Source organism: Microcaecilia unicolor, chromosome 8 (assembly GCF_901765095.1).
Source record: "Microcaecilia unicolor chromosome 8, aMicUni1.1, whole genome shotgun sequence".
NCBI classification, from domain to species: domain Eukaryota; kingdom Metazoa; phylum Chordata; class Amphibia; order Gymnophiona; family Siphonopidae; genus Microcaecilia; species Microcaecilia unicolor.
Genome location: NC_044038.1, coordinates 155,630,117 through 155,755,042, shown reverse-complemented (window position 1 = coordinate 155,755,042; position 124,926 = coordinate 155,630,117). Strand labels below are relative to the sequence as shown.

Here is a 124,926-nt window from a genome sequence, read left to right as displayed (position 1 = left end):
AGTCTGCCCCTCAAGTTGGCCAGAACTGCACCTCTTACACCCTTTAATGATTAAACACACTGGTATCAAAACTGGGACAGCCACATCTAGACAAATGAGTTTTTAAAAATTATGTCTGCGGCAGAGCCACTTTTATTGTTGATACATGATTTAACCAGCAAGTTGTCAATGTTGCTAATGGTAACTAATGTTTTTCTTGTTAATTTTAAATGTAAGATATATTCCCCTCCCCCACTGACCTGCACAACTCGCACACTCATAGTGTAGGCTATTAATATGTATTCTTGATCCTGAATTGTCTCTTCCATTTTTGAGACACAGACAATAGAAGTCTGCCTGATACTGACCTTACTTCCTGATTACTGGAGTTGCCATTAAAGCTTAGTCCAGCCCATCCAGATCTATTTTGCCATATTTGGGACCCTGCCTGCCACTGGCCTTACTTTCCAACTACTATGGTGCTATCTTTAGCATCACTCGGTTGTGTTGTGTTTTGATTCCATCCTCTTTCTTTATAGCAGGAGTTATCAACCTAGCTTCAGGACACCCACAATAAATATACATGAGACTTGTATGCACTGCCTCCATTCTAGGCAAATCTATCTCATAGATATTCCTTGCAGATATCCTGAAAACCAGACTGGTTGGTTGTGCCATGAGGACTAGGTTGAGAACCCCTCATTATATAGGGCTCTTCTGTGTTCATATGCAGAAATGAAAGTTATTCTGCTTTCTATGGTGGAACCTATGGTCTATTTCCTTGTCATCAGGAATATGAATTTTGATGAAGGCTTTTAACTCATAAATACAGAGGGGGGAGCAGACTCATAGGTAAGCTCTTCTGGAGGTGAAAAACAGGGGAGAAATAGAATGTATTTTAAATAACCAGACTGCTAGAATTTGTTTTCAAATGTTATAGTCTATTAGCCAAGAGTAGTGGAAAACTGGAACATAAGCTTTTCAATATAAACTTTATTTTCTGCCTGATGTATGACCCACATCTGATTCAGTAGTGGTCTGTTGGGATATTGTTGCTGGTAGGTGGAGCCTCTCAACACTGTGCCAGATTCCATAGCTGAAGTAAATCAGGAAACCTATGATTGGAACAGTAAGTGGTCATTCCCATCATATGCCATGATGTGGGAAGAGACATGAGAACAAGGCATGTACTCAATCTACAAAATCATTCTACTCAACCATAATCATCCAGATGATATAGCGGATCCAGGTTGCAGTGTTCAGTTGGGCCATTAAGTAGGTATTGATAGAATGCTTATAGTGGGCAAAATTGGTAAACAGGGAACTTGAAAGCATCTCTATATATAAAAGGCACCTCCAACATTCTAAATTTGTAGTTGCAAGATCGCATGAGTGTCTGCCCCGCCCCTGCGTCACAACGTGATGACATTGAGGGCGGAGCAATGACAACAAATCGGATTGTCATTGGGTAATCTCTGTTTCCACTTCCCAATGCAGCCGTCATTCCCATACACTCAAAACCAACCAAAATCGGCACTGGACCCCGTCCCCCCGCCCACATTCCCCCTCACCCACCCTCCCGCAGCCGCTCGCTCACCGTTCCACCGCCCTCCCTCTCCTCTCCAACTCCGGCCATGGTGCACGATGATTACTACACACGAGCCTGGAAGCCCATTGGTTAATCTCTGTTTCCACTCCCCAACACAGCCGTCATTCCCATACACTCAAAACCAAGCACACTGACATTTTTTTATCCTTCCCAGGAGACTCAGCAGCACAAGGAGTCACTTTCTGTGCAGCACAGAGAAACGAGGAACGTTTGGAAGGACAAAACTATTTGGATGCCCATGCTCCTGGTATGTGTGCAGCCACCCTAAGAAACGACCACCCACACAAAACTAACCACTGACTCAACATCTGCACCCCCTCGCCCCCCCCAACCCACCCAAAATCTAAACGCACACTTCCACACAACCAGAAAACCAGACAAATACAAATGGAGATAAAAACAGCAAGCAGACAGGTTCCCAAGTGCTTACAGGAGCTTCAAAAGACACACTCCCCCCAACCACAAGCAAACACAGCTATCCACAACACACATTTATTAACAACTTAACAGGCAGGTCCCCAAGTGCTTAAAGGAACTTCCTCCCCCTCCCCCACTCCCCCCCCCCCAAAAAAACACATCAAAACGCAGCCTTCCACAGAACAAGGAATGCTGACAAATACACATTAAGTTCAAATTTGCAAACACAGCTCACCAGAGCACAGGCATATTAACGACTTGGCAGGCAGGTTCCCAAATGCTTACAAGAGCTACACCCCCCCCCCCCCCATACACACACACACACAAAAAAAGGAAAAACCAACCTTCCACACAAGCAACACAAAAAAAAAGAAAAACACACACACACACACATTCACTCTCTCTCACACACAGTCAATCTCACACATACTCACCCAAACATACACACTCCAAGGAAAACCTTGCTAGCGCCCATTTCATTTGTGTCAGAAAAGGGCCTTTTTTACTAGGGGTAAAGGACAAAAGGTTTTTGTGTTTGGTTTCTTAATGCACACCATTTTAATTTATTTGAAACCTTCCCAACTGTACGTATGAATATCATGAAATCTAAATTAAATATCAGTAAAACAGCTTTAAAAATTATTCTACCTGGTACAAACAGCAATTTTAAACTCTGTATTTTCAGATCATCCTCCTATATAATAAAACACACCTCCAACATTCTGAAGCTGACTGCATGGTTGAGGCATTCCTGCTCTCTGTATCCATCTCCTGAATTGACATCACATACTTCCGGGTTCCTCACAAGCAGAAGTGACCAACCACACAAGGTTTCTCAGCTTCAGAATGTTGGAGGTGCATTCTATTAAATAGGATTGGTCTGTTCCTTGAAGCACAGCCAGAGCTCAGCGTCCTGCACAGTAACGCTCAGACACCAGAGAGAGAGAGGGGGGGAGCCTGACACCAGAGAGAGGGAGGGAGGGGGGCCTGACACCACAGAGGGGGGGAGGTATCTCTGTCACACACACATTCTCTCTCTCAGTCAATGTCTTTCTCTCTCTCACTCTCACACACTCTATGTCTCACACTGTATCACATTCACTCTCTATGCGTCACACAGTCACTCACACACTCTCTTGGTCTCATATACTCAGTCTCACAGAGAGTCTGTGTCTCACACACACACTCTCTCTCTCTCTCGCACACACTGTACCTGTGTGAAACACACACTCTCTCACACTGTGTCTCACATACACACTTGCACACACTCTCATTCTCACACACACACTCGCACCCAGACTCACACTCTCTCTCACACGCACACACATTCACTCTCTCTCTCTCTCACACAGTCACTCTCACGTACACTCTCTCAAACATACACACTCCAAGAAAAACCTTGCTAGCGCCCGTTTCATTTGTGTCAGAAACGGAATAGTTATTTAATAAATTCAAGATCATGAGAAGAAACTGAAGCTACCTCACACCTTGAAAAATGAACAGGTTTTGTTTCTATAGTTTCATTATCAATAATCCTCCTGAATTCTTGCCCCTGGTGTAAGGGGAAATGTCCTGTAGCTGTCCCAGACTATCCTAAAGATGACATGCAGTAGCTGAGCCTAGGAGCACTGGATTGCTAACAAGACCCTATTTTGCTATATAAGGTCTAGCTTGACATTTTAGGATAACGTTCATTAACATATTTCTAATTTTAGTTGAAGGGCTGAATTGATACAGTTAAAGGAAGTCACTTCATGAGTTTAATTTCCAATGTTAGCTGGACTGTGTATGTGCAAAGAAATATCAGAAACTTAGAGCATATAAAAAATGTAGAGGATAAGGAATTAGTTTTGCATATTGTTGATACATCATGCTAGAGGGGAAGCGACTTGATTTATTGCCTTTCTGTGGTTATTATAGACAGGTACTTATTTTGTACCTGAGGAAATGGAGGGTTAAATGACTTGTGCTGAATCACAAGGAGGTGATAGTGGAAATCAAATCCAGTTCCCCAGGAGCAAGGTCTGCTGCACTAACCACTAGGCTACTCCTCCACTCCAGACAACATGTGCTTTAGTTAGCATTTCTGGTTGTACTACAGGACAATATTCATTTGGTTTACCTAATTTACAATCACTATAGTTTATTTATAATGTATTATATGATGCCTTTCATGCATGGAGAACCAGAGTTGTCTTCAATACTACTTACGTATGACTAAACCATAATCATAATTTACGAATTAAAACATTCATCATAAATTAACAACAAGGAGTAACAAAGCAAAACAAGAATCAACTACTGTCATCCCATCACAGTCAGGTGGAAAGGGCAAGTTGAAGAAGTATGTCTTCCTGCCCTTTTTGCACTGCAATATATTATTCTCATTCTTTAGATAAAAAGGGAGCACCTTCTGTAGAGGAGCTTAGAAGAAAAAAGCTGACTCACTGCTTGTAGAGTCTAATGTTGCTTGAGACAGAGGTGGTAACATAAAACCATTTTTATCCCGAGATCACAAGGAACGGCTGGCAGCGTCGGAAGCCAGTGGTTGTGATAGTGCTAGTCCAGAATCTTGTGTGGTATAATGCCCAACTATACTGTTTTTTTCAGAACGCCAGTGAAACTTCCCTTGGGAAAGCCGGCGGGCGAAACGGGTCCCGTTGGGAGTATTGACACCGGGTGTTCAACAGCCTAGCAAGTTTTGAAAGCTAAGTGACTGTCATTATTTTTGAGTACACAAGTTGATGTATTTTCTGTTTGAACACTAATAAGCAGACATTTAAAAAACCCTAATATTTTTAAAAAATACACAAATGTAAGGGTTTGAAGGAGGTTTTGGCCAATGATGAGTATGAGCCTGGAAAGTCCTTTAAAGATACTGGCTGCAAAATGAATCCCAGCACTCAGGTGTTTTTTGAGGTCTTTCCTCCTCCCAGTGGTTTTTTCAAACATCACTCCATAACAGTAAGAATGGAGTTTCTACAGTTTATGTTTTGGATTTGAGAGTGTCAAAGGTTCTGTAGAAGAGTTCAGTACATATAGAAGTGATAATGCCCAATTTGCCAGTTTTGAACACATGGTATTTAAAGAACATGCAAAACAAGAGAACAAATCATGTATACTAAACGATATCAGTTCCTTTTCTAATAGATTTTTGGTAAGGTTCTGATTTCCTTAGTAAAAGGTTTCTCTAGGATTGACACAGTTATGAGAACACTAGTTTCTATCCCTAAAAATAAGATCCTTGATTTTAATGTTCTACACATTTATAGCTTACCATGAAGTATTCTTTGTGCTGATTCTGTGGCTGCTTCCAAATGATTAGTATGGCTACTTCGACACCCAGGAAACTTACAACCACCAAGATAATACACCAGACTCCAGTGGACAGTAAGCACTCTAGTCCCACTGTTGAGACCACACTAATAATACAGACTAGAATAACTGGAAATGACAAAGCAATAGCAGGGGGTCATCAGATCTGAACAGCTGAAGCCAGATTATACAAAATAGTAATCTGACATTTAGTAACACATTCCAAGAAAGCAACAAGGCAAACGGTTTGCAAGACCCAATATGGTAAATCGACAAAAAGTATTGAATATAAACTGCATCTTCTACGGGGTCTGCCCTTTTGGTTGAATAACACATTAAGCGAAAATAAATATGACACTTCCTTAATTTCTTTCCCAGATATAGCCTAATATTTGTAAGGGTGGTGCAGTGTTAAGTGTTGTGATATCACTCTTAGAATAATGTCTGTTTGAGCATAGGGTGGCCAGAAATGGGGCCTAGCACAGGACTCTGCTATGCAAACATGGTGCATTTTAGTGCTCAATGCTTAAACTGATCCCCACCCCCCCCCCCAACTCCAAGCAACCTTCATGAGCTGCTTCTATCATTTGCTACAACTACGCTGCCTTTCTCCTTCCATTGAGAAGGCAATCTTGTCACAGTACGGTAGTTCACACCATGATAACATCAAGACTGGATTACTGTAATGCTCTTTACAGTGGTCTTACTACAAAGGGTTTGCACCAGCTCCAGTTAAGTCAGAATGCTGCAGCAAGACTGATAGAAAGTTATAAGTGACAGGACCATATCACACAATTTCTGCAAAAACTTGGCTACCAGAACGATAAAGGGCTAAATTTAAAACTCCATGTCTGATTTTCAAGGCCCTTAAAGAAAATAGGTCACAGTACTTGAAGGACAGGATCTCCCTCTATAGATCTCCAAGGTCACTAATGTCCTTTCAAGGAGTATCCCTAATCACACCCTCTCCAAAGGATATTATACGATGTGACATCCACCAACGAGCCTTCTCTGGAATAGCCCCGCGCTCTGGAATGCACTCCCTAAATGGCTTTTCTCAACACTACTACTACTTATTTCTAAAGCGCTACTAGAGGTACGCAGCGCTGTACACTTGAACATGAATAGACAGTCCCTGCTCGACAGAGCTTACAATCTAATTAGGACAAACAAGAGATAAGGGAATAATAAAGTGAGGACTATCGCCACTTTAGGAAGCAGGGCAAAGTTTGTTTTTTCCCCCCAAGTCATTAAAGGAGGGAGCAACTAACTTGCTAGTCACACACACACACACACACACACACACACACACACACACACACACACACACAAGGACTAACACCGGTTGTACATACTGTAGCAGAAGGTGCTTATCCACTCCTACCCTAGCTGAGATCATATCCATGCACCCTTCTGACTTCACGTGCAACTTTCTTGAAATCAGTCCCTTTATGCTCTACTACTACTACTACAAATCATTTCTATAGCGCTACCAGTCTGACTTCTGTTACCCTATTTTATTTATCTATGTGTTCTACCAACCCTATGCTGTCTGTTAAGATGATCTATGGCATATGCCATATAATGTTATTTGAATATTTTTGCTGCTGTAATTGTCTGTTGCCTATTTTCAACTTATTCTTGCTGTACAAAGCCTTGGATGAATTGCTTCAGAAAAGTAGATCCTAATAAATAAAATGATGCCTATTACTATTCTGTCATACCTACCAATAAAAGTGACAGAATAAGTTACCAGGGCAGATGACTGTGTAGTTGGGATTACAGCAGGGTGAAAAAGTGAGAGCAAACAGAGATTTTGATCCACAGCTTTCTCATTTAAAGTCTCCTGTGAATCTTCCCCAGGCTGGTACCTATAGGTAGAGATGAAACAGAGTATGAGACATAGACTCAGCCGGTTATCTTTAAACCACCTAAAAATAAATTGGACATTTAAAGCCAGTCACTGGAGACGGTCCGACATTGAATAACCAGGTTCAGCGCTGACCATGGGAGTTAGCTGGTCTGAATATCGGCCCCTATTTTTAATTTTATTTTTATCTCAAGGTTTTTTGTTTTGTTTTCGATATGTTGATCAATACACACATGAATCCAGTTAGTTTACATCTTAGCATTGGGACACCCCCAGTGGAAGCAGAAGTGAGACACACATCAGAGCTGCTTATACACTACTGTCTTCTCAGTTAGACTTAGAGCTTTTTTCTGTATTTCAGTTTTAATGGATTTTTGGTTTGGGCTTTGCTATTTTTAAGCATGTATTGTACAATTAGTTCAGTTAAGCTCCTATTTACTAAGCCGCGCTGTAGGCGCACTAGTGTTTTTAGCACATACTAAAAATTAGCACACGCTAACGCTAGAGACACCTATATATTCCTATGGGTGTCTCTAGCATTAGCGTGCACTAAAAACGCTAGCATACCTTAGCAAAAAGGGTCCCTGGTTTCTTGGAAACATTTGTAGAACACCACATCAGTGCATTGATTTCTTCTGCTACCCTTGCCCAGTGCATCTACCCCGTAATAGTTAATTTCGGCTTTACCTGAGAAGGAGGATGCAGCAGGCCACCAGCGTGTATGCCATCAGTGTCCCGATAGACATCATGTCAACCAGGGCTTTTAAGTCAAAGAGAAAAGCCATCAGGGCTGCAAAAACAAACAAAATAACATGCATTACCTTCTTTCACTTTTATAAATTCTTTCTATTCTTGAGGGAACTACCACTTTGTGGGAACATGTTCTTAAAGAGAAAGAAGAGTAGCAACTTGGAGTTTCAGTGTTGTGTCTCCTAAAACAGGGGTAGTGGAGAACCACACTGGATCTACTCTTTCTTAAGCAAATAATGGAGTACCTAAGTCATGCATTTTACTATTTGTAATGTATTTAGCCATTATTTTTATTCTATTTTGAGTTCTTTTTTTGTATCTGTTTTACTCTGTAAACTGCTTTGACGTACACGCACTAAAAGTGGGCACCCGACATAAAAGCCCTGACAAAATAGCCCGACAAAACAGCCTTGTAACAAAATAGCCCTTGACAAATCAGCCCCAAACAAAATTGCCCCTCCCATAAAATAACCCTTGACAAAATGGCCCCCTAGAAAAAAATAACACATTACAAAAAAAAATGATAAACTACAAGTCAAATCTTCACTGATAAAGCCTCCTACCTACATTGGATTGTATAAAGCATATATAAATAAATAAAATTCTATAGCTACCAATTGGTATTCATGATCTGATCTGCTGTTTAAGGAAACTATTCTTCCATCAACATGCTAATTAAAAAAAACAACAACATTGTCATCATTTTCATAGTCTTACCAACCTTATTCTGTTTGGCAAGGTAAGATTATTAGGGAAAAAAATGCAGTGCCATATACTGGGCAGCCTGATCGGGTCCTTTTGTCAGGGGGCTAATTTGTCAAGGGCTATATTGTGGGCAGGTCATTTTGACAGGGGCTGTTATGTCAGGGACTATTATGTCAGGAGCTTTCTTGTCAGGGCTATTTTGTTGGGGGCCATTTTGTCACGGCTATTTTGACCGGGTACCCTAAAAGTGGCATATCAAACTCAAATAAACCATAATGCATGTAGCAACCTGCTTTGCTTGCACAGACCAATAGTAGCCTTTTATGTAGCCAAATATATGTAGGATACATAATGAGAAAATATGGAGTGGGGGAATGGATGGAAAGTCCAACACCAGTTGACGTAAAGCAGTCTTTTATTGTAGACTGCTAAATCACAAAAAGCTTGTATAAGCTTCACTCTACTTGACTCGACACGGTACCGTGTTTCGGCATTTACCGCCTGCATCAGGAGTCTATGGAGATATGTATATAATTACCACAGTACAAAAGTGCTTACCACTGGGGATGGAGAGTAGGCGTGTTCTGTGTTAATTGGTTAGTGCAGCTACATTGCCGTACGTTAACTGATTAATGTGGAGTTAGTGCATAAGCCTTTACCGCCCACAAAATTGGTGGTGATAGGGACTCACATGCTAATGGCCATGCATTAATGGGAAAATTAGCATGTGGCCATTAATACAGAAAATAGGATTTTCAACCATTTTACTGTTGTGGTAAAAATGGCCTCATCGCGTGGGAAAGACCAAGGCCACCAAGGGGGGGGGGCAGGGGGGGGGGCAAAATTCACCAGGTTTGGCCTCCAAGGGGGGCCTGGTGCCGGCAGGCTTCTTCTGGGTTTGTCTCTCTCCTGCTTCTGCATGCTGGCCGGGACCCAGATGATTGCATTAATGTGATAAGCCAGGTGACCCAGGATATCACTTTAATGCAATCATCGGGGTCCCAGCACACAGCAGCAGGAGCAGTCAGACATAGAAGGTAAGGAAGCGGGCAGCGCAAATGTGGGGAGTGTGGCATGAGTGTGGGAGGGTGGGAGTGTGGGGGGCAGCATCGCGGCGGCCCAGATGGGGGGGGGGGGCGGTTTTGGCCTGGGCCCAGCTGTGTCTCTCGGCAGCCCTGGGAAAGACCTGCATAAGGGCGCACAGAGGCTACCTTTACTGTAGTTTGGTAAAAGGGCTATTTATTGTTTTAGAAGATCCAATGTATTTGGCAGCCAAATTGTCAAAAATAAATAAATTGTCAAAAATATTATTAGTAACTATGGATTTTTTTATTTGATCATTTGCCTTTCCAGCTCAAGGTGAATTGCATATAGATACAGTATTTATTTGTAGATTCATGGAAAGAGACGGTTCTAAGTTTCTAAGATCTGGGTTTATTTCATTCAGAATTGTTTAGTACTACTTGTCAACAGTGTACAGTTGTAACCATCAAATCCTATTTCCTCCTGAGAATTATTTAAAGATGTAAATACTGAACAAAAATTTACATAGTTAGCTGTTACAGTTATGAAGGAAGGGCACTGTATTGCCAGCAGGAAGGCAGAATGATGTCAGACAGCTGCAAATCAAGTCTTAAAATGAGTAAACAGGAAACCCAACTCACTCCTAATCTGCCTAGATCAGATAGTGCTAGAATTTTGTAGTTCAAAGGAAACTGAACAGTAAAAGTTCTCTAATACTGTTCCACTAATACTGATACTAATACTGTTCCTCTAATACTGTCTCTTACACTAAGCAAGTGAACAACAACATCCAGTCAACAGAGATTAGAGAAGCAACCAAACATGGAAACATAATATTATTGGTGATTGGAGGAAAAGTCCATAGTCTGCAATTGAGGCAGACATGGGAAGCAAGTGCTTGCCCTGGGATTTGTAGCATGGAATGTTGCTACTCTTTGAGATTCTGCATGGAATCTTGTCACTCTTTAGGATTCCAGAATCTTGCTATTCTCTGGGGTTCTACATGGAATGTTGCTACGGTTTGGGTTTCTGCCAGGTACTTGTGACCTGGCTTGGCCACTGTTTGGAAAACAGGATACTGGGCTAGATGGACCATTGATCTGACCCAGTATGGCTACTCTTATGTTCTTATGTTCTAACCATTTACTAGGCAGTAAGAGCTCTCACGCTAACCCCACGCTAATCAGGCAGTGTGCGATGCTTTACCCACACTACCCAATTAGTGCAGCAGAGCACGCCTACTCTCCACCTCCATACACACCCCCATGGTAAAAAATATTTTTTAACACAGGATTGGCACACACCGATGTCAGAACTACTGTGGGATGCCTGAGCGTGTCCCCTGTTTTTAGCACGCGGTAATGTAATCACCCCTCTGTGTTCCGTTGGGAAGGTGCGTAAACCCAAACCCTGATGGTTGTAGTTGCGCCAGGTAAGGGTTTTGCACCACAGAACACAGGGAGTGATACAGGTTCACTAACCACGCTGTACGCTCTCAAAGAGTGCACAGGGAAAAGAAACTAAAATTGGATTCTTTTTGTGTTAAGGAGACACAAATGCAGTACAGTTGTTACCATAAAGTTAACATTTATTTTTTTTTTAACAGCAAATGGAAAACTTAATTAATATCTCTTTTAGCAGAAAATAATTCCTCGTTTGGTTTCTTCTATTACAGATGCAGCTCAGCTTAACTAAAACAACAGCTTAGATCAGATAAGTATTTCTCCCATAACCTTAAATGTCAAATGTATTCTTATCCAACTTCAAATGTATTCTTATCTAACTTTAAATTTTAAACATATGATCATAAGAGAATGATACTTTGTGTGCACTCGTTATATCTTGCAGGTATTCTGAACAGCGATCACCCCAGGTAAGTATTAGATTGAATGTTTGTGCAGGATATAGTCACCACACAGTAGCAGCCACCACCTCGTGCAGATTTTGCTCGGGTTCTGTCTTGCGTTGGGGCCCAAGATGTTTCCAGGAACTCCCTTGCGACCGTCGCCTCTGTACCTACACCTCACTCTTAAGCAAACCAAAAGGAAGGAAAACCCTAACTCCTTAACAATATTTCCCACCCCCCATACTAAATGACATTGATATATATATATAAACTGGGCAACTACTAACTAACAAAATAAAAATAACAATACCCTCGCTAATACCCCCTAGTCTTACTTATATAATCCCTACGCTAAAGAGCACTAACGTATATACACCACCTCACACCATTAACACCCCCCTATCTCCACCCATACAATATTTCACCCAAAAAACACAAAATGCTTTAAAATCACCACTCTCCAGCATCCAACCTCACTCAATGCCCTCCCTGTCACCAAACTCAACCATCAACCACTTCCAACCTTCCCAAAACCACTCCAAACTCACCACTTCAGCCACACCACCAAAAACACTTCCTCCCACCTCCTCAGTCACCAGCGCTCTGCCAACTGCCTCACTGACCGTTACCTGGGAAACGGACCCTTAGCTTGGGGTTCCGAACCCAGCCAGCCAATCCCTAGTCCTGCTCAACATTCCGAACCCTCCTGCTGACAAGCGGAATGTTGAGCAGCACTGCTCAATCTCCATTTTAATTAAAGATTTCCCATAGAAATCAATGGGGAAATCAATAATTAAAATAAAAACCCTCCAAATTTCCACCAAAATATCCCAAATTTCCCATGCCAATTAAACTGCCCATCCCCTATTAAACTGTGACTTTAAAATTTAAAAATCCCAACATTTAACCCCCGCCTCACAACAACCTTCTAAAAATCCCAGTAAAAATTTCCCCCCAAATTTAAAACCTATCTCAAAAATTCCAAAATCACCCCCCGGACACAGTACTTCAAATTTAGAAAATTAACTCTTTCCTAACTCCTTAAAACCAGACCCCCCCCCCTCTTAAAACCCCCTAAAAATATAAAAATTCAAGAATTAACAGACCACAAAAATCCCAAAAAAATCCCCTGACCCCAAATCCAAAACAGAATTTAAAATCATTAACCGTTTAATTTCTAAAAATCAAAAACCACATTAATACAATTTAAAAATTAACTAATTTAAATTTTGGGCCAAAAACCCCTTACCTGCTTTCCTGATTTTCCCCTCACGTGTGGGCTACCGCTGGTTCCGGTCCCCGACGTCCACAGCCAAAACCGGAAACAAAAACAAAAATCCTCCGAAGCCGGCCCAAAATGCACGTGCCCCCTCGCTCTGGAGACATCTCTCCCTCTCCAGCCATCTTCTTCGTCGGGCAGGCCTTCCCCCGCATCGCTGCCTTCTGCAGCACTCCTCTTCAGCCCCGAAAACGGGCCCGATGACCCTCCCAGACAACCACGCGTCCCGGGAGACAGAAAAACTTCTGCGCTGCCTCCTGCAGCGTCCACAGTCACCGCACCGGCCCCCAAAACCGCTGGCCTTCCAAAACTGCAGCGCTGACACCCGCAGCACCACCGACCCACCAGCACGACCCCCAAGGCCCCGGAACAGACCAGCAGCCCAGAACGAGCCCCAAAACCACGGCGAGCCCCTAACCCAACCAGGGGTGTGCTGGTAAATTTTTAACAACAGGCTCTTTCTCCGGACGTAGCCATCTCGGCAGTTGGAAAGGCCAGGAGTGGCCGGGGGGTGGGGGGAGCAACACTTGCCTCTCTCTCTTCCCTCCCTTCATGCGGGCACGCTAGGCATACCTTTGCTGGCAGCCAATAAATGGACTGCCACCACTCCCAACGTCTTGCTCTGAGCAGCATGCTGGAACTTCTCTCACATGCTCGAGAAGTCCCAGCCTGCTTCCCAGAGCTGGAAACAAGGAGCAGGGAGCAGCAGTAGTCTATTTACTTGGCTGGCAGGGCTCAGCATCCCCACCAGCAAAGTAAAAAATAATTCAGCAGGGGGCCCAAGCCCACATTTTGGGAGCCAGTTGTTAAAGTAGCCATGGAGGGCCCTACTTTAACAACCGGCTCCCAAAATTCTTAAAAACTTAACAACCGGCTCTTGCGAGTCTGTGAGAGCCTGCTCCAGCACACCACTGAACCCAACACACTGGACCCTGGAACGTGCCCAACCATCCCGGGTCTCTGGAAACAGCACCCCTGCCCCCTGCGCCTCAGGCCCCAACAGCAGGGCCTAGAAAACTCAGCGCTCCTCCTGCAGCTTATCTCTTCTCTGCCTCTCCTCCCCTGCCTTGCCAACTGACTCCTCGGTCCCAGGTAAGTATTTTTTTAATTTTTTTATTTATCCTCTACTTAACCCTATGTTACAGTAAGCACACATTAGTGCTTACTGCTGCTTTGTAAAAGGGCCCCAAAGAAAAGAAAACTTATGAACAAGACAGAAAGAAGAAAGAGCTAAATTCATGTTCTGAAGAGTATTGATTAGTACTGTTTCTTTAATCCCCCCATTTCATTAACACACCTGCAATAGCTGCGGATGCCAGGGTGGCAACTACAGGGCTCTGGCGGGTGCTAACTTTGGCCAGGGATTGGAAGAGTAGCCCATCTCTGGCCATAGCAAAGATGACCCGAGGCATGGGAAACATGCAGCCAAGCAAGCTGTGAAGGAACCAAGAGAGTTCTGAAGAAAGAGTCCAGGCCCAATGGAAGATTCACCACCATTACTGTGCACATGAGAAAACATTGGGAAGACTGGGAACTGGTGATCAAATAAGAATTTGCATTTGTAAAGGACTGTCTTTCGGTAGATACCTCTCTAATATAGACAATACTAGTAAAAAAGGCCCGTTTCTGACACAAATGAAATGGGCGCTAGCAAGGATTTCCTTGGAGTGTGTATGTTTGAGAGAGTGTGTGTGAGAGTGACTGTGTGAGAGAGAGAGAGAGTGAATGTGCGAGTGTGTGTGTGTGTGACAGAGAGAGAGTGAGACTGGTTGCGAGTGTGTCTGTGAGGGAGTGTGTGTGTGTGTGAGAATGAGAGTGTGTGCAACTGCGTATCTGAGACACAGTAAGTGTGAGAGACAGAAAGTGTGTTTCACACAGATACAGTGTGTGTGTGAGAGAGAGTGTGTGTGAGAGACAGAGTGTGAGAGAGTATGTGTGCGATACACAGACTGTCTGTGAGCAGCCACCCATGACCCTCCTCTCTCCCCTGCCCCCGTCCCCCTCCAGCCACCCATGTCCAGCGACCTCTTCTCCCCCTGCCCCCCTCCAGCCACCCATGTCCAGCAACTCTCCTCTCTCCCCTGCCCCCCGAGCCACCCATGTCCAGCGACCCTCTTCTCTGCCCTGCCCCCCTCCAGTGACCCTCCTCTCCCCCTGCCCCCCCTCTAGCCACCCAGGTTGTCCAGCGAATGCTTCGGGGCAGGCAGGAAAGATCCCCAGTCTTGCCTGACCACTACCGGTGCTGACCCTCCCCCGTTGCCGGATCGCTCTTCAAAATGGCCGCTGAGACTTCCAGCGGCGGCCTCGCAAGACTTCTGCTGAAGTCTCGGTGACCATTTTGAAGAGCGACCTCAGGGGGGTGGAGAGGGGAGCAGTGGTGACCTTGGGGGGGTGAAGGGGTGAGCAACAGCGGCAGTGACCTTGGGAGAGGGGCGTGGCGGCAAGGGCGGCAGGGGCGCGGCCTCGTGCTGCTTTCGTGCGGTTGGTCAGTGCTGCGTGTGACGTCAGCCTGGGCTTCGGAGCCTAGCAGACCAAGTCTGAAGAAAGCCATGGACACAGGCAGCCAGACGCATAGAACGTTGGAGGTGAGAATTATTATATAGGATAGCTTTAGTCTTTTGCATACAGTTTAAGATGCTCACTCTGGTCCATAAAACAATCTGTGTTGAAACTCCCTCTTATTTGGCATCCCCACTGGCTCCTTTCTCTTCTTTTTATTTTCTTTAATCCAATCTCGGATTCAGACTTGTGATTCCCCCCCCACCAAAAAAAATTCTGCTTACCTTTGTAGGGCTGCTGTGGTGGAATTTTTTTTAACAGGCGGTGCATTTCCCCCCATTCCCTCACCCCTCTCCCCCTTCTCCTCCTTCTCCCCCCTCCATTCATATCCAGAAATTTTCCTCTCACCCCTGTCCTCTCCATTCATATCCAGCAATTCTCCTCTCTCCCTTACCGTCCCCCTCATCTATGTCCAATGAATTCTCCTCTCTCCCCTGCTCTCCGCTCCCTCCATCCATACAAGTCTCATCTCTCCCCTGCCCTCTCTTCCATGTCCAGCAATTTCTCTTCTCTCCCCTCCCCTCCATGTCCAGCGATTTCTCCTCCCTCCCCTCCCCTCCATGTCCAGTAACCTGCCCCAAACACTACCTGCCCCTTTTCAGCCCCCCCTGTCCTCCGAGTTCCAGGCCCCCCTCCTCTCCTCTGAGTGCCAGTCCCAACCCCAGCCCGACCTCTTCTTCTCCCACAACGGTCCTCCGTCCTCACCTTCTTGCCACCTTGAATTTAAGTCATCTTACCTCAGGTCCCAGGCCGGCAGCAGTGAAAGGCGAGCAGGCTCGGCGCTTCAACCTTCCCTTCTCTTTGAGCTCTGGTCACACCCTCATTTCCTGTTTCCGCAAGGACTGTTGAGGGAGAAGAAGAGGTCAGGGCTGGCTGGGGTTGGAACTTGAACTTAAAATATTGGGGGTGCTCGAGCACCCACAGCACCCACGGAGTCGGCGCCTATGTGTCCAGTCACAACTTGAATGCTCATATTCTAGGTTTAGGGTGGTCCTTAACAGGGCCGCTGAGAGGTGGGGAGGGGGAAAGGGGGCAAGATTCCCAGGGCCCAGCCTCCAAGGGGGGCCCAGAGCTGGCAAGTCTTCCAGAGGCAGGCAGAAGGTTCTGCTCCCTCAGTCTGTCTCTCTCATGCTCCTGTATGTCGGGACCCGGATGATTGCGTTAATTTGATAACACAGGTCCTGGCACACAGGAGCAGGAAAGAAATAGACTTGAGATTAAGTATCATGGAATCTTGCTGACCTTTGAGACTCTGCCAGGCACTTGTGACCTGGATTGACCACTGTTGGAAACAGGACGCTAGATGGACATTAGGTCTGACCCAGTAGGGTAACTCTTACATTCGTAAATTGTTAATGCTATACTTTAACATTTTGAGTATTTTTGCATGACACCTATTTTCCCATAACTTTAGACCTCAGGAAAGAATGAAATAACCTGAGAAAGCTCCACACTAGCAACTGACAGGCAAATTCACTTACCTGGCTGTAAGAGCACAAAGTGATCCGACTGCCACCACATTGTCACGACTGTGAAGGAATGATCCGGAGTAGTGAGCCCTTGGGCGGCAGCAGCAGGTGAACCACCCAACAGGATGCGAAACTAAACACAGAGAGACTGGTACAAGATTCAGGACTCTCAAACAGGCTTGGTTGGACAGAATTCTGGAATGGACTTGGCTGGACCCGGATGCAGGAACGGACTTGACTTGGCTTGGCTGGAACCAGATGCTGGAACGGACTTGGCTTGGCTTGGCTGGAGCCGGATGCTGGAACAGACTTGGCTTGGCTCGGCTGGAAGCGGATGCAGGAACAGAATTGGCTTGGCTTAGCTGGAACCAGATACTGGAACGGACTTGGCTTGGCTGGAACCGGATGCTGGAATGGACTTGGCTTGGCTTGGCTGGAAGCGGATGCAGGAACGGACTTGGCTTGGCTTAGCTGGAACCAGATGCTGGAACGGACTTGGTTTGGCTGGAACAGGATTCAGGATACTGGAACAAGATTCAGGATACTGGAACAGGATTCAGGATACTGGAACAGGCTAGGCGGGAATGAAAGCTGAAAGCTAACAGGGCAGCCACAAGCAGGAGGGTAACTGAAACTAAAGCCAAACAGGGCAGACACAAGCAGGAAGGGAACTGAAGCTAAAGACAAACAAGGCAGACCCAAGCAGGATGGAAACTGAAACTGAAGACAAGACAAGAACTAGCAAGGCTGGAACTGCAACTAGCACTCACAGACGAAAACTCATCTGAAGACCTCTGTTGCAAAGGCAAGGCTGAAAGTTCCCAGGTGCTTAATAAAGGCAATTACAGATGAGGTCACAGGTGAAGCTTCGCAGGAGAAGCACCAGGGAAAGTCTGGAGTGCTGGAACATCAGGACTGGAATGAACTCTGGAACATGTCTGGGAAACAGGAAGAAGACAGTCTACAGCAGCCATAGGCCTGGTCACCCGGAGGCGAGGTGAGTGTAGGCATGGAATACAGTCACAATCGTGGCATACATATTTGACCACACTCGATCCCACATAATAGAAGGCCACGGGCCGAGGACTCATGGTATCTAGAAGGTGATAGGGCATCCTGAGAATCAGAGCAGCTGAAACCTCCAAAAATACCAGGAAGCAAACAGTAGGGGACATCAGAATTCCAAGCGAGATTGATTTCTGGGGGTCTTTTACTTCTTCTCCTGGGAAACAGACACATCAGTTTTTTTTTGGTATAAATCTGGGTTTTATGGTTTTCAAAACATGATTGATTAGTTACAAGAAAATCAGCTGTTGAGAACCAGTGAAAATCCCCCGGATTCTACACAGGTGACCCAAAGTTGGACGCAAAGCACAGAATTAAATCATTGGATGCTAACAACCAATTATTGGCATTAATTAGAGTTCATTGGCACTAATTTGGATTTATGTGTCCATCTGTCTACACGCTATTATATAATGCTACATGACCAGGGGTGGCCCAAGGTAAGATGCTGCCTGAGGCAGGGCTGAGATGTTGCCCCCCCCCCCCCCAGGCCATGGACTGGCATCTCCCCCTTTCCTTTCTCTACCCTGAATTTACTATTTCCCATTTTCCAAAAGGAGTTGGCAGCAGCAATTCCCATATGCTGCCCTGCTGCTGGCAACGGCCTCTTCTCTACTACGGCCCACCTCTGAGGAAACAGGAAATTACATCAGAGAGGCAGGCCACAGTAAAGAGAAGAGGCCAGTGCCGGTGGCAGGGCAGCATATGGGAATTGCTGCTGCCGCCTCCGCCTTTTGGAAAATGGGAAGAGAAGGTTAACTCAGGGAAAGGGTGGAGGAAGGAAGGGGGAGATGCCTCTCCAGGAAGAGTGCCACCTGAGGCCCCTGCCTCATGTGGCTTAAGGCTAGTGTCATCATTGTACGCGACCAAAGTGTCTCACACAGGAGCGTAGCTACGTGGGGCCATGGGGGCATGGGCCCCCATAGATTAGGCCCTGCCCCCCCCCCCCGCCAACCCCTTCAACCCCCCCATCCCACCGCCAACCCTCCCCTGCCATCAGGTACCTTTGCTGGTGGGGGTCCCCAACCCCCACCAGCCGAAGTCCTCTTCTCCGGCGCAGCCGCGTTGCTGATCTGCAAGGGCAGGCTTCTGTTTCTGTGAGTCTGACGTCCTGTACGTACGTACGTGCAGGACATCAGACTCACAGAAAACAGAAGCCTGCCCTTGCAGATCAGCAACATAGCCACGCTGGAGAAGAGGACTTCGGCTGGCGGGGGTTGGGGACCCCCGCCAGCAAAGGTACCCAGTGGCAGGGGAGGGTTGGTGGCGGCGGGAAGAGGGGGGTCAAAAGGGTTGGCGGCTGAGGGGGGGGGTCAAAGGTGGTGGTGGTGGCAGGGAGGTCAAAAAATGGCGGGGGGGGGGGAGGAATAAAATGTGCCCCCTCACCTCGGGCTCTGGACCCCCCTCCCGCCGAAGTCTGGCTACGCCCCTGCTCGCATGGAACCCAAAAGGGGCATGGATATGAGAAGGGCATGGGTGGGTTAGGGGTGCTCCAAATATTTAGGCACAGTGTTATAGAATACCAGGGTTGTGCACCCAACTTGTACACCAGGATTTACTCCAGGTTTTGGCAGGCAAGTCCTCATGCCAAAAGTTGGGTGCTGGAATCAACAATTAGCACTATTCTATAAAATGTGCTGAGCACAGAAAGGGGTTCTACTGAGTCTCAAACACGCATTTGAGACTCTGGACACAGGAGTAGAACCCCTGATGTAGCTCTGGCGAAATGGAGACTCCCTGTTGGGTTTTGTGGATTCAACTTGGTGAGCGATTGGAGCAGCGCAGCGCTGGATGGACTGGAGACATTGGATTGATCTTCAGATAAGTACTAGGGTCTGTGGCACCGAAGTTGTTTATCTGATGTATAGTGGCAATTTGGTGATGGGAATGAATATTGTATAAAATTACATCACTTTTTATTATCTGCATTCTGTGTTCTGCATATATGCGCAAGTTTGTCACTTGGACTTGTTGGTGAACACTCAAGCATAAGAAATTGTGGAGATTTTTTATGATGGTATACCGGGCCCACGCCTTATAGCTGGAAAAGTACTGGCTGGCTGGGTGGTATTACTGAGGCCTTTTTTCTCCACCATCTAGAGGCTGGGTGATGCCTGAAAGTCGCAGTCACACCGGGTGCATGTATAATTGTAGTACACTCGCTGCTTTTGAGCTGTAATTCTTGATTTTCGTTTACAATTTTGGATACTTTGGGGCACTTTCTATAATGACATGTGGGCACCCAGATTCCATTACAGAATATCAGCCTAATCGGATGCTTAACATTTTCATGCCCGCAGTTACACCAGCCATAGATCTGGTGTAACTGCGGATATAAGTTCTGCACATGTGAGAGCCCCCACCCATGTCCTGCCCTGCCCACATATATGATTCTTTGCATTTACTCACTATGGGGCCTTTTACGAAAGGGTTGCCGTGCGGCAAATCAGAAGTACCGCAGGCCTAACACAACCTCCAGCAGTAGTTCCGTCCCAGCGTGCGGCATTTCCAGTGCTAACAGAAATTCCAGGGGGTTACCCATCAGTAATCAGGCAGCACTGCGCATTGCCCGATTACCGTCGGGTTAGTGCGGGAGCCCTTACCACCACCTCAATGAGTGGCGGTAAGTGCTTCCCCCGAAATGGCCATGTGGTAAGTGCAAAGACTCTCCTTAAATGTTTTATTTACCCATAGTTGCAATGCAGTCAAAGCCAACAAAGGCATAGAAACACGTAGCACCTACTGCCAAGGTTCCACTAAATCCATACGGCATGAAACCTCCAACTCCAAAGTTATTTGTGATGTTATCAGCCAGAGACTGGTTATGCCTGGGGGAAAAAAATAAACATAAAATCTTTATGAGGCTATCATGCAAACAATTATACTCCTGGTGAGTTCATATAAGCAGCTAAATGTAATCCACATACAAAATCTCCAAAAAGAGGATTTACCATTGATTGGAATTTCATAACCACTGTTTTGGCCGCATGCAAGGTACAACAGTTAAACTTTGCAACATATCTTATTGTTGTTTTACTCAGTAGTAAAGCTCTTTATTATTATTATTATTTCAAATTAATTAAATGTACATTCAGTAACATTGGTCTGAGACACACCAAACTCAATAATTCTTTGAAGCAAAGCAGATAGAGGATTGGCTAAGAGATGGATAGGGGATTTCTTGGAAAGACCAGGGTGCTGTGGGCACAGTAAAGTAGGTTGAAAGAGGACATTAAAACAAAACCCAAGTAAAAGAAAACAATACAGTATTCAAATAAAACATCACTTGAAAATAGAAAAACAATAATTCAAATATAAGTGGGAAAAGCAGGTGGAGCATAGCTCATGGAATTCTTGACAATCGCACTAAACATGTATGCTGTTGAATGAATGAATGTTTGTGTTGTCTGCGGTTTGGTGGGCATGGGGTTGTGTGTTTATTTATGTCTGCTTATATGCATCTGTTGCTTGCAAGTTTGTGAATGTATGTAGGATAGATGCATGGGGTAGTTTTTGTGATTGAGGACAATTTGGGGCTGGTGGTGCAGTTGTGGGGAATAGTTTTTGAGATTGGGGCAGTTCTGAAAATGATGGAGCAGTTGTAGGGAATACATTTTGGGACTGGGGCAGATGTGGAGGGTAATTCTTTGGGCAGGGAAGTTTATAGGGTAGTTTCTAGGGTTGGGGCAGTTTGGGGATAATGGGGCAGTGACATCAGGGGTAGTTTTTTGGAGATAAATGCAACTGAACTATAGCTCTGTACATTCCTAATTGGTGCTTGATTTTGGAAGCTTCTCTGTTCATTCCCAATGTGAACCACCATTTTGCACAGGGCATCTAAGTCAGAAAAGAGTTGTCTAAGCTGCGATGTTCAAGATCTCCTGGATATTTCAAAATGCTGAATGTGAAACCTTTTGTAAAGTATGCAGGAGGACATACAGGAGTACATATATTTGCTGGCACAGAGAACAGGAGCAGCTTTGTTTTACAGAAAAAAGTGTGCATGAAAAAGCATCTTCACTCAGATGCTACATGTGTAAGCGGAGGTACTTACATGTGTAGGTTTCAACAAATACACCTACAAGTGTCAGAGTTTGTAAAACTACATGTTCAAGAGATGAGTTCCACATTTTAAATTTGGGGTTTTTTTAGGTGGTTTTAAGGCAAAAAGGATTACAGAATTATCCCCTCACTCACTCCTCAGAACCCCAGGTCCAAACCAGCGGTTAGCTCACAGCTATGCATAATTTGGAGCAGGTATATATGCTAATGGGGAAATTATTTTTGAAGTATATTACCCTTCTAAAAGAAGAGTTCATATATATTTTAAAAAGTCCACCCCATACCACTTTCAGAACTTGAAATTTGTGCCTGCTATGGAGAATCGCTACTTACACATGCATGCCCATCTCCACCTGTAAGCTAACTTTTTCACGCATGTAAATATAACTGACCCTTCAAAAATTACCTTAATGTTTTATTTTATGTACTTAATTATTTTGTTTGTATCACTAATACACTGCTTACTATAACAAATACTAATCCAAAGTGGTGTACAGCAAAAAAATTATTTTGTAACATGGTATAACTATTCTTTGTCTTCTATATATGTAAACCGCTTTGAATGTAGTTGTAAAAACCTCAGAAAGGCGGTGTATCAAGTCCCATTTCCCTTTCCCTTCTGTACCCTTATTTTTGGTTGTTTTTTATATAGATTGTTTATTCTTATTTTTATGATGGTTATAAGTGTTTACCTTTATGCATTTGTACATTGTTTTGGCTCACCCTGAGCTAACATAGGGTAGACAGAACAACAAATAAATAGACACTGTGGAAAAGGACATTTGCTAGGTCATTCCAGTGACATTATCTCTATTACCTGGTGCCAAGGGTAAATGTTCTCAGCAGATCTTCCTCACTCATTGTCCAGTGCAGGATATCCCCTTTGATGAATCCACTAACAATAATGAACCCCAACACTAATGTGTTAACAACTGTGAAAACCTTATTTATCATTGTAGATTCTTTCACCCCAAATGAAAGGAGCTCTACAGAGCCAAAAAAAAAAAAGAAAGAAACAATGCTGTTAGATGTTAATAATTGTATTATTACTTTCTAATATTAGAGGTAAAAGACTGTGATTCTCTGATATTACACTAATAGCTCTGGATGTCACAGCAATCACTTTGGGCCCTGTTTACTAAGCCGCACTGTAGGCATGCTAGCGTTTTTAGTGTGTGCACTAACGCTAGAAACACCCATATATTCCTTTGGGGGTTTCTAGCAATCGTGTGCTAAAAACGCTAGTGCACCTTAGTAAACAGGGCCCTTTGTTTTTCATGGGTGATGTCAACAATATTTGGGGGGTTACTGAATGATGGATCAGATAGACAATTGTAAAAAGAAATGTGTCTTAACACTAACAGCAGATTGTGAGTTCTGATGGAGGGAACGTCTCTGATATCATCAGCATAGGTGGTTAGTGACAGCTGTTTGAGGCTAAGGTGGAGTGGGGCTACAATGGGGTAGGATGGGATGGGGTGTGGTATGGCAAGTTAAAATCCTTAGGGTGTGGAACAACAGTTATGTCAGCATCTCCTCTCTCTCTCTTCCATCCAGCATCTCCCTTCTTTCTCCCCCTTCCATCCAGCATCTCCTTTCCCCCTTGCACCCAGCATCGTTCTCTTCCCCCTTCTGTCCAGCATCTTTCCCTTCCATCTAGTGTCTTCCCTCTCTCCCCTTCTGTTCATCATCTCCCTATCCACCCCCAGCATCTTCTTTCCTCCCCTCCCCCAGTGGCTTCCTGGCTGCTGGGACTTCCTATGACCTTCAGCAATGGCAATAATGTGAAAACGCACACCAGGCTATGTCCTCTATGTGCTCTGACTCTGCTGCCTCCAAAATTAGAAGTCAACGTCTTGGAGGGAGTGGTGGCATCAGCAGAGTTCACAATGGCTGTGGTCCCACAAGTGGTTTTCTTTTTTTTTTTTTTTTTGTCTTTTGTCCCTTCTGGTGTGAGAAGCAGCAGAGGAGATTGCAGCAGGATGGAGGTGGGGAAGGTGATGGTGGGGGATGAGGAAGCTTAGCATGTAGATCAATTGTACTGTACATGTGTTAATTCACAAGTTAATGCATATTAAATTACCTTTACTAATTTTTTTAAAATAAATGTATGCTAATGAATATGAACCTCTACAATACTGTACTTCTGGGAGTGAGGAGTAAGGAACGGATCTCCCTATTAGAATCTGCTGGGTTCAGAGACAGAATGCTGGGCTAGATGGATCCCTGGTCACACCAGCATGATGTTTCTTAAGTTCTTAGATGCTTATCATTTAGGGGTCCTTTTACCAAGCAGTGGGTAAAAAGCCCCCCCCCCCCCAAATATAAATGGCCATACGGTAAGATTACTCTTAATGCATGGCCACGTGGCAGGCAGCACTTATCTTCACCCATTTAAGTGGTAGTAGGGGCTCCCGCGGTAACCTGATTACTGCCAAGTTAGCGCTGTGGTAAAAATTCTAAAACTATTGTCTATCAACCTGGAAATGGTGCTCACTCAAGCCGGAACTACCGCTTGTGGCCACATTGGGACAGCGTTAGATCCAGGTTGCCATGCACCAACCCTTTCATAAAAGGGCCCCTTAGGGAGGTAGTTATCAACATGGGCTACTGTTAGGATGTGTTATTTTAGCACAGGTCCCATTATATGCAATGAGTTCTAGTTACTAATAACTGGGGTTAACAGTAAAATAACACATTTCAGTGGTAGCCCTTGTTGATAACTTCTCCTCTTATTCACTTAACATTTCATGCAGGATGGAGTCACTAAGATTCAACATCTAGTTTGGGGGTTTGTCCAAACTTCAATTTCCTGATAGAGAAGCAAGGTAAATATCAAAGAGAACAATGCTATCTACAGATAAAGAAAAGAGAGAAAATAAGATCCATATCCCTGGTACTGGTTTCCTGAATATTTTTCCATAAGTCCAGTAGCTTGTTACGTTAAATTATGGTTTCTGCATTTGAAGGCGAGAAGGCAAGAGAGGCTTCTGCTTGCCCTTAATTAATTTGTCCTATAAGAACTACAGATAAGTACACAGGGTTTTTTGGGGGGGGGTTTTTTGTTAATTTTGGGGATGTTTGTTTTATTGAATTTTGTTTCATCTCATTTACCTTTTGGAATGCTTACTCTTTCAAATACTGTGTGCTGAATGCCAATAGCACTTGTTAAAATGGGAAATCAAACCCAACAAGAATGAATTTTGTTTTAGTTTCATTTTTGAAACAAACAAGCCTGTTTTGTCCATTTCAAAATGAATGCACATTTCTAATAAGTACTGTTTGATCTGACTTTTGCTTTTCTTCGTTGCAGTACAGATGAAAATAAGGAATCCCTTACCTGCTAGAAGAATTATGAGGCAAACAGCAAAGAGGTCTGGATACTCTGCCAGTCCAGGCAAATCCATGGGCACAGAGGTGCTGAAAAAAATGTCCTATTTTTTTCTCAAGTAGCTCATCAAATGTAGCACTCCATGCTCGGGCAATGCTGGAGGTCCCTGCATAGATACATCCACTTTCATCAGTCACGGCTAGACAGGAAAACATTTAGATAGACATTGATGAATGTGATCATCACAAGGAGTCTGACAACCGGTGTATGTTGAACGGTATGATGTGTCATTTAGAGTGAGTGTGTTGGGTAATAATTGTGTTGCTTTCCATGAGGGCACTGGAAAGAAATTTGCTACTTACAGTGAGGATAAAATTCCAAGTATAAAACCTTTGAGGAATACATGTGTGCTATAGAAGTTTCTCAACTGTACTAAGTGCTTGGACAGCGGGGAAATCCATGGACAGCAATTCCATATAACCTTTGCTTACTGCTAGACATACGCAGCACTGTACACTAAACATGTAAGAGACAGTCCCTGCTCAACAGAGCTTACAATCTAATCAAGAAAGACAACAGGACAAATAAGGGATAAGGGAATTACTTAAGGTGGGAATGGTAAAACAGACATGGGTACTGAACAAGTGAATAGGAGTTAAAAGCAGCCTCAAAACAGTGGACTTAGTCTAAATTTGGAGGACCAGAGCTGTAGCTTGACACATTTATTTATTGCATTTGTATCCCACATTCCCCCACCTATTTGCAGGCTCAATGTGGCTTACATAGATTTGTAACATTGTCAATTCGGATAGTAAATCAGATTCGGTGAGTAATGTGTGGTGATTGGGAAGGGAAAAGAAGAAGAAGGAGGAGAGTGAATAGGGAAGTTAGAGAAGGTCAGTGTTCATAATTGAGTGGGTTGGTGAGGTGACTTAGTGAGGCTGTCGGTTCTCGTTGTAGGCCTTGTTGAAGAAGAATGTTTTCAGAGATTTCCGAAAGATGGTTGTTTCGTTGATTGCTTTCAAGTCTGTTGGTAATGCATTCCATAACTGCGTGCTCATGTAAGAGAAGGTAGAGGCATGCATCAGCTTGTATTTAAGTCCTTTGCAGCTGGGGTAGTTCAAGTTGCGAAATTTGCGGGATGATCTTGTGGCGTTTCTGGGAGGTAGGTCTACGAGGTTTAGCATGTAGATTGGTGCGTCTGCGTGGATGATTTTGTGTACGATCGTGCAGATTTATTTTTTACATTGACTCAGGAAGTCTATTCCAGGCATATGGTGCAGCATGATCAAAGGAACGGAGACTGGAGTTGGCAGTGGAGGAGAAGGGTACAGATAAGAGAGATTTACCCATTGAATGGAGTTCTTGGGAGGAGAGTAGGGAGAGATAAACGTGGAGGGGTACTGAGGAGCTGCAGAGTGAGTGCACTTGTAAGTCAATAAGAGGAGTTTGAACTGTATGAGAAAATGGATAGGGAGCCAATGATGTGACTTGAGGAGAGGACTAATATGAGCATAGCGACACTGGTGAAATATAAGTTGTGCAGCAGACTTTTGAACAGATTGAAGGGGTGAGAAATGGCTTAGTGGGAGGCCTGTGAGAATCTAGTTGCAGTAGTTAAGCGTGAGGTGATAAGAGTGTGGATAAGGTTTTTGGTAGTGTACTCAAAAAGGAAGGGACGAATGTGTCTTCTATCACAGGATATTTCTTTTCAGGTTGATCCTTCAAGGGTTACATACTAAGTAAGCCCAGGAAAATCTTTAGTGCTTTTATTTTCTTTTTCTACCCTTGTTTAAGTGAGCAGTTGATGTATATAATGCTCAGGGAAAAATCTTTGTATTTCTGGGTACCTGCCTTTGGATGTGGTCCTCTTACTAAAAGAAATCTTTAAACCAGACTTCTCAAGTCTGTCCTGGTGACCCCACAACTAGTCAGGTTTTTAGGATATCCATAATAAATATACATGTGAAAAATTTGCATATACCCAGCCTTTATCCTAAGCAAATTTATCTTGAGCATATTCATTGTAGATATCTTGAAAACTTTACTGGCCGTGGTATCCCTGGGACAGTGTGGGAAACCATACTTTAAGGGAAGGGGAAGGTGCTACACAAGCAGGAACAGCAGTGGAGTTGGCAAGGAAGCCCTACGCAAGCAAGGAGCAGCAGTGGAGTTGGCAAGGAAGCACTATGCAAGCAAGGAGCAGCAGTGGAGGTAGCAAGAAAGCCCTATGCAAGGAAGGAGCAGCAGTGGAGCAAGCAAGGAAGCCCTACGCAAGCAAGGAGCAGCAGTGGAGTTAGCAAGGAAGCCCTATGCAAGCAAGGAGCAGCAGTGGAGCAAGCAAGGAGCAGCAGTGGAGGCAATAAGGAAGCCCTACGCAAGCAAAGAACACTAGTGGAGCAAGCGTGGAAGCTCCACGCAAGCAAAGAGCAGCAGGCAACACTTTACCACTTGATTCTACCATTAGAATACTAGGGTAACTTTAGATTCACAATTGACATTTGAATCTCAAATGCGTTCAGTAATTCACAGTTGTTTCAGGACTTTACGCCATATTAGATCAATTAGTCAGTATATAGATGATACACTAACTAGTATATGCACTAATCTTGAGCAGATTAGATTATGGTAACTCTTTATTTAATCAGCTACCAAAATATGTTACTAACCATCTTCACAGAATTCAGAACATGGGATTATTACTCTTATCCACACCCTTGTCACTTCTCGCTTGGATTATTGCAATGTACTTCTCACTGGTCTTCCGCTCAGTCATCTCTCTCCTCTCCAGTCTGTCTAAAATTCTGCAGCACGGCTTATTTTCCGCCAAAATCATTATACCCACCAGTGGCGTAGCCAGACCTGACTTTTTGGGTGGGCCCAGAGCTAATTTGGGTGGGCACCCAGAAGCCCACCACCAGAGCCATCATTTTGGTTACAAGAGTAATCAAAATGCTCGCTGGTGGTGGGCTTCTGGGTGGAGGTGGGCTCTTCACTACCTAGGGCCAAAAAAAGGTATATTTTAATCATTAAATATACCTTTTTTGCCTTAGGCAGTGAAGTGCTTACCCCACCCAGAAGCCCACCACCACCAGCAAGTATTTTCAGACAAAAATGCATATCAATTAAAACATGACACGTTAAAAAATATTTTAAAATACATATGTATTTATTACCTGGCTCCCGTAGCTGTGTGGGGCAGCGGGGGAGTGCTGCTGCTGTGACTGTGCATAGATCCAGCCGGCAGGACAGGGCACAGGGTGGACTTGGAGCCGCGACTGCAACCGCGACCTTTCCCATGCGGCGCTGCGTGTGACGTGACGTGGTGCGGCGCCATCGTGCTGTGCGCAACTGCACACTGTGGGCCCCGGCCAGGCTGGGGGGGGGCAGAGACGGCAGTGTGGTGGCGTGCGTGGTGTCGGCTGCAACTCCTCAAGACTTTCGCGCGAGAGTACATGCGGCCCGGCGTCTGGCCAAGGAGGAGCTTCCAGTGAGTGCGACTGCTGAGAAAACCAGGTGGGAGGTGGCTGAGCAGGCCGACAGCAGATTGAGCAGAAACTAAGGCTGTGGCTGCTCAGCTGCTGTAAAACTGGGTGGGCCTGAGCCGAGATCAGGTGGGCCTGGGCCCACCCAGGCCCACCCGTAGCTACGCCCCTGATACCCACACTAGCCCACTCGTCAAGTCACTTCACTGGCTCCTTGTCCGCTTCCGTATACAATTCAAACTTCTCTTACTGACCTTTAAATGCATCCATTCTGCAGCCCTCCATTACTTTTCCACTCTCATCTCTCCCTACATTCCTCCTCGTGACCTCTGCTCACTGGACAAATCTCTCTTGTCGTCCCCCTTCTCCTCCACTGCTAACTCCAGGCTTCATTCCTTTTCCCTCGCGGCACCTTATGCCTGGAATAAACTTCCTGAGCCTATACGTCTAGCTCCATCTCTACCTGTTTTCAAATCTATGCTGAAAACCCACCTTTTCACTGCTGCTTTTGGCTCCTAGCCACTACTGATTTGCCTCCCCCCTTGTTCCCTCTCACCCAGTACTTCCCTCGCCCTTAATTGTCTTGTCTGTCTGTATTATTTTAGATTGTAAGCTCTATTGAGCAGGGACTGTCTCTCTATGTCAGGTGTTCAGCGCTGCGTGCATCTGGTAGCGCTATACAAATGCTAATAAGAATAATTACTGGGTCCAGGCAGTCTGATCAGGTTACACTGCTGCTTAAGGAAACACATTGGCTGCCTTGTTTATATCATAAGAAATATTAAATTTTGGTTTTAGCACATAAGGCATTGTGTCTAGGACAGCCTCAGTAACTAGTTAATTTGTTGATTTCTTACTGCCCAACAGAGTCATTAGGATCATAGAATCAGAATCGATTAGTGATCCCGCTACTGTCATAAGTGCAATTGAGGTCTACTCGAGAATCAGCATTTCTATCTTTCTCTTGCTCTGTGAAATTCGTTCCCCTAAAATCTGAGGTTAGAAGCCCAGTTGAGACATTTTAAGAAGGGCTTAAAAACTATTTCTTTACTCAAGCCTTTATAACCTCCTAACTTTCAGATTAACTAAGATTCGACTCTACTTTTTGTAGTTCAGGAATATTTGTCTCCTTGATTAAATTTGTGCATGTAAGGGGGGAAAGGGAATGGAACTTGATATACTGCCTGTGTTTTTTTGCAACTATATTCAAAGTGGTTTACATAGCATATTCAGGTACTTATTTGTACCTGGGGCAATGGAGGGTTAAGTGAATTGCCCAGAGTCACAAGGAGTTGCAGTGGGAATTGAATCCAATTCCCCAGAATCACAGTCCATGGCACTAACCATTAGGCCACTTCTCCACTAGCAACATTCCATGTAGAATCTCAAATAGGGAAAGGGAAATGGGACTTGATATACAGCCTTTCTATGGTTTTTGCAACTACATTCAAAGCAGTTTACATAGCATATACAGGTACTTATGTGTACCTGGGTAATGGATGGTTAAGTGATGAGTCTCAAGGAGCTGCAGTAGGAATTGACCCCAGTTCCCCAGAATCAAGGTCTGCTGCACTAACCACTAGGCTACTCCTCCACTAGCAACATTCCATGTAGAATCTCAAATAGGGAAAGGGAAATGGGACTTGATATACAGCCTTTCTGTGGTTTTTGCAACTACATTCAAATCAGTTTACAAACATATACAGGTACTTATTTCTACCTGGGGCAACGGAGGGTTAAGTGACTTGCCAGAGTCACAAGGGGCTGCAGTGGGAATTGAACCCAGTTCCCCAGGATCAAAGTCCACTGTAAGATAGAAAGTTAATGAGTACTTATGGTTTATTTATATTCCATTTTAAAGCCAAGGGAGATTACAAAATATAATGTACATAATCAAACAGACTCAATAACAAACATAAAACACAGTACAATATCATAAAACAAATACTCAGTGAAATCTAGAAACATTCAGTGCTGCTGGACCTTATTGTACCTTGACTCTCTCATCAGAAGTCCACAAGCAGATGAAACAAGTCCTCATACACCTTTCGGTGCCCGCGGGTCAGTAATGGTGACAGCAGTTGAAAATGACGTCCTCTTCTCTTTATCTCCTTCTGTTCCTCCCTTCCTCTCAACCTAAACTTCATTCTGTAACTCAGTTGCTCCTAGATCCCCTCCTGATCCATCCCTACTATACAGCAAAAGAGGTGCTTTTTCCCCAGCGCTTGCTAGATTTTAGATCTTTGTATTAACCAGAAGCTATTCAAACCTTCCTGTTTTTATTCTCAAATCTCATAATTTATTTATATTTATTTATTGCATTTGTATCCCACATTATCCCACTTCTTTGCAGGCTCAATGTGGCTTACAATACATCATGAATAGTGGTAATACATGAGGAATTATACATTTAGTAATAGCAGAAGTGTTTTGGTACATGATAGTGAAATGACATGGTAATATTATAACAAGCAAACATATTAAGAGATATATAGGAGAAATATAAGAATTAAGGAGAGTGTGCATTTAGTGATAATCCACTGTTACTTACTAGATCTTAGTGCAATGTAAAACTAAGTTAATTAAAGTCATAACACTCAATAGAGAAACATTTCCCCCCTAATATGGAATTTATCACTGTGAACATTTGGTTATGCTATGAGTTCAGTAGAATACAAAACATACAAACCAAAGCTAAACATTAATGTTATGCTTTTTATCTCCCCTTCTTTATGTTTCTACAGCCCTCTAAGTAGCAAAAAAGAAAAACCCCCAAAAGCCCATTTACAGAGCAATTCTAACCCACTATCTCATGTATCAAATTCTTTATCTGCTCACCATTCTCTATTTCTCTCCCCTCCCTATTGGCGACAGTATTTGCAAGGCCAAGTCACTGCCAACAAAAGTATCTCTTGCACAAGGAGCCCAGTAGGTTTACGCTGATTGCATATTCCAACAAAGTGATCTGAGCCTATATCTCTTTTCCATTAGCCCCTAGGGACCAGCTGTATACGCAAAGCTGTGAGGGTCCCAAAAAACAAGGCAAACGATCTGCAAAATCCAATATGGGAAAGAAAGCCAGCAGATCATAATAAATAAAATAAATAAAATAATTTTATTTATTATGATCTATGATAATTATTATATATTTGTTCATTGTAGCCCCTGACGCAGCCCTAGGTGGGCGAAACACGGCCTGTGTCGGGCGATTTGTTCATACACGGTATCTTCAATAAAATCTTTTTGTTGTGACATTGATCTGCTGGCTTTCTTTCCCATACGCAAAGCTGTGGGCAAGATCCATAACATGAAATTCAGATTCATTGGCAATTCTTGAAACATTAAAGAAGGCTACTTACGTCTTAATTCAGGAAAGCAGTATAAACATCAAGCTAATAGAGAGAAAATAAGGAGAGGGCCAGGCATTCCTCGGAAACTATACTTTCCCATCATATGAGCATTTTGCATGGGTTGTGGCCCATCCCATCACATTGCCGGTCCACCTGCTACTGCTTTCTGCTACCCAGCACCTTCAACTGAACAAGGAGAGAATCTATATGAAAATATTTTTCTCACAACTGTGTCCAATTTATGCACGTGGCAACCAGCATCAATAGAATCAGTAGGCACATTTTTGCAAGAGATTTAATTAACATTTGAAAAATGACCCAGTTAGAAGTCAGGGAACATTACTACTTTTCTGTTTTCCTCTCAGCCTCTTCTCATTGTCTCAGCCTATGCTTTCCTCAGAGCTTTCTTTGAGGCGGTACTTGGGGGTACTGAGTACCGGCACCTTTCCCGTTGTCTGCTAAAATTGACCCATGGACCCCAAATTTTAATGAAAGAGCACAGGCTCTACACACCAATTCAGTCTTGTCATAGATTCTGTGACTGGTTGCAGGGGGCTTGGCTATTGTGGGGTGAGTCCCTCAGTGATCACCCCACGCCTGAAGGATGGCCTAGCATTTGAGTACCGGCACCTTTTTCTGCTAGAAAAAATGCACTGCCTCTATCCCATTTCTTTTCTTCTGCTCTTTCTCTCTATGCTATATTTTACATAAGTACATAAGTAATACCATACTGAGAAAAGACCAAAGGTCCATTGAGCCCAGCATCCTGTCCCCGACAGCGGCCAATCCAGGTCAGGGGCACCTGGCAAGCTGCCCAAACGTACAAACATTTTATACATGTTATTCCCGAAATTGTGGATTTTTCCCAAGTCCATTTAGTAGCGGTCTATGGACTTGTCATTTAGGAAACCGTCCAACCCCTTTTTAAACTCTGCCAAGCTAACCGCCTTCACTGCGTTCTCCAGCAATGAATTCCAGAGTTTAATTACGCGTTGGGTGAAGAAATATTTTCTCCTATTTTTAAAAAATTTACTGCACTGTAGTTTCAATGCATGCCCCCTAGTCCTAGTATTTTTGGAAAGTGTGAACAGACGCTTCATATCCACCTGTTCCACTCCACTCTTTATTTTATATACCTCTATCATGTCTCCCCTCAGCCATCTCTTCTCCAAGCTGAAAAGCCCTAGCCTCCTTAGTCTTTCTTCATAGGGAAGTCGTCCCATCCCCGCTATCATTTTCGTCACCCTTCGCTGCACCTTTTCCAATTCTACTATATCTTTCTTGAGATGATGCGACCAGAATTGAACACAATACTCAAGGTGCGGTCAGGGCCGGTCTTAAGGCGAGGCGACCGAGGCGGCTGCATAGAGCCCCGCGCTCAGGGGGGCCCCGCGTGGCGCGCCTAAGGTTGCCCCGCCCCGACCGCCCGAGTTCCAGTCCTCCCTCCCTCGGATGGCGCGCGACGGCGGAGTGGTGGGGGCGGTCCGCCCCGGCTGTCAGCGGGTGGGGGGTGCCCTGCACCCGCTGCTCCCACCCTGTCCTACCTTAAAAAAAAGATTGTGGAAGCGCCAGAGGGACAGGCAGCGCCTCGTGTCTGCCCTCCCTGCTACTAAAAATGTCTTCGACGTCGTCATTGGGCCTTCTCACATTGAGTCCCGCCCTTCTCTGAGGTAACTTCCAATTACCGCGAGGGTGGGCGGGACTCAATGTGAGAAGGCCCAATGACGACATCAAAGACATTTTTAGTAGCAGGGAGGGCAGACACGAGGTGCTGCCTGTTCCTCTGGCGCTTCCAAATTCTTTTTTTAAAGCCAGTGAGGGTGGTGGGGACCGGAGAACAAAGCTAGTAGGTAGGTTGGGGGGGAACTCAGATGGGAGAAGGGTGTGTGGGGTGGGGGTTCTCAGGTGGGGGGAAGGGTGGGGAGGGGGTTCTCAAATGGGAAGGAGACTACTACTTAACATTTCTAAAGCTGAGGTGGGGAGGGGGTTCACGGATGGGAGAAGGGGGTGGGGAGGGGGTTCTTGGATGGTTAAAGGGGACGGGTGGGGACGTGTGGGGACGTGTGGGGACGTGTGGGGAGGGGACTGGGGTTCTTGGATGGGAGAAGGGGACCGAGGTGGGGAGGGGGTTCATGGATGGGAGAAGGGGGTGGGGAGGGGGTTCTTGGATGGTTAAAGGGGACGGGTGAGGAGGGGACTGGGGTTCTTGGATGGGAGAAGGGGACTGAGGAGGGAGTTCTCGGATGTGAGAAGGGACGGGTGGGGAGGGGACTGGGGTTCTTGGATGGGAGGGGACCGAGGTGGGGAGGGGGTTCACGGATGGGAGAAGGGGTGGGGAGGGGGTTCTTGGATGGTTAAAGGGGACGGGTGGGGAGGGGACTGGGGTTCTTGGATGGGAGAAGGGGACTGGGGTTCTTGGATGGGAGAAGGGGACTGGGGAGGGGCTTCTCGGATGGGAGAAGGGGGCAGGCACTGGGGTCTGAGAAGTGGCCATATGGGAAAATGGGGGCCATGCCTGGGGCTGGTGGGAAAATGGGGCATGCGTGGGTCAGGTGGGAGAATGGTTCTGAAAAGGGGGCCCTAATACAAGGCATGTGGATGAAGGGGGCTGGAACTGGGGGCTGAAAAGGAGGGTAGGTGGGATAAGGGGGCTAGTACTGGGATTGGAGGCTGAAAACGGGATAGGGAGAAGTGGCTGGGGGGCTGAAGCTTGGGGCTGGTGGGAGAAAAGGGCTGGGGCTGAAATGGGGGACTGGTGGGATAGTGGGGCTGGAACTGGGGACTGAAAAAGGGGCGGAGAGAGGGGCAGATCCTGGATGGGGTAGCGAGAGGGAGGGCAAACCCCGGATGGATGGGAGAGGGAGGTCAAATTGTGGATTGAAGGGGCAGAGAGAAAGGGCAGACAGTGGATGGCAGGGATAGAAAGGGCAGACAGTGAATGGATGGGGGAGAGAGAGAGGGCAGACAGGGGCAGATGGTGGATGGATCATGGAAGGGGCAGAGATAAAGGGCAGATGTGGATGGAAGGCGCAGGGAGAGAGGGCAGACATTGGATGGAGGGGACAGCAGAGAGGGCAGACACTGGATGACAGATGCTGGATGGAAGGAAGACAGTGAAAAGAAGATGAGGAAAGCAGAAACCAGAGACAACAAACTGTAAATAAAATATATATATTTATTTTTTTGCTTTAGGATATAGTATTGTAGCTGTGTTAATAAATGTTTATAAATAGAACATGTAAATAAGGTAATCTTTTTATTGGACTAATTTTAATACATTTCGACTTAACTTTCAGAGAAGAAAACCCCCTTCCTCAGATCAGGATAGGATACTGTAACAGCACTATACTGTATTGACCTGAGGAAGGAGATTTTGGCCTCTGGAAGCTAAATGTATTAGTCCAATAAAATGGTATTATTTTATTTTCTGTATTTGTTTTATTTCTATTTGTTAATTTGTAAAGTGGTGATTGGTATTTGTTAGTTTTTTCAAATTTACATCTGCTGTCTTTATATTTTGCACAGTACTAGGGGTCATTTTCTGTTTCTGTGGTGTTGAATTGTATGCAGAGTCTGGCATCTTGGGGGTTCAGTTTAATTTTTGTCTAAATACAAAGTTTAAATATTACTACTTATTCTATAGTGGATTAGGGTGTATCTGTGTTTGTGAAAAAGACATGGCTTTCAGTTGGCATTGACTGTGCAGGATCAACGATCTGTACTATTCTGTCAGGTTTCATTTTACAATAGGTGAATTGATGTTCTAGTGCTCACTGTAGTGTTTTAAGATGTTTTCCTTTTCTTTGTGTGATTCGTAGAAATGACTGCTTATGGTATAGTAGAATTGCTCTATAGGTCCTAGAGTGTTTTGTATTCTCGGCATACCTAGTACTGGATTTTGGAGGGGGTGTTAAAAAATGACCGGGAGGGAGGGGGGCCTTGGAGCTGGGAGCCCTAGGGGGGGACGCCCTGGAGCTGGGGGCCTTGGAGCTCAGAGGGAGCAGCCCGGGAACTCAGAGAGAGGGGTAGCCGGCCCTGGAGCTAGGGTGGGGGCGGAGTTAGGTGGGGGCAGGGCTAGGGTGGGGCCCCATCAAATTGGTCTGCATAGGGCCCCGCACTTGCTAAGACCGGCCCTGGGTGCGGTCGCACCATGGAGAGATACAATGGCATTATAACATCCTCACACCTGTTCTCCATACCTTTCCTAATAATACCCAACATTATTCGCTTTCCTAGCCGCAGCAGCACACTGTGCAGAAGGTTTCAGTATATTATCAACGACAACACCCAGATCCCTTTCTTGGTCCGTAACTCCTAACGTGGAACCTTGCATGACATAGCTATAATTCGGGTTCTTTTTTCCCACATGCATCACCTTGCATTTGTTCACATTAAACGTCATCTGCCATTTAACCGCCCAGTTTCCCAGTCTCGTAAGGTCCTTCTGTAATTTTTCACAATCGTCTCGCTAGTTAATGACTTTGAATAACTTTGTGTCATCAGCAAATTTAATTACCTTGCTGGTTACTCCCATCTCTAAATCGTTTACAAATATATTAAAAAGCATTGGTCCTAGCACTGACCCCTGAGGAACCCCACTAACTACCCTTCTCCATTGTGAGTACTGCCCATTTAACCCCACTCTCTGTTTCCTATCCTTCAACCAGTTTTTAATCCACAATAGGACATTTCCTCCTATCCCATGACCCTCCAATTTCCTCTGTAGCCTTTCATGAGGTACCTTGTCAAATGCCTTTTGAAAATCCAGATACACAATATCAACCGGCTCCCCTTTGTCCACATGTTTGTTTACTCCTTCAAACAATTGAAGTAAATTGGTCAGGCAAGATTTCCCCACACAAAAGCCGTGCTGGCTTGGTCTCAGTAATCCATGTCCTCGGATGTGCTCTGTAATTTTGTTTTTAATAATAGCCTCTACCATTTTCCCCGGCACCGACATCAGACTCACCAGTCTATAATTTCCCAGATCTCCCCTGGAACCTTCCTAATTAGTCTATTTTCTATCTATCTATTTTATTTATTTATTGCATTTGTATCCCACATTTTCCCACCTCTTTGCGGGCTCAGTGTGGCTTACAATAAGATATGAATAATGGAAATACATTTGTTACAACTTGGTTATGGGTTACATTGTACAAGTTATGCGAGACCATCGAAGTATCGTTAGGAATATAACAATGGGACATCAGCATTGAAGCATTGGAAGGAGACAATGGGAAGCTTAAAGGGCAGTATTAAGACACAAAGACATATGGTGTACATATTTCTGTGAGTAAATGTATGAGTGATGTGGAATTACGGGGGATGAGGGTCAGAAGTGGATGTATAATGCATTGATGAACAGTGAGTGTGGACTCTATGTGTTTTGCCTCTTTCCGTAAATTGTTTCAAACAGATGGGTCTTCAATAATTTGCGGAAGGAAGCTTGTTTGTGAATCGTTCTTAAGTTGCGCGGCAGTGTATTCCAAAGCTGCGTGCTCATGTAAGAAAAGGTTGACGCGTGTAGCGTCTTGTATTTCACGCCCTATCCACCTCTCTGAACATCTTATATTTTTCTTTCTTCTCTCTCTCTCTCTCTTTCATTTTCTTGACTCAGCCCCACTTTGTTTGTTTGTTTGTTTGTTTGTTTTTTGTGTGTGTGATCTCTCTTTTTACTATTCTTTGGCATATAGAATTCTTTAAATGGCACTCAAAAACGGGTTGCAACTTAAAGCTGAAGACATATACGTTTTACTAACTCCCATATACAGGAGATCACACCTTTTATATATATATTTTTTTATTTTAAATTTCTTTATTTATGAATTTTTAACATCAATCACAAGCATTACATCTTGTTAAGGAAAAACAGAAAAGGAATTAAAATTAAGAATTCTTCTTATGAAGAAAAAGAAAAACAGTAAATTTTCTTTCTTAGACCACTAACTTGTAGAGAGGGGGGAAAAGAAACAAAGAGGAGTTAAATCTGAAGTAAGTTAAAGCATATGGCCTGGATTACACCGCTTGCATTATATAGTGAATTACATGATCTAAAACTCAAACTGGTTCTATTTGTTCAGTTTTTTTAAATCTATAAAAGATCGCAAATGTTCTGGTTCAAGAAAAACATATTTGTTATCAAGGTATCGTATTTGGCATTTGCAAGGGTATGCCAAGAGAAATTTTCCACCCAGAGCTTTAACTTCATCCCTCAGTGCCAAGAAGGCTCGTCGTCTCTCCTGAGTAACCTTCACAACATCTGGAAAAATCCAGAGTTTTTCACCATAGAATGGTTTAGCAAGATTTTTAAAGTAAAGTTTTTTAAGCATATTTAAATCTTGTTCAAACACTAATGAAACAAGAAGAGTTCGCCTTTCAAATATCCCATCATTAGAACTTTCCAAGAACGCTGATAAATCTTGTAGACCTGCTTTCCCATCTTCTCCCTTTTTAGAAATTGGTAAATAAAATATTTTATTTATAGGAGGTATTAGAGTAGGTGAGATAGATAGGTTTTCAGTCAAGTATTTTTTGAATAACTCGATGGCATTTATCTCTGATGAGCGAGGAAAATTAAGAATTCGAAGGTTCAGACACCTATTGTAGTTCTCAAAGTTCTCTATTTTCCGATGAGTTATTATTTTGTCCTTAATTAATAGGTCCGTTTTAACAGTCAAGGTAGTTATATCTTGTTGAACCTGCGTTTTGTTTAACACAACTTCTTGCTTCAACGTGTCGAGAGCTGTTGTTAATAAATCCAATTTACTCACGATTAAGGACGTCTCCTGCGCAGCCTGAGTGACTGTAGAAGTCAAAGTTTGTATAGCTGCCCAAATAGATTCCAGTGTAGGCGCCATAGGGGAAACAATTTCCCTTCCGTTGTTACTTCTCACCGTTCTGGGAGAGTCGCCACCGAACGAAGAGTCTGGAGCAACGCATTCCGAGAGCTCCTGGACTTCCAGAGACTGCCAGGCTACGGCGGGACATGGCGGTGGATTCACATCCGGCGAGGACAAAGTTGTTTCCGTTCCCTGTGGGTTTGATGCTCCTTCACCCTCCCCCACTGCGGGTAAACTCAAGCCGGTTAGGCGCGGTGTACTTGTGGCATACCGGTCCAGCGTTCTCTGCAATTGCGTTGTTCTTAAAGCTGTCGGCGGTAAGCTTTTTACAACGCCCTTTCTTTTTGTATGAGGCATATTGAGAAAAATATCGGCAAAATCTTAAGAAATAAATGAAAGGACTCAGACACGCTCCGGGAACCATCAAGCCTGATCCGCCATCTTGACACGCCCCCCTAACCGTTCAAGGCCCCACCTTTTATATTTTAATAAAAATAATAATGAGGAAAAAGTCCTCAAATGTCCAAACTGTGCACCATTTCAGGGGGAAAAAGAAAACTCTCGGAAATGGCTTGCACAGCAGTAATCGGGGCATCGCCATGTGCTGCTCAGTTACCACTGGGATGCGTGGGGGTAAGGGTTCCCTGTCGCATGGCCGTGTAGAAGAGTTCTCTTACCACATGGCCATGTGTGCAGGGAGCTTTTTAACCCACTGCGGTAAAAAGGGCCCTGGTGCGCAGGAAAAACAGCCCCCACCAGCAGCGCAGGGCCCTTTTTCTCACAGCTTGGTAAAAGGGCCCCTTTCTTTTTGATTGCCCCATGTAAGCCGCATTGAGCCTGCCATGAGTGGGATAGCGCGGGGTACAAATGTAACAAAAATAAAAACAAAAAATAAATTGGACTGTGCAAAGGTGTAAATTTCAAGTGTAAATTTCAAGGTAAGCAAAGCATATAGGGGTCCTTTTACCAGGGGCGTAGCCAGACCTCAGTGGGAGGGGGGTCTAGAGCTCGAGTTGGGGGGACACAATTTAGCCCACCTCCCCCAGCTGCCAACCCCCCACCACTTTTGACCCCCCTGCTGCCACCGACCCTACCCCGTCGCCGTGGCTGCCAGGTACCTTTACTGGCGGGGGTCCCCAGCCCCCGCCAGCCGAAGTCTTCTTCAGCACCAGTCTCCGGCGCCTTCGCTGATCTGTTTCTGTCAGTCCTGACTTCTGATGTCCTGCGTGCACGTCTTGCACGGGGCTACATACAGGACATGCACGCAGGACGGCTGGAGTCAGGACTGACAGAAACACGTCATCGAAGGTGCTGGAGACCGGTGCTGAAGAAGTCTTCGGCTGGCGGGGGGTTGGGGACCCACGCTCACAAAGGTACCTGGCGGCGGCAGAGGAGGGTCAGTGGCAGCGGGGATCGAAAGTGGTGGGGAAGGGTCAGCGGTGGTGTTGGGGGTCGAAATTAGAGGGGGCCAGGTCTAAATCTGTGGGAGCCTATGCCCCTGCAGCCCCACCTAGCTACGCCCCTGCAAGGCACAGTAGCACTTTTAGCGAGCGCTAAAAATAAACATGTGCTAAATGCTAGAGACACCCACATATTCCAATGGGCATTTCTAGCATTTAGTGCACGCTAAAAATGCTACCTCACCTTTGTAACAGACCCCCATAGTTGGGAACAAGGAAAGTTACATAGGTGTAGAGGTATTTTCCATTGCAACACAGGGCTAATATCATGGGTTACATTAAAACTTAGGATCTGTTGCCCATTGTTAGGAACTTTTGAATATGAATGATTTTAGGATTTTGCAGAATTTTGTGCAGTCTTATTGATTTCTTATTAAAATAGGCAAGGAATTCTACCATTTAGCACCTAAATAAGTAAAATTCGCTGCATAAACTGACTTGTAAATTACTTTCTTGCAATTCGAGAAAAGGAGTCTTAGATAGTCCCTAGCTGCAACAGGGGCGTAGCTATGGGGGCCACGGGGGCCTGGGCCCCTGCAAATTTCATCCGGGCCCATCATTGGCTGGTGGGGGTCCCCAACCCCCGCCAGCCGAAGCCTTCTTCAGTGCCGGTGTGAGCGTCAGCGTGCAAAGGAGGAGCAAGAAGAAAGAAGAGCAGAGGGCAGGCAGCGAACGCAGCTGCGCCAGAGACCGCTGAGCGTCAGCGTGCACAGGAGGAGCAAGAAGAAAGAAGAGCAGAGGGTAGGCAGTGAACGCAGCTGCGCCAGAGACCGCTGAGCGTCAGCGTGCACAGGAAGAGCAAGAAGAAAGAAGAGCAGAGGGCAGGCAGCGAATGCAGCTGCGCCGGAGACCGCTGAGCATTAGCGTGCACCGGAGGCGCAAGAAGAAAGAAGAGCAGGGGGCAGGCAGCAAACGCGGCTGCGCCGGAGACCGGTGCTGAAGAAGGCTTTGGCTGGCGGGGGTTGGGGGACCCCCGCCAGCAAAGGTATTTGCTTGTGAGGTGAGGCGAGGTGGTGGGGGGGGCAAGGAGGCGAGGAGTGGTGTTGGGGGAGGCGGCACTCAAAATGTGTCCCCATCCTCGGGCTCTGGCCCCCTCCCACCGTGAGGTCTGGCTGCTGCAACAGTCACTTTCCATGACAGTCTGCTTCAGTGGAGGCAGTGTCCCCTCCCAGCCACTTTGTCCCCACCCTGCTGTCCCTAACGGGGTTACTTGTTACTGTGGAAATGAATGAGAGTTCGGCTGACGACAGAAGAGACCGGCCCGAGCCTGCAATAGGGTAAAAGGCTGCGGCATGTGACATCACCTCCTGGGAGAAGGGGAACAGCTGCACCGTTTGGAGCTCAGCCCTCCCCCCTGTCTCTTTGCAGCAGCGGTGCCAGAAGGAGAAACCGCTTCATCAGAAAGCTCAGCTCGACTAGATTGCTTTTGTAAGTAAATCTGAACTTCCTTTTGACAAAAGCAGAGCACGGGCTGCATTTATTACGCTCCTTTTTCATAGACACAGAATGTATGAGGAGGGGGGAGTGAACCCCTTTTAAATCAGGCCCGTGCTTAGTACTGCAGTCACTAGGTCTTGCCAATGGGATTTTTTAACCCAAAGGGAGATTCTCTTCTGCAGTCGGGGTGGGGAAGCGAATATTTATGACTTTTTTTTTTCATATTGGTACATCCTGCCTTAGATCTTAGAGGAAATGGGGCTCCTTTTAACTCTTCCCCCTTCTAAGAGCAGGGTGTGTCTCTTTGTCTTTAACATCACCGGCAAAAATGCAGCCCCCAGTACTCACCCCTTTTTGTAATGGTTTGAAAAGGTGGCCGGGAAGAACCTAGTTTTTTGAATATTATTTCTTATATATGAGCTTCTAAGATTTCATAAATGGACTCTTTTAAGATGAGTTTTTGCCTGATTTCTTGCAGAGTGGATATAATCTGCTTTTTGAGGTTCAGGTTGAGTATCATTTACAGTTTTTCTGTCTGCTGCCACGGTCAATCGTCACATATCTAGAAATGTGGCATACTCCATGTTGGAGGGCAGGAAGCCAGAGACACATAGCGGAGAATGTGCCACTCATACTTCAGCGTTTTTCTCGTTTGAGCGCCTATTTCGGTTGCAACTGAACAGGCAAGTCGACTAAACTATCAGTGTAGGATTAGGGTGGGGGCGCATCGTTTTATGTCTCCATTTTACAATGCAAATATTTTCAAAAGCGTGATCTCTCTACCGAATCTCTGCTATTTCCTTTTTGTGGGTTTTAGTTTCTTTTTTTTTGGGGGGGGGGGGGGGATCAGGACTTTTGACATTTGCGCTGAATACTGGGCACACGGCTGATTGTCCCTGGCAGGGATCTTGGTTTAAAAATAGCCCCTCCTGTTCATCGTGCATCTTCCATGCTTCATCCGAGAAACGACCATCTGTTCTCCGAGACAGTCATGTTGGCAGGATCTGAATGGGGGAAGCTGAAAAGAAAATTGACTGTCGGATCCCTTTAGATTGTAAGCTCCTTTGAGCAGGGACTGGCCGTCTATGTTAAATTGTACAGCGCTGCGTAACCCTAGTAGCGCTTTAGCAATGTCAAGTAGTAGTAGTAGTTCACGAGACCTCTATATAAGTTATGAGACCTTTTAACAATAGTGGTTGTTTCGTTCGCATTGGCCTCCTTTTGTTCATGCAGTTCAAAAGCAAAGCTAATCTTTTAGTAAAAAAAAGGTCACACAAACTGTTGGTTTTCGTTTACATAAATAAAGCTGCGGTTCTTTGGTTGAAACAATGTAGCAAATTAGCAGCTCAGTTAAATAGAGAAAGGAATCCATTAAAACTGAGAAGGGAAAAATGTCTGTTCAGCCTTGCTGAGAGCTGGCCTGGGGCAGGCTGACTCCAGGGATGAGTGCTGCAGCGGGCGTTCCTGCTGGGCCTGCAGGGTGCCGGTTTGGGAGAACGCTCTGCTGCCCTTGAGTCCCAAGGACCACAATCGGCAATTATCTGGGGGAGAAGGTAGAGCACTCGCGAGGAGAGAGAACATCCAGGTCCAGGTCGCCTACAGATCAGTTTTACATACCCTAATAGCGGGGGCTCAAGTTTACATTTATTTACTAATTCTTTGAGCCAACAGAAGAAACTGTTTCATGATGCTGGATTTCAGAATGTTTCAAAATATCTATTGTTTTTAGAATCAAATAAAACAGAACTTGGCTTTATCGAAACACCCAGATTCTATAAAGGGTACCCAAATATCAGCACCCAAATCTGGGCATGATCTATTAACAGTAATTGGATAACAATTAAATTATGTTAATTGGTACCAATTAGGGGTTGTCCTCAGCATCTGGATGTGCGCTATAAGCCTAGATGCCAAATCCCATAGCACACAATCCAGAAGGGGGCGGGCATGGGCAGGGTCAGGGGCATTTTCAAAAGATGCCTCCAGGGTTATAGAATTTCAGGGACCTGCATCCAACTTGCGCACCAGGACTTTCACCAGATTTCAGCTGACAGGAATCCTGGCTAGGTGCCCTTTCTAGAACAGTGCTGAATGCTGATTTTTTTTTCAGCGTCATTTACTGAACCCAGCCCAAAGAATACAGCCTGTACGCTGTTTACGGACTAGGGGTAAAAATCACCACCTCCCCTTGGCACTGCCAAAAATCTGAATATTTATTTTAAAAAGTTTAGAAACCATTTCCCTTAACAACAAACCCACTTCCTTTCACTAAAGACCATCCCAAGAGGGAAATGACTGCTCGTCTTCATTGATTTTGTTTATTATTCAATCTAATGCTTGTGCTAAAAATAATTTAAACAAAGTAATTATGAATTTGAAAACTGTGGGTAAGGAAACAAGCAACATGGAGGGGCATAATCGAATGGCCGGCCCCGTAAAGTGGCACCCGACCGTATTATTGAAACAAGATGGCCGGCCATCTTTCGTTTCGATAATACGGTCGGAGCCGGCCAAATCTCAACATGTGGGCCAGCTTTAGAGATGGCCTGCATTGGTTTTCAGTGATAATGGAAACTAATGGCGGCCATCTCAAACCCGGCCAAATCCAAGCCATTTGGTCGTGGGAGGAGCCAGCATTTGTAGTGCACTGGTTCCCCTCACATGCCAGGACACCAACCGGGCACCCTAGGGGGCACTGCAGTGGACTTCAAAAATTGCTCCTAGGTGCATACATCCCTTACCTTGTGTGCTGAACCCCCCCAAATCCCCCCCAAAACCCACTCCCCACAACTGTACACCACTACCATAGAACTTAGGGATGAAGGGGGGCACCTGCATGTAGGTACAGTGGGTTTTAGGGGGGTTGGAGGGCTCCCATTTACCACCACAAGTGTAACAGGTAGGGGGGATGGGCCTGGGTCCGCCTGGCTGAAGTGCACTGCACTGCGCCCACCAAAAACTGCTCCAGGGACCTGCATACTGCTGTCATGGAGCTGGGTATGACATTTGAGGCTGGCATAGAGGCTGGCAAAAAAATGATTTTTTTTTTGGGTGGGAGGGGGTTGGTGACCACTGGGGGAGTAAGGGGAGGTGATCCCCGATTCCCTCCGGTGGTCATCTGGTCAGTTGGGGCACTTTTTTGAGGCTTGGTCCTAAAAATAAATGGACCAAGTGAAGCCGGCCAAGTGCTCATCAGAGCCGGCCTTCTTTTTTCCATTATCGGCCGAAGCTAGCCATCTCGTAACCACGCCCCCGTCCCACCTTCCATACCCTGCTGAAACGCCCCCTTTAACTTTGGCCGGCCCTGCGATGGAAAGCAGTTGGAGCCGGCCAAAATCGGCTTTCGATTATACCGATTTGGCCGGGTTTAGGAGATGGCCAGCCATCTCCCGATTTCTGTCGGAAGATGGCCGGCCATCTCCTTTGAAAATAAGCAGGATAGTTACCCAAAATCATGCTGTGCAGTTCTGAAATAGCACACATTTCCCCAGGGACTTAGAACTGGTGCAGGCAAAAACTTGTGACATACATTGAGTGCCCTGTTTACTAAGGTGCACTAGTGTTATTAGCATTTGCTAAATTAGTACGTGCTAAATGCTAGTTGTCCATAAGTTTCTATGGGTGACAGCGTTTAGCATGTGGTAAAAACACTAGCAAGCCCTTAGCGCTGCTTAGTAAACAGGGCCCTTAAAGACAGTGGTGTAGCAAGGTGGGGGCGGTCCGCCCCGGGTGCACGCCGCTGCGGGGGTGTCGGCTCCGCTGGTTCCCAGCTCCCTCTGCCCTGGAACAGGTTACTTCCTGTTCTGGGGCAGAGGGAGCAGGGAACCAGCGGAACCGACAGCTTCACGGCTGTTCCCATCTCCCAAGAGGTAAGAATGCACTCGAGGGAGGGGAGGTGTCGTGCTGCACCCGGTGGGGGGGGGGGGGGGTGTGCACAATGGCGAACTGCCCCGGGTGGCAGCCGCCCTTGCTACGCCACTGCTTAAAGATAACACTGGGGGGGGGGAATCCTTTATGTCTGATCTTATGTATGTGTCTGTGTATGTGGAGTGGAGGAGTAGCCTAGTGGTTAGTGCAGTGGGTTTTGATCCTGGGGAACTGAGTTCGATTCCCACTGCAGCTCCTTGTGACTCTAGGCAAGTCACTTAACCCTCCATTGCCCCTGGTACAAAATAAGTACCTGAATATAATATGTAAACCACTTTGAATGTAGTTGCAAAAAAAAAAACACAGAAAGTCCCATTTCCCTTCCCCTTCCCATCATATGAGCAAAGTCTGACTGAAAGCAAATCTACTGGGACTTTTTATGTGTGAAAGAAATGCATCTTAGAACATCTCTAACTTCAAGTTCCGTTTACAGTTACCAGACATTAGCTTTTCTATGAAATTAAAGGCCAGGTGTAATGGCTGACTAAGGGACCCTTTTTATGTAGTTACCATGGCCTAATAGAGGAACAGCCATAAATTGTATGCAGCACCCAGTGGGGGCAGAACCAGCTTTTTCTAATGTTGGTACCTTAGTGTGTGGTTACCTGGTCACAGTAACATGGAAGCACTTACTGCCTCCTATTTAGGAGGCGGTAAGTGGTCCTGCATTAACTCTGCGTTAGCCAGTTAGCACACGGTAAGTGTAACACATTAGCTGGCTAATGCCTCCATTCCCAATCTTGGCACATGCCACACCTCCTGACAGAAAACTTCAGTAATACAGCATTTGGTTTAGTGCACAGAAAAGGGCAAGCTGCCACAAAACCCCTTAACACAGTAGCATGGTAGCCGGTTTCCAGGAGTTAATAAACTACCACAAATTCTACTACTACTACTTATCATTTCTAAAGCGCTACTAGACGTATGCAGCGCTGTACACTTGAACATGAAGAGACAGTCCCTGCTCGACAGAGCTTACAATCTAATTAGGACAGACAAACAGGACAAACAAGAGATAAGGGAATATTAAAGTGAGGATGATAAGGGTTCTGAACAAGTGAATAAGGGTTAGGAGTTAAAAGCAGCATCAAAAAGGTGGGCTTTTAGCTTAGATTTGAAGACGGCCAGAGATGGAGCTTGACGTACCGGCTCAGGAAGTCTATTCCAGGCATATGGTGCAGCAAGATAAAAGGAACGGAGTCTGGCGTTAGCCTTGGAGGAGAAGGGTGCAGATAAGAGAGATTTACCCAGTGAATGGAGTTCCCGGGGAGGAATGTAGGGAGAGATGAGAGTGGAGAGGTACTGAGGAGCTGCAGAGTGAATGCACTTATAGGTCAATAAGATGAGTTTGAACTGTATGCGGAAATGGATAGGAAGCCAGTGAAGTGACTTGAGGAGAGGGCTAATATGAAAAAAACGACCCTGGTGGAATATTAGTCGTGCAGCAGTATTTTGAACAGATTGAAGAGAGAGATGGCTAAGTGGGAGACCTGTGAGAATGAAGTTGCAATAGTCTTCTAAGCGAGAGATGATAAGAGTGTGGAGGAGGGTTCTGATAGTGTGCTCAGAAAGGAAGGCGAATTTTGGTGATATTATCAAACATATAAACGGTGAGTGACCGACTCACTCGCAACATGCGCAGTAGAGACTTCCCTCTCTGTCCCGCCCCCGCGGTCATGACGGGGGCGGGACAGAGAGGGAAACTGTGCAAAGCCACCGAGGTCGCTACCGCTCCCCCCCGCCCGAGGTCGCCGCCACCAGTCCTCCACCGGCCCAGGCCCTCTCTCCGCTACTGACTTTCATCCATTCGCTGGAACGCAGCACACACATCAGCTGAGCTGCCTTTCCGCCTTACTTCCTGCCTGTGCCCCACCCCTCGCTGACGTTACGTCACACGAGGGCAGGACACAGGCAGAGAAGGAAGGCCGACGGCAGCTCAGCTGATCTGCCCTGCTGCGTTCTGGCGAATGGAGGTAAGTTCAGTAGCGGAGAGAGGGCCTGGGCCTGGTGGAGGGCTGTTGGCGGCGCCGGCGACTCCGGGGGTGGGGGGGAACGGTAGTGGCGACCTCATGGGGGGGAGCGGTGACGACCACGCGGGGGGGGGGCAGCGGCGACCTCCAGAAACCCCAATACCAGCCCGTTTTAACGGGCTCAGCGGCTAGTAGAGAAAGAAACGACAGGTCTTAGCAGTCTGCTGAATATGTGCAGAGAAGGAGAGGGAGGAGTCGAAGATGACCCCAAGGTTACGAGCTGATGAGACAGGAAGGATGAGAGTGTTATCTACAGAAATAGAGAATGGGGGAGGAGGAGAAGTTGGCTTAGGGGGAAAGATGAGAAGCTCAGTCTTGGTCATGGTGATGCAATAACCAGTTTTCAGGCTTAACCATGCATTAACAACTTAATGCGTTTTTGTAAAAGGGGCCACTAAGTGAGAATGGGGTAGCCCACTGGGGCCCTGGCACAGTCAATATTTTGTTCAGAAGAATACCAGCAACTAGAGGAGTGGGAGTAACGCTGGCAATTGGCTTGTTTGGCTCCTCCAACCAAAAGGATGCTCTGCAGCCTCTGCTGTGTTCAGTGGCATTGGAGAACCAAGAAGGCAGATCCAGGTTCCCTTTTACTCATCCCTTCCACTGGTCCACCAGCATTTTATCTGCTGTAATCTTGTCCTGAATAAGTGAGAACAACCTCTGTATGTGAGCAGCAGAGCCTGAAAGTGGCATTCAGTTGTAGGAATGCATTTTGGATGGCCCAGAGTGATGTCCTTGGACTCCTGAGGCAGTTGAGTTGTATCTGTTATAAACGTATCCTTTCACAAATCCCTGGTACTTCCACCTTCCTTATTGCAGTTTTACCACAGATTTTTAATTTATTTTGCACTACTACTCTAGCATAGTCTGAATTAACTTTTGTCCTGGTGGGTTATAGAAAAACAAAACATAAGAATAGCCAAACTGGGTTAGACCAATGGTGCATCTAGCCCAGTATCTTGCTTCCAACAGTGACAAATACAGGTCACAAGTACCTGGTAGAAACCCAAATAGTAGCAACATTCAATGCTACCAGTCTCCATGTCTTTCTGAATAGCAAATTATGGACTTTCCTCCAGGAACTTATCCAAACCTTTTTTTAAATCCAGATATGCTAACTGCTGTTACCACATCCTTTGGCAATGAGTTCCAGAGCTTAACTATTCTTTGAGTGAAAAAATATTTCCTCCTATTTGTTTTAAAAGTATTTCCTTGAGGGTCCCCCTAGTTTTTGTACTTTTAGAAAGAGTAAAAAGAAAAAAAAGATTAATTTCTACGTGTTCTATACCACTCAGGAGTTTGTAGACCTCAATCATATCTCCCCTCAGTCATCTTTTACAAGCTGAAGAGCCCTAACCACTTTAGCCTTTCCTCATATGGGAGAAGTTCCATCCTCCTTTATCATTTCAGTTGCTCTTCTTTGAACCTTTTCTAATTTCCACTATATCTTTTTTGAGATATGGTGACCAGAATTGAACACAGTCTCACCATGGAGCGATACACAAGCATTATAATATTCTTGGTCTTATTTCTCATCCCTTTCCTAATAATTCCTAGCATCATGGTTGCTCTTTTTGACTGCCATCACCGCACACTGGGCAGAAGATTTCAGCACATTGTCAGCAATGAGACCTAGATCTTTTTCTTGGGTGCTGACTCCCAAGGTGGACCCTAGCATCAGGTATCTATGATTCAGATTATTCTTCCCAGTGTTTATCACTTTGCATTTGTCCACACTAAATTTCATCTGCCATTTGGATGCCCAGTCTTCCAATTCCTTAATGCCTCCCTGCAAGTTTTCACAGTCCACATGCATTTAACAGCTTTGAATAGGTTCGTGTTCTCTGCAAATTTAATCATCTCGCTTGTTCCTATTTCCAGTCATTTATAAACATTAAATAGCAACAGTCCCAGTACTGATCCATGCTGCATTCTACTATTCACACTCCACTGAAAAAATGGTCATTTAACCCTACTTTCTCTTTTCTGTCCAATAATCGGGTCTTAATACACAACAGAACATTGCCTCGTATCCCATGACACTTGAATTTTCTCAGGAGTCTCTCATAAGGGACTTTATCAAAGGCTTTCTGTAAATCAGATACACTACATCAACTGGCTCACCTTTATCGACATGTTTGTTCATGCCTTCAAAGAAATGAAGCAAACTGATGAGGGCAAGACTTCCTTGGCTTAATCCATACTGACTCTGTCCCATGCCCCATTAAACCATGTTTATGTGTTCTGTAATTTTATTCTTTATAATCATTTTCACTATTTTGCCTAGCACTGATGTTGAGCTTACTGGTCTATAACTTCCAAAATCACCTCTGGAACCCTTTTTAGAAATCAGCATTATATTGGCCACCCTCCAATCTTCAGGTACTATGGACAATTTTAATAACAGGTTACAGATCGCTAACAGCATCTGGTCCAGGTGATTTGCTACTCTTTAATTTGTCGATTTTGCTCAATACGGCTTCCGGGTTCACTGAGATTTCTTTCAGTGTCTCTGCATAATTGGCCTTGAAAACCATTTCTGGGACAGGTAGATCTCATACATCTTCTTCCGTAAAGACCGAAGCAAAGAATTCATTCAGCCTCTCCTCTATGGCCTTGTTCACGCCAAGGCCTCCTTTTACCGTAGTGGGTAAAAGGTAGTCTTTCTTTTTTTTTTTTTTCAGGAAATGGCTGTGCAGCAAGTGAAGCACTTGCCACATGGCCATTTCAGGGGGAGCCCTTACCGTCACCCACTGAGGTGGCACTAAGGGTCCCATACTAACCTGATGGTAACCGGGCAGTGCGCAGCATGACCTGTGCTACAAAAATAAATATATTTTGTAGCACCGGATATGATGACGCGCTGGAGGTGGGAAACTACCGGTGGGCTGCTGCGGTAGCCTGGCGGTATTTCCTTTATAGTGAACAGTAAGCCTACATTGGGCTTACTGCCACTTTGTAAAAGGGACCTGTGACAGAATGATGTTTCAAGCCAGCAGGTGGTGCATGCTTGTTTTGAAGCTGCTGTAGAACCAGGGCAGTTTTCTTTGTTTAAGCCTTTTGGAATGGCAGTATGCAGTATACTTTCAAAATTGTTGTTCTGGGCTCTGATTTTCCCAGGAGCTCAATTTCAGTTGGAATGTACTGGCTTTTGCCCCAGTCTTAGCCAGTGTGAAAAGACAGACAGATCTCTTTGCTGAGGTTCAGTGAACAGTTATATGTCCTGATTTTCCCAGGTACTAATTATTTAGTATACAAATATTAAGTTAGTGTTATGATTGATCCATATTTCAGTTACCTATTATTGTTTGCTGATTGCACTTTTTTTTTGTTTCACTGTTTAAGTTCTGTGACAATAAACACTATTAGTTTGACACTATTTGTCTGGACTAATAAGAATCCTGGTGGTTTGTGTGTTGGGTCTGTGAGTGCTTTCTGGGAATTGTGGGACCACTGGGAATGTGGCTTCCAGTAACTTAGAAATCACTGGGATAATTTGAGAGTGGGAGACCCGCCCAGAGGCAGTTGTGATCCAGTCAGTGGGAGGAAGGTGCTAGTGTAGAGTACAGGCGGACCTGAGCTGTTCTGGGGATAGACCCTCTAATTGGCTGTGGGGTAGCCCCAGGCGGGTGGCTAAGCATGTTGTGACAAGGGCCCTGAATCCCCCTTTTGGTCCTTCATGATCTAACAATTCCACAGATTGCCTCACAGGCTTTCTGCTTCTGATGTACTTGAAAAAGTTGATGCAGAGACAAAAACTCAGAGTTACAAGTTTTTCTTTATATTCTCTCTTAGCCTTCTTATCAGTGTTTTGCATATAACTTGTCAGTTCTTATGTTGCCTCCTATTTTCTTCATTCGGGTCCTTTGGCTGTAATAGCCTCTTTCACTTCGCCTTTTAACCATGCTGGCTGTTGTTTGCTCTTCTTTCCATCTTTGTAATACGTGGAATGCATCTGGCCTCAGCTTCCAAGATGGTTCTTTTTTAAACAAATTCCTTTCCTGATTTAAAGCCCTAACCTTTGCAGCTGATCCTTTTAGCATCTTTTTAACCAGTTTCCTCATCCGAAAATTAAATGCTGTTACAGTAGATTTCCTTTGTGACTTCATTCCAGATATTCACTGTTTCCCAGTAGACCCAACACAGTTACCTCATACTATGCCCTGTATTCCACTAAGAACTAGATCTAAAATAGCTCCTCCTCCTCTTTTTTGGTTCCTGGACCAGTTGCTCCAAGAAGCAGTCATTTATATATCTAGGAATTTTACCTCCCCTAGCACTTCCTGATGTAATATTTATCCAGCCAATATTGTGGTAAATGAAATCACCCATTATTATACTGTTGCCCAATTTTGCCAGCTTTCCTAATTTCTCTAAACATTTCTTCAATTGTCTGTTCGTTCTGCCCTGGCAGATGGTAGTACAGCCCTACCAGCATATTCCTTCTCTTTGCACATGGAATTTCTATCTATAAGGATTCCACACTGCTATTTGTTTTATGTAGATTGTTTGTTTGTTTGTTTATTTTGTTTGACTCGGTTTCCTCTTTAACATATAGTGCAACCCAGCCCCCTCCAATCTGATCCACTCTATCATTGTGATATAATTTGTACCCTGTTAACACAATATCCCATTGATTGTCCTCCTTCCACTGGGCCTCCTAGATGCCTGTTCTATTTACCTCTTCATTTAGTGCTATATACTCTAACTCTCCAATCTTCTTTTTTAGGCTTGTAGCATTTGTATATAGACACTTCAAATTGTGTCTTTTTTTTCTTTGCATCTACAAGCTGCTTAGAAGTTGACGGCAATAATGTGTATCCTTTATTCTGCTCTTCCCTTAAACACTCCAGGCTTTCTTCCACCATGGTTGAAATCTCTCTCTTAGGATTCCCTAATTGTCCTGTTTCAATAGTATCCTTCAGAGATACTCCACAATGAACCATGTGCTCCTGGGCGACTGTTTGTTCCCCCCCCCCCCCCCCCATTTTAGTTTAAAAGCTGCTCTATCTCCTCTTTAAATGTTATTGTCAGCAGCCTGGTTCCATCCTGTTTAAGGTGAAGCCCATCCTTTTTGGAATAGACTTTCCCTTTCCCAGAATGTTTCCCAGTTCTAATAAATTTAAATCCCTCATCCCTACACCGTCATCTCAACCATGCATTGAGACCGGAGCTCTGCCTGCCTTTTGGGTCCTGTGCTCGGAATGGCCCCTCCCACATTTTTTCTATTTCATTGGTACCAAGAAATCTGGCTGAAGAGGCTTAGGGCTCTTCAGCTTGGAGAAGACAGCTGAGGGGAGATATGATAGATAGAGGTCTATAAAACACTGAGTGAAGTGGAACAGGTAGATGTGAATCACTTGTTTACTCTTTGTAAAAATATAAGGACTAGGGGGCATGCAATGAAGCCTGAAAGTGAACTGAAGGGGCGCAAGGCTGAGTTTTGCCTGGGGTGCCTATTGCACCCACCCTAAGTACGCCATGTTTCCTAAATCAGACTGCACAGTGCACAGTGTCCGTGGCCTGAGACATATGGCTCCCCCTCCCACCCTGTGGCTCATTATTTCAGGAGACTGAACATGCAGCAAAAGCCTTGTGAAACACTCATGGTCAGGAGTGGTGGGGGAGGGGACAGGAATTGTTGAATCCTTTCTCTTCTGCTGTTACTTTCCTTCTTCGGGGAGCAGTGTATATTTTCACTTTTAACTTATTCACTGTGTTGACATAGCTGGCAGTAAATCTCAACAATTGTTCCTGTTTGTCCCCTATGTCCATATAGCTTGATTTGTTCCATAGCACCATAGTCAAATAGCAAATTGGATGAGCATGACACATTTCCTGTCAGCCACACACCTATACCCCCTTCCCCCCCCCCCAACCAAACTTAAGATTGAAACATCTTAGCTGGCGGGGATCTGTAAGCCCCAAGACACCTGCAGCTTGCCATAATTCCCCTCCGACAACCCTAGAGGTTGACGGCAGTGCTTCTGAGTCATGAACATTACTGTTGAAATTGTCTGAAGGACATTGTGGTAGGTTGAGATGTCTTCAGTTGGCAGAGCTTTGGGGATCCTCGCCAGCTACACCAAGCAGAGATGCCAAGTTACCCAGTTCCAGTCTGGAGATTTTTTTGGCTACTCTTCGTTTGAACTTATATCCCAAAGCAGTGGTGCCTGATTTTGTCCATTGAAATTAGTGCTGCAAATCACATAATGCTCCATTATGGGGTGGTCATAAATCCAGGACTGTCCTAAAATCTTCATTCTGGAACTGGGTAGCTTGGCATCTCTGACTAAGGGTGCACTGCTGCTAGATGGGCCTGTGTTGAAACTAGATAACTAGATAATTACACTTCTGGTTTTGTTGCTCCACTTCCCTTGAAACTCTGCTAACCAGAAAGATATACTCTAGTGAAAGTTCCCAGCTATGCAGCTGGGGTAGTAGAATTATGGTAATGCACAGGCAGGCTGTACCTCATTCAGTTCTGTCAGTGCTTCAATCTGAATAACGTTATATATAGTGTAGCTTGGTCTAGAAAAGGCTTAGTCTGAATTGTGTATCTAAGTACATAAGTATTGCCGTACCAGAACAGACCGAAGATCCATCAAGCCTAGCATCCTGTTTCCAACAGTGGCCAATCCAGGTACCTGGCAAGGTCCCAAACCAGTACATTACATCTGACTCTTCATCAATAAGAAAATAATTAATTCTACTGTAGTCAACTGTATAAATTCTTGATTAAATGAGGGGTATGCTATATAATCCGAAATGAAGGTATGTGAGTTGATGGATAAAGAGGAGTGAGTTATTGGCCGGAACCAGAGGTACAAGATTGATGAGAGCAGGGTTTTGAATCCCTAATCTCAGGATGGATGGTAACAGCATGGCAGTGCAGTTTTTGGTTGTCAGCAGGAATCAGTACATCTTTCTTCTGAGAACCAGTATACTTCTTTCATGTTCCTTTTTCTCTCCCCCCTCCCCCATATATCTTTTATCTACAGCACTTATCTCTAAGAACTGTTCATATCTTTGATAATCTGCAGAAAAGGCTAAATGCTCTGTGCAGAATAAGGGAACTCTCGTAGCAGAATGGCCCACAGACTGTACTGTTGTGAGTAGAGAAAGAGAGAGCAGAACAGGAAAGGATTGCCCCTGTACTACTGCCACCATCTTGTTGGGTTTTCTGAGAAAATGGAGGGTCACTGCAATATTCCCAGCCCCTGCTGACCTGCCCAGCAGGAACCACATCTGCTAATGCAAGCTAAGGCTGTTGCCTGGGCCCTTCTGCAGACCTTGTTCAACTTTCCTTTCCGTGTGTGCTTTACTGGATGGTTCACGATTCACAATCCTGTCTTATTTTACAGCTGGCTCATTTCTTGTAGTAAAATGATAGCTTTTGGACTGATCTCTGTGCTTTGGGAACTTTGCCACAGCTGAATTTTCCACCAATGTGTAAATTGAAAATCAGATTCCATAAAAGGTAGTTTTAGCTGAGGAAGGGGACGGGGCAGGGATTCACTCATTTTGAACACTGTTACTAAACTATGTGGCTCATTTTTATCTTTCTGCTTATCGCTTTTTATTCCCCTTCTTTCTTTTTCAGTTCCCCTCTCCTCTTTCTTTTTCTGTCTTGTGCTAGGCTTTGGGGTTTACAGAGTCAGCCACTAATTTTCAGCAACATTATTTGATGATGGTCTGAATATCCAGGAACAAATTTAAACATCAGAGTCAGCATTTGAAGTCGGTGCCAACTGTGGTGTTTAAATATTGGGGGGAGATAGTCCGGTTAGTCTACAGCACTGATCACCATAGGCAACAAATGACGTGGATATTCTGGCCCAGTCCAGGTACCAGCATTGAATATTCAGGTCAGCAGTGGCTGTGTGTTTTGGGCAGACTAAAATTAGGATTTCTTTCAGCGATAATGGAACGGGCAGAAACAGGTCTAGATAAATCACATCCAGGGTACAGAAAGGTGCCATGATTGGTCACTGGAGAGATGAAGGCTTGACCCCTCCTTAATCTCCCAGTGGTTTCTCCCTTAAAGTGTGTGAAGCCCCGCCCAGCACATCCCAGGATGCACTGGGCTGGGTGCTGCCATTTTTGAGGCAGTGCTGCTGGAAGAGGAGGAAGTGTACTACCTACCTCCTCCAACAAAGGTACAAGGGGGGGTGGGAAAGGGGGCCGCTAGACCACCAGTTTGGGGGGGCTTGATTTGTGGCCCACTGGTCCACCAGGGCTTTTTGGGGGGGATGCTAAGGGGGGTTAGGGGGCTGGAGATCTTGCGTCAGGGGGGTCGGGGGGATTGGAGGTCCGCTGGACCTCGAGCCCCCGTGTCTCTGGGTCAGGGTTCCTGCTCCTGCGGGGGGAGGGGTGCTGTATTGGGGGGGGGGGAATAGGGGGCCTGCTACCATGCAAATGCATGCTGGACAGGGTTCTCCATTCCTCCCCAATGGTCTGCAAACCCTAATGTCAGCTCCAATCTGATCAATGGGGAGGAATATGTTTAGCATGCATTTGCATGCTACTTGTGTTAAGAGCCCTGTTTTGCATGTATTTGCATGCTAGCTGCATTCAGAGCCTGCGAGCGCATTGTTTCACACACTCAGGGGCTCTGATCATGGGGCGGTAGCAAACGCAGGCGCTAGTATGGCGCTAATAGCCTCTAGTGCCTGTGTTTGCTTCTGATCATTGGCCCATCAGTTCTCTGTAACAGCTTTACAGCAAAGAAATATCACCTGCTGGCCAAGTAGGAGAAATACACTTCAGAACATAATTAAAACAGGAAAATACCTAATACATTTTACATGTTTAAAACACACTGTTTCTTCACAACAAACATTCCTTCTACTTAAACTCCCCTTTATCCAATTGCATAAAAATGCAACCAACTAGATAAGGGGATAGCAAAAGACAGAAAGATGCTTGAGGGCATAAGGAAAGGAACAGCAGTAGAGTAAAAAGTGACCGTTCATCTGTATAGGTCTCTGGTGAGAACTTAGTTTGAATAGTGTTCAGCTCTGGAGACCAGACTTTCAAAAGGATATAAACAAGATGGAGTCAGCTCAGAAAGCAGATACGAAAATAGTCAACAGACTACGTCATAGGGACAAATTTAAAGATCTAAACATCATTACCTTTGAGGGAAGGTGTGAGAGAGAGAGATAATGGATATATATAAATACCTCCAAGGTAAAAATGGAGAGTAGGTAGGCCTCCTTTCATTGGAAATGAGGTTCTGCAGAAAGGGGCATAAGTTGAAGGTGAAAGGGGGTAGACACAGGAATAATCTTAGGAAATATTTATTTTCAGAGAAGGAGAGTGGATGCATGGAAAATCTCTCACTGAAGGGAGACAAGGACAGTGTCTGAATTCATAAGGCATGGAACAAGCAAAAAAGATCTCTGGGAGAGGAAGGGATTAGGCAGACAGGACAGGCCATATGGCATTTATCTCCTGTGATGTTCTCTGTTTCTATGATTACAGGTTTTAATGTGCTTAGTTTTTCAGCAGAACATTTCTAGCCCTCAGCACACTGGAATTGGCCATGCCACCCTCACTAGCACCTGGAATATTTTCTTGCTTGGTGTAGCAAACAAAAAAAATACATTTTTAACCAAAATGTGAGTCCCTGTTTCCAGATTCAAGACAGCTGACCATTAGGGATGTACAAAGGAAAAGTATTTGGTTCATTTTAGGGCAATTTTTACAACTTTGTTTCTCAATTTCTTAGTAATTTTTTGGTTTGTTTCATATGTTTGGCTTGATAAACGTTTTCAGTGTGCATTAGAATTTTTTTTATACACACAGATTGATTGTATATACATTAATTTGTAAATTAATGTGGCAGACCCTAGAATTATTAAGGTGCATTTTTAAAAAATGCACGTTAAAAGGGCCAGATTCTATATATGGTGCCCCCCCCCCCCCCCCACACACACATTTAGTGCTATTCTGTAAACCTCAAAGGACGGTTTATAGAATATGCATAGCGCCCATCCCTGAGACTAAAATTTAGGCCTGACCATTTACGGCAACTAAAACCTTGTGTAAAATGTCTGCACCCAACTTAGGCATGGATCAGGCATGTTCTATATCAGTGCGTGTTATATTTAGGAACTCCCACCACCCACCCGTGCCCCTCCCATGGCCATGCCATGCCCCTTTTGAGATTCACGCATTAGAATTTATGCATACAACTTTACAAAATACATTTAGAAAGTTGTATGTGTAAATTCTAATTCAAACTAATTCAAACTGATAATTGCTTGTTATTAACAAATTATCGGCACAGATTGGTTTGTTAATCAAGTTGCGCATGCAGTTTGGCCGTACTGCCAAATTAGAATGTGCAACTTTAGTCGCCATATATAGAATCCAGGCCTAAATGTTTGCATATCCCTACTGGCCATCCTCTAGAATAAGTCCTTTCTAATCCTGAAAAGAAATAATATCAACTAAGGAAAGAGCATCAGTGGCTTGGCTAGTTGGAAGACCTTTTGGCTGATGGGCAGAGCTTCTGGCCCAGGACCTGGCTGGTTCCAGTCCAACCTAAATAACATTCACCACTGTCACTGTAGGATCTTCAGCAAATCGTATAAATTCTCTGGGGTTAATGGTACAGGTCACCTGAAGTTAGATGCCTAAGTGTGTGCGTGAAGTGCAAATTCTATAAAGGCAATTAAGCAGGAAATTAAGTCTCCAATTCTACGTGTAAGTTTAGCTGTGAGCACTTACACTAGCTCTATGGTAGACATAAATGTGTGCACCTAAATGCAGCAGTTATGCACGTAGTTGACCATATTCATAAGTGGTTGGTGCCCCTCTTGCAGTTATGCACTATAGAATTTAGGTGCTAACATTTTAGAATAGGACTCAAGTGCGGTTATGCACTTAATTGCAAATTGGTGCCAATTAACTCCAATAATTGCCATTGATTGGTTATGACTGCCAATTTCCTGACTAATTAGGCAATTTATGCACATAACTGCTACTATTCTATAACCTACATGCACAAAAATGCACCCAAGATGCATAAATCTATGCTCAAGTCCATAAGGCTAGGAACTATAAGCCTGCAAAACATACACAGAATTTTTAAAATGCACCGCACCATTGTTCACATATATGTAAAGTTTTCTATAGCATAAATCACATTACTATCAAAGCTGAAAATTGATCAGTGTTTTCTCTTTTTCAGCTTTCTCCTTGCCTGTGGATCCAGATAAAGTAGCGGCATGGCACCCAAGGTACTAAACTTGCTGAGCTGATTTCTGTAGAACAGGGGTTCTCAACCCAGTTCTCGGGACACACCCAGCCAGTCTGGTTTACAAGATATCCTTAGTGAATATGCATGAGAGAAATTTGCATGTAGTGTCTCCATTGTATGCAGTCTGTCTCATGAATATTCATTGTAGGTATCCTGAAAACCTGATTGGCTGGGTTGAGAATCCTGCAGTAGACGCATGATTTGGGGAGAGTGGTGAGGAGAACTGAGCATGGTCAAGGAAAGAGCTTGACTAGTGCCAGGCAGTCTGATGTAACTTCTAGCACCCACTAGCCTAATTTTGCTGTGGGTGGTTTGTATGTGGGGGGGGGGGGGGGGGGGGGGGGGAATAAAACTTTTGATTCTGTGAGCCAAATAAACAAGTTTCTAACCTGTCCTGAAGCTCCCTGGTCCCTGACAATTGGTCTAAAATACACAATGGCAAATGGGTCAATTGGTTTAAAAGACAATTTGGTCTAATGGCTGTTTGTCTAAACAAAAGAGGAGACGGGATATTGATGCAAAAATCAGTGTAATTTTATTTAAAACAAAAAACAAACCTACAGCAAAATATAGAAATTAAAGATTAGCACACAAACTTTATGAAAAGTTAATTTTATAAACTTAATATGAGAAAATTAAAAAAGCATGAAAGTTTGTCAATGTTCTAAAAGAGCAGATTGTGGGCAATACCATGTAGAAAATCCAGAATATTGAAGGAGGCTTGCTGTGCAAAAACAGACATAATACAATCTTCATAGCTTCTTTCATCATTTTTCTGGTTCTTTCATTCATTGCTCTCCTCATATTATGCATTCTGTCTGACCTTTTAACATCTTTCTGCTGTTTTCCTGCAATTCAGCTATCACTTTATAAATTCCAACATGCATTTTTCCTGCCTTCTATGCCATATTGACTTTGACAACGTGATCTGCAAAATGACAAATGTACGACTTCACATATTTATCTTTGATTATTTATTTTTTAGACCAATTGTCCATTAGACAAATTAATTTTTAGATGAATTGGCTCTTTGGACGAATTGGACTTTAGACAAATTGTATCCTTAGATCAACTGTCATTAGAACAACTGTCCATTAGAGTCATTAGACAATTATACTAAATCCAAGCTCCCTAACTGCTACTGCCAAATGGGGAAAAACTGGTGAAGTTTAAAGCCCCAGTGGCCCATCCTGTGTTTTCCATTGGTCCGTATAATTATCCTCCACTCTGGAAGTGCACCTCTATCAAAATTTGGCATGTCTGGGCTACAGTGTGGCCTTTTTTCTTCAGTCAGGTTATATATAACAGTCCCTGATGTATGTGGTTTTCTAGTCTGCCATAGAAGTCATTCTTGTGTGATAGAGCACTATCCCTTGGATTCTATATATGGCGCCAATATTTGGGTCCTGATCCAAGATGTGCACCCAACTAGGGTGCCGATGATCAAAAGTAAACATGGGTGCTAGAGGCCATTAGCGCCATACTAGCACCTGAATTTACTGGTACGGAATGATCAGAGGGGTCTAGCGCAGCAAACAAGCGCACCAGGCCTTGGCGCAGATAGCATTTAAATGAGGTTCTTTTGTATTCCTCCTCAATAATTTGAAAAGAGTGCCTGAAACAAAGATGCCTTAGCACTGCAAAAAAAATAACACCAGGTCCAAGCAGGATTTCCCATGATTCTTGCTGCAAAATGTACCAGTTTTGATTGCTTTTGGAAACAGAAGGAAGCCTGTGCAAGCCCTTGTGTGCTGGTCGTGAGAAACAACAGACCTGAACATGAAGCACTCATTGATGTTCTTCTCTTGATTCTAAATTTTAAAGCGGCCATGCTTTAAAAAAAAAAAAAAAAACCCAAAGCACACATTGGTGTCTGTTACTTGCTTTTAAATATAAGCATCCAGAAAAAAAATCTGAAAAACATATTTAGGCTGCAGAAAACAGACGCCAATGTGTGCTTCACATTCAGGTTTTAACAGGCTCATCCACACAGGAACTGAGCTTACCTCTAAATCTTCTGCGCATGTGCCATGCACAATCCTCCCACCAAACTCCCTAAAGCTCAAAGCTATGAGCGCACCTATATTTGCATCTCATTAGCGCTGAGCATTAGGGCATTGTTCTTCTGCGCTGTTCCAGCGGTATTTTTATGGTGCTATTCAGAATAGCACCAGAGTTTTGATCATCAGCCTATTAGTGCCACCAGTTAGGTGCTAATTGGTTCTGATTGCCACCAATTTGAATTTGCACACATCTTGCTATGCGCTGTTCTATAACGATGTGTGCCCAAATCCCATAGCGTGCAACCCCAAAAGGGGTGTGGCCATGGGAGGTGCACAGGTTGGTCAGGGGCACTTCTAAAACTTGCATACAGGGTTATAGAGTACCAGAGGTATGTACCCAAACTGAATGCTGGGAATTTCACCTGGTTTCAGCAGATATACGTCCTGGCACCCAAATTTGGATGCCAAAATCGACACTCAATGGTATTCTATAATGGGCATTCAAAGATGAGTAACCATGATAGAATAGCATTGAATGCCTAATTTTGAGTGTCATTTACTCAGTGTAGCTCTATGTCTAAAGAAGTACTGGACAAATGTCTTATTTGTTAGTGTTCTAATTTTTGACTTTTATGGTCAATAAACTTTTTCTCAAGTAATGAAGAAGGAAGTGAGCAAAAACAATCTGAGGAAGCATGACAGAATAATTAAAAATAAAGGAGTCAATTCTGGTCGCCGCATCTCAAGAAAGATATAGTAGAACTGGAAAAAGTGCAGCGAAGGGCGACTAAAATGATAGCGGGGATGGGACGACTTCCCTATGAAGAAAGACTAAGGAGGCTAGGGCTTTTCAGCTTGGAGAAGAGAAGGCTGAGGGGAGACATGATAGAGGTATATAAAATAATGAGTGGAGTGAAACAGGTGGATGTGAAGCGTCTGTTCACGCTTTCCAAAAATACTAGGACTAGGGGGCATGCGATGAAACTACAGTGTAGTAAATTTAAAACAAATAGCAGAAAAGTTTTCTTCACCCAACGCATAATTAAACTCTGGAATTCGTTGCTGGAGAACGTAGTGAAGGCGGTTAGCTTGGCAGAGTTTAAAAAGGGGTTGGACAGTTTCCTAAAGGACAAGTCCATAGACCGCTACTAAATGGACTTGGGAAAAATCCACAATTTCGGGAATAACTTGTATAAATGTTTGTACGTTTGGGTAGCTTGCCAGGTGCCCTTGACCTGGATTGGCCGCTGTCGGGGACAGGATGCTGGGCTCGATGGACCTTTGGTCTTTTCCCAGTATGGCATTACTTATGTACTTATGTAAGGCGCGCTCACATTTTTAGCACGCGCTAAAAATAGGCACACGCTAAATGTTAGAGACGTCCATAGGACTAGATTGGCATCTCTAACGTTTAGCGCATGCCTATTTTTAGCACGTGCTAAAAACGTGAGCGCGTCTTAGTAAAAGACCCCCTAAGTGAAAGGGAGTAAGAGGGTGGAGGGACTGGCCACAGATGATCAAAGAGAGAAGGACACTTGCAAGGAGGAAAGATGCAAAAAAGTTAATATGGAAAAGGAAGAGTGAGATGAGATGCCATCTGATGATCTCTTGACATTCCCTAATAATTGTTCCACTGATGAATAATTGATAGAATAAACTCAGGGTGGCTGAAAGATCCACCTCTACACATCTGTTTATGTTGCAGCTGTGCAAACTACGAAGTCCTCTATGCAGGAAAGAGGATACAAGTAGACAGACTTAAGCAAATAGAGGACTTTTGTGGAACAGGGCACCTAGCTAGTGCATTTTCTATAAAGGTGCCTAATTTCTTTTATAGAATACTAGCGTACAGCTAAAATAAGTACATATAATTTAGGTGTGAGCACTTACACCAGCCATAAAGCTGAGGGCATGATACACTTGGTGCCCTAAGCATGTGCTTGTTTTGCTTAATGGTTAATCTAGGGCGTCCTACATTGCAGGTATGGACATTTACACTAGCTTGAAAACAGGTGTAAATGTTCATGCCTGGGTTATTTCAAATATGCATGTAAATTATTGTGGGCATACTTGTGGTCTGTGCCCATGCTCTACCCAAACTCCGTCCCCATTCAGGTTTACCAGCAAAGTATGCACAATAAGGTCAACACGCATACTTTTACATTGGTGAGAATTTTTTTAACAGGCCATTTTCACATGTATGGATGAAAATGAATCTACAAAATTGCACCATAGGGTTCTCTTATTCACTGAGTTGTGGAAGTTACTCTTTTATTTTTGAGGTAGAATCCAGTGGTAGTGGTATTTAAAAAAAATAATACCAGGGTCAAGGTCATTGGTGACCCCAGCTTCCCCTCAGTATCAAATTCACAAAGGTTCCAGGTCAATAACCTATCATGACCTTGCAGAAAAATACTGTGTGTAGAGCTCCTAGTTACAGCCAGAATATTGATGGTTTTCCAGCTGAGAAATAAGTCCTGGCACTGGTGCAGGAACTACAAAATCCTCAAAAAGACGCCTCTCAATTTAGTGCAGAGCAAGTTGAAGTCCAATGTAGTAGTAGTCCATCCTGGGCTCCTCTTAATGATGGATGACCCAGGTACAATACAGCCCCTTAGTTCTAAACTCATAAATTTCAGTATTCCATGCAGCATCCTCTCATGACCCCTTCAGTGACTGAAGAACTTATGGGCCAGATTTTATATATGGCGCTTTAAAAAAATCCACATGGAAAACATTTCTGCCCTAAGCGATTTAGGCACGGTATATAAAATACGCTTAGTCGATATCCTAGCACCTAAAAGTACATGCATCTATTTACACCAACAAAAACGTGGTAGACTTAAGCGCAGAGGGCCATATTCTATAATAACGTGCGTAAATTTTGGAATGTTCACGGAACACCCATAGCAATGCCCCTTTTTTTTCCTGCGCACATTAAAAGTTAGCAGCACTGTATTACAGAATACACTTAGGGTTCCTTTTACAAAGGCACGCTAGCGTTTTTAGTGCGTGCATTAAATACACGTGCGCTAAATGCTAGAGATGCCCACAGGAATATATGGGTATCGCTAGCGTTTAGCATGCCTTTGTAAAAGACCCCCTTAGGGACTTGTGCTTGTAACTTCTAATTATTGCCAATTAGTGCTCATTATTGCTTGTTAAGTGTTGTTAACAATGCTGGTTGGCTTGTTAAGCCAACTAGGTTATACGTGTTGTAGGATACTTGGATTTCAGCACGAAACGCTAGGCACGCTATATTGAGTCCGGGGGTATGTGTGAGGCCAGATGATATACCCATCTTTCCTCAACAAGTTCCAACATAATCCAAATTGATATGTTGTGCAGATGCAGCCATGGTAGTGGATGAGTTCTGGCTTGGATTGTGTCCAGTGACTCTCAAGAAGTGGGTAAAACCAGGATACCTTAGACTTCTAGTAGACAAACTACTTCTGTGGAGTTAATCTGTCAAAGAATTGAGAGGGTTGGGACTAAATGACCTCGCCATTTCCTGAGGCAGTGTCTCCAAATGGGTTAATTTTGTGCATCCCATTGTAGTAATGAGCCTCGCTCCTCGGCCAGGGTTTGTGGAGTATGATCTCAGTCTCTCAAATGTACTGCTAATTCTCATAGCAGTACTTGCATCATGCTAAAAAGAGCTGCTTTTTGGAGTTCATAGGATGTAATATGTGGAGGCAGCCTGTCAAGGTGTGCTTTGAAATTTTGCTTTTATTCAGGCCTTTGGTACCCAAAATGATAAATATTTGATTATGTATATTTTATTATCTAGAAGATTTATTATCTAGACTAGAATTTATTGGTATTTCTGGAACTGTGCTTTCCTGGTTTTCCTTTCTGTACTTCGTAATTTTAATTTTATTCAATTTTTGTCCTCTGTTTAACTACTTAGGCCTCTTTCATCAAGGTCTCTTTTAGTATAGATGAAGAAACTGAGGGAATGAGACCTCAGTGACTTGGTCCCTTTATATACTATATACTCCTGGGGGAATTCTGAATAATTATGTAACACAGAATTCCCCACCCCCACAGGATGTACAAAAAAGTCTTCCAAAGAGCTGCCATCAGGTCTGTCCTAGGCCTTTTTCCCTCTCCCCCACAAAGATCATATGGCAGGAGGAAGAGGAAGAGGAAGTGAACCACTGCATATCAAGTCACTTCCTTCTCCTCCTCCTCTGCTGGCTTACACCTTACTGTTTAGATGAACCGCAGGGCATCTCCCTTCTGTCACGCCACTGAGGGTGATCCGGAATAGTGAGCCCTTGAGCTGCTGCCAGAGACTGGCAACAGCAGGAAAACCACCCAAACTGTGAGAACAGCCTTGGCTTAGCCAGACTGGAACCAAAAGCTGGAACGGACTTGGCTTGGCCAGGCTGGAACCAAACACTGGAACAAACTTAGCGTTGCTGGACTGGAACCAAATGCTGGAACAGACTTGGCTGGACCGGACTGGAATCAAATGCTGGAACAGACTTGGCTGGACCGGACTGGAACCAGATGCTGGAACGGACTTGGCTGGACCAAACTGGAACCAGATGCTGGAATGGACTTGGCTTGGCTGGACTGGAACCAAATGCTGGAACAGACTTGGCTTGGCTGGGCTGGAACCAAATGCTGGAATGGACTTGGCTTGGCTGGACTGGAACGGACTTGGCTTGGCTGGACTGGATTCAGGACTTTCAAGCAAGGCAGACACAAGCAGGGTAGGGCGGAAGCAAAGGACAAACGGGATGCATGAGCAGGGAGGGAACTAAAGCTAAAGACAGCAAGGAACAGAAGCTAAAGAACAGACAAGGCAGATACAGCAGTAAGGAACAGAAGCTAAAGACACACAGCAGTAAGGAACAGAAGCTAAAGACACACAGAGCAGGTACAACAGTAAGGAACAGAAGCTAAAGACAAACTAGACAACGACTAGCAGAGCTAGAACTGCAACAAGCATTCAGAGACAAAAGCTCATCTGAAGACCTCTGTTGCAAAGGCAAAGCCTGAAAGTTCCCAGGTGCTTAATAAAGGCAATTACAGATGATGTCACAGATGAGGCTTGGCAGCAGAAACCTCAGGGCAAGTCTGGAGTGCTGGAACATCAGGACTGGAATGGAACCTGGAAGATGTCAGAGAAAACAGGGAAAAAAACAGTCCACAGCAACTACGGGACCCGGCCACCCAGGGGCAAGGTAAATGCAGGCATGGAACACAATCACAGTCTTGACACCTACAGCCGCGTGGTACACCTAAAACAGTCAATCTAAGCTGGTAGAGGAGGAAGAAGTGACCGAATAAGCAGTGGTTCACTACTACTTTCTCCTCCTCCTCCTACCATGTGATCTTTGTGGAGGAGGGGGAAAAAGCACTTGATATTGAGTATGCCTTGAGAAGAGTGTGGGGGGGGGGGGTGTGACAGAGCAAGGTGAGTGTACCATGGAAGGGAGCAGAAGAGCAAGTGAATGTGCAGAGGGAGGGTGGGGGCAGAAGAAGGTGACAGTGTGCCATAGGGATGATGGGAGGGGGCAGAGCAAGGTAAGTATACCATGGGGAGGGTGGGAGGAGGCTGAAGCCTGACTAGTGAAAAGGAAGGAGGGAATTTCAGGCCTCGAGATGGGGAAAATTCTCTGCAAAAACACTACTAATAATCAATGCAGAAATTTTTTAAAATGTTTGCAGAATTATCCAAGTAGTAATATTATGGTGACACAAAGAAATTAGTTTGCCATTAAAGTTTCTTGAATCTGAATCACGTAAAGGTGCAGAAACAGAAAGAAGAGGAGAGAGAAGAGGTGGTTTGTTTTCTGCATAAACCTTTGGGCGACTGTAGCAAAGCGTTTTGATTCGTTCTGGTTCAGGAGCAGTGATATGTTAGCTGTGTTAGTCCACTTTTAAAGGTAATAAATAGAAAGGGAACAAAGCATAGAAAAGAAAATGAGATGGTACTTTTTTTATTGGACTGCATTTTTTGATTAGCTTTCGAAGGAATGGAATAGGGAAAATAAGAAGCCAGAGAAACATTTAATGTTAATCTCGAGGCCAGCAATGCATTTAGTTACAGAAGAAAAGCTATGCAGAGAATTTAATTCCACCCAGTCTGGGTTATTTATATCTCCAGAACGTAAAACGCTAGAGGCAAGTATAAATCAGTGAGGGGGAGGGGAATGGAAGGCCTTCAGCTAATAAGCAGATTACACTAACTGCTGTGAAAAACCAAACAGTGAAGATGTTGGAGCTGAAGAATCAGGTTTTTTTTTAACAATATTAATAAATTAAAAACAGTCTTTCCAGGACTGAATGCCAAGAGATGAGGGCATCAACAGTATCCATTTGTTATACTTAGCCCACTGCAAGGCATACGAGGGTTTATTGTAAAAATAACAAGTTTGGAAAATCATAATGCACCTTGTTCTTGGTTTTTGTACTTTTCCTAATCCCACATGTGAAGGCCCGTTTTAGATACGTCATTGAGTTCAGAACTGGGACATCAAAGTTGGGATATGTTCAGTTCCCCCTCTATTTAACCAAAGGCCCTGGAGCCTTTTGTAAAATATGAGTGATGTAAAATACGAGTGTAGTTGCCAGCATATACAGCGGGCGCAGTCATTTACAAATGTACACATGCCCAAAAAGAGTGGCGTTGACTTGGCATCAGTGTAAAAGTTCGGGCCCTTGGATGTATGCAGGGTGACTTTGCAAGGGGTTGCCTAGTTTTAGGCAGCTGGAAAACCTGTAAATAGTGGTATTGTAATCACTTATATGTGTAAATGGGGTAAGGGGTAATGGGATTTAATATACCCTCTTTTTCTGGTATAATCAAAGTGGTTTACATTTATTACATGTAGGTACTTTCTCTGCCCTACTGGGCTCACAATCCAAGTATTTTACCTGGGGCAGTGGAAGGTTAAGTGACTAGCCCAGAATCACAAGGAGCTACAGTGGTATTCTAAAATTCGCTGTGAAGCCCAGGAAAGTCTGTCTGCCTCTAGCTCCGACTGCTGTTTAGTCTCTCTTCTGTTACTTGTTGGGTGTCTCTGTCCCTCCAAAAGTCATCCCTCCGGCTCTGTTCCTCAGGAGAGGGAGAAAAGTAAGGGAAGGGAACTAGACAGGCAGGGTTTTAGACAGTACTGTGAAGTGAAGAAAAACAGTATATTATTCTAAACTGTGCACTCCTGGAAGGTGAGATCCTTAAGAGCTTGGCCAGGCTGTTCCAGACAATAGCCAGATGGAAGATGGAAAATGTGAGCTGTATAAACAAACTGCAGCTCTTGCTTATGTGATGTGCAAACTAGTAAATCTCAAAGGGAACCACTGAGATACAGAAAGTGGGTATTTAGTGTGTCCAGGGCCTTACCACGGGCTGTGTGAATGATGCAGCCGCACAGACTGCAAGGCAGGACGGGATGCCATAAATTGCTCCCTGTTCTTTGTCTCCTCTTTTTGCCTGTGGCACAGTGGGCGGGGTGCGTGGAAGCACACAGGCCGAAACTCCAGCTCGGTACAGTCCTTAGTCCGTCTGGTTTTCCTATTACCTTCAGGATTGGGCTAAAGTTAATGGGTGAATCTTATTTTCTTTTATGGGAAGAACAATTTCTACCACAAACTGAGGGTTTAAAAGTGAGGTTTCTGTGTATATGATAACAGGAACTTTATGACTCCACGGTCACTGAGATTTATTTATTTATTTATTTATTTTATTGCATGGCTTCCCTTGCTTTCAAAATATTTTGTAAAAATAAATTGAACATTTGTTTGCAAAACTGTACACACAACTTTGCCTTTGTATTGTAAGAACCAATGAACTCCCCACCCCCACCCCTAAAAAAAAGGCCTATTCTTTTCGGTCCCTTTCTTTTTCTCCATTTTCTCAGAAAACATTGGTGATGGATTGCTAACAGGAATGTTAATGTGGGTACGAGTGTTTTTATGTTTCCTTGTTACTGTTACAGGGTGGAAGATACAGGGGATCTGTGAAAGATTTCCCTGACTTTGATGCTAGTAAAGATGCAGAGGCACTCCACAAGGCAATGAAGGGATTTGGTAGGTGAAATAATCCATTTTTATCCATAGAACCTACTAGAGATACTCATTTGTTAATGCACATTAGTGCATCTTTAAAAGCAAACATGTGCAAAATCGATCTTACACATGTAAAGTCAATTTCCATATTTTAATATGTGTTAAAAATAACTTTAGACACAATCAAAATGAAGTAAAAAATGACCTGACAAACTTTTCTGTGCGCATCCTAGAATGTACAGAAGGAACAGTGGCTCTGCCATCTGCAAGAGTTTGGGACAAGATGTTGGAAGTTCATTAAAGTTGAAATTGTAATAATAACTTGCTCACAACCACTGTTCCCTCTAAGCTGAACAGGAGTCCTCCAACTGCATTGCTGCCAGTAGGAGGCAGTACTTCAATATTGTGTTTCAGTCTCTAGAGACAGATTCCCTGGAGTCTGGCAGAGCTTGCCTGTCCCTCGCTATTGAAAATGTGATAGTGAAACAGCACCACCCACTGGCAGGACTGTAGGTGGATGACTCCACTCAGCTTAGAGGGAACAGTGCACAACCTAGATGACAAATGTAAATTTCACACTTCATTCTCCTCTCTTTCTCTTCCTCTACCATCCTTGCCTCTTTCTTTCCCTTTCCCTGTAGGCAGTAACAAAGAAGCCATCCTTGACCTGATCACCTCCCGAAGCAACCGCCAGCGTCAGCAGATCAGCCAGGCATTCATATCAATTTATGGAAAGGTAATTATGGAAAATTGAATCTCACAATGAGGCTGAAGGGGACAAGACCAGCTCTAGATTTTCTGGTCCAAAAAAGAAGATGAAAGAGCAAAATGTTACATAGGGGAAAAAGAGGGTGAAAAGGAGGTGGGAAGGAAGAAGGTTAAATCAGTTGATGCTATTCTTCCTCGTGTATGAATGCAAAGGTGTACCACTGTACATGGCTTATTAATCCCCTTGATTCAGGTAGTCTAGGATAATATGAGATCATTTTGATTTTGGTTTGATTGTTTTTTTTGCCATTTGTTACTTTCAGGTGGGTTGATAATAATTATATCTTGGCATGTTGTCAGCAACAGCTTATGGTCTGCCAATTTACCCCATTCCAGCAGGGACATTTTAGGCCAGGCCTGGTATTTAATTTATGTTGCCGGTGCAATGTTGTATTTGTAGCCCTTGATCCTACCCTTTGAAATCAATGCTTCCAATCCCTGAATACATTGGGATAGGATTATCAGAAGTCCAGGAGTGGCCTAAAATATGCCATCTGGACCTGGGTAAGTTGGCAGATGTGCAACTCCTACTGGTATGGCTGCCTTTCAGAAAGTGGTCATAGACACATTGAAGATATTTATGTAATTTCTCGGAATAGTGCATTTTAATACATTGGATCCGTTACTCTCATGTTCTTCATGGCTTTCTTTTGCTTTCAGTCAGTGTAGGTGAGCTTGTTCCCTTTTTTTTGTAGCAAATTATGTTGCATGCTTTTTATCTGTTCTTGCAAGTCTTCTAAGATTTGAATCTGATGACACGCCTTTCTGTTTATCTTTCTTGCTCAGGACCTCATTGATAACCTGAAGTCAGAACTAACAGGGAAATTTGAAAGACTGATTGTTGGTCTTATGAGGCCACCTTCTTACTTTGATGCTAAAGAAATTAAAGATGCTGTCCAGGTAAGGGGTCAGATAAAGGCATCACTGCCTTTTAGTTAATCTCTGTTGGGAGATGGACACTATATAATAGTCCTGGAACTAAGATAATTGCTTCATCTTAGGTGCCCACTAGGATTATTGACCCAGTGCTAATGTGGAACTGTCCCATTTTGATTTAATTATAATTTTAATTACATTTTGCAAAAGTGTAACATCTTAGCATCTCTTACTGTTCTAGTGAATAGTCACATTTTTAAGTGAAAGATAGTCATGAAAATCATATAATTTGTCAAAAGGATGTAAACTCAAGCATTAATCATACTCAACCTTTCCTCCCACTCATATTCTCTTCACCTACCATCCTTTTCCTTGCAGAGATCTAACATACATTAAACTCCGCCCAATGTAACGGCACACATATCTTTTCACATGGTTAAGAATTCTAAACCTTAACCTTTCAACTTCTGCTGACTTCAGTTAATAATGAAATTAGAATCTGGCTTTGATTTGTGAAGAGACAGAAACTAGAATCGGGTTCCAAGTACTCTGAAAAGATTGTGGGGTTGATATTCAAAGCAATTTAATGGGGCAGAAGAGCCACCTGCCTCTCTGCTGATATTCAGTGGTACTTAACTGGACGGTATTGCATTAACCATTCTTACACTTCCTGGTTAGTGCTTGGGTGGTCCATGGGGGGAATTTGGGCGGACTCGGTACTTAACCGATTGAGCAGTGATATTCAGTACACTAACCAGCTAATAAGCTCATAAAGTTTGGACAGCAAAAAGGCTGTCCTAATGTTATCAACCAAGCTAATCGGGCACAAGGCTGGTCAGTGACTGCATATACCCAAATGTTTGGTTCCGGAGCCCAGTCATGGCCCAGAGTTCAATATCCGGCTCAGTTCTACCCTTGGCTATCAGTAACTTAAAATCCGCTGAGTGCCATGGGTTGACTATTACCCTATATGTCTTCAAACCCACGTCTTTCACTGTCGACCACTTTTTCCTCCTCATTCTGCGAATCTGATTTCTCTGTAATGTCAAATCCGGTGGGTGAGTTTGAGCAGTAACATGTACTCTTTGGCTATGAACAGTCCTTTGTGTATTATGTATTATTATTTGTGTATTGTTTATTAATTATGTACTATGAAGGCATCAATATCAATTTGAAATAAGCATGATGCTTATATTGTATGGATACATGTACCCATAATCTTATATATGAGAGCTAACATACTCTTCCAAAAACTGGAGATGTCTAGGCAGGACTATAAGGTTCGGTTCCAAGTTCCTTTTGATGCTTGCTATACAATGACGAATTAGACATTAGACAGGTACATATGATGCATCAATTTCAAATTGGCCTTCATTAATTAACATTCTTAGTGATGCATTTAAGCACCCTCAGTATAAATATACTGCTACCATTTTGTTGGTATGAAAATGCCTTGTTTTAGTTCTCCATAAAGAGATGTCTTTCTGCCTTTGATTTCTTTTGAGGGTACATCTGTTTACATTTTATGCCAAGGTGGCATTACAGTAAGAGAAGCAGGTGATGCGCATTGGATTTTTTTTCCAAATGGCCACCGAACAGAAAACGTTAGAGACGTTTCCTGCATGTGATAATTCCAAAAATGAGTGAATTTTCCAAGATCAGTGCAAAAGCAATTCTTTTCCTTTTAAACAGGGCATTGGTACAGATGAGAAGAGCCTAATTGAAATCCTGGCATCGCGGACAAATCAAGAGATACATGCCCTCGTCACGGCATACAAGGATGGTGAGAGTTAGAGAAGGTCCAACATTAACTTGCATACCATAACATAATATCTGGTTTTATATCCCATTTTCACCTTACAGTTAAAGCAGGTAACAAAGACAACAAGAGTCAAAACAATCCTCTAGGAAGACAAAAAAAACCTCACAAAGGTCACTTAAGCAATCTTGTAAAATTTCTGAAAAAGCAAAGTCTTAAACATTTTCCTGAAAAGCAAATAAGAATGGGAAGACAAAAGTATCCCAGCAAATTCCTTACAGTGTCTGGCAGCTTGAAATGCCAATGTCATCTCAAAGATCTTTAATCTTTTCCTTCCTCTAGGCGAAGGGAAAGAAAACAAGTTTACACAATTCGACCTTCTAGCCCTTAAACACAAAGGAATCCTGTTTAGAAGGAATGGTTCTGCGGAATCTTAGAGGAGATTGGGTGGCGACACTGGTAATTGGGAAACAAAATGGGAACTGGGCAAACTTCTATGGTCTATGCCCTGATTGTGACTGAATAGATAGGGATGGGCTAGAGTGTAAATTTTAAGGGGCTTCAATGTTAGGCTCAGAACTTAATACAAGAATAGTGCTGGGTAGACTTCTACGGTCTGTGCCATGAGAAAGGCAAGGACAAATCAAACTCTGAGCCGTCATTTACTATGTTACTATGTTAAAGAAACAGCAAATTGAAAATGGGAATATCGGTAATTTGGTGCCATACCATGTAATATCTGGTATAAAAAGCATGTCAATTTAAAAAGAACTATGGCTTCAATGGGCAGTCAGTGAAATTTAACATAAAAAGAGGAAATGGTATCATATTTGGTTAGAACAAAAATCAGATGTACTGCTGTGTTCTGCACAGTTTGTAATCTCTTCAGTTGACATTTAGTGCATCCCAAATGGGCAAGATTAAAGTAGTCTGTGAAAGTGAGTGGCTGTATCAAAAATCTAATTTGATATGTCTCAAAATAATTTCAAGTGCAATGCAATTTCCTCTTTAGAAAAAAGATTTCTTTACTAAAGAGGCAATTTATGCCTCAATTGAGACTGAACTATCAACTAAAATACCCGAGATCTCTATCATTGTAGACAATTTATTCTGTACTTGATTAATACAGATTGAACTAGGAATAGAATCTGGTTTGCTATCAATAAAAAAAAATTAATCTTGTCAGTATTAAATGTTAACTTGTGGCAAAACATCATTTACCTGACAAATCTATGTAGTGTTGAACTCTAGAAGGATCAACCTCTGAAATAGAATTTGATGAAATGAGTAACGAGATATCATCTGCAAAGCTATATAGCAAAAAAATTACTCTCCAGCATAAATCCTAATTAGTGCAGAAAGATAATACTTATTTCCTCTAGTATCTGTAAAAGAATAGCGTGATCTACCAGGTCAAACACTGAGGAAGGATCAAATTGAAGCAGTGCAGTGGTGTACCAAGGGGGGCAGTGGGGGTGGTCCGCCCTGGGTGCACGCCGCTGGGGGGTGCCGCGGCGCGCGCCTGCTCTGAGTTCGCTGACTTCGCACGTTCGCTGCAGCTCCCTCTGCCCTGGAACAGGTTACTTCCTGGGCCGTTACTCATTTCATCAAATTCTATTTCAGAGGTTGATCCTTCTAGAGTTCAACACTACATAGATTTGTCAGGTAAATGATGTTTTGCCACAAGTTAACATTTAATACTGACAAGATTAATTTTTTTTTTATTGATAGCAAACCAGATTCTATTCCTAGTTCAATCTGTATTAATCAAGTACAGAATAAATTGTCTACAATTATAGAGATCTCGGGTATTTTAGTTGATAGTTCAGTCTCAACTGAGGCATAAATTGCCTCTTTAGTAAAGAAATCTTTTTTCTAAAGAGGAAATTGCATTGCACTTGAAATTATTTTGAGACATATCAAATTAGATTTTTGATTCAGGCACTCACTTTCACAGACTACTTTAATCTTGAGCAGGCACGTGCTGCGGCACCCCCCTCCCCCAGCGGCGTGCACCCGGGGGGGTCCGCGCTGCATTGGGGGGGGGGGTGCTGCACCGAGGGGGGCGGGGCACCGCCCCGGGTGTCCGCCCCCCTAGGAACGCCACTGCAGTAAAGCACTCTTTCTTTCACTCAGTAAGACTCTGGCATGGTCCAAAAGATAACCTATTACTGTTTTAGTATTAAACGTAGAACAGAAATCTGATTTGTGAAGCATGCAGAATATTATACATATTTAAATATTATTCTAACTGCTGTGTTACCAACTCCTCAGTTATCTTAGAAAAAGTAATATTGAACTATAGACCTATAATTGGAAACAAAGGTATTAGGTTGTTTTAAGTCCTTCAGTATTGGAGTAATTATTATTTCACTACATTCATTGGGAAAACTACCCAAGGTCAGTTGCACTTAAATCCAATTTAACAGATGGGTGCAAAATGATGCCAGAGCTGATTGCATTAGATATGGAGGACAGGTGTCCAACATACAGTAGGAAGCACTATACTTCTTACATATAGAGAAAATCACACCATTGGGAAGATGAAAAATTCATCCAAATTCTGTATCCTGGTATCCCCTCTCCAGAAGAAAACTCAGTAGACTCAGAGATTGTATCAGGGACCAAAGATCTAAGAGTACTTATTTTGCTCCAGAAATAATCAGCTAATTGGTCTGCTACTGAAATCATCTCAGAGACCCAAGTTTGACAGGAAGCTATGCTAGTAAGAATTTTAACAATTTGAAAAAAAACACCTAGTGTTGAAATGGTAACTCCGATCATCTTAGAATAGTAGTTTTTCCTAGCAGTTTTTAAAGCTTTTTTTTTTATTATAATCATGAACTGCATTACTCGTCACAGAGAATGTTCTGCTACACTTAGGGTGCCATATAGACTGGGCTTGGAAGGGAGCAGGAGTATCGCTGATCTGGCTTAAGCTTCACATGCCTGTCTCTTGTTTCTTTGTTTTATTTCCTAATGGTGTGAAGCCTATGGCAAGGAGCTGGAGAATGACATCACTGGAGACACATCGGGCCATTTCAAAAAAATGCTTGTTGTGTTACTTCAGGTAGGTTTCCTTTCAGCCCACCTTTTGCTAAGGCAAAAGATCATGTCCAGTAAAAGGTTACCATACTGAGGTTGTCTCTCCTCTTCTTTCAGGGTACTCGGGAGGAAGATGATGTTGTGAGTGAAGATCTGGTACAACAGGATGCTAAGGTATAAATCATTAAGAATCACAGTTACCCGGCCAGGACGATGCATACAAAAGAGACCACCACAAAGATGACTAAAATGCAAAGACAAGACTGAGCCTATTCAATAGGAGACTGCTGAATCAAAGCAAAGTCTTAAGAAAATTATTGTGTAAGGGTGGGAAACTCTCAGAAGTCAGGAGCTCATAGTATCTGCTTATTAATTGCAATTAAGTGTATCACATTGTGATCCCTTCACAGTGCCCAACCGCTCAAATTATTCAAAAATATATAGAATAACCATATGCACTTATCTGAAATGTATTAGGTATAGCTGTGCTCAAAAATAATTCACTTCACTAAAAATGTCGCAGAATATCATTATAGTTATATATAAGAACAGAAGGAAAAGCCACAGAAGCTCAAACTACACCAAAAACGGCACTCATGCTGCTTTCACTCAGTGGCATAAAAACCACCTATATCCTTCACTAACTTTAACTGTTTTTTCAATTTTTTTCAAAATATACTTCAAAAAATATATAAAATGAAACAGCTTTGGTGTTCTAATCGGTAGCGTGCAAGTCCCCTCTGCATCAAGGAATGATTTTAGTGTAAATCATTGTGTAAATGATTTCATCTTAAATTCATCTTGATTTCATCTTGAATTGATAATGGGCAGACTGGATGGACCATTCAGGTCTTTATCTGCCATCACTTACTATGTTACTATACCCATGCTCCTTCCCCTGAGAACCCCCTTGCATTTACATGCTAAGGCAGTTGTGCACTTAAGTTATAGAATATTGCTGAGCATATGACTAAAATGCGAATAACAATCACACTCTTTAAGTGCTAGTCCTATATAATAATTCTCACCTCCAACGTTCTGTGCTTGGGACCGTGGCTCCTTGGCTGGAGGTGGTCTGTGAGGCAGACACGCACTGACGTCACTGACGTCAAAACAGCTGATTGCAAGGCAAGGGGAGGAGTAGGGAAACACGCGCAGCGTGTTTCCCTACTCCTCCTACTGCCTCGGAATCAGCTGTCACCCCCCCCCCCCCGCGCTATGGCCCCCTCGAAACCCACCCCCTCCCGCGAACCTGTCGATCCCCCCCCGCCGGAACGCCGAAAACTGCCGCCGCCGTTGTTGTACTACCTTCCCTTCCCGTAGGTTGTTGAATCATCTTAGAAAGTTTAACTCCGTGCGTCTGACGTCAGACGCACGGAGTTAAACTTTCTAAGATGATTCAACAACCTACGGGAAGGGAAGGTAGTACAACAACGGCGGCGGCAGTTTTCGGCGTTCCAGCAGGGGGGGGGGGGATCGACAGGTTCGCGGGAGGGGGTGGAAGAAAAAAAAAACGCACGTTGGGGGGAGAGAAGAGGGTGGCCAACCACAGCATGGATGCGAGCGGGGGGGGGGGGGGGGGGGAAAGGCCGGCCCAGGCTGGCACATGGGAGGGAGAGGAGCATGGATGCGAGGGGGGGGGGTCATGGAAGGGAGAGAGGGGACTTGCTGGAAAAGGATGAATGGAGGCGGCAGGGGACAGAGGAGCATGGATGGCCATGGATTGGGAGGGCAGGCCTCAGGGAGAGAGGGCAATTGCTGGATAGGGAAAATGGAGGGGCCAGGTGACAGATGAGCATGGATGGGCATGGATTGGAAGGGCAGGACTCAGGGAGAGGGGAATTGCTGGATAGGGATGAATGGAGGGGACAGATGGGCATGGATGGATATGGATTGCAGGGCAGGCCTCAGGCAGAGAGGGGAAATGCTGGATAGGGAAAAATGGAGGGGCCAGGTGACAGATGAGCATGGATGGGCATGGATTGGAAGGGCAGGACTCAGGGAGAGGGGAATTGCTGGATAGGGATGAATGGAGGGGACAGATGGGCATGGATGGATATGGATTGCAGGGCAGGCCTCAGGCAGAGAGGGGAAATGCTGGATAGGGAAAAATGGAGGGGCCAGGTGACAGAGGAGCATGGATGGGCATGGATTGGAAGGGCAGGACTCAGGGAGAGGGGAATTGCTGTATAGGGATAAATGGAGGGGACAGATGGGCATGGATGGATATGGATTGCAGGGCAGGCCTCAGGCAGAGAGGGGAAATGCTGGATAGGGAAAAATGGAGGGGCCAGGTGACAGATGAGCATGGATGGGCATGGATTGGAAGGGCAGGACTCAGGGAGAGGGGAATTGCTGGATAGGGATGAATGGAGGGAACAGATGGGCATGGATGGATATGGATTGCAGGGCAGGCCTCAGGCAGAGAGGGGAAATGCTGGATAGGGAAAAATGGAGGGGCCAGGTGACAGAGGAGCATGGATGGGCATGGATTGGAAGGTCAGGACTCAGGGAGAGGGGAATTGCTGGATAGGGATGAATGGAGGGGACAGATGGGCATGGATGGGTATGGATTGCAGGGCAGGCCTCAGGCAGAGAGGGGAATTGCTGGATAGGGAAAAATGGAGGGGCCAGGTGACAGAGGAGCATGGATGGGCATGGATTGGAAGGGCAGGACTCAGGGAGAGGGGAATTGCTGGATAGGGATGAATGGAGGGGACAGATGGGCATGGATGGATATGGATTGCAGGGCAGGCCTCAGGCAGAGAGGGGAATTGCTGGATAGGGATGAATGGAGAGGCCAGGTGACAGAGGAGCATGGATTGGACTCACACTTTCACTCTGACTCTCAGTCACTCTCACATACACTCTCCCAAACATACACACTCCGAGGAAAACCTTGCTAGCGCCCGTTTCATTTGTGTCAGAAACGGGCCTTTTTTACTAGTATTCTATAACTTAAATGGGCAATTGGCATCTAACTTTAGATGACCTTTTTATAAAATAAGAGGGTTTATGGGGGGGGGGGGGGGGAGGGTTTCACGCAAGGAAGTTAAAAAATATGAACTCCATGTGCCACTGGTAGTATGAAATAATTTTATAGTGGTGGAGTTAAATTCAGCTTAACTTTTAAGAAGTCCTTCATATATACATTTTGTTGAACCACAAAAAATATGATACACATAAACTTAATCACATATTGATTTGAAATATTTGAAAATTCAGATTAAAAAGTTAGAAGGGTATATATGTAGCATTATTATACTCAGTAGGAAGATATATTGCTACCATGGAAGATTTGGGAAATTGACATTTGAACTTGTTCAGGAACTGCTACTGTGAATAAATAGATTCAGAATTGTAACTCTCGTTTTATCAGGACTTCTGTGCTCCATGTTTACAGCTTTTTGGTGCGGTCTGCTTGCATTAATCACTCAATCTGGGCAGTAGAACTCTCTTTAGATAACAGTGGTGGTATCGGTGGTGATTTTAATATCATAATGGTGTTGCTGTAGAGGATGTTTGTTGCCAGCAGTGTATTGATTAGGGTGATGAAAATTATGTTTCTTGTTGATGAGGGTAAATACATTGACAATGGGGGCAGTGCCTGTAGTAGAGGTGATGGTGCTAATCATGAGGATGATGGTGTTCTGATGGATACTCACATGATGTATTGGTGGTTGCTCTTCCTTTCATCCTCTCCAGGACCTCTACGAGGCTGGAGAACAGAAATGGGGCACAGATGAGGCCCAGTTCATCTATATTCTTGGAAGCAGAAGCAGTCTTCATCTCAGGCTGGGTTAGTATGTTTCTTTCGCAGGCATAAATTGTGAGCTGATATTCAGAACTATTGAACTGGGCTGCAGAAGGTCCTTCCTGTTTAAATCATGCTGAATGAGTCAGGAGGGGCTATTTTGAGGCACTATCAGGCGGTGCTGATGAATATCCCCTCGCACCACTGTGGCACTGGCAATAATCTGTGCTGGTACCCCCCATAGCTAACTAGGCAAGTAGGACCACTTAAATAGCAGTCCTGTCTTTGCCCGGACTGCGCGGTTATAGCAGTGCATACCTGCTGAACCCACATAACTTCCACATACCGCTGCTGACTCAGATATTCAGTACCAATGCCTGGATATAACCTGACACTGAATATCCAGGTGTAAATTAGCTGGTGATGATCAGCATTTATAGAAACACTGACCATTGCTGGCTCAATATTGACCTATACAATTCTACCTTGCAGTGCAATCCATAATTGGTAAACATTTATTAAAAGTGAAATAGCATGCCTCCAAAAATCTACCCTAAACCTAGACTCCATGACCTGTTTACCTTCATGTATTTACCTTTTCCAGAAGACCTGGGATTTCTAAAAATGACATCTTAAGAGTCAACCAGTAGATTGAGAGGACTTTTGAAATACACCATTATGCATAAATCTCCTCATAAAAGTGGTTAATAAATCCTAATTATTACAATTGAAAATAGAATCCTCTTGTGTGCTTGTAGATGACACCCAGAGAGAAGAGGTGAACCTGCATAGTTTCCAAGCTCTCATTCATTTTTTAATGCTTGGGTTGTGGGTCTTGGCTTAGCTTGAATGTTGGGATCTGAGTCCGACTAGTCGGAGCACTGGTTAAAACTGCTAGGCCAACAGAAAACCAGAACAAGCCTCTGCACAACTCCAAAATATCGAACAACAGTGAAGGAGACAAACTCACAACAATGTATCAGGGTGACAATCTATTCTTTATTTGGTTGATAAAATGACTCGTGTTGAGTGTTAAGTTTCGGCCCCTAGGCCTGCATCAGGAGTCTGAGTCCAACCAGAAGTGGACCTCCTGTAAAAAAAAAAAAAAAATCAGTGTGCAAAAATGTACTATTCATAAGAGTAATACAATCTTGTATTAATCGCAACTACAAATATTGAAATAATATCGCTCTCAGAGTGACGTAAACCTCTAATCTGTTGCGATTAAGGCCAGGTGAAAATAAAAAGTAAAAACAATGACATTTGACAAGCTTCTACCAATGTTCTGATATCAGGGGGACACAACATGATCATTAAGGAAGGCCAACCATATAGCAAAGACTTTGTTCTTCTGTTCTTCAGTGTTTGATGAATACAAGAAGATTTCAGGGAAGGAGATTGAAGAAAGCATCAAGGGAGAGCTGTCTGGAGATTTTGAGAATCTAATGTTGTCTGTCGGTACGTTTTTTTTCTAATTTTTTTTAGCCTTTTTCTCTTCTGTTTTAAATTGTACTGCAGGGTGATCTGTCTCCCCTAGATTAAGAACTGTGATTTACCCTTAATAGTAGCAGAGGGAAAGGTGGCTGTGTTCTAGTAGACTGTGGTAAGGCTCACATTCGATTTTTGCCTCAGGATACAGTCCTTGAAAACGCCTTGAGAAGCTTAAGCTTAAACCCTTTATAGAACTACCTTAAACCGGTTATAGAACTTCAAAAGGTGTTAAAGTTAGAGCCATCAAGAGTTCTCTAAAGGTGGTAACTTTGGTGGGAATGAGAGAGTGGGGGAAAAGCTCCTGGGAGCTTTCTTAGTTTTAAAAGTTAATCATTATTGGATGTATACAGTGCTGTAAAATAAGCGATATGCATTCAGGTACTATAAATTCTTGCCTGTTTTATTCCCAATTCCGTAGGGAGGGTCAGTGAAAGAAGTCAAATTTAAGACCCCAATTTCCAGTGTACTGCCCTAACCACTAGGCCACTCCTCATCTAGAGTTTTACGTGAAACCCCATTAATCTCTTGAATTTCCAGTGTCTGCGTTATACTGTACCACAGAGTAACTAAAGGCTTTTAGACCATGCACTAGCTAGACTTTTACTGGAGTATAAATATATGCTTTTTGGAGGGTACATCATGTGTATTATGGAAGGCTTAAACATTTTCCTGAACAGTGATATTGATAGTGTAGGATCAGATCATGGATTTGATATACAGGGTCAGATCATGCATTTAAACATATTATATGCCGATACTGTCTCTAGAGGGCTCACAATCTAATTGTTTATACCTGGGGCAGTGGAGGGTTAAGTGATTTATTCAGGGTCAGAAAGCAGCAGACTCCTAGTTCCACAGCTCATTGAATGGGCTGTGAAATAATTAGGTACAACTTGTAAATAATCTGTAAGTGAAGTCCAATTCCTCACAATAGACCTCATTTATGTTCTGATCAGGGGCGTAGCCAGATTTCGGTAGGAGGGGGGTCCAGAGCCCGAGGTGAGGGGGCACATTTTAGCCCCCTCGGCGCCGCCAACCCTCCCCCGCTATCGCCGTCAGCTACCTTTGCTGGTGGGGACCCCAACCCCCGCCAGCCGAGGTCCTCTTCTTCCGGCACAAGGCTTCGTTCTGTTTCTGTGAGCCTGACGTCCTGCACGTGTACATGCAGGATGTCAGACTCACAGAAACAGAACGAAGCCTTGTGCCAGAAGAAGAGGACCTCGGCTGGCGGGGGTTGGGATCCCCCACCAGCAAAGGTAGCCAACGGCAGCGGGGGAGGGTTGGCGGCCGGGGGGGTCGAGAGAGTCGTCAGCAAGGGGGTCCAGGGCCAAATCTACGGGGGCCCAGGCCCCTGTGGCCCCACATAGCTACGCCACTGGTTCTGATGCTTAGAACCAAACAAGGGCGCTAGAGGCCGTTGTCACCAGACTAGTGCCCACATTAGTGAGCACAGAATGCTCAGAGGCTCTAGTGCAGGAGACAACAAGCACGCCAAAGATTAGTGCAAATAGCAAGCTAATGCAGTCAAACTGATGTTAATGAGGTCATTTCCTATTCCTTCCTAGTGCTCAGAGAACAGCACACAAAACAAAGGCACCTTACCACTGAAAAAAATAGCTCCTGTTTGGAGCAGGCATTAGGGTGTTTGAATCTTCTCTTCATTCTTTAAAATCTGCCAGTTTTTATATAATTTGGAAGCAGAAGGAAGCCCATATTGGCATAGAAAACAGATGCCAATGTGTGCTTCACGTTCAGATTTTGTCAGGCGCATGAGCACAGGAGCTGATCTTACCGCAAAACTCTTCAGCGCATGCACCAAACACATCCCACCCCCCTGCTTTCGCTTTACAGCATGCATATAATTTAAATATCATTTTCTTTGAACATTGGCGAGCTAGGTTTCTTTGCTACTGACTTACCGCAGGAGTTCTGAGCATCGGCCTGTTAGACTATAGTCTTGTCTGTGGTTTGACCTCAGTCAGTCATGTTTTGCTGTTCTCTTCCACAGTGAAGTGCATTAGGAGTACTACAGAATATTTTGCAACCAGACTCTACAAGTCCATGAAGGTGAATAACTATTCTCCTAGTCTTTTAACCTGAACTTCTCTATTCCCCTGTTTCTACAATACAACACTGTGACATTACATTTAGCCATCTACTAGCTCCACTGGGACTTGAGTTAACTGGGCACCGGTCTGAATATTGGCCAGTGCCCAGTTAACTTCCGGGTCTGCAGTCATACCCAGATATTCGATACTGGGAGCCTTGCATGCCCTGGCATTGAACACTGGAGTTAGTTCAGCCCATGGCCAGAAGGGCTTCCCACCCCAGGTTGAATATTTATTTATTTATTTATTACATTTGTATCCCACATTTTCCCACCTATTTGCAGGCTCAATGTGGCTTACAGAGACCTGTTATGGCACCAGGGTAACAGTTACAATTGGTGTTACAACAAGATCAGGGTGTGAGAAAAAATCTAAGCAAACAGTAATAGGAAGATGACTATCGGAATAGGGTGAAGTGTTCAAGTGTTATAGTTGAGCTATGGTTTCTCGTCCTATATAGATTTTCAAGGTTAATTTCAGCTTCATCTCTTTGATTTTGTTGGTTCTGGGTGCCCACATTATGAAGCTAATCATTTGGGGTATTGAACCCTGCCCATTGTCCTTTAACCTCCTTCCTTTCCAGTGGGTGACATTGGTAAAGTTTTTTTTATGATCAGGATCACCCACACCGGCTTTTTTTTTTTTTACAAGGGAGAATGTCCACCAAATGAATCTTTCATTCTCAACCCCCTTTACCGGCCAGTCTGCTTTGATCCTGGAGTGGAATCTTCCACTCTCTGGATCAATTGGAGATGATGTCAAGGCAGTGCTCACAGCCCCTAGGTTGGGGGAGGGAGTTATGGTCATTTAGCGCCTAATAGCTGAAGTAAGAGTCCATAATTGCAGGATCTGGAAAGCGTTGTCATGAAGGACCATCTTACTAGATCAGACTAGGGATGTTAAGAGGGAGGGATGAAAAGTAGGAGACATATCCCCGAGTAGCCGTAAAGAAAGAGTTATGGTGCCAGGATCGTTGCTCTATTTCTGACTGAGCTGGAACTGAAAGGCAATAAGAGGAAACGGGAGACTCCATAATCTAAAACCCTCTTTATCATCTTCATGTTTACAACACTGTTGTATCTGTGGAAAATAACTTACTAGGAGTCTCATAGCTCTGTGTCTCTTACAGGGAATGGGGACAGCTGATAACACACTGATCAGGATTATGGTTTCCCGCAGTGAAATTGATATGATGGATATCCGGGAGGCCTTTAGGACCAAGTATGAAAAGTCACTGTACTCTATGATCAAGGTAAACATGGCCCATGATACAATCCCTATGTACATTGTTTTCAAGGTTGAGCATTGTGTAATCTTTTCCTACACAAACAGAAAACATGTTGGGGGTTTTTTTGTCTCTAGTGAGCACAGCCCTTAAAACATCTTTCTTTCAGAAAATGACCTACATGTTATCCAGAACAAACTACCACATTTAACAAGATGAATAAGAGTTTTCTATTTTCCTGGTGTGACTTAAGGCCCTGTTGAGATCTACCAGTCCCTCATTTTACAGAGGTCGTGGTGATTTTATAAAAGGGCAAATAAACACCTAATTAGTCTAGTATTTTATAAAGACACCTGTGCACTTGTGTCCTTATAAAATACAGCCTAAATGGCAGAAATTGTGCCTTGATTGCAGGCACAAACAGGTCAGGTATGTCTCCAAGGAGCTACCCTTCATATGCAGTTTGGTGTAGCCAGGTTTAGCCATTCATAAAGGAGGACAAAAAAACATAAACCACAACACAAAGACATTTTAGCCATCTTGTAAACCCTTGGCTCTGTTGAACTGAGAGAGAAACCTTGATACTGAGCTAATACATTTCTTCACTAATTTTTTTGAAGTTAACACTCCATTAGGACCTGTACCTTCCAGCAGCTAGTCAAAAATCTATTGCAGTTGAATGTCAATATATCTTTGCTGTTGCAAACTGTATATAATTAATACCAGCCTCAAAGGTGGAATAAAGATCTGTGTGTTAACATCTCCATATTGACAGGTGCTATTATACTCACATGAGGCATTTTATAATGATAATGTCACATTACTTATTTATTCTCATCATCCTATTACTATTTACATAATCGCTTGCACAATATTGTAAATGAGTGTACAGATTTAATGACCATATTAAGTCCTTCAGAGTAAATTTTCAAAGATATCATCTCTCTTCCCATGTGGGAAAAAGAGGTGGCTCCAGAAGTGAGGTTAGAGCAGGCTGGATGAAGTACAGTATTTTGAAATCTCTGTACTTACTTTTCCCCACGGATTTTCAACCTACAGAGTATGCAGGGCAGGGGCATAGCCAAACCTCATGGTGGGAGGGGGCCAGAGCCCAAGGCACATATTGGTCTGCTCCACCCCCCCCCACCCCCACTGCTGCAGCAAATACCTTGGCTGGCGGGGGTGCCCAACCCCCACCAACTGAAGCGTTGTGCAGCACTGGTCTCCGGCCCTACTCTATCTTCCCCTTACATCCTGCACGCTTTTTTTAGTGAAATTGAGCATGCTCAGATTTACTAAAAGGAGCATGCCGAACGTGAGGGAAAGATGGAGCAGGGCAGGCAATGTGGCGGCGCCAAAGACCAGCGCTTCAGCTGGTGGGGGTTAGGGACCCCTACCAGCAAAACCAGGGGCCCAGAGGAAATTTGGGGGGACCCAGGCCTCCATGGTCCCACGTAGCTATGCCACTGATGCAGGGTAAAGCATCCCTTGCAGCACTGACAGCCGCAGGATTTTCAAAGGGAAACTATGGAGAGTTTCCCTGAAATCGACTTGCAGGCACAAAAGAGCCACCACAAACATACAGATACTGAAATCAGTTTAAAAATTCTCTTCTTATCAACAGGAAAGATGGGGGGGGGGGGGGGGGGGGGGTTGCATTTATAATTGCTTGTGTTGCCCAATGACTTGGCTTCTTGTAGGCTTGTAACACTTGTATTCTGTTTTTATCCAAAACTTATAGCCAGCCCTAAGCTTCCAGAAACACATTTGTGTGCATGCTTTACTTTCTAGAGGCCCTGACCTTCTGAAGTACATTGCACAGAGAATTCTCAGCTGACTTAAAATAATAAGCTTTGCACTTAGGCATGAAGGGAGGTGCAGACCGAACAGCCATTGAGTTATGGAGCAGACTGAGTATTCTTAAAGACATAACAGGGCTGTAAAAGAACTTGTCTCCTGGCCTTTTTTTCTTTTCAGAATGACACATCGGGAGAGTACAAGCATGCCCTTCTCAAGCTCTGTGGAGGGGACGATGAGTAAGTTTTTATGTTTTAATTCGTCTTTTAAGTGTTTCTTCTGTGATCCACAGTAGCATTGTGAGACGATCAGTTAATGCATGCAGGACCCCAAATTCTATATAGGTTGCTCAAAGTTGGGTAAACAAATTTGGATGCTTAGGGCAGATGTGTCTGCAATTTAATTAATGAGGCATCCAATGAATAATTGACGTTAATTGGCAACAATTTGGACTGTTGCATATCTGCTCTAAGCAGTATTCTATAACATCCACACCTAAATGTCACAGTATGCATATCCAAAGGGGGCGTGGCTGTAGGAGAGTATGGGCAGATCAGGGGGGCGTGCCTGTAGGAGGAATATGGGCAGATCAGGGGGGCGTTCCTAGAAATTAGGCATGAATTGCATGCCAGCATTTACACCAGGTTTTGGCAAGCATAAACTTTGGTGCCCAAAGTTAGGCACAAAGGACTAGATTCTATATATCACACCTAAAATTTTGGCGCCAAAATAAAATTCGCCTAAGTGCATTTTATAAAACGTGCCTTAATTTAGGCATACTTTTTAATTTAACCATATTTTATAGAATAAGCTGAATTTCTGTGCGGTTTATAGAATCTGCAGAGCGCCAGTCCATGCGACTAAATTTAGTGGCAAGCAGTTACACCAAGTAAAACCTGCACGGTGCATGGACCAGGTGTATTCTATGACACGCATAGACTTTAGAAATACACATTCTCCGCCCATAGCTACGCCCCCTTTTCAACTATGTGACTTAGAATTTACACGCAGCATGTTAAATAATATGCTTGGACAGTTCTCCATGTAACTTCTAGTGTCAATTAAGTGGCAATTATCTTTGCTGATAAGTGGCCTGTTAACTAATAAGGTTATGTGCATTGTTGTGTTATGTGCATTGTTGTGGAATACACTACAATTTCCATGCGGAAATCTCATTGCGATATATAGAATCCGGGGGAAAATCCACACTAAGGTAGTATTCTACAAAGAGCGCTCTGCACGGAGATCCTTTTATAGAATACCAGCTTAGCATAGATCATTCTGACACCTGTGGGCACCATTTACTGAATTCAGCCCAGGCTGCCTGAATACAGTGGGTTCCCAACCCCTTCTCAGGGATACCTAGTCAGGATTAGTTCTGCTTAGTCATACAGAAATATATTTCACTCCTCTCTATATATCAGCACTAAGAAACTGTGGGCTGTCTGTTGCCAGAGGGTGGGGAGCACATGTGTGTGTTGAACGCACATGATACACCATCCCACCCATTGGTTTCAGGGGTGTTTGGCTGGAGTGAGCATAAGCAGCCATGAAGAAAGGAAGCCATGTCTTCCATGGGCTGTGCCAAAGGAGCTACAGGGGAAGGAGGCAGTTTTTGGTGTACCAATGATTTCTGAGGCTCGGAGGGTGGGTGGAGACAGAGTGACTGCTGGGGCAGGGAGATGGGGGAGTGGAAAGAGTGAATGACTCCTGGGGCTGGAGGTAAAGGAAAATTAGAGTGAGAGAAACTGCTGGGATGGAGGTGGTGTGGGGTGAAAAGAATGATTGACTGATAGGACTAGGGGATGAGAGAGTAGAGCAGTATGTGACTCCTAGGACTGGGGGTCAAGGGGTAGCAGAAGTGAGAGCAACTGCTGGGATAGAGGGAATGAAGAGAGAGAGAGAGAGTGACTGCTAGGATTGGGGTATGGGGGAGTAGACAGAGTATGTGACTCTTGGGGCTGGGGGATGAAGGGGTAGTAGATAGAATGAGAGTGACTGGTGGGGGTGGAGGGGTAATGGAGAGACTGATTGCTGGGGTGGGTGGTGGGGTGAAAAGTATGAATGTCATTGCAGGAGCTGAGGTGGAGAGAGTAATTACAGGGGGTGGGGGTGGTTGAAGAGAGAGTGTCTGCTGAATTGGGCTGGCGTAGCAGAGCCAGATGTTCAGGGAAGAGGGTAAAGAGGTCATTGGGATGACAGTCTCCCTGTACTTTCAATTTGAAACTTGTCAAAGGTACAGAATGTGTGGACATTTTCACCTGCATTTTATCTGGGTATATTTTTCTGGGAAAAATAACCATGTTTAGAGATGAAAATGCAACCTGTATGTTTTTAGATTTGTTGAACTACATACTTACCTTTGACTGCATTAATGGAAGATAATTTACATGCATAAACCAAGTTTTTGAAAATTATTCTCTTAAGACGATCACAGCTCATGATCCATGGGCCACAAATTTCATAAGTAGCCAGACTATTACCTAGAAGTTGGAGTGTCAGGTATTTTGTCCCCTGTTCCCCTGATTTTGTATGCATCATATAGTTGCATATGGTCAGTCCTAAAGACCTGATACTCATTATCTCCCAAATTCTATATATAGCGGCCAAAATTGCGCTCTGAAATTTGAAGGTATGGAAGAAAGTGGGATGTTTGACCATGGAAATACAAGACCTGGAGAAATGGATCTTAAAAATACTTGCTTATTGATGAAAAAAAGACTCGACACAACCGTTGTGTTTCGGCCGTTAGGCCTGCATCAGGAGTCTACAAAACACATATATACAAATAAACGTTAAATAAAAACAAACCATATGTAATCGGAGAATCAAATGCTAAAAATCTAATAAAAACTAATGAAATATACAAAAACATATTTGACAGTTAACAAATAAAAGTATGTACAGTGGTGGAAATAAGTATTTGATCCCTTGCTGATTTTGTAAGTTTGCCCACTGACAAAGACATGAGCAGCCCATAATTGAAGGGTAGGTTATTGGTAACAGTGAGAGATAGCACATCACAAATTAAATCCGGAAAATCACATTGTGGAAAGTATATGAATTTATTTGCATTCTGCAGAGGGAAATAAGTATTTAATCCCTCTGGCAAACAAGACCTAATACTTGGTGGCAAAACCCTTGTTGGCAAGCACAGCGGTCAGACGTCTTCTGTAGTTGATGATGAGGTTTGCACACATGTCAGGAGGAATTTTGGTCCACTCCTCTTTGCAGATCATCTCTAAATCATTAAGAGTTCTGGGCTGTCGCTTGGCAACTCGCAGCTTCAGCTCCCTCCATAAGTTTTCAATGGGATTAAGGTCTGGTGACTGGCTAGGCCACTCCATGACCCTAATGTGCTTCTTCCTGAGCCACTCCTTTGTTGCCTTGGCTGTATGTTTTGGGTCATTGTCGTGCTGGAAGACCCAGCCACGACCCATTTTTAAGGCCCTGGCGGAGGGAAGGAGGTTGTCACTCAGAATTGTACGGTACATGGCCCCATCCATTCTCCCATTGATGCGGTGAAGTAGTCCTGTGCCCTTAGCAGAGAAACACCCCCAAAACATAACATTTCCACCTCCATGCTTGACAGTGGGGACGGTGTTCTTTGGGTCATAGGCAGCATTTCTCTTCCTCCAAACACGGCGAGTTGAGTTCATGCCAAAGAGCTCAATTTTTGTCTCATCTGACCACAGCACCTTCTCCCAATCACTCTCGGCATCATCCAGGTGTTCACTGGCAAACTTCAGACGGGCCGTCACATGTGCCTTCCGGAGCAGGGGGACCTTGCGGGCACTGCAGGATTGCAATCCGTTATGTCGTAATGTGTTACCAATGGTTTTCGTGGTGACAGTGGTCCCAGCTGCCTTGAGATCATTGACAAGTTCCCCCCTTGTAGTTGTAGGCTGATTTCTAACCTTCCTCATGATCAAGGATACCCCACGAGGTGAGATTTTGCGTGGAGCCCCAGATCTTTGTCGATTGACAGTCATTTTGTACTTCTTCCATTTTCTTACTATGGCACCAACAGTTGTCTCCTTCTCGCCCAGCGTCTTACTGATGGTTTTGTAGCCCATTCCAGCCTTGTGCAGGTGTATGATCTTGTCCCTGACATCCTTAGACAGCTCCTTGCTCTTGGCCATTTTGTAGAGGTTAGAGTCTGACTGATTCACTGAGTCTGTGGACAGGTGTCTTTCATACAGGTGACCATTGCCGACAGCTGTCTGTCATGCAGGTAACGAGTTGATTTGGAGCATCTACCTGGTCTGTAGGGGCCAGATCTCTTACTGGTTGGTGGGGGATCAAATACTTATTTCCCTCTGCAGAATGCAAATAAATTCATATACTTTCCACAATGTGATTTTCCGGATTTAATTTGTGATGTGCTATCTCTCACTGTTACCAATAACCTACCCTTCAATTATGGGCTGCTCATGTCTTTGTCAGTGGGCAAACTTACAAAATCAGCAAGGGATCAAATACTTATTTCCACCACTGTATACATCAGTAGCTAAATACAAGCCATACGTCAAAAATGTATGTAAAATACTTTTATTTGTTCTTTAACTGTCCATTTATATATGTTTTCGAATATGTTTTTGTATATTTCATTAGTTTTTATTTTGCAATATTTTATATTGTTTTAGATTTTTAGCATTTGATTCTCCAATTACATATGGTTTGTTTTTATTTAACGTTTATTTGTATATATGTGTTTTGTAGACACCTGATGCAGGCCTAACGGCCGAAACACAACGGTTGTGTCGAGTCTTTTTTTCATCAATAAACAAGTATTTTTAAGATCCATCTCTCCAGGTCTTGTATTTCCATGGTCAAACATCCCACTTTCTTCCATACCTGTGTTCTCCCTTGGGGCGTTCGAGTTCTCCGCTAAACAGCGGATTTTTTTGAACACATAGCTCTGAAATTTGACACACATCGGGCGTACTCCATGATTGTATGTGCAACTTAATTGACAAATGAACAATTAATTGTCAATAATTGGGAGCTAACAATTTGAATTTAGGAGCACATCTTTGTAGAGAGTATCCTATAAAGATGCAGATTCAAAAATGGGGTGTGGCAATGGGAGGGGCATGGGTAGGTCAGGGCCGTTCCTAGAATTTGCGCACAGTGTTATAGATTAAGGCAGATCTGCGCCTAATTTAGGTGCAAGGACTAATACCAATTTGGTATAAATCCTTGCACCTAAATTTGGACATGGATCCTGTCACTAAGCGTTATTCTATAAACTGTAACCAACTTTGTGTGCCGTTTATAGGATAGCGCTAACGCCCATTTTTTTAGCACCCAAATTTGGGTGTTAATTATAGAATTTAGTCCTATATGCCCGTAGCTGATGTGCGAATCATTAAGCCTGCGGTGAACTCTGAATCTCAAGCTGGATTTTCAAAGTCCTGATCAATAGAAATAAAACAAAATAAAACATGGAAAAGAAAATAAGGTGATACCTGCCTTATTGGACAAAACAATACATTTCTTGATTAGCTTTCAAAGTTAGCCCTTCTTCGTCAGATCGGAAATAAGCAAATGTTGGTAGATGACAGTATATATGTGAAACATCAAAGCATTCCAGTGACAGTCTAACAGGATGGGGGATAGGTGAGATATGCATGGAGGCAGGAGGGGGACAAAGCAGTACAAGGGATTCAAGTACAAATCCACCTATGCATCCAGCTTTTCCTACTTAAGCGCACAAATATGGAACGCATTGCCAAAAGAAGTAAAAACTAGGTTCAACCATCTAAACTTCTGGAAAGCACTAAAGACAGAACTGTTCAGAAGAGCATACCCCACCAACCCAACATAAAAAACCTGGACACTTGTGACACAATGTAACCAAAAACCGCAATGAACACTACTTGTACCTCATTCCACCACATTATCACTTTGTATTCATTCATACCATGTTTGTTCAGACCGGAATCGGCTAACGCCACTAACGGTAATATGTAAACCACATTGAGCCTGCAGTGGGAAAATGTGGGATACAAAAGCAACAGATAAAAAAAGATAGTAGAACAAAGTCTTAGGAAACTAAATGTTCAAGAGATCTTAAAGGTTGCACTGGTTTATAAACTTTGAGGGTAGAAGGAGCTGCTTTATTCAAAGCCTTAAATAAAAAATGTTGGCTTCCAATTTCAGCTAGAACTGAATTCAGTGTAGAGATGTCAGAACCAGTGTAATATGTTCCGTTTAGGCAGGTAAATCACTATTTGTTCATGTAAATACTTTGCAAATTCCCCTCAGAAGATCCTGCTCTGTAATTCTACCTCGGAGCCAATTCTAAATATCATATCGGTATTTCCTTTGACCCCTGTCTGAAGAGTCATTAGGTTCTGCACTTATCCTTCCTCTGATGAGGTTAGGTTTTCACTATTCATACTAAAATGGGTTAAAATCAGGTGAAGGTTAAGCTTTGTGCAAGAACAAAGGCCGAGTGAGGATCTGATCCTCTGAGTGGGACTGAAATTATCAATAATTCATGATGTTTCAGAAGAGGCTGTTGATGTTTACAGAGGTCAATGACTTGCTTTGAAGGTTGTGACCCTCGGTGTGGAAGAAGTAGAACAGGTAGACATGAACGGCTTGTTTACTCTTTCCAAAAACAGAAGGCCTAGGAAGTTACTAAATAGTAAATTTTAAAATAAATTGGAGAAAATATTTATCACTCAGGAGTAGATTCTATAAATGGCGCCTTAAGCTGTGGGCGCTAATCTGGCCACATGACCAAATTGCATGCATAACTTAACAAGCCAATCAATACTGATAACTGACACTTAACATCCAATTACTGGCAATAATTATAATTTATGTGCACAAATTTCTATGCGTACTAGTGCTGCACATCAATTCTAATGCACACAGCTGAAAAGGGGGTGTGGCCATGGGCATGGAATGGGCGGGTCATGGACATTTATGCACATTGTTATAGAATGTACCCGATCTGTGCCTAAGTTGGGTGCAGTTATTTAGGCCTGGTTTTAGGTGGCCTAAATGAGTGCACTTAAATTTTAGTCACAAGAACAGCTGCTAAGCATGTTTTATAAAGTACGCCTAACTTTAGGCAAGTTACAGAATTGCACTATGCATGTGGTTTTGCAGCGCTGAATTTTTTTAAGGTACCTTTTATAGAATTAGGAGATCAGCGTGTAAACGAACTCTGGAATTTGCTGCCAGAGAATGAAGTAAAAGCAGTGAGCTTAGCAGGGTTTAAAAAAAGGTTTGGACACGTTCTTAAGTCCATGAACCATTATGAAGACGCACTTAGGAAAATCCACTGCTTGCCCCTGGGATAAGCAGCATAAAATCTGTTATACTCGTTTGGGATCTTGCCAGTTTCTTGTGACTTGGATTGGTGGAAACAGGATGTTGGGCTTGATGGACCTTCAGTCTGTCCCATTACCAACACTTATGTATTTATACAGTTAAATTGAGAGGCGCCCTTGGGGCTGCATTTAAAGAGACATCCCTCCCGTTCTTAGTAAAAAGCTCCAGGATATAAAGTTTCTTTTAAATTCAATATGCTCAGCTGAGAAACCGTGCTTGTTTCAATTATAAACAAACCTCCAGGCTGCTTCCAGACTCCCAGTTACGTACTGGAGCTTTCCAGGATATCATAAGCTCCCAGAATTGGATTTAGGCAGATGCAAAAGAGGCAACTCTCTAGGGTGCCAAATTTTAACCTGGGTACAGAAATCTGATGCTGCTTGTTGCAGTACCACACATTATGATCTTGGGGGGGGGGGGGGGGCATCCTCTCCCTGCAGTTCTGCAGCTCCTTGGGGCATCAACATTTTAAATCCAGCCTGGTAAGTGCTGCCAGTCTTTAACTTTTCATGTTTGCTGCAGCCAACAGAGGAGAGGGAGAGGAAAGTTAAAATCAAAATATTTGCAAACTGTTCATTGTAACTGTATTACACAGTACAGTCTTGATTATCTGATCTGCGGTAATCCGACCATCTGGCATATCCAACAGACCCCCCCCCCCCCCCTTGATGTCATTGCCTTAATTTCTATTGAAAATCTTTTTGAAAATCAGGAACCTCTGTCCCTTTGTTTTTTTGCATTGTTTGAGGGGTTTATGCAGTGTTTTCCGTACTATCTGACTTTTCACTTATCCAGCGACAAGTCGGTCCCTTTTAGGTTGGATAATCGAGACTGTACTGTATATTAAGTAGGTAACTTGTGCTTTCCATATGTAAACCATGTTTCCACACAGCAAATGGCATAGCTGTTATAAAATCATGCAGATGAATACAGCTATATTTGATGACAAGCTCATGTGTTACATACACACTTACCGCATGCAGTTGTGCCAGGAGGTGCCACGTATGGGCATATTTTCTAAGATAAGGGCATTTCTATAATTATTTACTCTTTCCAAAAATACTAGGACTAGGGGGCATGCAATGAAGCTACAAAGTAGTAAATTTAAAACAAATTGGAGAAAATATTTCTTCACTCAACGTAGAGGAGTGTGGTAGCCGTGTTAGTCCACTCTTAAGGTTATCAATAGAAATCAAACAAAATAAAACATGGAAAAGAAAATAAGATGATACCTTTTTTATTGGACATAACTTAATACATTTCTTGATTAGCTTTCGAAGGTTGCCCTTCTTCCTCAGATCGGAAATAAGCAAATTACACTCAACGTGTAATTAAACTCTGGAATTTGTTGCCAGAGAATGTGGTAAAAGCAGTTAGTGGGGTTTAAAAAAGGTTTGGATAGCTTCCGAAAAGAAAAATCCATAAACCAAGATAGACTTGGCAAAATCCACTGCTTATTTCTAGGATAAGAAGCATAAAATATATATTGTACTGTTTTGGGATCTTGCCAGGTACTTGTAACCTCGATTGGCCACTGTAATGGATGCTGGGCTTGATGGACCTTCGGTCTGACCCAGTATGGCAACTGTTATGTTTTTAGTGCCAACCTTTACATCTCATAAGTATGAAAGATTACAGAATGGTACCACTTACCCACATAAGTGTACTCTTAACAACAGAAGTGTGGTTTAAGGGCCTGTGCCAGTGGCATGGCATGTAAATGGAAGGAGGGCATATACATAGGCAGGTCACGGGCAGGACATAGGTGTATCACCCTCTTATGTGTGTAACTTACAGAATCCTGTAAGTTACCCACATACTTACTGCATTTACGTGGCCTGCAGTTACACCAGGTCTTAGAGGCCGAGTGAATTTGAATTTTGCTTTTGGATTCATCACCAAAACCAGACCGAAATAAAGGTTTGTGTTTCAACCAAAAATGCCTGTGCATTTTTGGCTGAAACTTGAAATTCACTCCTCCCCTCATGATCACTTTTCCGCCCATCACACCTGTAGGCCCTCCCCAGGCCTAACTTACTCCCCTGTTTACTAAGCTAAGTGGCAATACCGACGCAGCCCATTCAAAATGAATGGGCTGTGTTGGCATTAGCGCACGTCAGCTGCTAGCACGGCTTAGTAAACGGGGTGGGGGGGGATTAGGAAGGCCTTATGGTCTAGTGGAGTCTTCGGAGGCAGGAACGAACCCCACCTTTACACTACAGACTCTGGGTACTTTATTCACAGACTTTGCATCAAGTTTTTTAGAGAGAGTGCCATATTTTCCGTGTGCTTGTGTAGGTGGATTCCATAAGGAAAGTAACATGTACATTTGAGAAAGCAATGGATGATTTTTCAGTTCCATCCTGTCCTGTTCCTGGAATTCCTCCACTAAGGCATATGTTATCGAGTAAGCAATACACACTGTGTTAACCATATTGAGACAGGATAAGACATTTTATGCACAAAAATATCCTTGAAAATTGTCCTCTAATTGTAACTGTGTGTGTAAATGAAATAACAATCGTGTGTACATTCTGACAAGCCAAAGGAACATATTATAGTATACGCTTCTCCTTTAGTCTCCTTTTACCTGTGTTTTCCTCAGTGACGTGAAGATACAATTGATCTAGTTTTTGACAGCTGTAATTTTACTTGGTTTGGCACATTTTTGCTGCTGCACCACAGTAGTGAACCAGGCATCAGCCAGTTCTATTTTCCCAATCTTGACGGTAACTCCTTAAACATCCGACTACAGGATGTCCAGACCCCGTTTGTGTACTCATCTGAGTTTGGGCTTGGAAAATTTCATTCTGGTTTTGGAGAGCTGACTGTCCTTGTGTCCACTTAACCCTTTCAGTGCTGCAGGCGAGTTCTTTCCTGAAGCTGCCCAGGCGGCCTATCAGATGTGGGAACGTAGCGCAGTGGCTCGAGTAGAGGTTTGAACAGATTGCCTACCCTGCCCTGCCTTTCTGCTACCTGCTGCCTTGCGTTTTACACTTAGGACCACCTAACTTTTGCTTCTTTTCCACGTGCCTTAAAACTCTGCAACTGACCCCCCCCCCCCCCAGCTTTTCTCACGAGTTCTGCATGAGTAGTTGACCCAGCTAATCTGATAACCATGATTTTGTACATTAAAGGTATTTCACACCATTGTCCCAGTGCAGGAACAGCAACCAGTTGGATGTAGGAGCGTAGCCAGACCTGCTATTTCAGATGGACCCTTCCCACCCCCACCCCTCTGCCCTTGCTATCATCATCTTTCTCCCCCTTCCACCCAGCATCTGCTCCTTTCCCTCCCTGGTCTACCTCTAAGCTGTCACTGGCAGCAATTCCAGTAAGCAACTGCACCAGCCCTGTAGGCTTCCCCACCAGTGAAGAAACAGGAAGTGATGTCACTGAGGGTGGGCCACAGTAGAGGGAAGCCTGCAGGACTGGCGCAAGTTGCTTACTGCTGGCGGGTGGGGTTCAGAGAGATGGGCAGCTGCCATGAGAGGGGGTGGGGGTGGAGAAAAAGAAAGGATTGAGGCACCGCCAAAGAGGTGCTTTGGGGGCCATTAGCTACGCCACTGGTTGGATGTTTTTGAAGTTGGATGTTTATGGCTGCCCTCAGGTTTTGTTACTGTTTCTTCTTTCATTTGCAGTGGCTGCAAAACAGACAACTGCAGCTCATTCTCAGTGTGGGAGACGCTGGTGTGGAATAGCCATTAATGTATGGATTTTCTTGTTTGAGAGAACAGCATTACTCTTACAAGAGCCTTGATGTTCTTATAATTCTCTAGAAAAAAATACCACAATGTTTTTACTAATGCAGTTATGTGCTAATTAAAAATTACAACCTGGCCAGCTTCAGAGATCCTGCTGCCTCTGACCCCTTTACTAACCTGTAGATCAGGAGTTTCGGTGGCAGCAGACTTTATTGCAGATTTAGAGTACTGGTGAGTTACATGCAGGTACAGTAATTTAGTTTCCTATCCTTAGAGGACATACGATCTAATTTCGTACCTGAGGAAATGGAGGCTTAAGTGACTTACCCAAGATCACAAGGAATGGCGTTCTGGATTAAAATTTAACTTCAGATGTCATAAAGTAGTGCACTAAATCTGAAGTAAGAATGCAACATTAAGAGGGTCTTTTTCTAAAGATTAGCTCGAGTTATCTGCAGCAGGGTCCATAGGAATAAAATGGGACCTGCTGCAGATAACTCAAGCTAATCTTTAGTAAAAGACCCCCTTAGTGCACCTGTGTTATCTGCAGCACAGTTAATGCACAGGAAGTGTATCGTCTCAGGGTAAACAGCATGGGAAGACGCTGGAGGCTTTGCAGTTATCGCGTGCTCATTTTGTCCATCAGCCTGCAGTAATTGCACATTTTAATGCACTTGAGTAAAAGGGGCCCTAACTAGAGAGGTAAAGGTTTTGCTTTATAAACAGTCTGGCAGATATTCAAAATATTTAACTGGCTAGAAACAGCTTCTGGCCAGTTAAATAGCATTTTTAGTTCCTAACCACGGATATTCAGCGGGAGGTAACCAGTTATCTCCTGCTGAATATCCACGGCTATCCTCTAACCAACTATATCACGTAACAGATATTTAGTGCCAAACTGGCTATGTTTAGCAGTTAAAATAGGCCGTATAAATAGCCCTGGCCTAGATCCATGTTTCCCAAGTGCATGCCTGGAGTATCCCCGGACAGTCAAGTGTTCAAGATGTCCACAATGAATATGCATGAACTTGATTTGCATACGCTGCCTACATTATATGCAAATCTCTTTCATGCACATTCATTGTGGATATCCTGAAAACCTGACTGGCAAGGGGTAGTCTAGGACTGGACTTGGGAAGCACTGGCCTAGAACATACATACGTTAATGCACTTATTGTATAAGCACAGTTGGCATCTAAATTTAGGCACCCTTTATGGAATTGCTTTTTTAGCCTTTTGTCAAAAAAGTAAAAGCCAAGTTTTTCTCTGCCCAGCTGGCAGTTTGTTTTGGCAGTAATAGTTATTTTTTATAGCTCAATGTATTGATTCTTGCTTTGAGCATTATGCCTGTTTAGTTTTTATTTTCTTTTTATGATATTTTGTTTGATTATTATTCTACTTTGATGTAAACCGCTTTGTACTGAACCCTGGTTCAAGGAAGACAGTATATAACAGTTGTGCCTATTTTATTTTTGACACTGCTTTGGGTGACTTGTCCGGTTCATGGAAGGAGTTTATAAAGTTCCACAATTAAAAGTGAGATTTGCATTTGTAAAAAAATACAGTCTAACCTTTTTCTAATATGGTAGTAGTGTAGTTGGATCTCCAGGCCTCTGAGCCGAGGTAAGGGAGCGTTTATCCTCAGCTGCTTGCTTTAATCCCACTAGCCGCTTTCACCTTTGCTTGGCAGTCAAGAGCTGTTCCTTCCTTCCTTCCTCTTTCCTAGAAAAGCAGAACCCTCGTGTGATAATATAATGTAAGATTCTAATGTTTCCATAGCTCAAAGGGACTATGCACCCGGCTGCGGATTTCCATGCAGACAATGACGCCAAGGCCTTGCGGAAGGCGATGAAGGGAATTGGTAGGTATATTTATTTATTTATTGCATTTGTATCCCACCTTATCCCACCTATTTGCAGGCTCAAAGTGGCTTACATAGTATTATTAACATGGTTTTTCCAGTGTATCAAGTATTGTGTAGAGATTTATTAAGGGAAGAAAGAGAAGGAAGGTATTTATTAGGGTATTTATAGAAGGTGGGCATTCATAACTGAATGGGTTGGTGAAGTGGATTAGTGGGGCTGTAGATTCTCATTGTAGGCTTTGTTGAAGAAATATGTCTTCAGAGATTTGCGAAAGGTAGTTGTTTCGTCGATTGTTTTCAGTTCTGCAGGTAATGCATTCCATGACTGCGTGCTCATGTAAGAAAAGGTGGTGGCGTGCATCAGCTTGTATTTTAGTCCTTTACAGCTGGGGAAGTGTAGGTTGAGAAATTTGCGAGATGATCTTGTGGCGTTTCTGGGAGGTAGGTCCACGAGGTTTAGCATGTAGGTTGGGGCGTCTGCGTGAATGATTTTGTGTGCAATCGTGCAGATCTTGAATGCAATGCATTCCTAAAGCCAGTGAAGTTTCTCTCTTAAGGGTTTTGCACTTTCATATTTAGTTTTTCCATATATGAGTATATGGATGCTACCACTGTGGAAAATAGAAAAAGGAACAGGAGTATGTTTGTTTATTAGGATTTATTAACTGCCTTTCTGAAGAGATTCACCCAAGGCAGTCTACAGCAGTTACAGCTTGACACAAAACTCAACAGCATAACAATAGTAAAATGATCAAATATAAGCACAAATGCAATCAAGGAGGTAAACTTGGAGAAGGCAAATTGAAATCTAGAAATAGGAGAAACATAATAATAATAATCATAGAACTTTATTTCTAGCCCACTATAAATATTTTAAGTGGGGAACAAAGCTACATACAAAGCAAAATATAACAATACAAATCAGACAACACAAAATAAAAAAATCAATTAGATAGCATTAACAATCATAATAAAATATGATGAGAGTACAAATATGATAGGCTGTATGTTAAGCACATACATGTAAAAGATATAATAATCATGATGTCAGAACAATACAAATGAAACACCTCAATAGGCACACATTAAGACCTTCAAATAAAGTAGACATTATAAACATCATGTGTGCACAGCACAAATGACACATCCACACATTAGAACAATGAAATAACAGCTATGATGCTCATAATGTCAGTAAGATACAATGAAACATCTTAATAGGCAGCTAAGGGAGCAAGTACAGTTGGGTAAGAAAGTCATTGGGATAAATAGATGGGTGGATAAACTGAAGGCAAATTAGACATACAGTTGAATAAGGCATGAGGAACTGGTCTTCCTACATTGTCAGATTCCTCAAAGTTTTTCATCTAGTCAGCTAGCATCCCTCTTCCTTCATGACCTGACTTTATACATTGCTAGTGTTTTCTTGATTTACATCAAGATACATTGTTTCATATAGCACTGGAAATAACAGAAGAGTGAGACAAAGCAGGTTAGAGCTCTAACCTGCTTTGTCTCACTCTTCCTTATAAGTTTTGATATGCATTTATATGAACTTCAAGCCAATCGAGGGACAGATAAATAAAGGTTATAGTGCTATATTCAGGATATAGTAGATTTTTTTTAATTGATTAAGGTTTCTCTTACATCTTGCTGGCAGTTCTTGTGTTCTAAGTGGCTTTACAAATGAACGCAAGGAATAATAAAACACACATTTTTGAAACACACTTCATATAAAACACATACAATGCAAAACAAATTCCCAAACAATATAGATGTAAATCACATCTAAAGATCAAGACTAAACACAGTACAACAGTTTTGGCTCGATCTGGCATTTCTACCTCTGAAATTAGCAGTTCAGCTCTACTGCTGGACTGATTGAAATCCAGTGTCGCTGTTGTCCAGTTTTCCCACTGTGGCGCACACTCCCTTGTAAACAATGGATGTCACTAGAGCGGACAGTCGGCTTAGTTACTAGAGGATTCCTGTAGCTGGTACAGGGTGTTTGTCTATGTTGAGGTACATACAGAATAGATCAAAGCTCTGGTGAGAACACACACTGTTCAGGGTATGCAGTGTAGGGTTACCATATGTCCGGATTTACCCGGACATGTCCTCTTTTTGAGGACTTCTGGGCAACTGGGTGGGTTTTGCCAATCTGCCCGTTTGTCCGGATTTCTGGAGAAACGGGCGGGGTGGCGGACGAGCCGTCCTATGCTAGTCTCCCGGTCCTCCCCTCCCCTTACTTACTATTCTACTGCCCTGGTGGTCTAGTGACCTCTTCCGCCTTCGGGGCAGGAAAGAGCCCCCTCTTTCCTGCCTGGAGCACTGCCCTGCATCCTGTTGCTGATCTTGGCACTGATTCAAAATGACCGCTGAGACTTGAAGCGACCTCATGAGACTTCAACTCTTGGTGGCTATTTTGAATCGGCGCTGAGATCAGCAACAGGATGCAGGGCAGTGCTCCGGGCAGCAAAGAGGGGGCTCTTTCCTGCCCCGAAGAGGGCACTAGACCACCAGGGCAGTAGAGTAAGGTAAGGGAAGGGGGTGACGGGGAGGGGAATGGAGGGGGGGTGATGGGTGTGTGACAGGAGGGAGGGGAATATGTGAAAGGGGGTGGAGTGAGGGTGTGAAAGGGGGTGGGGTGGGTGTGGTGGGGCAGGGTGGGGCATGTGTCTTTTTGGGGGGGACCAAATATGGTAACCCTAATGCAGTGGGAGGTGACACATCTTAACATACTTGGTTTTTGTTTCAGGTACTGATGAAGATTCAATCATTAATATTGTTACTCAGCGCAGTAATGCTCAGCGGCAGGAGATGAAAAAGGCATTTAAATCGCACTTTGGCAGGGTAATTTATCATTGGTTTATCTATGCATTTTTCCCACTCAGGGGCTGATGAAATAAAGTGCACTAGGCATTGTGCAGAACTTCCTTTGGCTTTTGTACACAATTTAGTGGGTGTCTTTTGTTAGAATAAGTTTTGCATGTGAGCTGTGTGCAAAAACTTGTGCTGATATCATGGTGCAGCTTATTGGGTCCTTTTTATTAAAGCTTAGTGTGCGCTAACAGAATTAGCACATGCTGAATGCTAAGAAGCCCATAGGTATATAATGGGCTTCTTATCATTTAGAGTGCGCTAATTTCATTACAGGATTTGGGGTCTTACGCAGCTTGAGTCAGGGTGTCACTGATGCATTGTTCTGTGGAGAAAGCAACTTTTAATCACATGTGCATGCCAACGGGGGCCATTTTGAACATTTGCTGTAGGCTTATTGCAAATTTATTCAGGATGATACATCCCAAATTTTATTAAAACTGGTCTTGATTGTTTTATACAGAAAACAAGCTTTATATACCTTTTTTTTCCTGAAACAGTGGGTGTGTGTGTGTATATATCGATATCTAGACACACACACATAAGAGACAAAGGTGGGTACAATGTTAATTTATCATCTTTGAAAATTCATATTGCAACAGAATGGCTTCCACAATTAGGCTTGAGCTTTTTCTCCTTTCTCTGTCCACACCAATAGCTGCTATCTGTCTTGACTGGTTGTATGGAGAGGCTGCTTCCTTCCCCTCCTTCGCTCTGCTTGTTCACATGAAGTTGAGTTGGTCTTTTTTTCTTTCTTGAAAGGATCTGATGGCAGACTTGAAGTCTGAGCTCTCGGGCACCGTAGCGAAAGTGATCCTTGGACTCATGATGACACCAGCCCAGTATGACGCCAAGCAATTAAAGAAAGCCATGGAGGTAAATCTTAAGGACACTCTCGATGCTGGCATGTTAACAGGTTCAGCGCATCCAAAATTGGGCGGGAGGGGGATGTCAACATTAATTACATGGTCATTTGTCCAGCGCTGCTGCTTCTCAGGTTCTGTATTTGAATCGATGGTCCCAGCTTTCAAAAGGCTGACGTGTGATTGAATGTACATATACCCTTAAGGAGGTCCCAGGAGCTATGCAAGTGACGAAAATACATGAGAGCCTGAAATGTGTGGAGATGATTTCCAGTGAACTGTCGGTACTTTATAACCACAGGACTACAAGTCTGTTTTGAAAGAGAAACTCCCACTGAAGTGCTTCTTTTGAAAATCTGTAGTAGCTGCACGGATTGCTTTTATTTTTTTAAATTTTACTTTGCAAGAACAAAAGGGTTCAAGTTAAACAATATACAGGGATTCCAAAGGTGGGGGGAGGGGAGGAAAGAGCATTATTCAAAGGGATACTTGCAGAAATCCCCTTTGATAACTGTCCCTTTGACCACTCTTTTCAACTCACACCCTATATGTCGCATGTGATAGCCATGAAAACAACCAACCTTAGAAGAACGCCTTTGCAGTCTCATGCATTGCCTCCATTTGTATACAAGTCTATCGCATGCATATTTATTGTGAATATTTTGAAAACCTGACTGCCTGGGTGTGTCTCAAGGACTGGGTTCAGAATCCCTGCTGTAGAATAATGTTCCTATGGGAACAGTGCAAATTTGGCATAATAGATATTTTCTATGGATATTTATTTGGGACCTCTACAAGGTGGTATTCTTCTGGTATGGATGTTCATTTATCGCACTGCATTGTGGTTTTCCTTATTTGACACACTGCAGTGTGGTACCTCTATGGTAATAGGAGTGGAGGAGTGGGCTAGTGGTTAGAGTACTGGTCTTGCAATCCAGAGGTGGCCAGTTCAAATCCCACTGCTGCTCCTTGTGATCTTGGGCAAGTCACTTAACCCTCCATTGCCTCAGGTATAAGCTTAGATTGTGAGCCCTCCTGGGACAGAGAAATATCCAGTGTACCTGAATGTAACTCACCTTGAGCTACTACTGAAAAAGGTGTGAGCAAAATCTAAATAAATAATAAATATCATGGATTTAGCAGTTCCAAAATGTGGCAAAGTCCAAATCAGTCTGACCTTTTGTGTTCTTAGCTCATGTCTTTATGGTTTCAGGGAGCAGGCACTGACGAGAAAGCTCTTATTGAAATTTTGACCACTCGGTCCAACCAAGAAATCCATGCAATTAACCAGGTGTATCTGGAAGGTAAGTCCAATAAGAGGTTCACAGGAAACCTTCATACAAAATTAGCACAACATGGAGGATGCCACCCATTACCCAATCTGTTGTTTCTCATCAGCTGTCTAGCAAATTCTGAGTTTGCCCCTAGAAAAGTTGAGCTATGAGGGACTGAAAAGGTAAAATATATTAAGTTTGGTTCCACTCTCTTACTTATCTGGAACAGCAGTATGTGGATGTCTCTCAGCTGGAGGCACTTGAAGCATTCTACAATTCAGTTAAATGGTCTAACTTTATTGGGGCTATATTTAAAAGGTTTTAAAGTGGGCCAGTGTATTTTGACCTCCATACACAGTTTGAAAATACCCCCCCCCCCCCAAAAAAAAAAAAAAAAAAAACACAGTGGTGAAACAGTATAAAAAGTCAGTGCAGTGAGGTCATGGAATGCATGTAGATGGCCAGAATACCAGCATATATGCAGATGTGTGACATATCCATGCATATATGCCAATATTCTGGCTACATGCTAATTTATAAAAATGGTGCTTAAATGCAATGGCATATAGCTGGAAGATGAATATACACATGGGCAGAATATGGGCGAGGAACAGGTAGACACATACATTATAGAATGCTAAAAATGTGTGCGTGTTTTTTGTTTTTTTTTAAGTAATCTAGACATTTAGCATTATCAAGGGTGGACTGACAGTGATCTGGGCTCCTGGGCAATGAGGATCATTGCAGCCCCCCCCCCCCCCCCGCTTCCTCCCTCTCCCCCCTGCCACTGACTTTTTTTCCCTTTAGTCTAGCTGCTGCCACCATAACCTCCCTCTGCCGCAGTCCCCCCCCTTTTGATGTAATTTCTTTCTTCCATAAGGGTGGGTCATAACAGAGGGAAGTTCTGGCATCAGCGGCTAACGTCCAGTTTATCTGCTGGTGCTCTTACCTACGAAAAGAGGGGGGGGTTGAAGACATGAGCATAGGAGGGGGTGTCCTGGACCTGGGGACAGAGGGGAGAGAAGGATGTTGGTCATATGGGAAGAAAGTACTGGACCCCCCCCCCCCCAACTGTCTTGGACCCCCTGGAGTGGTGGAGTAGCCTAGTGGTTAGTGCAGTGGACTTTGATCCTGGGGAACTAAGTTTGATTCTCACTGCAGCTCCTTGTGACTCTGGGCAAGTCACTTAACCCTCCATTGCCCTGGTACAAAATAAGTACCTGAATGTATGTAAACCGCTTTGAATGTAGTTGCAAAAAAACCTCAGAAAGGCAGTATATCAAGTCCCATTTCCCTTTCCCCTAGGGCACTGCCCAGTTGTCAGTATGGTCAGTCCACCCCTGAGCATTGCCTAAAATATACTGCATTATTGTCCTGCTATGCCAGTGATATTCTTTCTTTTATAGAATAGGTTCCTAATAGGGGCAATTATATAGCAGGTTCCCTATGCATGAAGTCCAAAAAAGGGACCCATTTTATAAGGGCAACATGGATGCCTATCAGCCTTATTTTTGAAAGTGATGGGCGCCCAGATTCCGACCCAAATCGGGAGGTAGGCACCCATCTCGCAAAGGCGCCCAAATCGGTATAATCGAAAGCCGATTTTGGGCATCCTCAACTGCACTCTGTCGCAGGAACAAACAAAGTTGACGGGTGCATCGGAGGCGTGGTGAAGGTGGGACTGGGGTGTGTTTATCAGCTGAGGAGAGATGGGCGCCTTCAGCCGATAATCCAAAAAAGAAAGGTGTTTTTAGCACGAATTTAGGTCACTTTTTTTGGACTTTTGTTTTTTCATAAAAGTGCCCTAAATGACCAGATGACCACTGGAGGGAATCGGGGATGACCACCCCTGACTCCCCCAGTAGTCACTAACCCCCTCCCACCCAAAAAAACAACTTTAAAACCTTTTTTTTTCCAGCCTGTATGCCAGCCTCAAATGTCATACCCAGCTCCATCACAGCAGTATGCAGGTCCCTGGAGCAGTTGTTAGTGGGTGCAGTGGACTTCAGCCAGGTGGACCCAAGCCCATCCCCCTCCCACCTGTCACACGTGGTGGTAAATGGGAGCGCTCCAAACCGCCCCCAAAACCCACTGTACCCACATCTAGGTGCCCCCTTTCACCCATAAGTGCTATGGTAATGGTGTAGAGTTGTGGGCAGTGGGTTTTGGGTGGGGGGGGGATTTGAGGGGCTCAGCACCCAAAGGAAGGGAGCTATGGACTTGGGAGGTATTTGACTTTTTTTTTTATTATTACCAGTGCCCTTTAGGGTGCCCGGTTGGTGTCCTGGCATGTGAGGGGGACCAGTGCACTAGGAATCCTGGCCCCTCCCACGACCAAATGCCTTGGATTTGTTCGTTTTTGAGCTGGGCGCCTTCGGTTTCAATTATCGCTGAAAAACGAAACCGCCCAGCTCAAATCCACACAACTCCGATGCATTTGCCGGGCACAAATGGGCGGCCATTTTTTTCGAAAATACGGAGTGTCCCGCCCCTTCACGTACCCGTTCTCGGACATAGACACCCATGGAGATGGGCGTTCGCGTTCGATTATGCCCCTCTATGTACGTTTTGTAAAATAGGATTCTACAGTGACCCCCCCCCCCCACCCAGTAAAACACAAAGATAGGGTTGCTTTTTGTACACTGCTATCTGCGAGGTTACGTATCTGAGCACCAGCACTGAATATCGCCGGAGGCCTCGTATTTTTCAGGTCCACCCGAACTCCACCCAGGCCCCGACCAGACACTACCATGGCAGTCAGAGGGGGGGGTATTCAGTAGCATTGTCTTTTAAATATAGACATTTCTGTGAAACTTCAGCATTTTGTGCCACTCCTAACATCAGAATATTCAAATAGGTAGTCATTCAGTCGTAAGCCAAACACAAAGTTGTACAGCAGGGGTGTCCAACTTTGGCCTTAGCCAGGTCGGGTTTTCAGGATTTCCCTAATGAATATACATGAGATCTATTTGCATACAATGGAGGCAGTGCATGCAAATAGATCTTATGCATATTTATTGGGAAAATCCTGAAAACCTGACTGGATTGAGGTGCTCAAGGACTGAGGTTAGACATCCCCAATTATCCATATAAACGTTATGCATATTTTCAGCAATCATTCATTTAAAGTTGGTTGGCTGAACATAACATGGTTATATGAATTAGTTAAATTATTTCTGCACTGCTCTATCCACAGTACTAAGCAGAGTACAAAGTTTACATGCACAATATTTCTCTATAGGTTTATCCCTCAACTACTTCTGCATTTGGAATTAAAGAGAAGTTATCCTCCTGCCCCAAGTCATGCCTTTTTTTTTTTTTTTTGAACACTTACATTTTGGCTGTACAGTGACTTAAATGGGCAAAATATGCCCATGTGCAAGCCAACATTTTTCCCAATGCTGCACATGTAAAGGCTCTTGAATATTGCCATTATAACTTTTTAGAAACGGCCCGGATCCTGTTTCCTTTCCTGGATTTCCATCCATCTGTTTTTCTGTTCCCCATTCAAGGACTCTGATTTGTGGATTATATTAATTATGTGTCCCTACGTCTCTCCCCAGCTTATCAGAAATCCCTAGAGGATGCTCTCAGCTCAGACACATCTGGACATTTCAGGCGGATCCTTGTCTCGCTTGCTCAGGTGGGAGCCTTTTTTATTCATTGCTACAATAACATTTTCTTGCTTATGTAATTCCCCCTTGTGAGCGTCACTGGATTTGGGTCCGACCTGGCTGAAGCCTCCCTTGGGCAGGCTGTGTTACTCTCAATGCTGTGGTTGTCCTGTGCTTTGCTACTGAGTTACAGGCGAAAACCGTCCCCCACCGCTGTCCACTACCTGTGCTGACGGGGGACCCCAACCCCCATCAGCCGAAGTCCTGTGCTGGGCTTCACGGCGTTGCTTCTTCAATGATTTTGTGTTCAAGTTCCTCTGCATGCGTCTGACATCAGACGCACACAGAGGAACTTGAACCGAAGATCATTGAAGAAGGAACGCGGCGAAGGCCAGCACAGGACTTCGGCTGATGGGGGTTGGGGTCCCCCGTCAGCACAGGTAGTGGACAGCGGTGGGGGACGGTTTTCGCCGAGAAGGGGGGGGTCGACAGGGTCGCGGAAGGGGAGTCCGTTGGTGATTCGTCGAGTGTCAGTGCTCCGCCCTCGTCGTCATCACACAGTGACGCGAGGGCAGGGCAAACACTCATGGGCAAAGGGGATATCTCGACGCCTCAACTTCCGGTGGTGGCTTCATTTAGAACGTTGGGGTTGCGAATTATGTGCGAATGGGGCATGGCTGAGGGCGGGTCTATGACTGACAGTGAGTGTGAGTGAGTGTTGCTGACAGCCTAGCCTACCAACACTGCAGGGCTTCAGTGTTTCCCTCCCACAGAGTGAGCTTCAGAATGTTCCAGGTGAGAATTATTTATATAGATATCCATCCTCTTACATTTTATTTCAGTAGATTCTTTACACTGAATTTAACCGGGGGGGGGGGGGGGGGGGTCCCATGGTTTTCTAATGCTATTTTTCTTCGAATCATTAAATACAGGGTAACCGCAATGAGGGCGAAGAGGACCAAGCTGCAGCTGTTGAGGATGCAAAGGTAAATGTAGAAAGAAGCAGGGGGAGAATTAATAATGATGGTCACTTGGCATTGGTATAACTACCAGATTGGGTCTTGGCCTCTGTCCAAGAGCAGAGGATCTGAGCTATGAGCTGAGGACAGTCCCTTCTTAGTCTTTAGACTGAGTCTGGGAACCTGTGTAATATTGGAGATTAACAACTCTGCTGTCCAACAATCGCTGCCAAAGCAGAAGGATTAAACCACTGCAAATACTGAAGAAATAGAGGCAACTATATTTGAAGTTGCTTCTTAAGACTTAAGCTTTTAAACTATAGATGCATATTTTTCCTGATAATACAGCATCCCTTTTAATTTATTTATTTATTTGTTACATTTGTATCCCACATTTTCCCACCTATTTGTAGGCTCAATGTGGCTTACATAGTGCTGGAGAGCTGTTTACAGACTCCAGAGTAAACAAATGCAAGGTGATGTTATGGTAGGACCACATGAAGGAATCGTACAACGGGAGAGTTGTGTGATGAGTGATGACCATTACGAACTTTAGTGTAGTTGTGTTGCAGAGATCAGACATTTACGTTGGGTCAGGGTATGCCTTTTTGAACAGGTGGGTTTTAAGTGTTTTTCTGAAGTGTAAGTGGTCGTATGTAGTTTTCAAGTCTTTTGGTAGTGCATTCCACAGTTGTGCACTGATGTAGAAAAAACTGGATGCGTAAGTTGATTTGTATTTGAGTCCTTTGCAGTGGAGATTTAGCTACATCCGTGTTGATTCGGATGTGTTTCTAGTAGGTAGGTCGATCAAGTCTGTCATGTAGCCCGGTGCATCACCATATATAATTTTGTGAACCATAGTGCAGATTTTGAAGGCAATGCGTTCTTTGATTGGGAGCCAGTGTAGTTTTTCACGGATGGGTTTTGCGCTTTTGAATCGAATCTGATATAATTACAGAATAAAAGAGTCCCTAGGGTCGTGTGTTTGGCCCTGTAGAGGGCTTCCTTGCACCCACTGAACTTAAGGACAAATCCCTGACTGTTCCAGAGTGGCTTATCAAGACAATCAGTACATATTGCTCTAAGAATAGCTTTTGAGGTGCTGTGAACATGATCCCCTATCAGTACTCACAGCTTCACCTGGCCTGAGCAGCAACAGCTGGAAAAAGAACCTTGATCTCCTCCTGTGCTGTTCCAGTACAGGTTCCCAATCTGCGAGTCTAGATCCACCTTCAGCATTTCAAAACAGAGGAATCACATTAAGAGTTGTTCATAGTATATCGGTTACTATTCTGGATTTTATATCTAGCCTTTCTCCCAGAAGACAAAAATCATCTTACAACAATGCAGTAATAATTATGTAACATTTAAAATAATAATTATACAATATACAGGCAGCCCAATATTCACAGTGATTTATCCAGTCGACAATGGCTGCTGACTGGTTAAATCACACATAACCAGTTATCTGTGAATATTCAGCAGGAGATGACCAGTTAGTGCATAACCAGGATCCTGCTATCTTGGGGGGTGTTCAGGGGAGGGTCACACGGTTCAATACTCGGTGTTAACAGGGCAAGGTTAGCACATAAATAGGACCACATAACTAGCTGTCCTATCTTCATGTGCTAGCCAGTGGCTAGTTAGCGTTGAATATAGGCTTAACTGGTTATCAGCTGACGGCCAAAAATAAAACTGGATATTCAATTCTGGTTGCTGAAAATAATTCCGCATTGAATATCTGGGTTCAGCACTGGCAAGAGCAGCACCGTTAAAGCCCACCTCCAGCTGAAAATCGGGGAGGCGGTATAAATCTTATAGAAATATATAGCAATATAAATATTTTTGAACCTGATTTATATTCTAATATTTTAAGTCTGACCCAATATCTCAACAGCTCCAAAGCACCCCCTCACCCTATAACAGAGGAACTGGACACATCACAAACAAAACACTAAAGCCTGTCAGAAACCCCTCCCCCCTTTCTCACTGGCCTTCAAAATTCCTTGAAAACTGAGATAGTCCTGAAGTAGACCCAAAGGGGGAATCCCCTCTGGGTTACCCTATTGACAACCGCAACATCACCTAAATAGGCCAGGACTTGGTTGCAGTTGTTGCTGGTTCATGGCTCTCTCAACAACATGGTGAGTCTATTTAGGGCTTCCCCCAGTTGGTCCCAGTGCTGCATTTATCCCTTGACACCACAGCACTCTTGGTGCTATGGCAGAGATGATATCAAAAAGATGAAGTCCTTTGCTATGGCTCTGAATTCTTACCAACAAGATCACCCAATCCTGGATTGTTTCGCATGCTGATAGGTGGAGTCCTACCATAGTGTTCCTGTCCTATAAGTACTTGGATATATATTTTTTTAAATTAACATTTATTTACTGTCTTTTTGAAAGAATTCACTCAAGGCAGTGTACAGTAAGAATAAATCAAACAAGCAATACACAATTACAGCAGTAAAAATATTCAAATAATACAAAGCATGGCATAGTATAGTACTTACAATATCGAACACAATACGTAATAAAACATTTTAATAGACAGTATAGGGTATAAGCAAAGATGGAACGTATAGATGATATATATGTAAAAAATCAAAAATAAGAATGCAGAATATCCTTCTTTGAAATATGGAGCCAAGAAGAAACTAGTGAGTAGAATTCCTTCTTGATTTGTTTTATTTTTTTCAGAGCACTTCTTTCGTCCTGCTCATTTTGGAATTTCCACTATCTGTGGTTGTGTACTTTGTGCTTGCATTCTTCATGCATGAGGCTGGCATGGAATGGGCCATCCCAGATATATAAGATGTTGTTAAATTCAGTACCACCAGGGGGAGTGCTGTGGCTGTTAGGTTGCTAGCTTTACAGAGACGGTCTTGTGTTGTTTTTAAAAGCCTTCTGTTACAATAAGGACAGCAGAGGTTAAGCTATTTTTTTTTTATCCCCATATGTTAAAATGGTTGTTATCTAAGAATGGGGGTTGAAAAAAATCATAGGTTCATTCTCAGTCTCAGAACAACCCTATTAGTATCAGCATATCCACAGCAAACAATTCTACTGTACCACAAATATGTTCAAAGAAATGCATCCAGTCAAGTAAGATACTATTAAAAAAAAACAACTCACCCAGGTAGGTGTTCCACCCTTGGTGTTTTGGTCTGAAATTGCTTATTTTATTTCAGAGAAACTAAAGTAGTGATTATAAGTACTGTGGTGCTTTGTTCCACCACCACCCTCACGAAATGGCCAGAATCTCAGTACAACCAGAACGTGCCAATGAATGTGCTCAAAAGATCTAGTGCTTGCAATTATATGTCACAAATATTTGCCATAAGTCTCCTGTTGGAAGGGCCAGGAGGCCTGGGGTTGGGAACTGCAGCTTGAGAGCATCAGCGCCTTTAGCACTGGTTGGGTGTAAAAAGTCCTAACTATAGGAACAGGACAGCAGTTTGGTAAATTGTCCCATGCTGCAGCAAAATGTAGTTGTGGAATTAGCTATACCAGCCATGGCCCTCCTCTCTCATTTATCCTTTCCTTGACCATCAGTTGTCTCTGATAAAGTCATCCCTCATGAGTGTGTTATTTCTTATTCATAACACTCTTCACCCATTTGAAACTAAAAATGTACCTAGCAGATTGCTTCTCCTTGAGGCTTCCTGCTGAATCATAAATAGGGCTGGAATTCAGCTTCATGAGGCTTCTTTCACAACCACCTGGCGATGTTCTCCCCAAATTGTTAAAAATATTCACCTCTGTGCTTGGAAGTAGAGGTAGCTGAGAATGTAAAGCCTCACCTGAAGTTTCACCCCAGTAATAGAAAGAGAGAACATAATGGTATAAGATATTATATGGCCTATCCAGCCAGTCCACCCACACCAGTTGTTCTGCTCTAGAACCCCTTCCTCTCCAAGGACCCAGCATAGCAGTGGAGCCTCATTTTGCATCACTAGTTGCAATCCTTTTGAAATATTTGCATTTTATATATGATAAGTAGTAGTAGTTATATATATATTTAAAAAATTCACGAGACTGACTTTTTCAGGGATGTAAAAGTTACAGTAGTATTTGTATAGCTTTTATTAATTGTAAAGTCCCCTAGGCTCCCCCCCCCCCCCATCCCTGCTCCCCCATTAGCATCTCCTCTTCCCTTTCATTTGTCTGATTTTTGTGGCTAGTAATAGTTGGGGGAAACCACCAGGACCTGTCACTCACCTACCTTCCTCCCTTTCTCTCCTTGCTGTCAGATCATTGCCGCTGTCCTGGTGAGTTTCGACACTTTTTCTCCTGTGAGTTAACCTGTAATTTTCCACCTTTAGGTGAGTATTAATTTGTCTTTTTCTTTCTTCTGTGTCTCCCCCTTTATCCTCTCCCTCATATTTTCTCCTTTGCCTTTCCCCTTCCCCTTTCTTCCCCTCACCTTTTTTCCTTCTCCTCTTCCTTCCTTCCTTCTCCCCACCCCCCTCTATTTTTCTCTTGTTTGTCATGTAGCAAATTTCTGATACTGGAAGTGGTGACTCTGACTCCATAGAAACTCGTTTCATGTCTATTTTATGCACCCGAAGTTACCCCCATCTACGGAGAGGTAAGAAATGCAGTGATCAAGATCTACTCTTTTGGAAGCCTAAAACTATAGACTTACTGCTTCCCTTTTATAGGGAAAGACTTGTAGAAAAGAAAAGACAGTGGGAGGGAGGGATGTTGACATTTGTGACTGTTTATTGGTACTCTGAAAAAACCCTTTTCTGAACTAGGAGATCAGGGCTTTTGACAGTTTTCTGTTTCTAGGACTAGAACATTATGAGGTGAGAAAGTATTCCCTGTGGATGAGTAGGGTTAACATGTTTCTCCACAGACTAGCAGGATAGAATCGGCCAGACACAATGCCATCATGCTTGGTGCCACCAGTTTGGACCCCACCCTTCAAGAGCCTGGAAGAGCTTAGGTGCTCCTTCCCACTCAGAAAGACAGGAACATATTTGCTCTTTTACTTTTCTCCCATTCAAAAAGAGAGAGAGTTGCCAATATTTAAATAATTGGAGTTATAGTGGAAAAGAAAGCTTCATACCCTGACCCAAAGGGCCACATAGAGGCACAAGCCAAATGTAGGACTGTAAAGCACTAAAACTGCACTTTACCCAATAGGATCATTAGTAGTACGGGGGGGGGGGGGGGGGTTGTTCTTATTTCACAAGCAAGAGAGCTATAACCATCCTTCACCCAACAGGCTCATTAGTGGCACCTGTCAGTTCTGACATCACAAAAAAAGAGCTAATACTGCATTCACCCAATAGGCTTATTTGGTAGTTCTAGTCAGTCGATATTTTACAAGGCAAACACACCCTGATCTACCTCATGAGACCTTGATTCTATATCCCCAAATAAAGGGTAAGCTAATTAAAACTTCCTTTTAGAAGATGCTCCATTTGAGCAGCTATTCATCATTACCTTCAAGAAAGCGTCGTCAAGGGAATTGGATCCATTATAATGGCTATTCTTCAAGTTGTTTCAAGTTTTTATTAAGAACTTACTGTCTCGCCTATCAGAAATACCACCAAAAAAATTCTTCACCACCACCACCAAAACAATTTCTCTATTTTGTGGTTTCCAACCATCCATATCCACTCCTAGGAGATATATAGATATATACACCTCTTGGTATATATTTTTTTTAAGATATTTTTTGGCCTTTCCAACCTATGCCTGTTGGTCCACCCCTGCTCTTCTTGTGGTGTTCTTATTTGATCTGCAGGGGAACCTTTCTCTTTTTGTGTATGTTTCCATATGTTATAAATGCCATTTCAGAGCAGGGGCTAGCTAAACTTGGGGATGTTGACCATGTTTACATTTCCAGGAGGCATGGTGAGAACAGAGCAAGAGGGAGTGATTATGATAAACCAAGAACATTGATGTGGATTTTCCATCTCATACGGAAATCCAGATTGATCTGAGAAAAATGTAGCAATGGGTGAGCAGGAAGGAGCACTGGAACATACCGTGATGGGTTTCTAAGATCACCTGGCTCTGGGAAGGCAGATCCCAACTGCTGCATCAGTGACTTGACCTGACTTTATTTTAACAGGTACTTACATTCCGCTTACACCTCAAAAGGTTTGAAGCAGATTACAACGTGTGAAACCAGTAGAAATATACTGGAGACGTGTTACATAGTAAAAGAATAGTTACAGAACATTGGGATGTTGTTACAGAGTAAGAAAATACAAAAAATAAAAATGACAACCCCATATGTGAGCCTCATGTAAGCAACCTCGCAAAGAACCCACGTGTTCATGTTTTTGTTAACTGGGAGATCAGGAGTACTGTTCCTCTAAGCTAGTGGAGGATGCTGTTTCACTATCACATTTCCAATAGTGAGGGACAGGAAAGCTCTGCAGAGTTCCAGAGTCCCTGCCTGTCCTTAGCGAATGAAAACACAATATTGAAGCACTGCCCCCCACTGGCAGCAATGCAGGTGGAGGACTCCAGTTTAGCTTCGAGGGAACAATGGTCAGGAAGAGGTGCAAATCATCTATTGGCTGAGTTAGGGTCTGAAAGTAAATGTGGGACTTTTAATATGCCCCACACTCTAGCCTAGCCACCTGTCACTACTGTACTTTCCTAACAGCCGCATGCAAGAATGACCCCAACAGCTGTAGTCACTTTGAGAGAGAGCTGAGGTATGTATGTCCCAGCTCTCTCCTCCTATTACTGGTCCAGACCACAGAGCTCTCTTTTTAGAGCCTCATAGTGCAACTACTGTGGTGTTTCTCTAGCCATAGCCATGCCTTTCGTAGCCCCACCTATTGAGGTTCCTGAGGAGGGATGTTCACGAACTCCTGAACTAAAGTGTCAGAAACGTGCACACATGTTTCTGCATGAGGGATGCACAACATCAAGAGAACCTTTGCAACTACTCAGCCAAACTTTTCACTAATAACAAACCTGATTACCCAACCAAAAACAGAATATACCTGCCCATCAGCCACCGTGAATATAGAATGCAACATCGGGTATTATTCACATCTTGCTACAAAAAGACCTGCCAGACAAACTGAATTGGAGAACCCCATTTGCAAACAGCTTCTTCTCCCTTGGGACTTCGGGCTTGAAACGGCAGTCGTTCCCCATCAAGTCTTTTCTAGATTTTCTTCTATAGTATTGGCTGCTTTCCTACTCCACCCTTTCCATCCTTAACACAGAGGAGTCACTAGGGTACAAATACTAACTTAGACGTCATAATTTGGATAATAGGTGTGCCTGTGTCATGGAGAGAGAGAGAATTACAGCACAGTCCTTTTCTAAACAAAAGAAGATGAAAGCAGTCAAATTAACCATTTTAATAGATAATAGAGGGAAAAATTCTATAAATGGTGCTCAAACTTCTGTGCCAAAAAAATTGGCGCTGAATGGTATTCCAAGATCAGCCCCCTTGATAGAATGGTGCATAGCGTTGAGATTCACGCTCAACTTTGGGCATGAGGAGTTACACCAACTGAAACCAGGTGTAAATCCTGGTGCGCAAGAGGGGCGTGGATCCTTCAAATTCTATAACACTGCATGCATTTTAAGAGCATGCCTGCCCATGGCCATGTTTCTTTGCAGATCTGCATGGAAACACTTATGCACTATTCAATAAATGAGTACCTAAGTGTGATATCACATGGATCTGCTCTTTCTGCCCCATTTTGGCATCTTGCAGCCGTTAGAATGCTTTTTTCATGCTAAAGATTTAGCACGGAAAGTAGCGCCTAATATTCAGCATCATCTATAGAATTTCTCCCGTAGTGTCCATTTTCTGGTTTTGCCATGATGCATATGGTGCCCTGGCTATTGACAAAGTTCTGCTGTTGGTTGAAGAGCAGTGGAAGGCCTCATGACTTGATTTGAGAGATGATCATCTCATCCCTGTGTTCAGTGTTCCAGGAGTATGTTAAGCAGACTAACCATGATGTGGAGCACACCATCAAGAAGGAGATGTCTGGAGACGTGAAGGATGCACTGGTGGCTATCGGTCAGTAATCGTTTCCATTCAGGATTGATCTATGAGTTACATGGCAGATGTGAAATGGCCTTCTGGGAGTTCTGCAGATAGAATTGAACTATCTGGGGTTTTGCAAACAGTTCAAAACATGGGGCTCAATGTTCAGCTAGTGATTTTTAAGGGGCTGAATTTAATCCGGATATTCATTGGGCAGCAGCGCTAAATATCTGGTTCTTCTCTGAGCACTGGTAACCAGATAACCATCTGGGCAATCTAGGCCTTCTATTTGTGTGGTCTTCCTTGCCATGGATATTATCTGGGCACCAGTACTGAACATCAGCACTGTCCAGTTAACTTCTGGGCTGCCCTGCCACTAACCGGAGAGTGCTACAGTGGTAATTAAGTGCCACTGAAAGGCCTAGTCAGAAAATTTTTACTGGGGGTATGTCTCCCCCCCCACCCCCCCCCCCCCCGAACCTTAAAATCCTCTGTGTGCAATCTTCACTTGTGCAGCAGCAATGGCACTCGTAGGCTGCCAGGGCCTGCACTGGGCATCCCCCCTGAAACGTCCCGCCCTTGAAGAGATCGTAGTCCAGGGGCAGGATGGTTCAGGGAGAAAGTCCCATGCAGGCCATGGGCAGCCCGAGTGCCGCTGCCCAGATGAAGACTGCACCCAAGGATTTTAAGTTAGCACGGGGGGGCTGGATCTGACAGTGGGTGGGTACACCATTGACACACCTTGTTTAAATACGCCAGTGCTACTTAATAGGGCAGGAACCTTGCCTGATAAATTATTTTCAGTATCGACCCCATGGCTGTGGAAGGTGGGTTGAGGATGGACAGTGAGTAGATGAGTAGTCATTTTATTGGGGTTTGTGGCTATGATGGCTGAACTGCTGGGGGCATTTATTATTTTACATTGTTGTAAATCCCTTTGAATGTGTATGGTCAGGAAGGCAGTATAGAAAAGATTTAAATAAAATACAAAGTCAATAAACTTACTACAAAGATGGGTCCATACAGCTTTCATTTGGGTGCAGGCAGCTTAGAATGTAGCTGCTGTCTGGAATGAGAAATGGAGTATTCAGGAACAGGATCTTGGAAGTCATGCTGTCTCTCATGCCTGTTCCTCTGGGCAGTGATCAAGGATCATTTATACCAGTGGTTTTCAAACCTGTTCTGGGGTACTACCAACCAGTCAGGTTTTCAGGATATCCGTAATGAATATGAATAATGAGGCATACAATGAAGGTAACATGACAAGCAAATGTGCCTCATGCATATTCATTAGGGATATCCTGAAAACCCGACTGGCTGGTGGTCCCCCAGAACAGGTTTGAGAACCACTTGCTTTTGGAAGAATGCTTGACTTAGTGTGGCACAGCACCCAGAGGTTTAATGTGGCATTTTGGTCTGTACAGGGATCATTTTTAAGTATCATGTTGTGGATATTGTATGGTTTTCATGCGCTGGGGTTTGTGTGGTGTGGGCCTGTTGCAGTGGCATACCCTACAGTGTTTGATACCCAGGACCGCTCACTGTTTAACACCTCCTCCTCCATGGTGTGCTGTTGATTTCTGCCAGTTCTCTGCCTGGAACAGGAAATTGATGTCGAAGAGGACAGGGGACCGGCAGAACTGACAGCATGTGCATGGAGACTATGGCCCCGCAACCCTCTTTATTGCCTGGAACCTGGGCAGATCACTCACACTACCCTGTACTTGGTGTGTCACTGGCATATGATGTAATGCTTATGTTTTAATCTGCTATACCTCCCATCCTTTAGGCATTGTATACTGTCAATACTTCAAGTGAGGCAAAAAGGCCATAATGTGGGTGTGACATAGAGGCTTGGCCTAACTGGCAAAATATGAACTCGTTATTATACGTAGAACCCCGTTTCATAGAAATCAGGACATGTACCGTTCAGGCAGTATTTCAGAACAGGATCTACTGACTCACAGCCTGTTCTGAAATACAAGCAGGAATACATACGTTTGTGGTGGTTTGTGTGGTGGAGGCATCCATCTTACAAGTTTAAGCATGGAAAATATCAACGGGATAAATGGGTAGTTACATGTATGTCAGCCATTTTGTTCAAATACACATGTAAATGTTGCTCATGTGACATAGAGGCTGCAATAGTGCATGAAAATTGAATTGGAGGATTTATGGAGGATACTTCCCTTAATCCTTACTGGAAAGGGCCAGCCAACATGTGCACTTCACAATGTGAATTCCAATGTGTGACTTGTATTTTCGTTGTGTAATAGGGAATTTGTGGGAAGACTAATCTTATGAACAGATCTACCCAACACATATCCAGACGACAACGACATTGATCCAGACTATATCTCCCATCTTTCTCCCTTCTCCATTGCCTATCTCTACCTACTTATCCCTTTTGTTATTCTGCTATACTTATACTTTCTCTAACAATATGCTGTATTCACCATTAATATGTAAGTTGCATTGAACCTGCTTTGAGTGGGAAAGCGCGGGATACAAATGTAAAATAAATAAATAAAATTTCTTGTCCTGCCCAAGTCCTATGCACATCACACCCAAACCACATCCCCCTTGCAATTGAAATGTTTTGCAGAAATACACATGGAGGAACACCGCAAAAGCGGAAGACCGAATACCACTACGTCGATGAATGCCAGAGGGGGAGTAGTGTGATCAGCAGTGAGTTTCGGCGAAAAGCCTACGTTGGGGGTCTGTGCTCGAAATCACTGAAGGATATATAGCACAGTGGCGTTCCTAGGGGGGCTGGCACCTGGAGCGGATATCGCCGATTCACCCCGCCCCCCGGGTGCAGCGCCCCCCCCCCAATGCAGCATGGACCCCCCCCCCCCCCCCCCGGCGAAAGGACACCCTCGTGAAGGAACCCCCCCCGCCGGGTGCACGCTGCCGGGGGGGGGGGGGGGGTGACGCGCGCGCGCGCCTGTCCTCCGTTGTTCCATGCTTCTTCTCTGCCCCGGAACAGGAAGTAACCTGTTCCGGGGCAGAGAAGAAGCATGGAACAACGGAGGGCAGGCGTGCGCGGCACCCCCCCCCCCCCCCCCCCGGCGGTGTGCACCCGGGGCGGACCGCCCCCCCCTAGGAACGCCACTGTTATAGCATAATGTAATCACTGGAAAACAATCTTGATAAAGACGTGATCCAGGAGCATGGGTCAGCATGTGAACACACAATACAGTGTACCAAAAGGTACATTGTATTGTGTGTTCACACGCTGATTTCGAGCACAGACCCCTGATGTAGGCTTTTCACCGAAACACAGTCCTGCTGTCTCTTTACAGAAGAGATCTGCTGATCACACTACACCCTCCTCTGGCAGAAATACACATGCTATTACTGGCTTCTAAAAATCGGGTTTTACACATCTGTGGGATATTTATTTATTTAATACATTTATACCCCACATTTTCCCACTAGTTGCAGGCTCAATGTGGCTTACACAAATCTGTAGGCAGCAGAAAAGTACAATTAAACAGTGTAAAAGTAATTTAAACAACAATATGTAGAAGATAATAAAGATAATTAGTGTCCATGAATCACATGAACTCGTACACATTGCAAATAGGGCCTTCTAAACTAAGGGATTTAACGTTCTAACTTTGTTTCTTCTTTTTTTTTTAAGTTCGGAGTATTAAGAACAAGTCTGCATTCTTTGCTGAAAGACTTTACAAATCCATGAAGGTAAAATTTATTTTGAGCTCCTCTGTTCCAGAAAACAAGCTGGGAAAAAATATCATGACTGTGTTAATGCACGTGACTTTATGGAAAGAGAGAAAGTTTGTGTGTGTGTGTGACTGAAATTTTAACTTGGAGAAATGCAAAGTGATGCACATTGGGAATAATTCACATCATAGTTATGCTAGGGTCTATACAAGGCACAGTACTTAACTCCCATGGCGTGTATCTCAAAAGGGGACATGGCCATAGGTGTGTTGGAGGCATTCCGAAAAGGTTTGCACAGAATTACAGAATACTGCCTAACTCTGGTGCCGGCATTTACACCAGGTTTCAGCAGGCGTAAGTCCCAGGCGCAGGGTCATTTTATATAAGGCACGTGTCCTTTATAGAATAGCAATTAGCCCTGAATTTTTTTCGACACCATCTATAGATTTCCCCCTCCTATATTTCTATTGCAAATTCTTGAAAAATAATAAAAATATAATTATGTACCTGGACCTTGGGATTACTTTATTCTGTAGGTTGTCCACAATAATATTGGCCCCATCTATGGCCCACCCATGCTCTTCCCCTATTAACACCCCTTTACAGTTATATGCTATGCCACTAAGCGTGTAATTACAGAAGAGCAATTAGGCAATGTTGCCATTTATGTGGGCAACTGTATTTAACCATGTGGACTGCAGTATTCTGTAACTTTGTGACCTGTTATTGTCTTGTGTATATCAAGCATTACAGAATCAGTGCAGTACTTTATTATATATAGTCACTAGTAAAAAAAAGGCCCGTTTCTGATACCAATGAAACGGGCGCTAGCAAGGTATTGGCTTCCTGCAATTATTGTTTTGAAAGGGATTTTTAGGAGAAATGTGTTGTGAGGGTAATGAATAATTGGCGTTGTATTATGTGTAATCTGTTTTTTTGTGTGTTGTGTGTGGGTGTGAGTGATTGAGAGATGCTGATTCTGCATGTTGGAGCTTGTGTATTGATGGTGGGGGGGGGGGGGGGAGTGTGTGGGTGTGAGTAATAGATAGAGATATTGATTCACCATGGCAGAGTTTGTGTGTGATGTTGTGGTGTTGTTTGGTAGGAGTGTGTGTGTGTGTGTGTGAGAGAGAGTGAGATTTTGGGTTTTTTTTTTAGTGTGTATTAAGGGGGGTGGGAGGGGAGTGTGTGGGTGTGAGAGAGAGAGAGAGATGCTGTTTCTCCATTTCACAGTGTGTAAAATAGGCATGTTTCTGACGCCAATGAAACGGGTGGTAGCAAGTTTTCCCTTGGAGTGTGTATGTTTGAGAGAGAGAGAGAGAGAGAGTGTGTGTGTGTGTGTGTGTGTGTGTGAGATGGAGTGTGTGTGTGAGTGAAAGTTTCTGTAGTATGAAGTCATGTTGCCGAGTGGAGCTCTTCCTCTGAGTTGTCTGTGGCTCAAAGTTTTGAGCAGTGGAGCTCAAGGACCTTAGCATTTGCTTCTTTTTATCCAAGCAGGGAGCAGGCACCAGACAAATCTTCCAAGTCCAGTCAGATATTTGGGTGTGATGTCGTGGGCTCTGAGCACAATAGGAGTATTTGGGTTTGTTTGCACTCCGGGTCAGAAGGCTCCGGCATGTCTGTTAGCACACTAAGCTCCGGTATTGTTTCAGTGTTTGGAGGCAGGAGCTTGGGAAGGGGTAGCAATCTGGATCTGCGCCTCCTTGTTCCGGATCTTGGACAGATGGCACCCTGAACTCACCGCTGCGTCAGCTTTTTTGTCCATGCCACTATCGCTGCTGCGGTCGTCCAGCCACGATGTTGCGCTGGGCGAGTCTTCTGCAACTCCGTTCAGCTTGTCCTCGAGCACGCTCGCATTTCCCTAGTCCGCCATCCGAGGCGACTACGTTGGATCCGGGCCCTCGCTCTCCACGCTATCCTTCAAATCTCGTGTCATTGGTCCGCCCTCGACGTCATCACGTTGTGACGCGAGGGCGGGGCAGACACTCATGGAGGAAAAAGGGATCTACACCATGACCCTTTTTAGAACGTTGGGAAATGAGGCGTCATTAGAACGTTGGAGGTGTGTTTTATATAGAGAGATATGGGGGCAACTTTGAGTATCTTGCAGAGGTGCACCTGGTAGTTAATTATTTTCAAAAGGAAACTTCCTTGGTAGTTGCTGTCTGAAAATTTACTAGCAAGATCCGTGGATACAAAACTACCTGTGGACATTGTATCTGCTCTATCTACAGCTCAGCTGTGTACTTGAAAATAAGTGCATAGATTTTGAAGATCAAATTTTTCCCTCCCATTTCTGTTCCATATTTTTTCTTCCATTTCTGCCCTCGGGAAGGCACATTTTGCAAGCCACCAGGGAAAATCCACAGCATCAGAGGTTTGCCTGGCTGACTTCTGAAATAAGCTGCTTAAACCCTTTGAAATTTTACTGTGGAATATTTAACTAAGCCACTTATCTCTTGTTGTTTTTCTATGTGAAGGGAGCTGGCACAGATGAGAAGACTTTGACGAGGATCCTGGTGTCCAGAAGTGAGACTGATCTGCTGAACATCAGATATGTATTTAAGGAGATGTTTGAAAAATCACTCCACCACTGTATTCAGGTGAGGAGGGAAGGGTGGGTGTGGACAGAGCAGGGCTGTCCTCAGTAGGCATGAGAGATTTCCTTATACTGAAACCCAATGCCACTGTTGTTCAATCTCGATCAATGGCTCCTAGATTCAGAGACAATGTATCAAGGCTTGTCCTAGATTTGTTGTAAGATGATATTGTTAGTGAAAGTGGGTTTCTAGTCCCATCATATACCCCATTGTTCTGCTAAATTTTATTTTCTTCCTTTCAGAATGACACCTCTGGGGATTACCGCAAGGTTCTGCTGAGTATCTGTGGTGGAGACGACTAATCCAGGATCACCAGGACATAGCATTTTTTAGTTGCACATAAGCTACAGCCCATACTTACCATAGCTGTAAGGAACTCTGGGATTTGGAGTGCCTCTTGGGGGAGGAAAGAAAATTCCTAATGCAATACAAAAAAAAAACAAAATCCACAAAAGAACGCTCTGACTAGGAGGGCGAGGAGCCACCTGTCCAGGCATTTGAAAGGAGGAAGTCAACCAGCTGTTGCATCCATGACCATATCTGTGCCAGCATTGCTTTCCAATACAAAGCAGTCTTGTGTAAACATATTTTACTGTCAGCAGGAATACTTTTGGTCCCCTTATCATATTTCTTGAATATAATCCTAGTTTGTCAAGTCTTTAATTTTTACACACAAGGGCAGCATTCACATGACTAATGTCAAGAATTTCCACTGTTAACACATTTGCAAGAAAAGCTTCTTTAGCAGATGCCCTCTCTTTCCTCCTCTTCTTCCAATCTATCATGACTGTGTAAAGTTTTCTCTTTCATGATTTTGCTAAACATGTGAAAACAGGAAGGAAAGAGCAAGATGAGGGATTGTTTGACTGTTAGTAGCTCACTGTGCAGGGCTGAGTTGTTCTATGGGAAATGATTTGGGCAAACGGCACAGGAGGTGGCAGCTTCAGGTATCAGAAATTCCAAAGGTTTATCTTCTGCCCCGAAGACCCTCTGTCTGTCTGACACCAATGCACATGTCATTGGCTAATAGCTATATTATAGCCCAGCCTGGAGATTCAATTATATCCATGCTAGCAACCCTCCCCCTTGCGCACACACACATAACAGAGTTTACACCCAGTGTGAGCACATTCAGTTGGTTTTCTGCCTCATGGATTTAGTTAGTGGGGTGCAATAAGAATGTATGTGCCGAATTTCCATTCACATCACTTTTGCAAATTCGTAACTGGTACCCTGCTGTTTTATATAAAACATGGGGTCGGGTGGATTTTTACATTTTACATTACATGTCCCTGTAGTCTGACAGCTTTGTGGCATACTGTATTGTATTTAGAGAGAAATAAAAAAAAAATGAAGAAAATAGCATTGGTCCTTTCCTGGTGCAAAAAATTCTGAACTTGGTTTGTAAAAACTCAGAGGCAGGAGCCCATTTATTAGATATGACTCAATTCCTTTACTATAGAGTAAATATAAACAAAATAAAATATGGGAATGAGATAGGCATATGGATTTCTTTGCATATCTTTTGCTTCGCTAGGGCACTTTAAGATATTTAAGGGTCCTTTTACCAAGCAGCAGGAATCCGCACACGCTGATGCCTCCACAGGGGTTACGCACACCGAGGCCCCCTTTTACCACCATCTGGTAAAATGGAATTTCCAGGTGGGGGATGAAAATGGCTGTGCAGTAAGTGAAACATTTACTGCATGACCATTTCTTAGTAGAGCCCTTTATAGGAGTCGGTAATAGCTCCTGCAGTAGAACATTTTTAAAACACTTTCTAGCGCTAGAATTGGTACCCTGCGGAAGTTGGAACTACTGCCAGGCCAAATCACCGTGCAAAGAGCCTGCGCTACCCCTACCACCCTTTTGTAAAAGGGCCCCCCTTAGCGTGTGCAAAATTGATCTAAAGCACCTTAACCTATGAATAAATGCGTGAATTTGGTCTGCATGCTTTAAAAAAATTTTCTAATGCGCATTACAAACATTTTTTTTTATTAAATTGAATGTGTGAAACAAACTGAGGGGGTCTTTTACTTAGGCATGCTTGCATTTTTAGCACACACTAAACGCTAAAGACGCCCATAGGACTACATTGGCATCTTTAGCGTGCACCTATTTTTAGCACACCTAAAGTAAAAGACCCCCTGAACAAACACCAACTCCTGAAAACTGTGAATTTCCAAAAATGAACCAAACATTTTGCCTTGTGCATCCGTAG

The 124,926-nt window shown here is 43.8% G+C and overlaps 1 protein-coding gene across 3 annotated transcripts; it reads left to right on the top strand.

Moving 5' to 3' along the window:
- The first annotated feature begins 41,734 nt into the window (after window positions 1-41,734).
- On the top strand, window positions 41,735-124,067 carry ANXA6 (annexin A6). 3 transcript variants are annotated; one of them, XM_030213599.1, is made up of 26 exons: window positions 41,735-41,841; window positions 59,008-59,056; window positions 69,032-69,122; window positions 69,743-69,837; window positions 70,656-70,769; window positions 72,438-72,528; window positions 75,495-75,574; window positions 75,667-75,723; window positions 79,255-79,348; window positions 80,666-80,761; window positions 82,803-82,861; window positions 84,032-84,154; window positions 86,105-86,163; window positions 96,132-96,210; window positions 98,758-98,839; window positions 101,601-101,695; window positions 102,485-102,598; window positions 103,799-103,889; window positions 107,423-107,502; window positions 108,406-108,459; window positions 112,685-112,702; window positions 112,929-113,022; window positions 116,353-116,448; window positions 120,065-120,123; window positions 122,586-122,708; window positions 122,948-124,067. In XM_030213599.1, exons 2-26 carry the CDS (start codon window positions 59,045-59,047, stop codon window positions 123,005-123,007), a joined length of 2,016 nt encoding a protein of 671 aa, XP_030069459.1. In that variant the 5' UTR covers window positions 41,735-41,841; window positions 59,008-59,044; the 3' UTR covers window positions 123,008-124,067. The 3 variants fall into 3 exon arrangements, with proteins under 3 accessions (XP_030069459.1, XP_030069461.1, XP_030069460.1); XM_030213600.1 differs by having other exon boundaries at window positions 41,744-41,838; window positions 59,009-59,056; XM_030213601.1 differs by lacking the exon at window positions 112,685-112,702.
- The last annotated feature ends 859 nt before the right edge of the window (window positions 124,068-124,926 follow it).

Excerpts from the sequence above, each read along its gene's own strand:
- ANXA6 (XM_030213599.1), top strand. Across the intron at positions 82,862-84,031 it reads GACTCTACAAGTCCATGAAG|GGAATGGGGACAGCTGATAA; the intron begins GTGAATAACTAT and ends TGTCTCTTACAG. Across the intron at positions 96,211-98,757 it reads GCGCAGTGGCTCGAGTAGAG|CTCAAAGGGACTATGCACCC; the intron begins GTTTGAACAGAT and ends ATGTTTCCATAG.